General features: G+C 41.3%; 3 protein-coding genes across 15 annotated transcripts; 1 reads left to right on the forward strand and 2 right to left on the reverse strand.

The window, feature by feature from the left end:
- Positions 1–328: 328 nt before the first annotated feature.
- QNG1 (Q-nucleotide N-glycosylase 1) lies at positions 329–17,443 on the reverse strand. Its single transcript, XM_054501668.2, has 4 exons — positions 16,571–17,443; positions 15,787–16,046; positions 6,784–6,979; positions 329–1,733 (listed from the first exon to the last, which is right to left on the reverse strand). Exons 1-4 carry the CDS (start codon positions 16,905–16,907, stop codon positions 1,501–1,503), a joined length of 1,026 nt encoding a protein of 341 aa, XP_054357643.1. The 5' UTR covers positions 16,908–17,443; the 3' UTR covers positions 329–1,500.
- A 12,346-nt stretch (positions 17,444–29,789) lies between these two features.
- Positions 29,790–42,249, reverse strand: HNRNPK (heterogeneous nuclear ribonucleoprotein K). 9 transcript variants are annotated; one of them, XM_054501678.2, is made up of 17 exons: positions 42,113–42,249; positions 39,985–40,064; positions 39,814–39,898; positions 39,296–39,393; positions 38,602–38,658; positions 37,064–37,107; positions 36,119–36,191; positions 35,511–35,582; positions 34,895–35,008; positions 34,456–34,584; positions 33,490–33,797; positions 33,280–33,334; positions 32,881–32,964; positions 32,507–32,522; positions 32,347–32,429; positions 31,776–31,945; positions 29,790–30,993 (listed from the first exon to the last, which is right to left on the reverse strand). In XM_054501678.2, the coding sequence occupies exons 3-17, from the start codon at positions 39,869–39,871 to the stop codon at positions 30,963–30,965; spliced, it is 1,392 nt and encodes a 463-aa protein (XP_054357653.1). In that variant the 5' UTR covers positions 39,872–39,898; positions 39,985–40,064; positions 42,113–42,249; the 3' UTR covers positions 29,790–30,962. The 9 variants fall into 9 exon arrangements, with proteins under 9 accessions (XP_054357653.1, XP_054357650.1, XP_054357652.1 ...); XM_054501675.2 differs by having other exon boundaries at positions 29,790–31,053; XM_054501677.2 differs by lacking the exon at positions 42,113–42,249 and adding an exon at positions 41,763–41,898.
- RMI1 (RecQ mediated genome instability 1) lies at positions 41,233–65,723 on the forward strand. 5 transcript variants are annotated; one of them, XM_054501669.2, is made up of 4 exons: positions 42,337–42,501; positions 49,919–49,994; positions 61,365–61,453; positions 62,607–65,723. In XM_054501669.2, the coding sequence occupies exon 4, from the start codon at positions 62,643–62,645 to the stop codon at positions 64,515–64,517; it is 1,875 nt and encodes a 624-aa protein (XP_054357644.1). In that variant the 5' UTR covers positions 42,337–42,501; positions 49,919–49,994; positions 61,365–61,453; positions 62,607–62,642; the 3' UTR covers positions 64,518–65,723. The 5 variants fall into 5 exon arrangements, with proteins under 5 accessions (XP_054357645.1, XP_054357647.1, XP_054357644.1 ...); XM_054501671.2 differs by having other exon boundaries at positions 42,488–42,614; XM_054501670.2 differs by lacking the exons at positions 42,337–42,501; positions 49,919–49,994 and adding an exon at positions 41,233–41,428.
- Positions 65,724–144,179: the final 78,456 nt, after the last annotated feature.

Below are 144,179 nucleotides of genomic sequence, written 5' to 3' on the forward strand. Positions count from 1 at the left end.
GTGCAAGTTGTGTACTGCACAACTCCAGGAGGCCTCACTCACAGTCAGTCATTTGTAAGGTTATTATGACAAATTTCCAGCAGATGGCAGTAAAGTGCTTGGGAAAAGGTCATCTTTTTCTGACTTTTCTGAAGTCACAGCAAGCAGACAAGGTAGATACCTAACAAAATCAAGATTCTGTTAGAAGGAATGTGGCGGGGGTGGTTGGGAAATGAGTACTTGACAGGTAATGAGAGTTCTGCAGCAGAAAGTAAATAATCTAACTTACAGTAAACCTTTTAAAATTATATATGGTAAATTCTATTTTAATGAAATAATCCATTCCAGGTTTAAGAAAAATTTTGAATATTTTTATTCAATTCCAATATAGTTACTCTGAAAAAACAAATTAGACAGATATCCTTAATTGAAAATCACGATGTACAAAACCCACTATCATTACCAATAAAAAGTTTAAAATAAAGTGTCAAGATTGATTTTTACAAGAACAGCATTCATATATCAAAAACCTCTCTTTTTTACACCAGATGATTAAGGTATACTGAAAATTACACACCTCAAGAAAATATATCAATAGATGAAATATTATCACTGAAGATTAGTCACATAAGGCATGATTAGTTTTAGGAAATTTAAATAAAATATTAAAGTTCCTTCACTATTTCTGTCAATTACATGTCGACAGGAAAAAAAAGAAAACATAAGTCAAAACTAAACAGGCAGACAAATGATAAAGTTGGGAATACATAGTGATGTCAGGAATTTTTTTTTTTGAGACATGGTCTCCATCTGTTGCCCAGGGTAGAATGCAGTGGTATGACTGTGGCTCACTGCAGCCTCAAACCCCTGGGCTCAAGCAATCCACCCTCCTCAGCCTCAGCCTACCGCATATTTGGGATTACAGAGCGTGCCACCACACTAGGCTAATTTTTAAATTTTTGTAGAGATGGGGGTCTCCCTATGTTGCCTAGGCTGGTCTTAAACTCCTCGCCTCAAGCAATCCTCCTGCCTTGGCCTCCCAAAGTGCTAAGATTATACATATGAGCCACCACATCTGGCCTAGGAAGTTTTTTTTTTTTTGAAACAAAGTTAGCTCTTGTTGCTGAGGCTGGAGTGCAATGGCCTAATCTCACCTCACTGCAACCTCCACCTCCTGAGGTCAAGTGATTCCCTTGCCTCAGCCTCCCAAGTAACTGGGATTACAGGCACGTGCCACCATGCCCAACTAATTTTGTATTTTTAGTAGAGATGGGGTTTCACCATGTTGGCCAAGCGGTCTCAAACTCTTGACCTCAGGTGATCCACCCGCCTCAGCCTCCCACAGTGCTGGGATCACAGGCATAAGCCACTGTGCCCGGCCTAGGAAGTATTTTTCAAAGTGAGAATGGGTAATCAATTTCCTATAACCTCGATCATGTTCTCTAAATATCAAGGCAAAACTGTACAGATGATATGATATAAAATGCAGGGGGTTTTCTTTGGATCAGTTTACTCTTGAGGTCAATAATATATGCAACGTATGCGATGAAACGGAATTCCTTTCATATCTTCCCTATGGTCACGGGCATAGTCCCATAAGTAATAATCCAGAAGAATGGAATTGATCTCTCCATTAGGTTTTTCACCCTTTTGTTCAATAAGCTCCAGAAGACAATCCCGGATCAGCTCAACACACCAAAGCGAGCACCCTCTGATTTCCACCTCTTGCCTGTCTCCATATGAGAGCATTTCTCCTGCAAGGGGGAAAAGCAGTAAGAAAAATTAATAGTCAATGATACAAAATCTACTCAGAACTTCCCTGTAGAACAAAACAGAGTATTTAAATGGTACTCATTTTAAAACTGTAAATCTCAGACTTTATTTTTGGTAATTTAAATCATTTCAAAACTTACGCACTGATTTTAAATTACAAGTTAAATTCCACAAAGACAGGGGCCATATCTGGCTTGTCTCAATATTCCCAAGAGCTAGCATAGCACCTTGCACATACTAGCTCCCCAATAAATATTTGAAAAATGAGTAAGTGGTGACCATAAATTTAAAACTATGACTGCTAGTTATTAAAAAGAGGGAATTTAAAATTGGGTTTGATACCAGAAATAAAATTATTGTAGGCTGGGTGCAGTACCTCACATCTGTAATGCTAGCAATTTGGGAGGCTGAGGTGGGAAGATTACTTGAGCTCAGGAGTTCAAGACCAGCCTGGGCAACATGACAAAACCCTGTCTCTACAAAAAATACAAAAGTTAGCCAGGCATGGTGGTATGTGCCTGTAGTCCCAGCTACTCGGGAGTAGAAGTCCCAGCATGGTGGTATTGCCTGTAGTCCCAGCTACTCGGGAGGTTGAGGTGGGAGGGTCGCTTGAGTCCAGAAGACAGAAGTTGCAGTGAGCCGAGATCACGCCACTGCACTCCAGTCTAGGCAACAGAGCCAACCGTATCTCCAAAATAAATAAATATTTATTTTGGGAATATCTGATCCTGCAAGGTAAGCACTGGCTGTGTCTTGCCACTGAGACTAGAGTAGGACTCATGGACCCATGTCTATATGCAGCAGTCAGATGCAAACTGTAGTGAGCTAGGTAGTGTACATAGTCCTATGCAAAGGTACTGTGTGTTTCCATATTTTTCTTATGAGAGAAGTCAGGAAGTTTGATTTTTATGTGGAATCTCCTAATTTTCAAGTGTTGGAAACTAATTAAAAATTGCTAGGCCATTTTCCAGGCCAAACATAACGCAACTGCAAGCTGTATTTGGCCTCTGGCCACCAAACTGCACCCATGCACAAAGTCTCACAGTACCCAGGATATCTTGTGACCTTAAGTAGTGTTACTTATGCCCCCTCCATCCAACTCTCCCATGGGCTTAGGCACTGGTCAGTGGAACAGGTGGGGAAACAGTGATTAACCAGGTTCCTCCATTTCCTTACTTTGCCCCAGGTGCTAGCATAGAAGCCCATACCTTCCTCTTCAGTTTTGCTGTTAATCACTTCCTCCAAATTTGACTATCAACTTGCTAAAACTGCCAAATCAACCAACAGAGTGGCCATGGAGGCAGACGCTCCCATCCGAGTAGAGCTATCAGGTAAGGCACTGCTCCACTTGGAGGCTGGACTGTAACCTTGAGGCAGAGGTACCTAGTTAAGCAGCACTCAGGTTCCTGACCCAGGATCATAAATGTCTGTTGTTTCAACCACTAAATTTTAGCGTTTTTAGCGTAAATTGTTACACAGCAATAGATAATAGTAGTGGGTTGAACTGTGGCTCATAAAAAGATACATTCAAGTCATAACACCTGGTACCTGTGAATCTGACTTTGTTTGGAAATACGGCCTTTGCAGATGTAATCAGGTGAAGATGAGGTCATACTGGATTAGGATCAACCTTAAATCCAACGAAGGAAAGGTGAGACCCCTTCTCTACAAAAAATGGAAAAAGTAGCCAGGCATGGTTGGTATGCACCTCTAGTAGCCCTAGCTATTCAGGAGGCTGGGGCTGAGAAGGGAGGATCGCTTGAGCCCAGGAGTTTGAAGCTGCAGTGAGTTATGATCATGCCACTGCACTCCAGCCTCGGTGACGGAGTAAGACCCTGTTTCTAAACCAAAAAGAAAGCAAGCAAGAAAAGAAGACGATACAGGTCGGGTGCGGTGGCTCATGCCTGTAATCCCAGCACTTTGGGAGGCCAAGGCGGGTGGATCACCTGAGGTTAGGAATTCGAGAGCAGCCTGGCCAACATGGTAAAACCTTGTCTCTACTAAAAATACAAAAATTAGCCAGGCGTGGTGGTGGGCACCTGTAATCCCAGCTATTCAGGAGGCTGAGGCAGGAGAATCACTTGAACCCGGGAGAAGGAGGTTGCAGTGAGCTGAGATGGCGCCATTGCACTGGGCGACAAGAACAAAACTCCGTCTCAAAAAAAAAAAGAAGAAAAGAGGATACAAAGAGACAGGAGACACAAGGATAAGAAGGCCATGATTGGTGTGATGCAGCTACAAACCAAGGAATGCCAAGGACTGCTGGAGCCACAAGGTACTGGAAAGAGGCAAGGAAGTATTATTCCCAAGAGCCTTTAGAGGAAGGATGGTCCTGCCAACATCTTGATTTCAGACTTCCAGCCTCCAGAACTGTGACACAATACATTTCTGTTCCTTGAAGCCATCTAGTTTGTGGTAATTTGTTATGTCAGCCCTAGGAAACTAATGTAATAACTAATGCAGCAACTTACAGTATGGGATAGAACATGGACTTCAGACAGAAAAAGACATTTAAGTGGACAGACATAGATTAGAGTCAGGGAACGTAATATGGCCCAGGTATTTGGTCTAAAAACTGGCCCTGGAATCACAGTGAAAAGCTAAATTTAGTTAAATTGCATTGTTAGTCTTTATAATTGGCCAAGTACTATGTCTTTCGTGAAGAGATGGGTTAAAGACAGTGGACAGAAATCTAAGTGGCACTTCCAAGGGCTGTCCCTGAGATACCCAGATGAGAGGAGAAGGGAAGGAATATAAGTGTAGCAAATCCTAAAGTTTGGAAGTACCATTGGAATCTAGTTAAGGAAGGTCCTACCTCATCTGGTCAAACTAAGCTGGTCCTAGATTTCACTTAAGGTAGTTTTTAAAAATGAGTACACTGTATTTATGTCTGTTACATTAAATTTATGGTTTGTTTATTTTTGGTCTAGTTTTGCAGTAACATACCTTTTGGAAAACAAAATCCAAATTTTACTTAAATGCACTAAGTGGCAAAAGAATTTGTCCATCCTGCATCAAACTAGCTACGGATAGGAGAGTACCCTTTCAGAAGCAAGGCATAAATGGAGGCAGTAATGACTGCCAATGGATATTGGAAAAGAGCCTCTGGAGTTGAAATGGATGGGAGAAGAAAATTCTGACATCTCTGTACAACTATGCTGGATGACCCCTTCTCACTAGGGTTTTTCTCATAGTAGCAGAGACAATTAAGTGCCATAAAAACTGAGGAGATGGACAAATCACTATAAGTGAGGACAGCATTTGAGTGAGCCTCTGTGATGTATAGAATTTGAATTGAAAAAAAGAAGCTGGGCACGGTGGCTCACGCCTGTAATCCCAGCACTTTGGGAGGCTGAGGAGGGTGGACGTGAGTTCAAGACCAACATGACCAACGTGGTGAAACCCCATCTCTACTCAACATACAAAAATTAGCCAGGCATCGTGGCATGCGCCTGTAATCCCAACTACTCAGGAGGCTGAGGCAGGAAAATGGCTTGAACCTGGGAGGCGGAGGTTCTGGTGAGCCGAGATCATGCCACCACAGTCCAGCTTGGGCAACAGAGCGTCTCAAAAAAAAAAAAAAAAAAGAAAGAAAATTTGGACGATGGAAACCATGTAAGAGAATACTCAGAGACAGGAATGAACAGTGTGCACAAAACAAAAAAAAAGCAGCTTAATATGGCTGAATGAAAAATAAGCCCTGATTGCTAAATGTTGTCCCTTTTAAAGGTATCCAACAATTAGTGACCCTTGACATGGGCATGATGACAAAAAATAGCATGTTCTTTTTCAAATGAGGAAATGGAAGACAAAACAGATTGCCCATGGCAGCATAAAAACCCAGTAGAGCCAACCATAGGAATAATGGTACCTTTATATTCTGTGTTATTCTGATCTGGGGGATTCAAATCTATTTCACAAGAGGAAATCATTCAATCATAGAATCTACTTCTTTTAAAAAATACGTAAGGCCGGGCAGTGGCTCACACCTGTAATCCCAGCACTTTGGGAGGCCGAGGTGGGTGGATCACAAGGTCAGGAGATCGAGACCATGCTGGCTAACACGGTGAAACCCCATTTCTGCTAAAAATACAAAAAATTTGCCAGGTGTGGTGGCGGGCGCCTATACTCCCAGCTACTTGGGAGGCTGAGGCAGGAGAATGGCCTGAACCTGGGAGACGGAGCTTGCAGTGAGCCAATATCGCGCCACTGCACTCTAGCCTGGGCAACAGAGTGAGACTCTGTCTCAAAAAAAAAAAAAACAAAAAAAAACATAAAGAGGCCAGGTGCAGTGGCTCACGCCTGTAATCCCAGCACTTTGGAAGGCTGAAGTGAGAAGACTGCTTAAGCCCAGGAATTCAAGACCAGCCTGGGCAACATATTTTTTAAATAAAATAAAGTAAAGAAAAAAGTAGCAGAAAATTTTGCACCTAAAAGAGAAATTAACATGAAAATCATATAATTATTTTCCTCATACAAGGAAATATAAGCTAATTTTCACACAAACTTTTCAACCCAATTTACCTAAGCTTATATATCATAAGGCTCCTAGTCTTGATATCAATAATCATATCCAATAATGGCGAATAAGCCTAGGGAAGTGAGTGACTTGTGCAAGATATCCCAGTGCAGACCTTGGAGTCTCTTCACTCAAAAGCCAATTCATATTACCTATCTTTCAGCCTACCTTCATATCACCATGTAGCGTGCTCTTCAGCTTAACACTCTTCAAATACTATACCTGATGAACTGTCAGTGTTACATACTTTCATGTAACATAAATTTAGGTTTCATTAGGCTATGAAATCATAATGTTCAAATAGCACAATTTTCTACAATATCCACATTTCACAGTGTAAACAAAAAGAAAAATCATTTTCTCTACATTTTGTCTTTGCATTTTCCTTTACATATACTATGAACAATAAATAGTACTTTTTTTTTTAAAGCAAAGGAGACCCTTTTGTAAAAGAAACTAAACTGAGATCCAACAATTCATAGTATAACAAAGAACGACTTAAAGTTGCAAACCTTTGAGAAGCTTCTTCAGTAGGTCATCAGAGTATTTCAGGGCTCCAAGATGAGCAAGAACCTGAGGTAATCTATAATCAGCAAACATGGTGATACTGGAGATGTCCTTGAAGCAGCCATCTCCTTTTCCTTCCAATACACTCCATGTATCTGCTACAAGGATTTGGGCTCGTTTGTAAAAAGAAACTCTTTTCCCCTGATGAATGAAGAGAATATAAACATTATTTGAGTATCTGAAAGCTTTATATATGCTATTTTTTAAAGGTGCAGTTGAAACATTTTTTAAAAGGCAGAATAATCTTACTTCATTGGTACGAATTTATAGAATGGCCGGGCACCATGGCTCCCGCCCGTAATCCCAGCACTTTGGGAGGCTGAGGTGGGCAGATTGCTTGAGCCCAGGAGTTCAAGACCAGCCTGTGAAACATGGCATAACTCCATCTCTACAAAAACCAAAAAATTAGCCGGGCGTGGTGGCACACATCTATGGTCCCAGATACTAAGGAGGTGAGGTGGGAGAATTGCATGAGCCTGGAAGGTCAAGGCTGCAGTGAACCGTGATCACACCACTGCACTCCAGCCTGGGTGACAGAGGGAGACCCTGTCTCAAAAAAAAAAAAAAAAAAAAAAAGAATTCATAGATCTTTTACAGGAAACAAAAGGATTTAATAAACATTAAATTTTCTATCACTCCAAACTCACTTCCCATTTTTCAAGGCACATAAAATACAATTTATGTAATCTTGATACTACTTACTATCCTTTTTCAATGGCATTACTTCATATACAGATTTCTGCAATATAATCCTAGGGCTTACTATTATTATTATTTTTTGAGACAGAGTCTTGCTCTGTCGCACAGGCTGGAGTGCAGTGGCGCAATCTCGGCTCACTGCAAGCTCTGCCTCCCGGGTTCACGCCATTCTCCTGCCTCAGCCTCCTGAGTAGCTGGGACTACGGGCGCCGTCACCATGCCCGGCTAATTTTTTGTATTTTTTTAGTAGAGACAGGGTTTCACTGTGTTAGCCGGGATGGTCTCGATCTCCTGACCTTGTGATCCGCCTGCCTCAGCCTCCCAAAGTGCTGAGATTACAGGCGTAAGCCACTGTGCCCGGCCCAAGGGCTTATTATTTTAAATGTGTAGATAGCATTCCTTTTGAAAGTTTCTTAAATTAAGACACATGTCTGTTTTTCTGATTGCAATATAATTCACATTAATTGTATAATATACAGCCAAGTATAGGCCGGGCATGGTGGCTCACGCCTGTAATCCCAGCACTTTGGGAGGATGAGGCAGGAGGATCATGAGGTCAGGAGTTCGAGACCAGCCTGGCCAATATGGTAATACCCCGTCTGTACTAAAAATACAAAAATTAGCTGGGTGTGGTGGTGATTGCCTGTAGTCCCAGCTACTCAGGAGGCTGAGGTAGAAGAATCGCTTGAACTTGAGTGGCGGAGGTTGCAGTGAGCCGAGATCGCACCACTGCACTCCAGCCTGGGCGACAGAGCAAGTCTCTGTCAAAAAAAATAATTAAAAAAAAAAAATACAGCAACATATAAAGAATAATCATCCATAAGCTCAGGTCTGAAGAGAACCACACCATTCGTTTTTAACTGTTTCCTTTCAGATAATATGATTAACTTATTTTATAAAGACATTAATTGATCAACAGCTAGAAAATGATATTTACCAATTTTAGAAATGCTCAAAGTTGATATGTAAGTCTAAATATGAAAATAAAATAGCCAATTATATTTATACATAGAAAAGACAAATTTAACCAAGCATTAGTGGGTTATAATTTAATTAAAAAATTCTAGCTAAGTGTGGTGGCTTACACTTGTAATCCCATCATTTTGGGAGGCCAAAGCCAGAGGATTGTTTGAAGCCAGAAGTTCAAGACCAGCCTGGAAAACGATGTAACTCCATCTCTACAAAACACGGTGAAACCCCGTCTCTACAACCACCACACCTGGCTATTTTTCATATTTTAGTAGAGATGGGGTTTCACCATGTTGGCCAGACTGGTCTCAAACTCCTGACCTCAGGCGATCTGCCTGCCTTGGCCTCTCAAAGTGCTGGGATTACAGGAACGAGCCACCATGCCTGGCCTACAAATTTTTTTTTTTTTTTTTTAATTAGCCAGGCGTGGTGGCACGTGCCTGTAGTCTCAGCTACTCACCAGGCTGAGGCAGGGTGTTTGCTTGAGCCTGTGAGGTAGAGGCTGCAGTGAGCTGTGATCACATCACTGAACTCCAGCCTGGGCAACTGACTGAGACTCTATCTCAAAAAACAACCCCCAAAAAGCACTCTGTAAATCTACAAATGCAAATCAGCCTAGATTATGGAAAAACATAGATAATTACAATCGACTACTAGTCCTAATACCAATAGTAATAACCTTAAATAATGTTTTATAAATGTTTGTTTATCAATATTACTAGCTCCCAAAATATATCCTGACCACCTTGGAGGAGAATATTTTAACTTGTAAATGACATAAACAAATAAATACGAGATTAAAAGTTTAAGGAAAGGCTCTACACAAAAATTCCTTAAGATGACACTACAGATTCTTTTATTTACTAAGAAAACGCCAATGATACTCTGTCATAACAAGAAATAACCTAATATTGCTTAACCTTAAGATATGCCTATTGCAACAGATCCAGACCTATTTTTATTATACTAAATAAATTAAAACTTCTAAAGCTACATTTAAGAAAGTCAGAATTTGTTTTCCAGAGCAAATATACATTCTCATTTTCTGACATGGTGTAATGTCTCTAAATTAAATTAAGAGGCTGAAGGAACAAATCACAATTTAAAACATTCCTACATTATGCTATCACCCTATATTCCTAAACCTATCTAAATATGACAACTTGGCAATTGTTCCTTTATATAAACTGGATTTATATATGGCAACCAGGTTTCTAGTTCAAGTCTAGTTTATAAAACAACACAAGACATGGCTGGGCGCAGTGGCTCATGCCTGTAATCCCAGCACTTTGGGAGGCCAAGGCAGGAGGATCACCTGAGGTTGGGAGTTTGAAACCAGCCTGACCAACATGGAGAAACCTCGTCTCTACTAAAAAAAATACAAAATTAGCTGGGCATGGTGGCATATGCCTGTAATCCCAGCTACTCGGGAGGCTGAGGCAGGAGAATCACTTGAACCCAGGAGGCGGAAGTTGTGATGAGCCGAGATCACGCCATTGCACTCCAGCCTCAGCAACAAGAGTGAAACTCTGTCTCAAGGGAAAAAAAAAAACAAACAAAAAAACCAGCAAGACATAAGACTTAACTTATAAAAATGTCTATTAAACACAATTACTACACCATCAAGTTTATTATAATAGATAGAAACCATTATCTGCTACCTTTAACAAGATTCATAGAGCAAAACGGAAAAAACTAGGAATCAAACTTACATAACAACCCACATGGAAAAAAACAAAAAATAAAAATAACAAAATCAGTGCTAGCATCTAAGAAAACATCTAAATTACCATGTCACTGCTGTTTCCATGGTAGCAGACTAGTATATATAAAGAATAGATTATAATAGATATAATAATATATTAAGATAAAAAAGGACAAAAAGATTTAAGGGAGGAATCAAAAATAAATTCAAGTAATCTGTAAAACATTTTCCTATTTTTTTTTTTTTTTTTGGAGACGGAGTCTTGCTCTGTTGCCCAGGCTGGATTGCAACGGTGCAATCTCGGCTCACCGCAGCCGCTGCCTCCCGGGTTCAGGCCATTCTCCTGCCTTAGCCTCCCAAGTAGCTGGGATTACAGGCGGGTGCCACCACGCCTGGCTAATTTTTGTATTTTTAGTAGAGACAGGGTTTCACCACGTGTGCCAGGCTGGTCTCGAACTCCTGACCTTGTGATCCACCCACCTCGGCCTCCCAAAGTGCAAGGATTACAGGCATGAGCCACCACGCCCCGCCATCTATAAAACATTTTCTTGGTAAGCTCATTATGGTTTTAGAAATCAAATGATTTTCGTAATCAAATTCTGGATCTCTAAAATATTAACTGGTATCACTAAAACTACTAGTAAATCTCCAAATAACAATTGCTTACACGTTTCATGATATTGTTTTGTGATTTAAATATTTTCTAAATTGTACCTTTATAAAATAACTGTCAATAAAAAGCTCTATGACCTTGAGTTAATTTTCTTCTTTTCTTTTTCTTTTTTTTTGGAGACAGGGCTCACTGCCGCCCAGGCTGTGGCTCAATTCAGTGGCTCAATCACGGCTCACTGCTGCCTTGACCTCCTTGGGCTCAAGCAATCCTACCACCTCAGCCTCCTGAATAGCTGGGACTATAGGTGTTCACCACCAAGGCCAGTTAATTTTCTTGTTATTTTGCAGAGATGAGGTTTCCCCATGTTGCCCAGGCTGGTCTTGAACTCCTGGGCTCAAGTGATCCATCCGCCTTGGCCTCCCAAGGTTCTAGGATTACAGGCAAGAGCCATCGCGCCTGGACAGTTAAGTTTTTTGAAAAAATTATTCCATAATTTTATCATGAATAAATAGAAAGTTCAAGGATTACAAAAGTTAAGAACAACACAGGCCAAGTGCGGTGGCTCACGCCTGTAATCCCAGCACTTTGGGAGGCCGAGGTGGGCAGATCACCTGAAGTCAGGAGTTCAAGACCAGCCTGGCCAACACGGTGAAACCCTGCCTCTACAAAAATATAAAAATTGACCAGGCATGATGGCGGATGCCTGTAATCCCAGCTACTCGGGAGCTGAGGTGGGAGAATAGCTTCAACTTGGGAGGCGGAGGTTGCAGTGAACCGAGATTGTGCCATTGCATGCCAGCAAGACTCCGTCTCAAAAAACAAAACAAAAAAAACAATGGCTGGCACGGTGGCTCACGCCTGTAATCCCAACACTTTGGGAGGCCAAGGCGGGTGGATCACCTGAGGTCAGGAGTTCGAGACCAGCCTGGCCAACATGGTAAAACCCCATCTCTACTAATATACAAAAATTAGCCTGGCGTGGTGGTGCGCGCCTCTAATCCCAGCTAACTCAGGAGGCTGAGGCAGGAGAATCGCTAGAACCCGGGAGGCGGAGGTTGCAGTGAGCCGAGATCGCGCCATTGCACTCCAGCCTGGGTGACAGAGCGAGACTCTGTCTCAAAAAACAACAACAACAACAAAACTAAAAATAAAAAATAAAATGTTATCTATTGAAGTATCAAAAAGCTTATGTTTTTTTATATTTATCAGTATGTCACAGTAACAGTAATAGTCATAAGAAAGCCAATTTGTTAATTAGACCTTTTACAAAGTTACTGCATTACTCTAAATCAGAGTAACTTGAAGAGCTTAAAAAATAGCTCTTCTTTCACCTATTCATCAGGCTCTTTGAGGGTGGCGTTTTGGAAATATATCTGAATTTTAAGCCTCCTAAGTGATTCTGGGGCACAGCCAGGTTGGGAAATCACTGATCTAAATCTATCTAAATTAAAAATTGTTAACTTTATTCATTTGTTCATGTCTAAAAATGAATGATAATCTCAGTAAATAGGTATACATTAAAAAAACATGACTAGTTTGTGCAAATTGTTTATTTTTATTTATTTTATTTTTTTGGGACAAGGTCTTGCTCTTCCAGGCTGGAGTAAAGTGGAACTATCATAGCTCACTGCAGCCTCCACCTCCTGGGCTCAAGCGATCCTCCACGTCCTGGGCTCAAGCGATCCTCCTGCCTCAGCCTCCTGAGTAGCTAGAACCACAGGCATGCCACCACGCCTGGCTAGTTTTTAAACTTTTTGTAGAAATGGAGTCTCACGTGTTGTCCAGGCTGGTCTCAAACTCCTGGGCTCAAGCAATCCTCTTACCTCAGCCACCCAATGTGTTGGGATTATGGGCTTGAGCCACCATGCCTAGCCCATTTTGGGGATTTTTCTGTAAAACTGTATTTTAGAAACAAGTACTCATGAGAAATGGTTTCTGTACCAATTTTCATTTAAAAATGTATCAGATTAGGTCGGGCGCTGTGGCTCACGCCTGTAATCCCAGAACTTTGGGAGGCCAAGGTGGGTGGATCACAGGGTCAGGAGTTCAAGATCAGCCTGGCCAATATGGTGAAACCCTGTCTCTACTAAAAATACAAAAATTAGGCCGGGTGCGGTGGCTCATGCTTGTAATCCCAGCACTTTTGAGGCCGAGGCGGGCGGATCACCAGGTCAGGAGATCAAGACCATCCTGGCTAACATGGTGAAACCCCGTCTCTACTAAAAATACAAAAAAATTAGCCGGGCATGGTGGCGGGCGCCTGTAGTCTCAGCTACTAGGGAGGCTGAGGCAGGAGAATGGCTTCAACCCAGGAGGTGGAGCTTGCAGTGAGCTGAGATCGCGCCACTGCACTCCAGCCTGGGTGACGGAGCAAGACTCCGTCTCAAAAAAAAAAAAATACAAAAATTAGCTGTGCATGGTAGTGGGTGCCTGGAATCCCAGCTACTCGGAGGCAGAGAACTGCCTGAACCCGGGAGGCGGAGGTTGCAGTGAGCAGAGATGGTGTCACCGCACTCCAGCCTGGGTGACAGAGTGAGACTCTGTCTCAAAAAAAAAAAAAAAAAAAAAAAAGCATCAGATTGGCTGGCTGGGCATGGTGGCTCAAGCCTGTAATCCCAGCACTTTGGGAAGCTGAGGCAGGCAGATCACTTGAGGTCAGGAGTTCAAGACCAGCCTGGCCAACATGGTGAAGCCCTGTTTCTACTAAAAATACAAAATTAGCTGGGCATGGTGACGGATGCCTGTAATCCCAGCTACTTGGGAGACTGAGGCAGGAGAATCATTTGAACCCAGGAGATGGAGGTTGTAGTGAGCCAAGATACTGCCATTTTCTGGTACATTTTTTAAAAATTTAACTTTTCAGCAAAGCAAAACCAAAGCACTGTGCTATAAATGAAATGCAGCTCTTTATAGCAGTGTGAGAACAGACTAATACAATTGAATTCTTTTTTTTTTTTTCTTGAGATAGAGTCTTGCTCTTGTCGTCCAGGCCGGAGTGCAATGGCATGATCTCAGCTCACTGCAACCTCCAGCTCCTGGGTTCAAGTGATTCTCCTGCCTCAGCCTCCTGAGTAGCTGGGATTACAGGCACCCACCACTACACCCGGCTAATTTTTATATTTTTAGTAGAGACAGGGTTTCACCACGTTGGCCAGGCTGGTCTTGAACTCCTGACCTTGTGATCTACCCACCTCGGCCCCCCAAAGTGCTGGGATTACAGGCGTGAGCCACCACGCCCAGCCAATTTCTTTTATTTTTTTGAGATGGAGTCCAGCTCTGTCGCCCAGGCTGGAGTGCAGTGGCGTAATCTCGGCTCACTGCAACCTCCCCCTCCCAGGTTCAAAAGATTCCAAAAGAATTTTACAAAACAAAATCCAGGTGCAGCCTGTGAGGGTCCAACAAAATGATCATCATTTGTTCAAGTACACTGTGTATGAAAAAGAAAACACAAAATATATATACAGTACACTGAACTTTTCAAGAAATACTTTTTTGAGATAGAGTCTAATTCTGTCTCGCCTAGGCTGGAGTGCAGTGGTGCAATCTCGGCTCACTGCAGCCTCCACCTCTCGGGTTCAAGCGATTCTCCTGCCTCAGCCTCCTAAGTAGCTGGGACTACAGGTGCGTGCAACCATACCCAGCTAATTTTTGTATTTTTAGTAGAGATGGGGTTTCACCATGTTGCTAGGCTGGTCCTGAGCTCCTGACCACAGGTGATCCACCCACCTAGGCCTCCCAAAGTGCTGGGATTACAGGTGTGAGCCACCGAGTCCGGCGAGAAATACTTTTTATTAGGGAGAGGTTAGTATACATTCTGATCTTCATCCAATAAAGTAACGTTCTTGAAGTACTAAAAATACTTAATTTTCCATAAGGAGAACATTACATGGAGGGTTCCATGTTTTTTAGGTTTGAAACATTTTAAAAGGAAAAAAAAAAGGAAGTAAAGAATGAAATACTATTAGAAAACATAAGAAATGAGATGAAACCCCATCTCTACTAAAAATACACAAAAAATTAGCCGGGTGTGGTGGCATGCGCCTGTAGTCCCAGCTACTCAGGAGGCAGAGGCAGGAGAATCGCTTGAACCCGGGAGGTGGAGGTTGCAGTAAGCTGAGATCGTGCCACTGCACTCCAGCCTGGGAGTCAGAGCAAGACTCCGTCTCAGGGAAAGAAAAAAAAAAAGGCCGGGCACAGTGGCTCATGCCTGTAATCCCAGCACTTTGGGAGGCCGAGGCGGGTGGATCACGAGGTCAGGAATTCAAGACGAGACTGGCCAACATGGTGAAACACCGTCTCTACTAAAAATACAAAAATTAGCCTAGCGCGGTGGCGGGCGCCTGTAATCCCAGCTAGTCGGGAGACTGAGGCAGGTGAATCACTTGAACCCGGGAGACAGAGTTTGCAGTGAGCCAAGATCACGCCACTGCACTCTAGCCTGGGTGACAGAGTGAGACTCCATCTCAAAAAAAAAAAAAAAAAAGAAAGAAAAGAAATAATGCCAGGCGTGGTGGTTCACGCCTGTAATCACATTTTGGGAGGCTGAGGCGAGTGGATCACCTGAGGTCGGGAGTTTGAGACCAGCCTGGACAACACAGTGAAACCCCCGTCTCTACTAAAAATACATAAAATTAGCTGGGCGTGGTGGCGCATCCCTGTAATCCCAGCTACTCGGGAGGCTGAGGCAGGAGAATCGCTTGAACCCGGGAGGGAGAGGTTGCGGTGAGCCAAGATCACGCCATTGCACTCCAGCCTGCGCTACAAGAGCAAAACTCTGTCTCAAACAAACAAACAAAAAGAAAACATAAGAAATGACTTTGAAACACTACTTGATTTTGTTAGTTTCTTCCACATGGAATACACTTAAAAATTTAAGTTTTTAATTCTTAAAATGAGTTCTGGAAGTAAAAGGGTTAACTCAGATGATTAAGACTTCTAAAATCCCCAACAGAAGCAACTCACCTCAAACAGAGTCACATCTCTGTAAGAAGGAAAACTTTCAACCACCAGTTGCATTAACTTCTGCGCACTATTCTCACTTTCTCGGACGCAGTTGAGAAAAGAGCCTCCAAACTTCTCCAGCAGAATTTTCCCGGTTTCATTGAGAATCCGATGCCTCTCTTCTACTAAAGGCATGGAAACGTCTGTGTCAGAACGAAGTATATTCCGAACCTGATCCAGGGTCACTGTCGCGTAGTACGAGGCATTAGTTATTGGTATCCCTTTAGTGAAAAAAGAAAATTCAGAGGACCAATGTCATACTTCATATGCATTAAACCCTTGCTTTTACAGCATGGAATTAATATGAAACCAAATGAGTGTTATAGGAATGCACTAAAAGTGGAAGAATAAAAAATCTAAAGCAAAACTCTCATTTTCTACTTGTTCATCTGTACTTATTCACCCATTTCTAACTATTGCAATATTACATCAGATGTATTTTGAGTAAATTGCTTTATAACATCGGTCCTTTTGTTCTTCAGGTGTCATTCAAATGGCATTCTTTATAAAACTGACTTTTATGCTACTGTAACTTTTATGCTGCAATGATAAATATTAACATCATTTCCCACTAAAATATGCCCCTTTTCATACTTCTATTTTAAGCATAAGGACTTGCAACGAACTTCAGGTTCGCTTTCCATTATTCCATCTCCCAACCCGCTCCTTGGAACTCTCCTACACACACCCCAAGTAAATGGAAACCTCAAAGGCTGTTAGGTCCGACGGCGAGTATGGCACCAACCTTCGTCGAGGGCTCTGTTGACGGCGGCGCACAGGGACCAGTACCCACTGTATATTCTCCCTCTGTACCTCACCACACACTTGTGCTCGTCCTGCTCCGACCAAAAGGAGAAGTTGAGCGTGTCTGTCACGAACACCCAGTTGACCGCGGCCTCGTCGGCCGCCCTGGGATTCAGCTCATGAAGAGCTTTCCACCCCTCCACGCGCAGCTCTGGCCCCGCCGCCTTGGCCAGCAGCAGCTCTGCCACCCTCCGTACGCCTCCGCTGTCAATAAACACATCCCGACTGTTTTCTGCAATGAATTTAGAGGATTCCCTGGGATTTAGGAGCCCGTCCATTCTGCCCTTTGGGACCCGGCGGGCCAAACTCTTCCCGCCCTATGCGGGTCAAGGTCCACTCTGCGCCTTGCGCTACTAGGAACCGCGGGATCACAGGGCCTAAACAAGGTCCCGCCCTGCCAGGGAGTGGCACTGAGAACTTGGTGCAGCCAAGGTAAAGGTTCTCTCCCGCGGCGCTGCCCTGACTAGGAAACTGGAGAGACGCCGGGGCAGCTCGCTGGGCCGAGGCCGCAAGCACTTCCGGGAAAGCGGTCCCGTTCACGCCCTCTCGGGCGCGCTCCCAGGCTCCGCTTCCGGTTCCAAAGGTCTGGAAACTGCCAAGAGTCCGGCGTTCACCGGCCGTGAGTTGCCCACCCTGGGAGGTGCGTGGTTTTGCCATGTTGTGCCTTTTCTCACCCCGCTTCGGACAGGTGGGACTCGAAGACGGCGACTCGCCGCCGTGGCCTGGGTCGCGATGCCCCCACCCGCTCCCGCCCCTCTCCTTTCCCGCAGCCTGGGCAAGACGCCCTCGGCAACGCCCCGCATCCGGGCTCCTTGGCCTCGAGGAGTATTATGGCCGTAGACCTTGGTGCTGAGGACGGATCCACCCCCAGACTGCGACATGGGGCGGCGGTGCCTCCTTTCCCAAGCCCCAGGGAGTGTTTTTTTGTTTGTTTTGTTTTTTGTTTTTAAGTGAATTCCTGGCCCATTTGGCCGAACGAACGTTAGGATTAGTTGAAAGGTTTGGAGAAATGGATGGGGAAACAAATGTGTTAAATTGTTAAATTAACCTTGTGTGCCTGGCAGTGCACTTAAGTACTAAATCTCACCTAGGCTGGGTCATGACAAAAGCGGCTATTGTGATCCCGCTTTTGCAAGTGAAGCTGAGTGGTTCATTGATTAACCCCCATCACAGCAATGGTTTGGGCTAGGATTTAAACCTTTGATAATTGAGCCCCCTAAATCGAGGGCACTTTATGAGCCAATCACCAGTGCCAACCATTCTGGTCAGTCAAATAGTGACTATATCAGTGGCCCTACTGAGAAGACATTAAAAATGAGAAATAAGTGTCTCACAACTGCAAACTTATACAAGTACCTTATATTAGGAGAGAGGTGTAGAAGCCAATTTATTGATGATCCAAATTTGACTGGTGATGAAGTTTTAGTATAAAGGTATGCATTTTTATTTCCTTTTGGAGACTTAACTCTCCATGGATAACGTTCACACCTTTGAAAATCACCTATTAAAAATGATCATCAGTACTCATCTCTAGTTACCGACAGGAAAATCTTGGTATTTTTTGAGGATTCGGAGCTTTTAAATTTGTTTGTTTGAGACAGAATCTCACCCTGTCGCCCAGGCTGGAGTGCAGTGGCATGATCTCAGCTCACTGCAACCTCCATCTCCCCGGTTCAAGTGATTCTCCTGCCTCAGCTTCCCAAGTAGCTGGGATTATAGGTGCCAGCCACCGCACCTGACTCATTTTTGTATTTTTAGTAGAGATGGGGTTTCCCCATGTTGGCCAGGCTGGTCTCAAACTCCTGACCTCAGGTTATCCACCTTCCTTGGCCTTCCAAATGGAACTGTTTTTTTTTTTTTTTTTTGAGACGGAGTCTCGCTCTGTCGCCCAGGCTGGAATGCAGTGGCACAATCTCGGCTCACTGCAACTTCCGCCTCCTGGGTTCAAGCAATTCTCCTGCCTCAGCCTCCCGAGTAGCTGGGATTATAGGTGCCCACCACCATGCCCGGCTAAGTTTTGTATTTTTCGTAGGGACAGGGTTTCACCATGTTGGCCAGGCTGATCTCGAACTCCTGACCTCAGGTGATCCGCCTGTCTTGGCCTCCCAAAATGCTAGGATTACAGGCATGAGCCACCACACCTGGCCCCAAATGGAGCTTTTAAATTTGACAGCTGTTACCCTAGAAAAGCAGATCTTCATCACTCCAGTTTCTTCATTTTGGTAAGAAAAAGGAACTTTAAGGACTCCACTATGATACGTTTTCCAGAAAAAGTCACTAGTACATTAACACAGTTGTTAAGGAAATGTAAGTCTGTTGGCTTGGGATTTTTCCTTTCTACCATAGCACCTAAGTCTTGGGAGACAAATTGATTTAGCAAGGAAATCTAGCAATCTGCAAAAGAATCCAGAAGGGTAAATAACGTAGACCCTTTTCTCTCACTGAGGTTTATTGATGGAAAAAAGTCAAATGCCAGCCAGATGTGGTGACTCACGCCTGTAATCCCAGCTCTTTGGGAGGCCAAGGTGGGCGGATCACTTGAGTGCAGGAGTTCGAGGCCAGCCTGAGCAACATGGGGAAACCCTGTCTCTACCCAAAACACAAAAAATTAGGTGGGTGTGGTGGCATGCGCCAGTGGTCCTAGCTACTAGGGAGGCTGAGGTGGGAGGATCGTCTGAGCCCAGGAGGCAGAGAGATTCCAGTGAGGTGAGATCGTGCCACTGCCCTCCAGCCTGTGAGAAAAAGAGAGACCCCCCGTTCCCCCTCCCACCCAAAAAGTCAAATTCCTGCCTATGTTCAAGGTATTTAAGCGCTGAAAGTAGTATACACAAGAATAAAACATGCTTCCTTCACTCAATGTTGAGATAAATCAAAACTGTGTGTGTCTGGGATTTTTGTTTTTGTTTTTTTAAGTGTGTCTACAAGATGCTGAGAATACAAAAAGTGAGTTGGGCTGGCCGTGATGACTCAGGCCTGTAATCCCAGCACTTTAGCAGGCCAAGGATCACTTGAGCCCAGGAATTCAAGACCATCCTGGGCAACATGACAAAACCCTGTCTCTACAAAAAAAAAGAAAAAGAAAAAATTAGCCAGGGGGCTGGAGCCTGTAGACCCAGCTACTCCCAGAGGCTGAGGTGGGAGGATCCTTTGAGCCTGGGAGGCGGAGGTTGCAGTGAGCTGAAATGGCAACACCGCACTCCAGCCTGGGCAACCCACTGTCTCAAAAAAAAAAAAAAAAAAAGTGAGTTCTTCACCTACTGAACATGGTTTTCCTGCTTTTTCCTTCCCAATAGATACTGTGATACTGTTTAGGAATCCCTCTCTCAACCGCAGTCCCTTGTAGCTTACTTAGTTTAGCATCCTCAGACTCAAGGGTAGTCAGGACTGGTAATACCACCCTCTTGCCAGCAACTGGATTAGGTTTTTGCGTATTTCCCAGTTCACCTCAGTGAGTTGCAAGATTTGCAGAATGCTTGCAGAAAAGCTTTTCCTCACACTTCCAGGAGAACTTCCAGAAGTGATTCAGGCTCCCTCTGGACCTGATTGACCTTGAATGTAAGGCCTGGAATTGCTGCAGTCTTTTTGATGGCAACCTGAGTTTGTTTTTTTGTTTTGTTTTGTTTTGTTTTTTTGAGACGGAGTCTGGCTCTGTCGCCCAGGCTAGAGTGCAGTGGCGCGATCTCGGCTCACTGCAAGCTCCGCCTCCCGGGTTCACGCCATTCTCCTGCCTCAGCCCCCCGCCCCGGTTCTATCAACCGCCACCACGCCCGGTTAGCCAGGATGGTCTCGATCTCCTGACCTCGTGATCTGCCCGCCTCGGCCTCCCAAAGTGCTGGGATTGCAGGCATGAGCCACCGCGCCCGGCTTTGTTTTTGTTTTTTTTTTTTTTTGAGATGGAGTCTCGCTCTGTCGCCTAGGCTGGAGTGCAATGGCGCGATCTCCACTCACTGCAACCTCCGCCTCCCGGGTTCAGGCCATTCTCTCCTGCCTCAGCCTCCCGAGTAGCTGGGATTACAGGCGCCCGCCACCATGCCCGGCTAATATTTTGTACTTTTTTAGTAGAGACGGGGGTTTCACGATGTTAGCCACGATGGTCTCTATCTCCTGACCTCGTGATCCGCCCGCCTCGACCTCCCGGCAACCCGAGTTTGAAGTCAACACATGGGAAAGGGCAAGGCCAAAAAAGAGAAACAAACGGACTTTAGTAATGGGATTACATCAATTTTTCAATCTGTCCTACTTTTGGATTTTTTTTTTTTTTTTTTGAGACAGAATCTCGCTCTGTCGCCAGGCTGGAGTGCAGTGGTGGGATCTGGGCTCACTGCAACATATGCCTCCTGGGTTCAAGCGATTCTCCTGCCTCCGCCTCCCGAGTAGCTGGGACTACAGGCGCGTGCCACCACGCCCAGCTAATTTTTGTATTTTTAGTAGAGACGGGGTTTCACCATGTTGGCCAGGATGGTCTTGATCTCTTGACCTCGTGATCCGCCCGCCTTGGCCTCCCAAAGTGGTGGGATTACAGGCGTGAACCACCGCGCCCGGCCCCCAGGTTACTTTTGGGTCTTTAGTTGTGTGAGTTAATAAACTTCCTTCTAAGGCCAGGCACGGTGGCTCACGCCTGTAATCCCAGCACTTTGGGAGGCCAAGGCGGGCAGATCACGAGGTCAAGAGATCAAGACCATCCTGGCCAACATGGTGAAACCCCATCTCTACTAAAAATACATTAAAAAGTTAGACAGGTGTGGTGGCGCACACCTGTAATCCCAGCTACTCCTGAGGCTGAGGCAGGAGAATCACTTGAACCAGGAGGTAGAGGTTGCAGTGAGCCAAGATCGTGCCATTGCACTCCAGCCTGGGCAACAAGAGTGAAACTCTGTCTCAAAAAAAAAAAAAAACAAACAAACTTCCTTCTAGTTTAAAGCAGTTTTAAGTTGGGTTTTCTCTTATTTCAAATGAAAGTAATCTTACACAATCTTACACAGGGAGCAAAGACAGAAATGGTATCTGACATCTTATGATTGGGTGGGTAAGGTAAACAATCAAGTATCTGGGTAGGATTGTACTTGAAGCAACAGCCAGAAAATAATGACTAAACAAAAAAGTGATTGTTTTTCTCACAATAAGAAGTCTGGAGGTAGGTACTACAGGGCTGGTGAGAATGTCAGCAAAGATCTAGGCTCCTCACTTTCCTGCCTTACTACCCTATCGTGTGGCTTTTGTCTTTATGGTTGTAAAATGACTATGTACTTAAGAAAGTGAGAACAGCAAAGGGCCAAAGCAACATGTCAGCTGAGTATGTTTCTTTTGAAAATCTTTGGCAGAAGCTGTACCCCGTAGGCATAGGCTTTATTTATTTATTTGAAACAGGGTCTTACTCTGTCACACAGACTGGAGTGCAGTGGTGCAGTCATAGCTCACTGCAGCTTTGACCTCCCCAGCTCAAGTGATCCTCCTGAGTAGCTGGGACTACAGGCATGTACCATTGCACCCAGCTAATTTTTAATTTTTTTGTAGAGATGGGGTCTGCTGTGTTGCCCAGGTTGGCTTCGAACTCCTGGGCTCAAGCAATCTGCCTGCCTTGGCCTCACAAAGTGCTGGGATTACAGGCGTGAGCTACTATGCCTTGCAGGGGTAGGCTTTTGAAGAGATAGTGATGACCTCTAAATAACCTCTAAGCTTGCATTTTAAAGGTTAACAAAGGAGGAAGACATGATCAATGATGTGTCCATATAACTTTCCCCCCCTTGAACAGTATCCAAGTTAGATTATTTCAGTCATCAAGAGAGTCATCATTTTTGATTAGCTAAATTACATGTCAAGCTCTTGGGAATGATTATTGCTATATCTTCTATTTTCTATGATAGGCTATAGCATTAAAGAAATGGAGGGTTGGCCAGGTGTGGTGGCTCGGCCAGGTGTGGTGGCTCATGCCTATAATCCCAGCACTTTGGGAGGCCGAGGCAGGCTGATCATTTGAGCTCAGGAGTTTGAGACCAACCTCAACAACATAATGAGACCTTGTCTGTACAAAAAACAATAAAAAAAATTATTTAGGTGTGGTGGCATGTGCCTATAGTCTCAGCTTCTTAGGTGCCTGAGGCAAGAGGATCGCTTGAGCACAAGAGGTCGAGGCTGCAGTGAGCTGTGTTCGTGCCACTGCACTCCAGCCTGGGCAACAGAGGAAGTTGCAAAAGTTGCCTAGAGCAGTGGATGGACAATAGACATCGCTAGTGGGGAGGACATAGTTTCCCATATATGCTCAAAGAGTTATGCATAGAAGTGAAATGGATTTTGTGGAGGTAAGACATCTCTTATTTTTATTTCTCTTTATATACACAAAATGACAGACTGAATCCCCACGAAGCCATAGCAGAAAAGAGATATGGCTCACTACCGTGTAATTTTTCTGTTCCTTTTCTTCTTGATTTATCCATATTTAGCATTTAAGATTTAGCACTTCCTTGAAATTCTCCGTTGGCTTGCAGGGCATTTATATTATCCTGGTTTTCTTAGTGTCATTGAAAGCTCTTCCTACTCTGTCCTTACTCCTTACTGAGTTTGGAATGTTTCCTATTTATAGGATATGACTTAGGGATAGAATGGAATCTTTCTGTGAAAACCATGCCTATTAATTACTTCAATTTCTGATTTAAAATATTAAATTATAATGGAATAAATCTATTGTTTCCTATTATATATCATTAACATTATTATACAGTTTAAAACCAGTTAGAGTTTTTTGAACCATATTTTGCTTTTTTTTTTTTTTTTTTGAGAAAGAGTCTCACTCTGTCACCCAGGCTGGAGTGCAGTGGTGTGATCTCAGCTTACTGCAACCTCCACCTCCTGGGTTCAAGCAATTCTCCTGCCTCAGCCTCCTGAGTAGCTTGAGATTACACACGTGTGCCACCATGCCTGGCTAATTTTTGCATTTTTAGTAGAGATGGGGTTTCACCATGTTGGCCAGACTGGTCTCAAACTCCTGAACTCGTGATCTGCCCGCCTTGGCCTCCCAAAGTTCTGGTATTACAGGCGTGAGCCACTGTGCCCTGCCCATATTTTGCTTTTAATTAGTGAAGTTAATATTTCCTACTTAGGAGGAAGAGCTAAGTATTATTTTAAAACAGTACAAAAATAAACAGGTACAAAGGATTATTTAACTTGGATTCCCTTGAAAACAGAATCTGGGGCAGGGGTTAAGTGCTGATATTTAATCTATGAGGTGCAATCTTTGGGCGTGGACATTGAGGGGGACACTGTATTGTCCTGCCACTGCTTCATGGTGAGCTCAGAGAGACACAGCTAGTCACTCAGTAGGAGTGCTGGCACAGTCATTGGGGAAGTCTCTCAACAAACTTTCTGGACAAACTGCCTTAGGGCAGTTTTTGGGAGGAAGGAAAACAAATTCCCATTGGTTAGAGTTTGCCCCACAGGGAGTTAACTCCTCCATAATTCCAGGTTGCATCATCCAGCTCCTTTGGTGGTTACTCAGGAAGTCATATCCCTGTGAGGTGTGGCATTTTATCCAAGTCTGAAAGTGAAGGAAAAGCCAGAAACCCTAGGTATGGGCTGGGCATGGTGGCTTACACCTGTAATCCCAGCACTATAGGAGGCCGAGGCTGGCAAATCGTCTTGAGTCCGTCAGTTCAACACCAGCCTGGGCAACATGGTGAAACCCCATCTCTACAAAAAATTTTAAAAAGTTAGCTGGGCGTGGTGGCACGCACCTCTAGTCCCTGCTACTCAGGAGGCTGAGGCAGGAGGATGGCTTGAGCTTGGGAGGCAAAGGTTGCAGTGAGCAGAGATCTTGCCACTGTACTCCAGCCTGGGCAACAAAGTGAGATCCTATCTAAAAAAAAAAAAAAAAAAAAAGAGCCCAGGTATGTTAGTCATTGTCCTACCTGTTCAACCTTGAGGTAGAGCCTGGCACTTTCTAGGAAATGACTGATGAGCCCCAGACATGGCATAACTATGGTCTAATGAAACTGGTTGGCAGCAGTGGCAGCTGAGGTGGAGCAAGAGCTGTCATCCATTATTTTGTTGCTGTCCTCCCTTAAATTGGCAATGCTGCCTGTATAAGATAAACCTCTTTGGTTGAAGGGCTGCATGTAATAGCAACTGAATGGCTAAGCAAAATTAAAAAAAAAAATTTAAGGCCGGGTGCGGTGGCTCACGCCTGGAATCTCAGCACTTTGGGAGTCTGAGGTGAGCGGATCATGAGGTCAGGAGATGTGAGACCATCCTGGCTAACACAGTGAAACCCTGTCTCTACTAAAAACACAAAAAATTAGCTGGGCGTGGTGGCACGTGCCCTGTAGTCCCAGCTACTCGGGAGGCGGAGGCAGAAGAATCACTTGAACCTGGGAGACGGAGGTTGCAGTGAGCTGATATCGCGCCACTGCACTCCAGCCTGGACAACAGAGTAAGACTGTCTCCAAAAAAAAAAAAAAAAAAATTTAATTGGCAAATAAAATTATATGTACTTATGTACAACATGATGTTTTGAAGTATATTTGCATTGTGGAATGTTTAAATCTAGCTAATTAGTAAATGGATTACCTCACAGTTATTATTTTTGTGCTGAGAGGAATGTTTTGAAAGGTTATGAGAAAGCTCACACGATGGAAGAGAAGGCTGGGTAACCAGACTCATAAACAGAAAACAGGCAGCTTTAGAATATTGAGAGAAGAAACTGCCCAAAGTTCTCTTCTAATTAGTGCTATTTAAAAAACGAACTATAGGCTGGGCATGGTGGCTCATGCCTGTAATCCTAGCACTTTGGGAGGCCAAGGCAGGCGGATTAACTGAGTTTAGCAGTTCAAGACCAGTCTGTGCTGCGTGTGGTGGCTTACGCCTGTAATCCCAGCACTATGAGAGGCCGAGGTGGGCAGATCACCTGAGGGGTCAGGAGTTTGAGACCAGCCTGGCCAACATGGTGAAACCCCATCTGTACTAAAAATACAGAAATTAGCCGGGTGTGGTGGCGCCTGCCTGTAATCCCAGCTACTTGGGAGGCTGAGGCAGGAGAATTGCTTGAATCCCGGAGGTGGAGGTTGCAGTGAACCAAGATTGCACCATTGCACTCCAGCCTGGGCAACAAGAGTGAAACTCCATCTCAAAAAAAAAAAAAAAAAAAAAAAAACCAGCCTGGCCAACATGGTGAAACCATGTCTCTACTGAAAAAAAAAAAAAAAAAAAAAGCCAAGGCACGGTGGCTCACTCCTGTAATCCCAGCACTTTGGGAAGCCGAGGCGGGCAGATCACGAGGTCAGGAGATGGAGACCATCCTGGCTTACACGGTGAAACCCTGTCTCTACTAAAAATACAAAAAAATTAGCCTGGCACGGTGGCGGACACCTGTAGTCCCAGCTACTTGGGAGGCTGAGGCAGGAGAATGGCATGAACCCGGGAGGTGGAGCTTGCAGTGGGCGGAGATCACACCACTGCACTCCAGCCTGGGTGACAGAGCGAGACTCTGTCTCAAAAAAAAAAAAAAAAAAAAAAAATTAGCTGGGTGTGGCGGCTGTAGTTCCTGTAGTCCCAGCTACTCCGGAGGCCGAGGCAGGCAAATTGCTTGAACCTGGCAGGCGGAGGTTGCAGTGAGCCGAGATGCCGCTGTACTGCAGCCTGGGTGACAGAGGGAGACTGTCTCAAAAAACAAACAAAAAACCCAAAAAAACCTATAAGCATTACAGGCTTGCTTGCATCATTCTCAAGATTGAAAATCCCAGGAGAAAGAGTCTGGTTGGCCAAGCCTTAATCAAATGCCCACCCTCTGGGGTGACAAAACAACCCGTAAGGACCAGGATTTCTTTCTCCTCAAGCCTATGTGCAATGGAGAGAGAAAAACTCCACAAGGAAAACTGTGTGCAATTAGAAAGGGGAAACTGATGTGGTATTAACAAGATGTCCATTATAATTCGCCCTTTAGCTGTTCAACATTCAAGAATTTTTTTTTCATGTACTTTCAGAAATACTAGTATAATGCAGTTATTCTTCATAAAAAGTTTCTCACCCCCTCTTCTGAGGGGGGACAACCCAGTCTCATTATTTGCTGCATCACAATCAAGTCCAGGATATGTGGGTGATGTACATTTCTGCTTTAGCTTCAGCTTAACTGTGTTAATCAAGTCCTAGAAGCAGAGCCTAAGCTAGGGATTTTTGTGCAATTGATTCACTTCGAGAGTGCTCTCAGTTGAAGCAGAATGAGGAAAGGAGCACAGGGCAGGGAAAATTGGTCAAACCATGATGCAGTCTCAGCAGTGTCAACCTGATCCCGAGTTCTGGAGTCTGAACTATATACAGAATTGGTACCAATTTGAGACACAAAGTATGAATAAATGATCTGAAGGCCCATTCCAAGTGAGATCACCTCCACCTAGAATTTATGGTTTAATAGCATGTCTTAACTCTCCTGTTTCTTGGGAATTCCAGGGTCTGTAAATTTCTAGATATGCCTTGTGAGTTTTCTCATAAATTCCCATTCCCACTGATAGCAGAAAAAACTGGTCTTCCTTTTTTTTTTTTTTATTTGAGACGGAGTTTTTCTCTTGTTGCCCAGGCTGGAGTGCAGTGGCACGATCTCGGCTCAGTGCAACCTCCGCCTCCCAGATTCAAACAATTCTCCTGCCTCAGCCTCCCGAGCAGCTGGGATTACAGGCGTGCTCCACCAAAGCTAGTATAACTGGCACTCAATTCAGTGGTCTCTCCTTGACTGTCTCGCCTTGGCTTTCACTGGTACTGCAAATCTTTTGCTATTCTGCCGTCTCTATCCAGCCACTAGCTGGGCTCTTTTATCTTACAGCTGCTGCTATGCAGTAACCGTATCTTTTACCATGACCCCATCACAAGCCCCATTGGTTCTCAAATGATGTCCCTCTTACGACATCTGGGAATCAAAGGAAATTCTGTGGGGTGTTTGTGTCTGTAATCTCAAATCATCTCTGTGCCAAACATTGTGTATCTCTCGGTCTTCTGTGCTTTCTATCCCATGTGGTCATAGGAACACTTTGCAGGGTTTCAAATTAGAAGTGAGGCTAGTGCCTTGTTTTTGCGCTTTTGGCGACCTTTTCAACCCATCTGGAGTTTCTGCTCTCTCACTAATCATCTCCCACTGCTCTTGCCCCAGGCTGAAATATAGGAAGGTCTCTGGGGATGGCCTGAGCCAGGAGCCGAGATAGCACCACTGCACTCCAGCCTGGGCGACACAGCCAGACCATCTTTAAAAAAAAAAAATTCTTCTCCTTTTTTTGGTTCTCTTTAACATAAGAACTTACTGGATTGAGACAGGGTCTGTCACCCAGGCTGTAGTGCAGTAGTGCCATCAAGGTTCACTGCAGCCTCCACTTCCCGGGCTCAGGCGATCCTCCTACCTCAAGCCCAACTGGGACTACAGGTGTGTGCCACCATGCTTGGCTAATTTTTTGTAGAGATGGGATTTCACCATATTGCCCAGGCTGTCTCCAACTCTTGGGCTCAAGCCATCTGTCCACCTTGGCCCCCAAAATGTTGGGGTTACAAGTGTGAGCCACTGCACGAGGCTAATGAAATTTACTTCGAATCACAGCAATCTGAAGCAATTCATTACCTAATTCACATGAACGATAGTAATTGAGTACTAAAAAAACTTAAAAGAAAATTTTGCTGTTTGGTTTCTTGATTTTCTTTGCTATTAGATCAGGTTTAGTATTTTACATTAAGATGTCTCAGTACAATAAAACATAAAGGCAAACAAAATTTGAATTCATTAATAGTAGGAAAAGGTTTTAAATTCTTGAGATAACTAGTACAACCTGGTTTCCATCTGTTAGCATTTTGGTAATTAACTTTCAAAAAGTTAGGCTAAATTAGGCTATTAATTTTTGAAACTAAGTCAGCATTATGCACCAGTAACTTCTTACAAAATTGGCTCAATATTCCATTTAATTAAAGAGCTTATGTTCACTTCTCCTACCCTTTGTGAAAATTCTCCCAACCTGTCCCAATTCTCACCCAAATTTTAAATACCATTTACCAATCAATAGTAGTGGCAATGCAAAAGGCCCCTCTCCCTCCCAAAGCTGTATATCAAAGATATCAATGCCAGATATTCTTCAATCCATTAAGTCTTCAGTAGAATGATGTGTTTAAGGTCTGAAATTATTGTAAAACGCAAAAGTGAAAACATTTGCAGCTAATAGTCCATGTGTTACATAACTCATTTATAGGTAACAGATAAAAGCTTTGGAAGCCAGTGTTCTCTCCAGGGATGCTTTCCTCCAGTAGAATTAACAATTTGACTAAAGTGTCCTTGTCATTTTTCTTTAGGGGTAAGGGCTTATTTCACTCTGAGCAACCCCAACTCACCCACACTGGGGAAACCATACCACAGGTAGCATTCACTAGTTTTAAGTGATATTTTGACATTTATTTCATGTTCTTTGTTAATCAAAAGATCACTCTACGCCCCTCCCCAAACTAAATGTCAATCAACTCTAATTCCCTTAAAAGACATTATTCTGTTCATACTATTAATACTTACATGAATTCTAGAACTGCCCAACTGTTACTTTTATTATACACAAGCCTCTGACCTAAATTCAATAATTACATTCATGACTCCTTTCCTATATAGTTGTTCCATGTTTTGAGGCAGGAGGATTGCTTGTGCCCAGAAGATGGAGGTTGCAGTGAGCCAAGATTATGCCACTGCACTCCAGCCTGGGAAAAAGAGCAAGACACTGTCTCAAAAAACAAAACAAAAACAGTTTTCAAGCTTTCTGGACAGCTGGAGGTTAATAAGTAGTATTTCAGGAATATGAGCCGGGAACCATACTCTGCAGTTATTTTACATTATCTCCGATATTCTCAAACATCAAACTAAAGCTATTTTAGAGAAAGGAACCAAGTAACTCACTCAAAATTTCTCATAGGTAATAAGGAAAGCTCTGGCTGACTATAAGAAAAAAAAAAATTGGATGACTAGGCTCTCATTTTGCTAAATTACCACTTTAATAAATTATGAGCCCAACTACCACCCCTGCCAGCTTTCACTTATAAATGCTAGAAAAACACTTCACACAAAAAAATATATAAGATTACTGTATTTCCTTTTAAGAGGAACGTTTCAACAAATTTTACAGGTGTCAATCAACCCTTGTTCAAATTGGGCACACATCAAATCTAGCATCATGGGTGTTTTATTTATTTGGAAGTGAATTTTAACTATCAATACAAATGCCAAGATACTACACAAAACATCCACAGGAACTTTTTTCATCTTTTTTTTTGAATTGTACACAAACATTTCCTACATAATCCAACATACAACAGAGAAATGGTACATCTTTTTCTTTCAATTTGCATACAATGGAAAAACAAGTATATATATATTTTACAAAGTTTAACTAATAAGACACTAGAGCAAGTTGACAGTTTAAGTCTATAGGTGAGAAATTATCTAATAAAAATAATCAATTTTTTCAACATTAGTCACTTCCATAAACCAAGTGTTATTCTGATTAATAAAACTTGCTGCCAATCAGAATTCTGGTATATACTCATACCATTACTCAACTTGTAGTACTGCTCCCCACCTTAGTTCTTCACAACTAACATAGAAAACTGTTGAAAAGTAGGGGCAAGCATTTGCAAAAACAAACAAAAAATCCCCAGCTTATTATAAGCATGAATATGTATGATGGAATTTCTTCCCAGCAATAGACTTCCAAACCATCAAGAAATCACCAGAACTAAGTTTGCCAAGTTATTTTGCCTATGTCCAACAACAGCTGCACTTATATGTCCAACAGAGGAGCTGAAAATTAAACTTAGTGTTTAGTTTGGGGGTGGGTTGGGAAATTCAGCCACCATTTTAAAATGACTGTCTTAAAAAAAAATGACCACCAAAAATAGGTTCACTAAATTTATTTTAAAAATCATAAAACGTTTCTTACAAAAGAGCATTACATTCTGCACACTGCTCTGAACAGATGCCAGGGACATATGGACTATTGTTACTTTTCCTCCCTGTCCCACCCCCCAAATGTTACAGTGACCACAAAGCAAGGTGTTCACAATAATTACATGGGGGGAATTTTTTTAAACCACCAACAGTAACAAAAAAATAAAATCCACTCACTCTGCTGCTGTTTCAAAATTTCAATGTTAGTTTTTGCACGCCCTTCCCCCCCCCAACCCTGTTTGTAAGGAACTAAAACATTACATCTGGTGAACAGCAAAGATTTCACTACACCTCAAATGCAGAACACCTATGAAGCAGAGGAATGTTGGCTTTTTAAACAGAAGCAGATAAAAAAAAAAAGATGCAGGACTCCTTCAGTTCTTCACTAGTCTTAGAAAAACTTTCCAGAATACTGCTTCACACTATAAAAAAGAAAAAATATCTTGCATTAGAATCCTTCAACATCTGCATACTGCTTCACACTATAAAAGAAAAGAAAAAAAAGTGCGAATTAGAATTTTTGCTGGTAACATCTTAATCAACATCAAGACAATTTCAATGCTAAATTAAAATGATAAACATGTCCATTACAATTAGAAGAGTTCAAAAACCATTAGCAATTACAAATTAAAGCAATGTTAAGTGTCAAGAAAAATGATGAGCAGTAAATCAGACATTAGTAGAACAAAATTAAGAAAACGGAATTGAAAGTTGTTAATATTTGGTAGAAAAGACAAAGAATGCTAGTAAGGTGTGAAATGCTGCATTTTACAGCACCAATCATTTGTCCTGTAGAGGCATGGCCTGTGCCATATGGCAGACTGTGATTTGTTGTCGATTTAGTTATCTAAAAACAACAAAATCACTAGTCTTCCACACAGAACTAGGCCAACATCCAATGAATCTTCTATATTTTCTACAGGCTCTGTACAATTTTGTAACAAGTGGTTTTGGCAGCAGTTTTCACCAGAGAAATGAGAAGTTTGCTTGGTTAAGGCTTCTTCCAGCAAGATTAGTATTGAATTGTCTTCGTTTTTAGTAAGAAAGCAGAAGAAAATTAAGGCAAACTATTAGAATGTTTAGAAGTTAGGTCCCCAAAAGGTTGAGACACCATGGCTTCTAAAAGAAAAAAATCAATTGAGAAGAAAAGCTTTTTAAAGGTTTTAGTATGTATAAGCTAACACAAAGCTAAACTTAAACTGACCTGTTCTGCAGCAAATACTGTGCATTCTGTATCTGGTCCTGTGTTCCTGTAATGGTAATGATCCGATCTTCGGATCCTTCTAAAGGCTCATCAATTTTGATCGAAGCTCCCGACTCATGACGGATTTGTTTAATCCGCTGACCACCTTTGCCAATAATAGATCCAGCCAACTGAAAAGATTTTTTAAAAGTATGTGTTTACGATATACTTTTAACATTTACTACCTGTATTTTCAAGGAGCATGAAATGTATTAATTTTATTCATTCAGTCTCTTAACTGATTATCTAACGCTCCCTAAACCTGTCTAGGTTTGAGTTATAATGTATTATGTCACACTAATGTTTCCCTTAGTTAATTAAGGGCTCAAAACCCTCTTAACTACTTTTATTAATAGCACTGATCACTTGACAAGACTCAAACAGCAGAAAACCCAGCTCACTAAAGTCCATTAACATAACCTCAATCCTAAATGTGTATTTTTGTTAAAACCTTCTGAATTAAAAAATATACAGAAAGGAGGAATAATCATAAAAGTGACAAAATGTTCCTGGTAGTATTAAAGATACTTACATCTTTGGGAATAGTTACTTGTGTAGTAATAATAGGTCCACCAAGATCACCATATGAGCCACGACCCCCTGCATAGGAATAATCTGATTTAAATAATGAGCAGTAAGTTCATTTAAAAAGTATGAAATTAATGTTTGACTTCACAAAGGAGAGAACTTACCATATCCAGAGCCACCCTAAAAACAGAAAGAAAAAAACAGAAAATTACTTTGCTGTTGTAATTACTACTGGTACTTTTAAAAAATTCATTTAATAAAATGGAGTCTTGCTATGTTGCCCAGGCTGGTCTCAAACTCTCGGGCTCAAGTGATCCTCCTGCCTCAGACTCTTGTAGCTGGGATTATGAGTGAGCACCATGCACCCAGCTTCACTATCCAAGTATTTTAATACTCATAAAATCCCTCTTCAGGAAACCAAAGTCCTCCTGTATCCTATTTTCAGTAAGTATCCTCAGGGGAATAAAAAACTTACTGGAGAGCAGGTAAGCATTTTAAATTATCACTGATATACACACGAACAACTATGATACTCAACCTGTGGTTCATAAGCCATCTGCCATTCTGATGGGCTCCATGTATCTATTGCAGAGTCCCAAGTTTCATCAGCACTGAAACCAACCTGTTAGAGATAAAAATATTAACATCAACCCGCATTGTATTTTGTTACAGAGCTGTTTTTATATGCCTAATTTGCATGTTACATTAAAACAAAAGAGGGTACATATATGGGCAGCAATTATGTAATCGAGGGGAACAAAACTCAATAAAGTCGTAATCCTCCAGCAGCAGATAGAAGTAATTATTTAACTAGTAATCCAAACAAAATTTACTTGTAAGAAAAGCTTTTTAATCACTATAACCTTCAACAAAACGTGAACTACATTGTGACAACCCTCACATACACAACACACTGGTAATAAACCAAAGTTCTTACCATGCCATCGTAACGGTCTCCAGGTCTCCCTCTTCTGTCATAGGCCATGAGGTCTCTGCAAGCATAGTTACTTGTTGTAATCTAAACGTGTTTACATGCCACACATATCAAATCAAAGTCTACCTTGTCTACCACTAAGTGCAGCCTCTTGTAGGTTAATATTCATAGATGGAAAAACAACAACAACAACAACAACAAAAACCAACTTACCCCCCTCTAGGTGGTGGTGGTGGAGGAAGAGGAAGATTCCGAGCTCTGCTACCACCCCGGCCGCCTCGTCCAGGAGGAGGGGGAGGTGGTCCTCGACGAGGGCTCATATCATCATAATCTCTTCTAGATGGAGGCATGGGACGCCCACCCCGACCAGGAGGCATTCTGTCAAAACCACCTCTTCCCCGCATTGGAAATCCCACTGGGCGTCCACGGCGGTCATCAAACATCATTGTAAAACCACCATAATCATAGGTTTCATCGTAAAAATTGGGATCGTAAGGCTGTGCACGTCCTTTGATGGGAGACTAAAAACAGAGATGGAACAAACTTACAGACTGAAGAAAGAGTCCTGCTTCATACCAACCCTTCTAACATCATCATCATCAAACAAAATATAAGTCATTCCCCCATCAGGAGGTACTAGACGCAGAAACAGGAATTACGTCAACGCTAACAGTAGCAAAGTAAAGATTCCAAAGAAATCCAATACTTTTGGCAAGTGCTAAACAAAAGTGAGTTCTATTGCCTGTACAGGGAGAAGTAACAGCTTGCTCTTACACTTAGATCGTAAGAAACCACAAAGCCCTCCCATTTTACACATGACAAACTACAATGCACATTTCACAACAAGGGCTGAAGAGATCAGTCTTGGCAAGTCTGTAATCCATACTGAGGCACCTGAGATAGGAAGCCCTGCAGCGTAGTTACAAAGACACAAGCAACACTATAGGAAATTCATTCGAAGGATCAAAGGCTATAGAAATACCACCAACAGATTACCACTCTCCACTTTTTCAAAACCATTTTTAAACTAAAGTGATGGCTGAAGCCAGGTGATAGAAAATTGCTAGGAAAAGGGCAAATAAAGACTATTAGACTAAATGCTCTGATGCTACTTTTGCAGAAAGTTATCATCACTTTGTTTCATAAAATCAAATGTAAACAAAAAGTGTTCTGAAGTACCTCAGATATAAGATCAAGGATGATCTTTATGCACTCTACAACCCTATCGGGTTTTCCTCCAATAAGAACAACTCTGTCAGTGGAATGAGGACAGCATTCCTGGAAAAGCTTGATGGTGGTTTGAGTGTTCTGTAATAAGATCATTAAAAAAAAAAATAATTAGAAGAAAATTAGCTTTCCTAGGTTCAGTGAAAATTGCATTTGAATTCAACAATTATCCCCCCACAATATAAAAACTTCATTAATTATCACAGGGCTTTGCAATGGTATAAAAATTTTGACAAAATAAGATGTCTAGCAGTGCCAGACACTTTTTGTTACTTGCGATAAGCAATCTTTGAAGGGAACTGAGAGGGGAAGCGAGAGAAGCTCACAGAAACAAGTCTATATTAAAATTTACTTTCCAGCAAAGAATATGGCAGAATTTTTTTTTTTTTACCTCTCGAAGTTCTTTGATTTTAGCACCTTTGACCCCAATAATTCCTCCTGCTAGACTCTGATGAATCAACAGCCTCAACTCGCAGTCAAAGTCACTTCCTTTATAGTGTTGGTACTGTGGAGGGAGAGTTATAAAATTTTAGTCTCAAATCAACAATTCCCCAATACACACTTATCTGCTATAAGCATAACAATAATATACTGTTGCAGTGAGCAACCTGAATTTATATTTCAATAACTTTACCAGTTATGTGCTTATTATCCTCAATAGCCAGGCCCAAAAAGGACATTCTGCACCACCTTAAAAAACTATTTTATTTTCAGGTCCTGCAACACCATACCCACACTGCAGCCATTTAGCATGTCGCTGTTACCACAAAATTATTATTAACATTCAAATAACACCATAATAAAAATGACTGCAAAGCACTTTGCAAATGTAGTTAATTCCCACTGCAGCATGGAGCAGGGTCAACAGTGAGTTGTAAGACCATTCATGTATCATGTTTTTAAGCCTTTTTCTATAGAGATGGGAAAAGCACACTATGTTAAAAATATAATCGATCCTATGGGCCAGGCTCCATACTTCAGTGGGGTTCAATGGCACTATGACATACATTTAAGCATTCCACAGCATCAGATTCGAGCGGGAGCTGGCTGGTTGCAGTGGGTGATGGCAACTGCAGGCCCTGAAAGTAGAAAAATAAGAGTAATAGGTTAAGTGTCTAGCGTGATCAGGCTATTGTCGCATATATTGGTAAAGCTACTACAACATATTTTAAATCTATATTATTAAATAATGAGAAACTGCTTTATTCAACATTAAGACGATACAAAACATAAAATACTTTTCTCTATATACCTAGTGAATTATGTAGAGTCTTAAAATCCTAACTAAATCTAAATAATTCTCCTTTTCAACATATTCCCACAAATATTCTAATTTTAAAAATCTCTCTTCTAATAACTAAAGCCCATAAAATACATACTAAACTCATGAAAGCACATGACCACAGATAAGTTCACATTTACACCAGGAGTGGCCAGCCTTTTTTTTAAAAAAAAAAAACAAATTACGCATGTACAAAATTATGTAGCAGGTTAAGATACTGCTACAAACTGTCATATCCATTGTCTCTCCACTCCCCCATCATACCCCAATACAACATACTTTAAACATTCTCCCCTCATATTGTCAAATACATTTAAAAAAAAATAAGCCTACCTCTTCCAAGGTAGGGATGATTTTCTTCAGAATTTCTCCAATTGTTTCAATATCAGCACTGATACTCAATATGCTGTCAAACACCACAAATACCAGATAGTACAAAAAAGGCGGAAAAGAAAAATGAGTTTTGTGTTTGTCACCAAATCATACAAACTTTTACAGAGATGTAACATACGATTATTTAATATTCCCCATTTAAAGTAGCCTATTTATAGATTTCTCACATGCATTTTGTTTTATACCCAATACAGACATGATAACAATATTAGGAGACTTGCAGAGAGACAGAGAGAATGGGCTTTTGGAAGGGCTCAGATTAAGTGGGCAATAAACTGACCAGAACTGAAGCAGAGTTGAATATTTATGTTCCCCGCCACCACTAAGTTAAGGATACCCTCGCTGTTACATTGGTAAAACTGGCACACCTTCTCTTAGGCAAAGTGGGGGAATATGCAAGTGGTGAACATTGTATCTGGAGTAAGGTTATGAATACCAGTTAGAAATTAGATCACTAATGGGCTCTGCAAGAAAACAAATACAAATGCAAGACAAAACAAAGACAACACAAATGAGAAGTGAAGGAAAGTGAACCAGAGTTAGCATTTCATCAGAAAAAATTATGAACAGGCAATGTTGGGAAGCAAGGTGGGCCACAAAGACAGAGCGAGAGACTATTTTGGTAACAATTTGATTTACAATGCGGCAAATATGCAACACTTGAAGCTGTGCTCCTTCCATCGAAATAAAATTAGTGGATCGTTTGGGTGGGCAACTCACGGTAAAAGTTCAGTGACAAAAAGACTTAATGGGGAAAATAAGACAGAAACTTGAAAAACAATACACCGTCTAAAGGGGATACTATTTAATTATATAAAAGGCAGGTAATAAAATACATTTCTCTCTTTCTAATCAGGCAGTGAGGCATAAACTGTTGGGACATACCGCTCGGGGCCACTGCTGTCTGGGACTGAAACACTGGCATTGTACTGCATTGGTCATTGGCGTTCGTGGATGTTGGCATTGGGCATGGGCATTCAATCAGAAGTTGTCAAGTATGGTACCCGTTTGGCAACGAGCACATTTTTGGGCATAGCCAACCAGGGTTTTCACATGGGCGTTCAGGGGCGGATGGGCCAACGTCATGGTGGGCAACGCAGGGGTAAGTCGATCCAGTACATGGGCAACGGAGATATATGGCCAAAAAAACAAGGAGAGGGAAAAGGGGGAAAAGCAATAAATTTTAATTTAATACAAACTATACTCATACTCTCAATTAATGAAACAAGCTTAAGTTGTTCTGAAGACTAACACAATAATGGACTTCTCTAAATCTGACTGTGGCTTAACATTAAGGACCTCAAATGATGGTTCTAGCCTTTTTTATTTTTTAAGAAAAACAAACGATGTTTCAGTAGCAGGCTGGCTCATGAGGGTAGACACAAAACCTGACTCAAAGTTTACTGAAATTCTTGAGGAAATGGGGAAATTAATAACCCAGATAATTATACAGAACATCTGGATTAAGAGGAGAGAGGTTTATAAAAGACAAAACAAAAATTCCCACACCACCAAAAACCCTAACTAATAAGACTGGTTCGGTTTTCTGGAGGTTTTGAAACGCATTCCTAGATCCTAACAGGCAAGTTTGTAAAATTTTAAACAAATTTTCAAGTTCAGTTTACAGTAATCAAGAGGAACATACAAAGATCTGCGACCAAGAGAGAAATGAAATACTGTCAAATAAGTACTCGACACAAAGTTATTTGCCTCATTTTTAGCAAGAAAAACATTAAGAAATGTGTACACTATGAGAAAAAAAATTTAGAAATTTTGGTGTAGCCAAGTCCTATAAATGTGCTCACTTCTGGCACTGCCAACATTTAATGTGTCTAATCACAAGAGTCAACCCACTGTAAAATGAAGACTCAAACAAATCATAGGCATTGACGAACAGTTTCCCAATTATAAGATTAAGTGCCTACTCTATCCTTTACCCATATTTAAATCATGCAACCTCAAAATTAAATTCTTTGTGCTCCATGTGCAAGCTGTTAAAGAACAGATGGACATTTTTCTTCCCAAAGAAAACAAAAAAATTCTTCTGGATTTAACCAGCCACCTGCAATGGTTTTCAGTAATACTGTAATTGATTCACACACAGGAAATGGTGCAATCAAGGATTTTTACACTTTGTCGCTATTTCTAATTAAGATGTTATCTTGCTTGATGAAGTGAATAATTTGGTGGACTCTTATTAGAATGTGAAGAGGTTTAAAAGAAACCACCCCCCCCACCCTGCTCAATCTGGGCTTTTGTTAAAACAGGAATGGATAACTTTGAAATCAATTCTGTAATAATAAAATATTACAAATGTCTTTGTAACTAAACTATGAAATGATTTCTAGGATGTAAATCTTTAAATTTCTATAGACATATAAACTGAAGCTGCTCGTGTAGTAGTTTAAACTCTTAATACTTACGTCTGTACGGAGAGCCTTAATATTCTTGCCTCCTTTTCCAATCACTGCCCCAGCATTCTGGAGAAGATACAAAGACAAAAAATTATTTTGCCTTTCCCTAAAATTAATGGCTACCTATGCTCTTAGATTTTGCTAAAAAATCCTCCAACCTGTTTCTTATAAGAATAAAAATCTATTTGGGGATGTAAAAACGACCAGGCCAAAACCAAACCGAAAATCAAAATATAATTCTAAGTGCTGTGAGGACTAAATAGTTTGGAGTACTCAATGTCAGAAATAACACCAAGTATAAAATAAAACTAAGCACACATTTTATAGCACCCTTTGGTAAAATAAGTCAATTAATTTAATATTAGTAGGTACCTTCATATTGTGACCCGTGATAAAACAATAAACTGCCAACCAAGCAGTTTCCTAAGGAGTCCACACATAATTAAGATTTAATCTATTAACACTTTAAGAATCACACTCTCCTCCTAGTTTGACCTGTAGTGGTGGTTCACTACAGCAAAGGCTTTAATCTTAACTATTAGTGGAATAACAAAACCACCAGAGCCTTCAAGTCTGTTTACAAAGAACCAAATGTTTTGTATTCTTCAATCTGTAAAACTTTCACTTTCTAGAAAGCCAAACCAGACCTTAATTTCTACTTGAGTATGAACCACCTTCAAATTTTCAAGAATAAAATTTATACCTTGCTCTGAAGCAGAATGCGTAATTCAACCATCTCATCAGTGTTTCTAGATCTTTTAAATGCTTGTTCCTCTTCCATATCTTCTGCAGGGCGTTTACCTAAAAATTAACAGTTCAGATTTCAAAGAAAGCAGCGAAGTCTCCAAAGCAACTCCATTCTGTTTCAAGAGACTTGTTGCTTATCTTCGGCATGTTTTAAAAAGACCAAAGGCATTGCTATAAACTTGAACGTTATACTTCCATCTTGTAAAATGCACCAAACACAAAATACTGCGACAAAATACTTCAAAGGACTTGAAATCCCAAAATGCAAGGAAAAATTCTTTATATGCAAATCAGTTACTTCTACTTCATAAATAAAAGCTAAGATGTAACTACTGATAAATCGCAGAATTAAAATTACCTACATAAACAGTAATACCAAAATTTCACCACACACTCCTAAGGCAATAATTAACAGAATAAGGCAATTTATTAACAGAATAAAAAAATACTGTTAAAACTAAAATTTCTTCTCACCAAATTCACCATTGGTTTCAGTGTTAGGGAAGGTTTCTTCTGGCTGTTCAGTTTCCATATTCTTTTATTAAACGGGCACACCAATCTGTGGAAAAATAAAGAAGCTAGTACATTTGGCTTATTGGAAAGCAGGCTGCAAAAAAAAAAAAAGACATTGCTTCTAGAACGTACCAGTTATTATATATCCTTGCAGAGCAGAACTGAAGCGTTCTGGGTCGGACCAACAACTGACACCCCAGTGCTGCAGTAGCCTATAAGAACCAACACAAATCAGTTTTGCTTTTGTTTATTCTTCTTACTGAATATTTGTTTCTGATCACAGTGAACACTGATTTGAACCCAAAAAACTAGCTGTTTCTAAAACTTGATTCTTCATTTTAGGGTTTCACAATTCAAATGATTGCCTAAAAAATGCAAAATTCAAGGGAGCCTGGTTTCATTTTTTGCTAAGTTAGAACAATAACTTTTAGCCACTGGATTAAGTCCCACCACAGAAATGAATTGTTTTATACGGCACATTCCCAAAAGCCTGAAAAAATAAATGTCATCCACAAAGCATACATTTATGAAAAGTTACAATGCATCTTATTCACTGGAAAAACTAATTTTATATTAAAACTTCCAATTGCTTTTCTATTTCTTTCGATTCATGCTTGAAGCGATCTTATGTGACATTTTCAAAGTTTACAAATACAACGGCAATTGCGAACACATCCAACGACCAGAACAATCTACCGGAGGGATAAATCCAAAAATCTAATATAGGACCAGATCCAAACTACCACACTACCAGTCTATTAATCAGCGAAGCAAATGGAGCCCTTGAAAACTAACAGTCACTAGCGGATTATTTTAAATTAGGCTTAAGAGAGTACAACACGACAATTATGCCTGTAATACGAAAACTAAAGTGTCTACGTGCCAGAACGGTTGATAGGACTGCAAACAGCCTTTTTAAGCTTCCCTCTTGTCGGGACTAGGAGTTGACAAGCGGCCTCTACTAGAAGGTTGGCTAGACAGCAAAGAGCCAACAAGCGAGGCACATTTATGCCTCCCATTCTCCCATACCGTTGGTCGACTTATTGCTCTCTTAACGACAACTGAAACGACATCCTTCGAGCCCAGCACGCAATTTCTGAAGTGTGGTGGTAGAAGATTTGGATAAGAAAGTTTAAGCAAAAACAGCAGGGCTTATCTGTAAGAATAACGTTGCCGCGTGCCGTTCACCCTTCGGGTCCTGCAGTCACTAGTCCCCAGGCCCCGAAAATCCGCTAAGTATGTGCTCGACTGGCCGAGCGCCAACGAGCCCTCCCCTCCCCGCCTCCCGGTACCGGGATCAGAAACAGCCAGGTAACAGGACGGGAAAAAGCAAAAGTCGACAGCAGAAGCACCGCACTTCTCCTCACCCGGATCCGACAGGAAATGGCGGCCCGCGTAATGGCGACTACGTGCTACTAGGCGGAGCCGAGCGCCGACCCCCTCCCCCACCCACCACGCGGTCCCGAGGTCTCATCCCCCGCATCCTCCCCCCACTGCCCAAGACAAAGCCATCGAGACAGCCCTGACCGTTCCATCCCCGCCGCTCCAGCTCCGACGCCGGGACGGGAGACCCAAGGTGAGGCGGGGCTCACACAAAGAGAGCGGCGGCGCGACCTTCTCCCCGCACCGGCCTCCTTTCCTCCACGACGTTCCTAGTTCCCAGTGCCACATAGCACCAGCTCATCCTAGAGGCACATGCCTCACGAATCCCCGAAGTCTCTAGGACTACAACGCGGACTGCGGATACACGCTCAGGGAAATGGCGGAGGTGGGGGAGGGGACATTGGGCAACGTTCCCACTCGGAGAAGCGGCCAAACACCAAAGAGGCCCCCAAAACGCCTCCCTCAAGCGGCAAAACTGGGCTCCGACCCTCACCTCCACGAGCCGCTCCCCCAACCCGGCTCCTCACCGCGCGAGGCTGCCGTCCCTCCGCCGCCGCGCCGCCTCAGCCGGTCGGAGCTAGACAGAAAACGAGCGCAGGCTCCCCTCCCCCGCCTTCTCGCGTCCTCCCCGCCGTCGCGCCCTATTGGCTGCCAGGGCTTCAGCGATGGTGCGAGGGCGAAGCGATTGGCCCGAGGCCACGTCAATCAAGGCGACGGAGTAGGCGACAACCCCGCCTACCGCCAGCACCTCCCTTCGGGCTGGGAGGCCACTAAGGGCTCGAGAAAACCCGGGCTTGGGAAAAGTCAACGCAGCCTTTCAGGGAGCCCCAACCCTTACCCGAATCAGCAATACCCAAGCTCCAATAACTCCAGTTACCTATAGGCCGCGAACAAGTGGGACACAGGCAAGACGTCGAAGTCGGTGCAGCAGAGAAACAGAGGATAATGGCGTCTGCAGTGCTGTCGCCTGGAGCGCCCTCCTCCTTTCTCGTTCGCGCACTCACTAGCTGGGGGGAGGGGCGGTTAGGGGGCGAACCTCTCGCGAGATCTAACAACTGCCTAGTTCACGCGCACAGGGAGGGGGCGGGGAAGGGGCGTTTTCCAGCCCCGAAGTAGTCTTTTGGGGTTGGAGGAGGGGCGCGAGCGCGCGGCAAATCGGGCGGGAAGAGGCAAAAAAGGATGTGGGAGCGCGCCGCGGCGGTTCCTGTCCTTACAGTTGCGCGGCCCAGGGACCGATGTTGCGCGAGGGAAATGCGGGACGCCCAGGTCGGTGCTCGGCCCAGACTTATGCCCCTGTTTTCACAGCCCACACTCGTGCCCGAAGTCCCTTACCCCGCCCCGGGCTGTGGTCTGTGGGCTGCGGGACGAGCTGCGGCGCGGTAAGTGCGGGCCGTCTGCATCCGCTGGGCCGGGCCCACGCTTCGGAAACCCGCTGTTTGTAACGGTCCGGGGCGCCCGTCAGCCAAGGCCGGGCCCGGGGGCGCAGCTGGCGGTTCTCGGCCCGCCTTGCGCTGGGGCGGGAGCGGGGGAAACGCGGGGCGAGCCTGGGAGTACTGGAGAACTCGGCGAGAGGGCACAGGCGGTTTCACAGGGCTCTCCGTTCTGAGACTTAACTCTTGGGTAATGGGACCTGACATGGAAGTATTTTGTAGTGTCGTCGCTGTAGTTTATTCCGATAAAATTTTTAGGCAATAAATATTGCCCTTGTCTCCTAAAATGAATGCGTATCGCTAAATAGGTTGCAGACCTCCACGTTCCATTCAAAGCGCCTGCCTTGTGGCAGTGATGAAAACAGACAAAAACCCTCGCCCTCTAACGTGCTTCTGTTCTAGCGGGTTCAGCGCACACTTGCATTGTATTCGGTTCCTTACTTCTAAGGCTCCTGTGCCAAGCTTTCATGACTTCTTTTGTTAAGGCACATAAGGTCACTTTCAATCGGTGACAGCCCTGGGAAATCTCCAGCCCTGGTAGTACCCGCTTTCCACATCCTTACTCGTCAACCTTCCAGCCTCCGCCCACAATTCCAAACTCATTTTGAAGCATAAAGATGTTATAATCTGCACATAAAGCGAAATCCACCATTGGCCGAATGCATGCATATATTTTAGTGGTGATGAATTTGTGCTGATTCATTCCTGTTATAATGTTTCCTTCTTGGGTAATTTGCAAAACATATATGCCAGCATTCTTTTAAATGGCCATGATTGCATCCACCCAGCATCTTTTACTTGACTGATTAGAGGAAAACTCTTGTTAGGGCGCACTGAGGATTTCATGATAAACACCAGTATTTACATTCTGGGAGGATACGGTAACACATACTGTTAGAACATAATGTCCGGGATTGTGGAGTTTATAAAAGTTCTCTTTAAGTGGTAATATAATTTTTTAAGTGGTCCCCACCATGAAGAGTGTATGGTCTTGTTGGGTAGGTAAAACTTAACTCACATTTCAGTTCTAAAACACAAAGTTCAGAATTTTATTAAATATTCAAAACATGAGTTTATGTAGGGGCTGAGGATACTTGGATCATAGAGATTTAATCCGCCAGTTAGTATTTGCAACATTTAATTGAATTTGTCATTGAAAACCTGAGACATGTCACTGACACTAATATGCACAAATAGCGGTACGGTAATAATGATGCTGTGCTTTCTTTCAAGTTAGTATTTATGTTGCAGTCATCATTTTCTTGATAAAGAGTGATGAGTGGGAATCACAAGTAAGCAGCCCTATATAAAAACCTCTTCCGGCCTGGCACGGTGGCTCACGCCTGTAATCCCAGCACTTTGGGAGGCCGAGGCGGGCAGATCACAAGGTCAGGAGATCGAGACCATCCTGGCTAACATTGTGAAATCCCCGTCTCTACTAAAAAGACAAAAAAAAATTAGTCGGGCGTGGTGGCAGGAGCCTGTAGTCCCAGCTACTTGGGAGGCCGAGGCAGGAGAATGACGTCAACCCGGGAGGCTGAGCTTGCAGTGAGCCGAGATCGCGCCATAGCACTCCAGCCTGGGCGACAGAGCGAGACCCTGTCTCAAAAAAAAAAAAAAGAACCTCTTCCTCCCAATTTCATTCTCCAGACTGGACCCCGACTGTTGTAAATTATTCATCCCCTCTAGATGCCATTGTGGGATGGTTGCTATTTTTCCCCCATTTGATTTCTTCTTTTAATTTTTAGGTTTGCTCTTTAAATAACAGGAAAGTCTGTTTTTTCGCCATCCTTTTATTCTCTGTTTGAAATTAAGACTTTTCAACCCAATAATTTTATACCTGTGTTCATTCAAGAACTTATCAATACATTCATTGATTCCAGTCTTGTGTAATTGGTACAATGGTGTAGTGATCATTTTGGACTCAGTGAATTTAGACCCAATATTACTTAGATGGGGGATTTACTTTAGATGGGCTAATATAATTGAGAATGTACACTATCCAGCTGCATTATTGTTTAAAATAGTATTTATAAATACTATTTCCTGAGTTCCCCACTGTGTGCTAAACCTTGTGCTGGCAGTTTAATACTTTTTAGAGTTCTTTGAGCAAGTTGTTAGTTATCTTTGTTTTGTGGACAAACGAACTAACACTAAGAGAAGCTAAGGAACATATCCAAGGTCACGTAGCAAAATGGGGTTCCAGATTCTCTTTCTGTCTTTTCCTTACTTTAGGTTATGGAGGATCCACAAAAATCTCCTCTGATTACTTCTTCTAATTTCAGTTATATACAGTATAAATTTTTCCTCCCTAATTTTCGGAGTATCTTCTCAAAAATTCCAGGATTACCTTGAACTCATCCTCAATGAATTAAAATGTAGAATTACCTTTATTGTTTAGATGAAGATAATGGAAATGTGGAGTAGATTTAAATATTCATTAGTGCTTTTAAATCTCAGCTATTGTCGGAATGACACACGTAATGTCCAAAAGGATGACACTCCTGCCTCGCTTTTTATTAAAAAAAAATCGGAATATATGAGGCTGACTGAAAATTAATCTGTAAATCAAATATGCCTAGACCTTCGTGGTAGGTGATAAAATTTTCCCACTTTATTTTCTTTTGTTCAGTTCCTGGCAGTTCAGATCTAGAATGTAGATTAGTGTGGTCAGCCAAGTTTATCATTCACACAATGCTAATCAGCTTTCTTAAAAATGTTTTTCCTGATTATGAAATTAATGGGGATTAAGCTGTATGTAATTTTATATGTGTTCTTTTTCCCAACAAAATGTGAATGTATTTCTTTGCCATTAAATAATTCTTAAAAATGGCTTCTTTAAAGATTTCATAGCTTTTCATTTCATGGTGGTAGTGCAATGTATTTAACTTTTTTCCCATTTTGAGCATTTTGTTTTTTTGAAAATATAAAAACTCAGTGGTAAACTCTGCCACATAAATCTTTGTCTTTATTTATTTTGTTACTTATTGATGCATAAAAGATGTACATAGTTTTGGAGTATATGTGATAATTTAATATATTCACTTAATTTGTAAAGATCAAATCACAGTACCGGGGATATTATCTCCTTAAATATATGGCTTTTTTTGGTCCTTATTTATGATTGTGTCCTTAATTCTGGAAAGTAAAACAAGTGGATAATATGGTATGAACATACCTTTTTTTTTTTTTGAGACTGAGTTTCATTCTTGTTACCTAGGCTGGAGTGCAGTGGCGCAATCTCGGCTCACTGCAACCTCTGCCTCCTGGGTTCAAACGATTCTCCTGCCTCAGCCTCCCGAGTAGCTGGGATTACAGGCATGTGCCACCAAGCTCGGCTAATTTTTTTGTATTTTTAGTAGAGAAGAGGTTTCTCCATGTTGGTCAGGCTGGTCTGGAACTCCTGACCTCAGGTGATCCACCCGCCTTGGCCTACCAAAGTGCTAGGATTACCAACTTTGAACATCTTTTTTTCTTTTCTTTTGAGACAGAGTTTCGTTCTTGTTGCCCAGGCTGCAGTGCAATGGCACAATCTCGGCTCACTGCAACCTCTGCCTCCTTGGTTCAAACGATTCTTCTGTCTCGGCCTCCTTAGTAGCTGGGATTACAGGCATGCGCCACCAGGCTTGGCTAATTTTTTTGTATTTTTAGTAGAGACGGGCTTCTCCATGTTGGTCAGGCTGGTCTTGAACTCCTGACCTCAGGTGATCCACCCACCTCAGCCTCCCAAAGTGCTGGAATTACAGGCGTGAGCCACCGCACCCAGCCCAAACATATCTTAATGTATAATTTAAAAGACAGTTTTCAAATTTATTATTATTTTCTTGGACAGTAGAGTTTTTAAGGATCAGGAGCTGTTCTTTGCACATGGGAATTTGTGCTGCCCTTGCTAACCTCTGCCTCTGAGCTGCTTCTACCTGCTTGTGACTATGGTTACCCAATTTCCTAAGCAAAGAGGGGATGAAAACCTTAGGAATTATCTGAAGGACTAGATGCCATTAATATAATTTACCAAATAATTAAAGGTCTCAATTATTAATATCCAGTCTAAACTTTATAATATAGATCTTACATAATATTTTTCCATTTGATTAAACATTTTAATAAGCTTTTCTTTCTAATCTGTAGGAAAAATAACCTATTACATATCATCTTTTTATTATAATTAAGACATGCAGTTGTAGGAATTATATCCGTATCCTAGATCAATCCTAATTTCTACTTACTTTGTTGTTAAGTGATGAAATCTGTGTAACAGATGTACGTTAGCAGTTATTTTATTTCCCCTAAAGTTGTTGACTTTTTGGTAAAATATTTGAGAATAGTTGTATTGGAATGCTTGTACAGTGTTAAGTATCTCATCACATTTGCTTGTGTTTTACAGGCGTCTTGGTTATCTTTTGGGTGTTTAGTCAATGGAATTTTTTTTTCTTTGCCTAGTTATGATAACATTACTATAAATTTATAGTATGTCAGCTTCAGAAGTTGAGGGTGGTACTTAGAGTTATTAATTAGGACTGACACATTTAATGGAACAGTTTAGTTGTTGGGGTTCACTGAGCAGTGTTTTTCAGAATTCATCCCAACTCTTGGCTGAAAGGAGTTTTGCCACTTGCGGTGTTCAATAGCACATACAGCCGGGCGTGGTGGCTCAAGCCTGTAATCCCAGCACTTTGGGAGGCCGAGGTGGGTGGATCACGAGGTCAGGAGATTGAGACCATCCTGGCTAACACGGGGAAACCCCGTCTCTACTAAAAATACAAAAAAATTAGCCGGATGTGGTGGCAGGAGCCTGTAGTCCCAGCTACTCGGGAGGCTGAGGCAGGAGAATGGCGGGAACCCAGCAGGCTGAGTTTGCAGTGAGGCGAGATTGCACCACGGCACTCCAGCCTGGGCGATAGAGCAAGACTCCAAAAAAACCCAACAAAACAATAGCATATACAAGGAAGAGCAAGTTTGGAATTAAAAAAAAAATTAAAAAATAAACTGATACATAAGCCTTAGAATATCAGTTTGTTATATTCAAAAAATGTAAAAATTATTTTATGTGCTATATTAGTAGAGTTATAGCAAAAGGAAAAGTAGTACTTAACCGCAGCACTATGTCGAAGCTATCACAAAGATAAATATAGTAGGTGTAGGTGATATTTTTAAGTTTTTCTTTCATTTGATTTTGTAAATGAAACAATTTAGAATGCATTAGATGGGCTTGTTATTTACGTGAGATCTGAGAAGTCTGTTCATTATAGTAGCAGCAAACCACTCTTATAGAATGGCTGTTTATATGTGGATTTTTACATAAGTGGGGTTTTATAGATGAATTGAGGGACTGGTTTTACTTCCTCTTTCCACTTCAGTTGACAGAAAAAGGTAAAAGAATGGAGATTAGCAGAATTTATGTTCTAGTTCTGGGTCTGCTGTTGGGTATGATATTTATGCCTTAATCTTCATGCCTCAGTTTCATCATTGTCAAAAATAGATGAGAATACTCTTTCTATCAAAAAATTACTGTTTTGAGGTTTAGATAACATTGTAGATGTAGAAGTACATTTTTTAGTGATATCTTTAAAAAAATTTTAAGTCTTACAAAATAGGTTTTAATTTATTTTCAGCGAAGTCTTCATTTCTCTGTTTATACATCTGTACCTGCTGGGAAATATAGGATTAATATCTCTGAAATTCATTCTTGTTTATTTTCTGTCCAGCCTTGACCTTTTCAGTTCATAACCAATCAGTCTTTCTTCTTTTCTTACTGATTCATTTCTTTTGAAGTTTCAAAGTCAACGGAAAGTACACTGTCCTCATTTCAGTTTACTTAATCTAATGTCTGTCATCACATTTTTACAACACCTTTGAAAATTATACTAGGTCCGTTTGCCAGCACTATGTTATTTAAATTTTACTGGAGGAAATAGGCACCTTATTGAATTAGTGCAACTAAGAACCACGGCTGGCTTCCTTCCCTCCCCTCCCCTCCCCTCCCCTCCCCTTCCCTTCCCTTTCCGATGAAGTCTCACTCTGTCACCCAGGCTGGAGTGCAGTGGCACACTCTTGGCTCACTGCAACCTCTGCCTCCTGGATTCAAGCGATTTTCCGCCTCATCCTCCTGAGTAGCTGGAATTACAAGCATGTGCCACCACGCCCAGCTAATTTTTGTATTTTTAGTAGAGATGGGTTTCACCATGTTGACTCACACTCCTGACCTCAGATGATCCACCTGCCTCGGCCTCCCGAAGTGCTAGGATTACAGGCGTGAGCCACCGCGTCCGGCCTGCCTTCTTATTGTTTCTATTTTTATCACTTTTCTCCGCCTTTTGTGCCTTTTAGATTGTTTTCTTTGTTCTATATTTTCCTCAGCTAGTTTGAAAGTCAGTTGTTACATTTCTATTCTTTTGGTGTTTACCTTCAGTTTTTTAATTGGAGTATAATTTACCTTCAGTAAAATTCATATTTTTTGGTGTATAGTTCTGAGTTTTGATAAACAGATAACAGTCATGTAACCACCAACCACCACCACTATCGTCATGTTATAGAACAATTCCATCACCCCAAAAATTTTCTTTTGCCCCTTGTAGTCAACCTCTTTCCACATTTCCAGCCTTTGGCAACCACTGAACTGTTTTCTGTTTGTATAGTGTTGCATTTTTCCAGAATGTCATATAAATGGAATTATTCCTTTACTTACCATACTGAATTTGACATTCATGCATATTATTACTTGTGTCCATAATTTATTTTTATTATTAAATAGTATTCCATTGTATGGATATTATCACAGTTTGTTTATCCGTTGACCAAATGAAGGACGTGTGGGTGGGTTTTTTTTTTTTTTTTTGAGACAGAGTCTCAGTCTGTCAATTCAGGCTGGAGTGCAGTAGTGCAAACACAGCTCACTGCAGCCTCAACCTCCTGGGCTCAAGTGATCCTCCTACCTCTGCCTCCTGGGTAGCTAGGACTACAGGCATGTGCCACCACACTCAGTTTTTTAATTTTTTGTGAGAGATAGAGATATTGCCCAAGCTGGTTTTGAACTCCTGACCTCAAGTGACCCTCCCACCTCAGTTTCCCCAAGTGCTGGGATTACAGGTGTGTGCCACCACACCTGGCCACATACAGGATTTTAATGGATGTCAAAATTATTTACTCTCTTGAGTAAATACCTTGCAGTTGCATTGCTGGGTTGTATGGTAAGTGTATGTTTTTATTTCTAAGAAAATGATAAACTGTTTTCCTTTTGTTTTGTTTTGAAACAGGGTCTTGCTCTATTGCCCAGGCTGGAGAGCAGAGGCGTGATCACATCTCACTGCAGCCTTGTCCTCCTAAGCTCAGGTGATCCTCCTCCCTCAGGCTTCTGAGTAGCTGGGACTACAGGCATGCACCACAATGTCCGGCTAATTTTTGCATTTTTGGTAGAGACAGAGTTTTGCTGTGTTGCCCAGGCAGGTATTGAACTCTCAGGCTCAAGCAGTCTGCCCTCCTCGGCCTCTCAAAGTGCTGGGATTACAGGCATGAGCCACTGCACCTGGCCCAACTGTTTTCCTTTGTAGAAACCTGCCAAACTCTTTTCCACAGTGGCTGTGCCATTTTGCATTCTCACTAGCAATGAGAATTCTAGTACTTGGTATTGTCAGTTATTTTTTATTTTACATGTGTAGTGATATCACCTTTGATTTTAATTTTGCATTTCACTAATGTTTAATAATATTGAACATGTTTTCCTGTGTTTATTTGCCATCTGCATATTTTCTTTGGTGAAGAAATATTTTCCATATCGTTTTTCTTTTTGCCTTCCGTTTGTTTTTTTGTTGAGACAGGGTCTTGCTCTGTTACCCAGGCTGAATGTAGTGGTGTGACCTTGGCTCACTGCAGCCTTGACCTCCCAGGCTCAAGTGATCCTCCCATCTCAACCTCCTGAGTAGTTGAGACCACAGGCACATGCCACCATGCCCGCCTAATTTGGTTTATATTTTTGTAGAGACAAGATCTCAGTATGTTGTCCAGGCTGGTCTTTAATTCCTGGGCTCAAGTAATCCTCCTGCCTTGGTCTCCCAAAGTGCCAGGCTTATAGGTGTGAGCCACTATGCCTGGACTGAAGTATCCTTTCAAATGTCTTTCTCATTTTGTGGATTAAATACTTAAATGTAAGACCTGAAACTGTGAAACTACTAGGCAAAAACATTGTGGAAATGCTTCAGGACATTGTTCTGGGCAAATATTTTTTTGGGGTAAAAACTTAAAAGCACAGGCAATAGAATCAAAAATAGACAGATGGAATTATATTAAGCTAAAAAGCTTCTGTACAGCAAAGGAAATAACCAACAGAGTAAAGAGACAACCTATTGAATCAGAGAAAACATTTGCAAAATATCCGTCTGACGAGGGATTAATAACAAGAATATATAAGGAGCTGAAACAATAGCAAAAAGTCAAATAATCTGATTTTTAAAATGGGCAAATGATCTGAATAGACATTTCACAAAAGAAGATGTACAGGTGGCCAACAGGTACATGAAAAAATATTCGACATTGTGAATCAGGGAAATGCAAATCAAAACCCCAATGAGATATCATCTCACCCCAGTTAAAATGACTATCAAAAAGACAAAAAAAAAACCAACAAAAATAAAAACAAAAAAGATTCTTGTGAGGATAGAGAGAAAGGGGAATGGTAGGACAGTTTTATTGGGAATATAAATTAGTGTAGCCTCTGTAAAAAACAGTATGGAGGTTCCTCAAAAAAATAAAAATAGATCTGCCATATGATCCAGCAATTTCACCGCAAAGTATGAACTAAAAGAAAGGAAATCAATGTGTTGAAGAGATATCTGCATTCCAGTGTTTATTACAGTACTATTTACAGTTTCCAAGATATGGAAAAACCTGAATCCATCAGCAGATGAATGGATAAAGAAAATGTGGTATATATACACGGAATATTATTCAGCCATAAAAAAGAATGATATCCTGTCATTTGCAGCAACATGGATGTAACTGAAGAACATTATGTTCAGTGAAATAAGCCAAGCATGGACATATTGCATGTTCTCACTCATGTGGGATCTAAAAAAAGTTGATCTCGGGAAGGTAGAGAGTAGAACAATGGTTACCAGAGGCTGGGAAGGGTAGAGGGGCAAAGGATAGGAAGACGGATTGATCAATGGGTGTAAAAATACAGTTAGAGGCCGGGCGCAGTGGCTCATGCCTGTAATCCCAGCATGGGAGGCCGAGGTGGGCGGATCACGAGGTCAGGAGTTCGAGACCAGCCTGGCCAACATAGTGAAACCCTGTCTCTACTAGAAATACAAAAATTAGCCACGCGTGGTGGTACGTGACGGTAGTCCTAGCTACTTGGGAGGCTGAGCAGGAGAATCGCTTGAAGTCAGGAGGCGGAGGTTGCCGTGAGCCGAGATAGCGCCACTGCACTCCAGCCTGGGTGACAGAGCTAGAATGCTGTCTTTAAAAAAAAAAAAAAATACAATTGGAATAAGTTCTAGTGTTTGATAGCACTGCATTGTGGCTATAGTTAACAATAATTTATTATTTCTTTCAAAATAGAAGAGAAGGTTTGGAATGTTCTCAACAGAAAGAAATGATAAATGTGTGAAGTGATAGATATCCTAATTACCCTGATTTGATCATTACACACTATATGTATGTATCGGAATATCACATGTACTCCATATATATGTATGTTATTATGTATCAATAAAAAGTATTTTGCTCATTTTAATATTTGTTTTCTTTCTTTCTTTTTATTTATTTATTTTTTTTTTTGAGATGGAGTTTTGCTCTTGTTGCCCAGGCTGGAGTGCAATGGTATGATCTTGGCTCACCACAACCCCCGCCTCTTGGGTTCAAGAAATTATCTTGCCTCAGCCTCCGGAGTAGCTGGGATTACAGGCATGTCCCACCACGCCCAACTGATTTTGTATTTTTAGTAGAGACGGGGTTTCTCCATGTTGGTCAGGCTGGTCTCGAACTCCTGACCTCAGGTGAACCAGCCTCAGCCTCCCAAAGTGCTGGGAATATAGGCGTGAGCCACTGCGCCTGGATGATATTTGTTTTCTTACTGAATTTTAAAAATTCTTTGGATATTCAGGATATTTCTCTTGTCAATTAGATGTTTCTTCTAGACTGATATGCATGTGTGTGTGTCTTGTCTTTTTATATTCCTAACAGTGTCTTTCATAGAACAGACGTTTTAAATTTATTTCTTTTATGCATCATGGATCATGCTTTGATGTCATTTTTCTTTTTTTTTTTAATTAATATTTTTTAGAGACAGGTTCTCACTTTGTGTCCAGGGTAGGGTGCAGTGGCACAAACATGGCTGACTACAGCCTCAACGTCCTGGGCTCAAGGAATCCTCCCATTTTAGCCTCCCAAGTTGCTGGGACTACAAATGTATGCCACCACACCCCAGCTTGTTTTAAAAAATTTTTTTAGAAATGGGGTCTTGCTATGTTGCCCAGGTTGCTCCTGAACTTCTGTCCTCAAGTGATGCTCCCACCTTGGCCTCCCAAAGTGCTAGGATTATAGGCATGAGCCACCACGTCCAGCCTGGTGTCATTTTTCTAAAAACTTTTAGGAAACCAAGGTCACAAAGATTTTTTCTGCAAACTTTTCTTATACATATTTTGTAGTTTTAGTTTTTACACTTAGCTCTGTGATCCATTTTGAGTTAATTTTTATACATAGTTTGAGGTGTTGGTTGAAGCTCATAGTTTTTTTGCATATGGATATCCAGTTGTTTCAGTGCCATGTGTTCAAATGACTATCCTGTTTTTGTTGAATTACTTATACAACTTTGTGGCAAATCAATTGATCGTATATATGTGTGTCTATTTGTAGACTGTCTTCTCTTCCTATTTTCCAGTATGTTGATCCTTTTGTCAGCATCTCACTGTTGATTATTGTAGCTTTATATGAAGTCTTGATGTTAGATAGTGTGAATCCTCCAACTTTGTTTTTCTTTTTCAAAATTGTCTTGGCAATCCTAGTTCCTTTGCCTTTCCATATAAATTTTAGAATCAGCTTGTCATTTTTTATAAAAAGATTGCTGGGGATTTGAATGGAATTGCATTGAATCTATAGATTAATTTGGGGAGAACTAAAACCGTAACCAGATAAACTCTTCCAATCCATGAACACATCCATATCTCTCCATTTGCTTAGGTTGTTTTTAATTTCTTTAATCTGTAATTTATAGTTTTCAGCGTAGTGTTTGCCTTTTAGGTGCTATTATAAAATATACTGTTTTGTCCATTGCTTGTACAGTTGGCAACCTTATTTGAAGGTTTAAAGACACCTCATTTAATATATATCATTGAATCATTAACATTGAACTTACACAGCCAACAGTGCTGTAACTCATACCTGAATAAACTTATCTAAAATACATATTTTCTCCACAAGACAGATCATAGCTTTCTTGTGCTTAGGTACACTAGGTAGCACTTGAGCACTGTGCTAGGGAACCATTTTAAACATCAAAATTACTGGAAAAAAAAAAAAAAAGCACAAAAACATGGCGCTAAGTAGAGCACTAAAAGGATACTTGTTTATTGTATGAGACCTGAACCAAAAAGGCACAGTATCACTTTGATCTCAGCTGGGAATGTGCATCTTGGTTACTCAGATTTTTCACTGCTCTGCACTTGTTCATGAATGACCATGAGAGTGCGGTAAATACTGATTTTGGGATTACAAATAAATTTTAGTGAGTAGGCAAATAAGGAATCTGTGAATGAAGATCAACTATATAAAAGTAAAATTGACTTTCGTGCTATATATTGGCCTTACATCTTGCTAAATCAGGTGATAGAGCTTTTTTGTAGATTCTTTGGCATTTTCTTCGTCAATATTCATGTCATTGGCAAATAGGGGTACTTTTATTATTCCTTTTTTCTCTCGCCCATCTTTTTCTCTTTTTAAAATTGTAGTAAAAAGCACATCAAATAAATTTACCTGCTGGTCTGATTGCAATGATGTTTACAACTAATTGATCACAACCAATTATAGATTTCTTTATTCCTTCTCCATTTCCACTGCTTTACTTGAGTAGCCTAAAAAAAAAAAATTACCCTCTTAACAAATTTTAAATACATTTTATGGCATTGTTAATTATGTGCATATTGTTGTGCAACAGTTATCTAGAACTTTTTCACCTTGCATTACTGAAACTACCCATTTAGTGACAGCTCCCCATTTCTCCCTCCCCACAACACTTGACAACCACCATTCTACTTTCCGTTTCTATGTGCTTGATTATATTAGGTACCTCATGTAAGTGGAATCATGCAGTATTTGTCCTTTTGTGATTGGCTTATTTTACTTAGCATAATGTCCTCAAGGTTAATTTATGTTGTGGCATATGATAGGATTTACTTCTTTTATAATACTGAACATTCCACGGTATGTATATGTTATGTTTTCTGTATCCTTCTATCAGTGGACATTTTGGTTGTTTCTATATCCTTAATGTGAGCAATGCTGTAACAAACGTGAATTGTGAGATATCTCTTCAAGATCCTGTTTTCAGTTCATTTGGATATACACCTAGAAGTGAGATAATGTGGTAGTTCTAGTTTTAATTTTTTGAGGAAGCTCTATACTGTTTTCCATGGTAGCTTCACCATTTTACAATCATATTAACCGTGCACAGAAGTTTCAGTTTTCCCACATCCTCTCCAATACTTCTTATTTTCTGGTTTTTTGATATTGGCAATTCTAACAGGTATGAGGATGAGATTGTGGTTTTTATTTGTATTTCTTTTACGATTAGTGATGTTGAGCATCTTTTCATATGCTTGTTGACCATTGTATATCTTTTTATTATTATTATTATTTTTAAGATAGGGTCTTGCTTAGTTGCCCAGACTGGAGTGCAGTTGCACACTTATGGCATGCTGCAGCCTTGACCTCAAGCAGTCCTCTCACCTCAGCCTCATGAGTAGCTGGGACTACAGGCATGCGCCACCATGCCTGGCTAATTTTTGTATTTTTTTTGTAGAGATGGGGTTTCGCCATGTTGTCCAGGCTGGTCTTGAACTCTTGGGCTCAAGTGATCCACCTGCCTCCGCCTCCCAAAGTGCTGGGATTACAAGTGTGAGCCACTGTTACCAGCTCATTGTATATCTTTGGAGAAATGTCTATTCAAGCTCTTTGCCCATTTTCAAATTGGATTATTTTTTGTTGCTAATTATCAAGTTGAGAAGTTCTTTACATATTCTGGGTAATAACCCCTTATCTGATATGTGGTTTGCAAATATTTTTTCCCATTCCATAGATTGTCTTTTTACTCTGTTGATTGTGTCCTTTGGTGCATAGAAGTTTTTCAGTTTGATGTAGTCCCATTTGTCTATTTTTGCTTTTGTTACCTGTACTTTTGGTGTCATATCCAAGAAATCCTGGCCCATTTCAATGTCATGAAGCTTTTTCCCTATGTTTGCTTCTAGGAATTTTATAGTTTCAGGTGCTACCTTTAGACCTGTAATCCATTTTGAGTTAATTTTTGTATATAGTGTGAGATAAGGTCCATCTTTAATCTTTTACATGGGCATGTCCAGTTTTCTCAACACCATTTGCTGAAGAGAGTATCGTTTTTCCATTGTGGAGTCTTGGCACCATTGTCAAAGATTGACCAGATACTTCCTGGGATCAAGTGATCCTCTCACCTCAGTCTCCCAAGTAGCTGGGACCACCAGAAGGTGACAGCACACCTGGCTGATTTTTGTATGTTTTGTAGAGATGGGGTTTTGTCATGTTGCCCAAGCTGGTCTTGAACTCCTGAGCTCAAGCGTTCTGCCCATCTCGGCCTCCCAAGTGTTGTGATTACAGGCATGAACCACCACGTCTAGCTCCCACATTTTTGTTATCTTGTATTTTACATCCAGCTTTAGGTCTTCTGATACTTTTCTTTATCCTTAATGTTTTGTATTTTGCCATGTTACTTTGTATAAGTGTAGATTTAAAAAAATACTGATTAGCAGTAGAGAGTTTTTTCAACCTAGAAAATAATATCTTGGAAAAATTTCAACCATTGTTTATTTATTTATTTTGAGATGAAGTCTCACTCTGTCACCCAGGCTGGAGTGCAGTGGCGAGATCTCGGCTCACCACAACCTCCGCCTCCCAGATTCAAGCCATTCTCCTGCCTCAGCCTCCCAAATAGCTGGGATTACAGGTGCGGTCAACCATGCCCAGCTGATTTTTGTATTTTGAGTAGAGATGGGGTTTCACCATTGTTGGCCAGGGTGGTCTTGAACTCCTGACCTCGTGATACACCTGCCTTGGCCTCCCAAGATGCTGGCATTACAGGCATGAGCCACTGCCCCCGGCCTCAACCATTATTTTTTAAAAAACATTTCCTTCACCTCTTCTATTTTTTCTTTCTGAAATTGCAATTATTTCACTGTTGGAACCTATGTTCCCTACTTCTTAGTTCTTTTTTCCTCATTGTGTAATATCTTTTTTTTTTTTTTTTTATTGAGACAGAGTCTCACTCTGTTGCGCAGGCTAGAGTGCAATAGCGCGATCTCAGATCACTGCAACCTCCGCCTCCCGGGTTCAAGCAATTCTCCTATCTCAGCCTCCCAAGTAGCTGGGACTACAGGCACATGCCACCACGCCCGGCTAATTTTTGTATTTTTAGTAGAGACGGGGTTTCACCATATTGGTCAGGCTGTTCTTGAACTGCTGACCTCAGGTGATCCACCCACCTCGGCCTCCCAGAGTGCTGGGATTACAGGCGTGAGCCACCGCGCCCAGCGTGTAATATCTTAATCTTTCTTTATACTGTGTTCTAGGTAATTTCTAATGCATAAGTTATCTCCTCATTTGTTGTTAGCTGGATGTTTATCCCATCTATTGATTTTAATTTTAGAGACCATTTTCTGTTTCCAAGATTTGCAGTAGATTCTTTTTATAAATGCCTGTGATCATTTAATTATCTTCTATTCTTCTTTTAGGATGTTAGCCCCACTTAAGTATATTTAGTATGCTCAAAGAGATAAAAAAAAATTAAGATTCTTCATTTAAAAAACTGTCTTCAGGTGTAAATTCTATTTGCTCTGTCTGCTGATTGGTAGTAATTTTCCTAAAGTATATTATAATTTTGGTTTGCAGGCTCACATTGGATTGTTTTTTCCTGTGTGTGTTTTACCCTTTTTGTGTGGCTTTGGAGTTTACTCCACCTGTCCCTCTGGCTGACATAGCTTTAGGTCAGCTGTTTCATTAGGAGTTTGGATTTTTACTTTGTGAATAGCCCAGTTCTGGACCACAGTACGTGAGTTATATGTGTTATGCAGGCCCAGTGTCTATTCTCAGGGTAACTCTGTTCCCGCCACATGTAGGTGTTGGGTGGAACTTTTTTTTGGCCCAGTTCCAGCAAGGAGTCTGTTTCTGGTCTTCTGTCCCATCTATGGCATGCTGGATTTCTGGAGCTTTGTATCTTTAGCTACACTGTTTTTAGCTAAGTGCCCTTTTGCTGGGGGCTGCACGGCTTTAGTGCCCACTTAATCACTCTTAAGTTCGTCATCTGTTCCTGACCCACGAAGATCTTACTCTTGTTATTGAGTGTAGCTAAATATTTAAAGTTTTGTCTAGTTTCTTGTATATCCATCTAGAGGTACTTTATGTTTATTAAGTAATAATGTGCTTATTTTCCTTTGTTTTGTATACAAAAGTTAGCATACTAAATATCCTATTATATTAGTTCGTTCTCGTTCTGCTGTAAAGAAATACCTGAGACTGGGTAATTTGTAAAGAAAAGAGGTTTAAATTGGCTCATGGTTCTGCAGGCTGTACAGGAAGCAGGCTGGGGAGGCCTCAGGAAACTTAAAATCATGGCGAAAGTGAAGGCAAAGCAGGCGCATCTTATGTGGCCAGAGCAGGGGGAGGGCAGAGAGGGAGAAGGTGCCACACACTTTTTTTTTTAATCAGGCATTTATAAACAAGAAAGCATACATTAATTACATAAAAATAGTTTTTGAATAACAGAGTAAGCATCATATTGTCATTAGCAACAACATAGGACATGGGGCGGGATGCAGGGCTCTGGGTGGTTTTAAAGATAGAGGTGGATTACCCTCCCCCCCTTTTTTTTTTGCAGGGTTCTGGGTGGTTTTAAAGGTAGAGGTGGGTCCCCCTCCCTTTTTTTTTTTTTTTTTTTTTTGAGATAGAGTTTCGCTCTTGTTGTCCAGGCTGGAGTGCAATGGCGCAATCTCAGCTCACCACAACCTCTGCCTCCCAAGTTCAGGCAATTCTCCTGCCTCAGCCTCCTGAGTAGCTGGGATTACAGGCATGCGCCACCATGCCCGGCTAATTTTGTATTTTTAGTAGAGATGGGGTTTCTCCATGTTGGTCAGGCTGGTCTCGAACTCCTGACCTCAGGTGATCCATCCACCTTGGCCTCCCAAAGTGCTGGGATTACAGATGCGAGCTACTGTGCCCGGCCCTTTTTTTCCCCTTAATTGAAAGAAAAAAAAAAAAGAAATTATTTGTTACTCCTGACTTAAAGCAAGAACAAATGCCTCCCTGGACCCTGGTGGGCTGTGTAACAGGGCGGGTCAGAGAGGAGTGAGGAGGGCTCCACACCCACTGGGAGGAGGGTGCCACATGGAAAACTGGCATAGGGGCTTCTCCTCGTCTGTGCCACACACATTTTTAAACAACCAGATCTCAGGAGCACTTACTATCATGAGAGCAGCACTGAGGGGGAAATCCATCCCCATGATTCAGTCACCTCCTACCAGGTCTTACCTCCAACACTGGGGATTTGGGTGGGGCCACAGACCCAAACCATATCACCTATACTTTGCTTTTATTAATAAGATAGGGAGTATTTTTTTTTTTTCCCTAGAGACAGGGTCTTGCTCTGTCGCCCAGGTGGAGTACAGTGGTGCAATCATAGCTCACTGTAGCTTCGACCTCTGGGCTCAAGCAATCCTCCCACCTCAGTCTCCCTAGTAGCTGGGACTACAGGCATGCACCACCATGCTCAGCTAATTAAAAAAAAAAAATTTAAAGATGGTATCTTGCTTTGTTGCCCAGGCTGGTCTTGAACTCCTGGGCTCAAGTGGTCCTCCCACCTTGGCCTCCCAGAGTGCTGGGTTTACAGGCGTGAGCTACCATGCCCAGCCAAGATAGGAAGTATTTCCATTTGGTAAATCAGAGAGCTGGCGTGGAGATTTGGTTTCTTTGTTAAGGAGACCTGCTGATTTGACCTGCATAGTTTATCTTCATCACAAGTAAAGACTTTTCGTACTTTTGAATTTTTACATTGTTTTTTACATATAGTTTAAAAAATGTTTATACTCTCATTTTCTTTAATATAAAGGTTAATCAGTTCTATAATTATGACCTTAACTTCCCCATGTCCTTTAAATTCTAATCATCCATTAAATTAAATTAATAATGTACCCACTGTTTATAGGTTCCTGAGAACTATATCCTTCTATGTCTTCTTTTATGGGATATTTAAAAATTTTTAATGGTAGCAAGCACTTACATACATTTACTATGTGCTAGGACACAAGTACAGAACAAAAGAGGAGAAATTGTTTAGAGGCAGTGATAAGGAATCCATGTCACTGAGAAATATGAAAAGATGTTCAACTGCTAGCATTAGAATCAGCAATAAACTGAAGTTTTAGTTCCTTCCATTTCTCAGGCATGTGCTGCATTTCTTTCAGCTGTTTTTGGGGATGCAATGTAAAATAGTTTTGTTATAGCAGTAGCTTAAGGTGAGCTGTATTAGCATTTTCAGGGTTTAAACCCCTAAAATCTCAGGTAGGTATATATTATTTTCTTGAGAACCTACAAAAAAGTCTCATTTCAGTAATTTCAGAGCAGTGTGGGACTTATCCAATGTAGGAATTGGTCATTCATTCTAAAATAATGGCTGGGTGCGATTGCTCACACCTGTAATCCCAGGACTTTGGAAGGCTAAGGTGGGCAGATCACTTGAGGTCAGGAATTTGAGACCAGCCTGACCAACATGGCGAAACCCTGGCTCTACTAAAAATACAAAAATTAGCCAGGTGTGGTGGCGCACACCTGTAGTCCCAGCTACTGGGGATGCTGAGGCAGGAGAATCGATTGAACCTGGGAGGCAGAGGTTGCAGTGAGCCGAGATTGTGCCACTGCAGTCCACCCTGGGCGACAGAGCAAGACTCTGTCTCAAAAAAGTAAAATAAAATAACAATAAGTATAGTTTTTGAGTGGCTGCTTTTTGCCAGTTGCTGTAGTAGGCACTGTAAGTCTAATAATAGTATACATTTACTGAGTTCTCGCTATGTGCCAGGTGCTGCTTTTTTCATATTAATCTAATCTTCATAACAAGCCTGAGGAAAATCCTGTTATTCTTGTTTTACAAATCAGATAAGGATAAGTAGGATATTGTGAAGTTGAGTAACTTGTTAAGAGTCAGTTTATAAGTAAGAGTTTATAAGTCTAGCACCAGAGATGTACTCTTAACATCAAATACTATACCTCCTATCTTCTTTAATTTTCACAGTAAGCCTATGAGGTAAGTATATGGAAAAGGAAACAGGCTTAGAGAGAATGTGTAACTTTCTCATGGTCGCTTGTTTCTGATCCCCGTGAACCATACCATCAAACTCTTGCACTTAAGAAAATAGTCCAGTCTTTCTACAACTTCATCTTATAACTCTTACTGCTTTTTGTCTTATCTCCCAGGGCCATTTCTGAGCAGTGGAGGTTTCAAGTAATCCGCTAACAACCAGTTCCAAATTCTGTCATCAAATCCTGTGCTGCTGTTCCTTGTGGTAAGTTTTCTTGTGGACATAGTAAAACTTTAATATATTCTACTTCATAAATATCTTCATCTGTAGAAGGAACAAAGTATACTCTTGTGAACACATGATTGATTGGGCTTTATTGTTTTGCTACTGCTTTATCATACTGAGAAAATCAGAAGTTAAATATTTATATATTTGCCTGGCCAGACTTTTGAAAATATTTAGCCCAACAAATAAGATGCTTTACATCTGTCAGCTCAGAGTCTGCTGTTATTTGTTATAATTTTATCTTTAGACCACATATTCAAGTACTAAATGGACAGACACAGTGGTATGTTTTAATAGAGTTAAATTAGAACTATTGTACATACATAAAGAACATTAGTGAACATTGTTTCTTAACTAAATTTTAAATGATTAGAATGTGATTATTAGATCAATTATAATATATTATACAGTAGTCTCCCTTTCTCCATGGTTTTGCTTTCCGTGGTTTCAGTTATCTGCAGTCAACCAAGGTCTGAAAATATTTAGTGGAAAATTCCAGAAATAATTCATAAGTTTTAAATTTAGTGCTGTTCCGAGTAGTGTGATGAAATCATACCCTGGACTTGAATCATCCCTTTGTCCAGCATATCTATGCTGTTTACACTACCCACCCTTTAGTCACTTAGTAGCTGGTTGGTTATCGGATTTAAAAAAATAGTATATATTAAGTTTGATAATATTTAGAGTTTCAGACATCCACTGGGGGTATTGGAGCATATTCCCCATAGATAAGGGAGGCTACTGTAACTACCGTTTACTGAGTATCCTTTATAGGTCTGACATTATGCTTTACAAATATAATTCATGTGATCCTGTTAACAATCCTATAAGATAGATGGTAGTGTTGACATTTTATAGATGAAAAAACTGGTTACAGAAGTTGAGAATTTTATATTAGGTCACATAGCTTGTAACTTGACAGAGCCAGCTTTCAAACCTAGGTACAGCTGTCTCAAACCTTTTGATTTTCTCATTATACCATCTGATTATGTGTAGTGTTTCAATTTCGACCATGTAAGATGCTGAAGAGTGAAAAATCTAAAGGGTGTGCCTGTCTGTGCATTGTAGAGAATTACAGAAGCTGTATTCAAATATACTGAATTATCTTAATTTTTTTGTTTTTTGTTTTCAGGTAATAGATGCATATTATTTCTTTTATTTAAAAGAAATGAATGTGACTAGTATTGCATTAAGAGCTGAAACCTGGCTTTTAGCTACATGGCATGTTAAAGTACCTCCGATGTGGCTGGAAGCTTGTATTAACTGGATTCAAGAAGAAAATAATAATGTTAACTTGAGTCAGGCCCAAATGAATAAACAAGTGTTTGAGCAGTGGCTCCTTACTGATCTGAGGGATTTGGAGCATCCTCTTTTACCTGATGGCATTTTAGAAATTCCAAAAGGAGAATTAAATGGATTTTATGCTCTGCAGATTAATTCCTTGGTTGATGTAAGTCAGCCTGCATACTCCCAGATACAGAAGTTGAGAGGAAAGAATACAACAAATGATCTAGTTACAGCTGAAACACAAGTAACCCCAAAACCTTGGGAAGCAAAGCCTTCACGAATGTTGATGCTGCAGCTAACTGACGGAATTGTACAAATACAGGGAATGGAATATCAGCCTATTCCAATTCTTCATAGTGATCTTCCTCCAGGTACAAAAATTTTGATTTATGGAAATATATCTTTCCGTCTTGGTGTTCTCTTATTGAAACCAGAAAATGTGAAAATGTTAGGAGGTGAAGTAGATGCTCTTTTAGAAGAATATGCCCAAGAAAAAGTACTTGCAAGATTAATAGGGGAACCTGATCCTGTAGTTTCAGTCATACCAAACAATTCTAACGAAAACATTCCCAGAGTTACAGATGTTCTAGATCCTGCATTAGGTCCTTCTGATGAAGAACTCTTGGCAAGTCTTGATGAAAATGATGAGCTTACAGCAAATAATGACACTTCCTCAGAAAGATGTTTCACCACAGGTAGTTCCTCAAATACCATTCCCACAAGACAGTCAAGTTTTGAGCCAGAATTTGTTATTTCTCCAAGACCAAAAGAGGAACCATCAAACCTATCTATGCATGTCATGGATGGGGAATTAGATGACTTTTCATTGGAGGAGGCCTTGCTTTTAGAAGAAACTGTCCAGAAAGAACAGATGGAAACTAAAGAATTGCAACCATTGACTTTTAACAGAAATGCCGATCGAAGTATAGAGAGATTGTCACATAATCCTAATACTACGAATAATTTTTCTTTGACTTGCAAGAATGGAAACAATAATTGGAGTGAAAGAAATGTGTCTGAACAAATGACTAATGAAGACAAATCATTTGGTTGTCCATCTGTTAGAGACCAAAACAGGAGTATTTTTTCAGTTCATTGTAATGTACCCTTGGCCCATGATTTTACAAATAAAGAAAAGAACTTAGAGACAGATAATGAAATAAAACAAACCAGCAGTTCAGATGGACATTCCTTAAATAATAAAATATTAAATAGAGAGGTGGTCAACTATGTACAGAAAAGGAGTTCACAAATTTCTAATGAAAATTATCGTAATTTACAGAGTTCTTTAAGATCATCGGAGAATAGCATTAATCTTTCTATTGCCATGGATTTGTATTCTCCACCCTTTATCTATTTGTCTGTTCTAATGGCCAGCAAACCAAAGGAAGTTACAACAGTGAAAGTGAAAGCATTTATTGTAACCTTAACTGGAAATCTCTCAAGTTCTGGTGGCATTTGGAGTATAACTGCAAAGGTGTCTGATGGTACTGCATATCTAGATGTAGACTTTGTGGATGAAATACTTACTAGCTTGATAGGGTTCTCAGTACCAGAAATGAAACAGTCAAAAAAGGATCCTCTTCAATACCAAAAGTTCCTGGAAGGGTTGCAGAAATGTCAGAGAGAACTAATAGATTTGTGCTGTCTAATGACTATTTCATTTAATCCTTCCTTGTCTAAAGCAATGGTACTGGCATTACAAGATGTTAATATGGAACACCTTGAGAATCTAAAGAAGCGGTTAAATAAATAATTAAACTAAAATAGTATTAGGAACAATTAAAAACAAGGAAATATTTAGAATTTGTTCACAATTTTACTTATGAGACTTTGTATAAAAAGGAAAAATGAAATTTCATAGCTTATTTCAGTTTAATTTTAAAGTGTTTAATCATGTTTGTTATATGTGGAGCTTTTGAAAATAAGTTAATCTTTTTTTTTTTTTTTTTTTTTAAAGTCAGGGTCTTGCTCTGTTGCCCAGGCTAGAGTGCAGTGGCATGATCATAGGTTATTGCATCAACCTCTTGAGCTCAAGCGATCCTCCTGCCTTAGACTCTTGAGTTGCTGGGACTATAGGCATGTACCACCATGCCCAGCTAATTTATTATTACCATTATTATTTTGTAGGGACAGAGTTTTGCTATGTTGCCCAGATTGGTCTCAAACTCCTGGCCTCTCAATCCTGCTGTCATGGCCTCCAAAGTTTAATTCTTTTAAAAGTAACTGTTAGATGGAGGAATATGGTGACCCACTATTGTTGAGAAGTTTGTTTTCCACTTGTCATGTCACATAAGATGGTTGCTAAAATATTGTACTGGTGTTCAGTGGTGAGTCATATTGTTGAAAGTTAATAATTATAAATAGGTAATTTCCTTCTAATATGTTGGTACTGTCTATGGCCATACCACCCTGAACATGCCTGAGCTTGTCATAATATGTTGAGTACCCAAAAGATTTGTTTATATTGTTAATCTTAGGGAAAAAAAATTAAAATCCAGTAGATCAGAACATTAGGCTTTCAAATGCAAATTGATTTACTGGTTTTTATTTTGCTGATTCTAATATCTGGTGTATTTAAGGTAATCTAGTTAACTAGATGCTATTTCATAGATTATATTGAATGATTTAAAACTTTATTTTCAAGGATAGTTTGTTTTAAATGGCATATTGAAAACATCATTATTAAGATCCAGTAGGTAGGACATTTATTGGATTAAAATCAGGCATTTATCTATGTCTTTAGGTGTCATTGTTCCCTTTCTGAATTAGCTGTACATATAAGCCTTCCTTTGGTTTTAAGTACTGATTTTTTTTAAAAAAAGAGGGACTGTTTACCATTCTTCCACTGTGCTGTTATAAAGTTGTATTTGAAAGGTAATGTTTTTATTAATCTTTTGTCTTAAAATAATTTAAAGTGCTTCGAATTTTAAAACATTAAACAAATCCTTAAATAACAAAATACATTGGTGTTTTATTTTATTGAAAATAATGTAATGAAATATCAGGAAGTAAAATAAATCCATGTATGATGTATGATAATAGAAGAGAAAGATTTTAAAATATTTTCATTGTTGTATCAGGGTTCAAAGCACCAGGACACAGATATTGCTGGTATATGCCCTAGTAATAATCTTGTCTATATACTTGCATAGCTTTTTAATAAGTGATCTGAATGGGATAGCATTATCTTTCATTATCTTTTCATTAAATTTTCTCCTTCTATGCTCTTATCTCTGTGAGTGGAGCTTGAAAATTGGGATTAGAACTTCTTTTCATATTGTCATTAAAGACTGGCTATCATACTTTTTATCAATCTATGCTACTATATTGGTTTTTGGTGTATTCTGTTTCTAGTCTTCTCTGGCCTGAATTACTGCAGTGGTTTACTAATTGGTCTTTTATCTTACTTTGCCCTCAAACCATGCTCCATAATGTTAGCATAGTGATCGTTTGAAAATAAGTTTCTTCTTGTTTTCTCTTCATTAACCTTTAATACCAACCTCCTCCCACCCCATTACTTATAGGGTGAAGTCCAAACTCCTTATTGAGTATGTAAGGACTTTTGTGATCTGGCCCCTGACTTCTTTTTTAGCCTTATCTTGCCCCATTACTCTTTGCCTCTGAGTTTTAGGGGTACCAAGTTATTTGTAGTGCACTAAACATGTGGAAGAATATACCTCTTACTTTCATACTCATGCTTATAGTGCCCGATCCCCCTACCTTCCTGAATCATTTCCAATTCAGTTTAAGCTTTAGGTGCCTGTTATAGTGTTTCATGAATTCCCCTGCCCACTTGCATGCTCTCCTGTACGTTGTACAGACTAATATTGTGTGTGTTTTTACTGTGCTTGTTTCTCTGTTATTCTGCTGCTACATTTTTGGTAGGATAAGTCTTACGGGGCTGTCCTGTGTGCATTGTAAGATATTTAGCAACATCTTTGGCCTCTGCCCACTGGATGTGAGCAGCATCCTTCCAGTTGTGACAACCAAAAATCTCTCCAGACATTGCCAGATAGTCCCTGGAGCTGGAGATGCCCCCAGTTGAGAACCATTGTTCTGTTGGAATATAAACTGCTTGATGGTATGGTTGAGGGGTTTACCTTGTAGCTCCAGTAAGTATTTCATCAAATCTGATCATCTTCCGTTGCCTAATATCTTTTGTGATTTCCCGTCATCCATTCCGATAGCATGGTACTTAAAGCCCTGACACCTATGCATACACAGCATCTCAAAGAGCTTCCCTCTTTAGTCAAAGAATAGATTAGGGCCGGGCGCGGTGGCTCAAGCTTGTAATCCCAGCACTTTGGGAGGCTGAGGCAGGCGGATCACGAGGTCAGGAGATCAAGACCACCCTGGCCAACATGGTGAAACCCTGTCCTACTAAAAATATAAAAAATTAGCTCAGCATGGCGGTGCGCACCGTAGTCCCAGCTACTCGGGAGGCTGAGGCAGGAGAATTGCTTGAACCCGGGAGGCGGAGACTGCAGTGAGCCAAGATCGTGCCACTGCACTCTAGCCTGGTGACAGAGTGAGACTCCATCTCAAAAAAAAAAAAAAAGAATAGAAACATCTGGCCTATAGTAAAGAGTGACTGAGAAAACTTGGATGATTTGGTTTAGATTCTGGTTGGGTGGGGGAAAATGTGTTCTTTTCCCTGAGAATTTGTAGCCATAGGTCTGTGCTTATGTGAGGCTAACCAGACACTTAAAAGTTACCTGCACGATAATCTCCGGACTAATAATTTAACACAAAAAAGAACGATCCTAAGAGTTCCTGGGAGTAGCAAATGGGAAGAAAAAAATAAGCATAATCAGATGAGCTTTATCATTCTCTTGGGAGTGACTCTGCTTTCAGAGTACAGTAGTCCTTTGGTATCCATGAGGGACTGGTTTCGAACCTTCCACAGATACCAACATCCAGTTGCTCAAGTTTCTGATATAAAATGGCACAATATTTGCATATAACCTATGCACATACTCCCATATACTTTACATAATTTAATTTCTAGGTTACTAATAATGCTTTTTTTTTTTTGAGACAGGGTCTTGTTCTGTCACCCTGGCTAGAGTGCAGTGACACAATTACAGCTTACTTCAGCCTTGACCTCCTGGGTTCAAGTGATCCTCTTGTGTCAGCCTGCCGAGTAGCTGGGACCACAGGTGTATGCCACCACGCCCAGCTAATTAAACTCTTTTTGTAGAGATAGTGTCTCACCATGTTGGCCAGGCTGGTCTCCAACTCCTGTCCCCAAGCAATTGTCCTGCCTCTGCCTCCTAAAGTGCTTAATACAATGTAACTGCTATGTAAATAGTTGTTGTAGTGTTTAGAGAATAATGACAAGGAAAAAATGTCTGTACATGTTCAGTACAGATGCATTTTTATTTTGAATATTTCTGATCCATGGTTGGTTGAATCCATGGGTGTGAGGGTTGACCATATATGTTCTTTGCTTGTTCATTCTAAAGTCTTAATTGGTTGGCTCTTGTCCTGGGTCCAGTACTGCTTGTGACTTGGTGGGTTAGTCTACCTAATTTTGGAATTAGTAGGCACCACATGAAGCTCTCAGACATTCAGTTATTTTTATGCTTAAAAATAACAATGTAGTATGCTTGAAAAAAGACAAGATTGAAAGTTTTAGTTAACTGGGAACTGAAAAACTAAATAGATTTTTTTTTTTTTTTTTTTTTTATACAGGGTCTTACTTTTTCACCCAGGCTGGAGTGGTGCAATCATGGCTCACTGCAGCCTCGACCTCCTGGGCTCAAGTGATCCCCCTACCACAGTCTCTGGGTAGCTGTGACTACAGGTATGCGCCACCAGGCCCAGATAATTTTTTCGTGTTTTTAGTAGAAATGGGGTTTTGCAATTTCTACCTAGGCTGGTCGCAAACTCCTGAGCTTAAGCAATCCACCTGCCTTGGCCTCCAAAGTACTGGGATTGCAGGTGTGAGCCACAGTGCCTAGCCTAAGTGGAAATTCTAACAACAACAACAACAAAAAAGCAAGAGCTAAAATTAAGAATTTGATGAGGCCGGGTGCTGTGGCTCACGCCTGTAATCCCAGCACTTTGGGAGGCCAAGGCGGGTGGATCACCTGAGGTCGGGAGTTCAAGACCAGCCTGACCAACATGGAGAAATCCCATCTCTACTAAAAATACAAAATTAGCTAGGGGTGGTGGTGCATGCCTGTAATCCCAGCTACTCGGGAGGCTGAGGCAGGAGAATCACTTGAACCCGGGAGGCGAAGTTTGTGGTGAGCCGAGATCGCGCCGTTGCACTCCAGCCTGGGCAACAAGAGCAAAACTCTTGTCTCAAAAAAAAAAAAAAACTTTTTTTTTTTGATGAATGAATTTCAAACCAGATGAAACAAAGCTGAGGATAGTGAAATAAGTTTGGTCAGAAGAAAAAAATTCTGAATGATACATACAGAGACAAAAGGATGGAAAAGAACCAGAAAGCAATGTAACAGAAGGGCTAACATTAAGCAACTGGAGTTCTAGAAAGAGCAAAGTAGAGAATATTTGGAGTTAATGCTTAAGAATTTCATAAAATTCATGAAGATCATCAAGCTGTAGATTTCAAAAGCTCTGCAAACCTCAAGCAAAATAAATTTTAAAAATACACATACAAATATTACTAATATAGTTGAAAAGTAAAGAAAAAATGTAAAGCAGTGACAAAAATAAGGTATATTACCTTCTAAGGACGAAAATGTGACAACTGACTTCTCAATACAAACAGTGGGAATCAGAAGATAATGGACTGACATTTTCAAAGTGATGATATAACTGCCAAGCTAGAGTCTATAATAAGCAAAACTGTCCTTAAAAATAGGGTGCAATAGGAAAAATTAACGTTTCAGCCAGACATGGTGGCTAACACCTGTAATCCCAACACTTTGGGAGGCTGAGGCCCATGGATCACTTGAGGTCAGGAGTTTGTGACCAACCTGGCCAACACGGTGAAACCCTGTCTCTACTAAATATACAAAAATTAGTTGGATGTGGTGGTGTGCACTTGTAATCCCAGGTACTTGGGATACTCAGGAAGCTGAGGCAGGAGAAATGCTTGAACCTGGGAGGCAGAAGTTGCAGTTGGCTGAGATCGTGTCACTGCACTCAGCCTGGGCAACAGAGTGAGACTGTCTCAAAAAACAAAAAGCAAAAAAAACAAAACATTTCACACGAAAAATGAGAATTTCCCCCTAACAAATCCTGCACACACACAAAAATTGCCTTTAAGCAGAGGGAGAACATTACCAGATAGAAGCTTGGAGATGCAAGAAGGAATATGAATTAAAAGGGTAAATATGTGGATTAAATGCATAGTGATTGTTTTTCTTTCTTTCTTTTTTTTTTTTTTTTGGAGTCAGGGTTTTACTCTGTCACTCAGACTGGAGTACAGTGATGTGATCATGTCTCACTGCAGCTTTGAACTCTTGGGCTCAAACAATCTTCCCGCTTCAGCCTCCTTAGTAGCTGGGACTACAGGTGCATAACACCATACCTAGCTAAGTTAAAAAAAAAAAAAAATTATAGAGACAAGGTCTCACTATATTGTCCAGGCTGATATTGAGCTTCTGGCCTCGAGCGATCCTTCTGCCTCAGCCTCCTGAGTTGCTGGGATTGCAGGCATGAGCCACTGCACCCAGCATAAATGAATAGTGATTTTAAAACAGGCCAGGCTCAGTGGGTCACACCTGTAATCCTAGCACTTTGGGAAACCAAGGTGGGCAGATTGCTTGAGGCCAGGAGTTCCAGACCAGCCTGGCCAACATGGTGAAACCCTGTCTCTACCAAAAATACAAAAATCAACTGGGTATGGTGGTGCATGCCAGTAATCCCAGCTACTTGGGAGGCTTGAGGCTTGAGGATTGCTTGAACTCAGGAGGTGGAGGTTGCAGTGAGCCAAGATCACGCCACTGCAGCCCAGCCTGGGTGACAGAGTGAGAATCTGAATTTAAAAAAAAAGAAAAAAGCATATAACTTGGAAGAGGGATATAAATCAAGTTAAAACGTTTCAATGGCCTTATTTTCTGAGAAAAGATTAAGCTATAGTTTTATATTAAACTTTTTTTCTTTTTTAAAGTTTTAATTTTTCCTTTCCAACCCTGGCCTACAGATCTATTAAGCTTGAATATTCAAAGTTGCTTTTATAATACTCAGGATAACCACTCTAAAAGATTTTTAAGATCTTAAAAGTATTGCCACCAAGCTAATGGGACAAAAATTTGATAATACAGAACAAATTGCACTTAACCCAGAGGAAGGCAGGAAAGAGGAAATAACAAAGAAAGAGTGGCATATGGGGAAAAGCAGTTGGTGAGGTGGTAAATTTAAATGCAAATCTATTAGAAATTGCATTAAATGTAAATAGGCTAAATCCTCTAATAAAAGAGAAACAAGATAATAATACAGCCAATTTATAAGATGCATAAAATGCAAAGATAAAGATGAAAAGGAAAGGTTATAAAAAGATGTCTAAACACCAAAAGAAAGCTGCTGTGGCTATAATAATATCAAACAGTAGAATTTCAGTCAAAAGACTTAGTAAAGAGAAACAGTTGCTAATGATAAAAGGGCTAATTCACAAGGAAGGTTTAACAATGCTAGACATATAATTCAATAATAGCTTCTAAATTTATCAGAGAATTATAAGGAGAAATAGAAAATCCACAACCATAAAGGAAGATTACACAATCAAAAATGTTGGCAGAGATACAGAAAATACAATTAAACGACCTAGTCAACATTTATAGAAAACAAATGCATGGTACCGTCTTTTTTTTTTTTTTTTTTTTGAGACGGAGTCTCACTGTTGCCCAGGCTGGAGTGCAATGGCACATTCTTGGCTCACTGCAACCTCTGTGTCCCAGGTTCAAGCGATTGTCCTGCCTCAGCCTCCTGAGTAGCTGGGATTACAGGTGCCTGCCACCACATCCAGCTAATTTTTGTATTTTTGGTAGAGACGGGGTTTCACCATGTTAGTCAGGCTGGTCTCGAATTCCTGACCCCAGGTGATCCACCCACCTCGGCCTCCCAAAGTGCTGGGATTACAGGTGTGAGCCACTGCACCCGGCCCTATAGTACACATTTTTAATGTACATGTGGAACATTTATAAAAACTGACCATCTGCTATACCATAATACAAGTCTAAATAAGATTCAAAAGATTATAACGATCCAGAGTATATTCTCTGATCATAATTAAAGTAAGCTAGAAAAAATGGTTAGACATTTCATATATTTAATAGGTTGGTGCAAAAGTAATTGTGGTTTCAGACAATTTTAAATCATTATAACTAGGCTCAAACACATCTTTATTGATCAAAATAGGAACCATTACAATCAACATGTTTTTGCCAACGAGAAATAAGTTTGTTTATTCCTGTAGCATAAAAATCTGTGCTTCAGGATTCAACAAACTCTTGGAAAGCATTTTCTGCATCCTGCTGGAAGAGTGGAAGAGTTTTCCCTGCAAAAAGTTGTCGAGATGCTTGAAGAGGTGGTAGTCGGTTGGCAAGAGATCAGGTGCATATGGCAGATGAGGTAAAAGTTTGTAGCCCAATTCGTTCAATTTTTGAAGTATTGGTTGTGCAATGTATGGCTGGGCGTTGTTGTGGAGAAGAATTGGGCCCTTCCTGTTGACAAATGCTGGCTGCAGGCATTACAGTTTTCGGTGCATCTCATTGATTTGCTGAGCATACTTCTCAGATGGAAGGGTTTTGCTGGGGTTCAGAAACCTGTAGTGAATCAGAGTGGCAGCAGGACATCTAACAGTGTCCATCACCATTTTTTAGTGCAACTTTGGCTTTGGGAAGTACTTTGGAGCTTCTTCTCTGTCCAACCACTGAACTGGCCATCGCCGGTTGTTGTATAAAATCCACTTTTTGTGGTACATCACAACCCAGTGGAGAGAAATGGGTAGTTATAAGAGGATCGGCTTCCATGCTTGCTCTCAATTGCTCATTGTCAACTTCCCATGGCCGGCCAATATGCATTTTGAACTCAGATAAGAAAATCACTCAAATTTGTTTTTTGCCTAACATCATTTCCATAGTTTAAAATCAACATAAACAGCAAGTAATAAGTCATTAGCAAAAACAATAAAGCAAAAAATGCCCATTAAAATGATGTATAACATAACCACATTTATTTAAGATCTATTCCAGTATTAAATGGCAAATTCCAACAATGCAGAAACCATAATTATTTTTGCACCACATGATTAGAAACTATAAAACATACTCCAAAGGAGCTTTGGGTTAAGGGAAAAAAACAATGAAAATTAGAAAATATTTTAATTATAATAATAAAACATCAAAATTTATGGAATATTGCTGAAGCTCCTTAGAGGGAACTTCGTATCTTAATTTATTAGAAAAGAATAAAGGGCAAACATCAATAAGCTGAGCGTTTATCCCAGTAAGTTATAAAAACTGCAAATTAAGCACAAAGAAGGAAGGAAAACATAAAGAGCTGAAGTTATTTGGGACAACTGGGTAACCACATGCAGAGGAATGAAGTTGAATTTATACCTCATACTATATACAAAAATAAGCTAAAAATGGAATAAAGACCTAAATGTAAGAACTATAACAATAAAACTCTTTATGAGAAAATAGATGTAAATCTGTGACCATGGATGATGCAATGGTTTCTTAGATATAACGTGTATAGCACAAGCAATCAAAGAAAAACAGACTGGAGATCATCAAAATTTTTAAAAATTGTGGTCAAAGGGCACTATCACGAAAATGAAATGACAACTCTCTCAGAATGGAAGAATATATTTGCAAATTATGTATCTGTTAAGGGACTTGTATCCAGAATAGAAAAAATTCTACACCTCAGGAATAAAAAGACAAATAGCTCAATTAAAAAATGGGCAAAGTATTTGAATAGCTATATCTTCAAAGATACACAAATGGCTGGTAAACACATGAATAGATGCTCAGGAAATGGTCATTAGGGAAATGCAAATAAAAGCCGTAATGGGATACTACTTCATATCCACTAGGATGGCTATAATTGAAAAGACAATGACAATTAGGATGAGGACGTGGAAAAATTGGGACCTTCATATAATGCTGATGGGAATGTGAAATGGTACAGCCACTTTGGAAAATAGTGTGGCAGTTCCTCAAAAAGTTAAACAGAGTTACCATGTGATCCAGCAATTTCATTCTTACCTAAAAGAATTGAAAGGGGCCGGGCTCAGTGGCTAAAGCCTGTAATCCCAGCACTTTGGGATCACGAGGTCAGGAGATCGAGACCATCCTGGCTAACACAGTGAAACCCCGTCTCTACTAAAAATACAAAAAATTAGCCAGGCGTGGTGGCAGGTGCCTGTAGTCCCAGCTACTCAGGAGGCTGAGGCAGGAGAATAGCATGAACCTGGGAGTGGAGCTTGCAGTGAGCCGAGATCGCGCCACTGCACTCCAGCCTGGACGACAGAGCGAGACTGCGTCTCAAAAAAAAAAAAAAAAAAAAGAAAAAAAAAGAATTGAAAGGGTATGCTCACAGAATAACTTGTACGTGAATGTTTATACACATAATATCCATAACATCCATAATAGTTAATCACTGTGTTAATCACTAGTATAAGATTAACTCGAAATATCCACAACAGTTAAATTCATTGAGACAGAAAGCAGATTCGTGGTTGCCAGGGACTGGGGAGCAGAGGCATGGGGATGAATGGTGAGTGGTCCTCAGCGCTTATGCCACCAGGAACTGGTTTTATGGAAGACAATTTTTCCACCGATTGGGGGTGAAGGGCAGATGGTTTTGGGATGAAATTGTTTCACCCAGATCGTCAAGCTTTAATGAGATCATCATAAGGAGCATGCAACCTAGATCCCTTGCATGCACAGTTCACAATAGGGTTTGAGCTTCTATGAGAATTTAATGCCCCTGCCGATCTGACAGGAGGTGGAGCTCAGGTGGTAATGCTTGCTCTCCCATCTTTCACCTCCTACTGTGCTGCAGGTTTCCTAAAGGGCCATGGACCACTACCGGTCTGTGGCCTGGGGGTTGAGGACTCCTGTGCAAATAGATATGGATATGGATACAGAGTTCCTTTTTGGGATGATTTAAGTGTTCTAGAGTTAGATAGTGGTGATGGTTGCATAACTTTGTGAGTGTACAAAAAAAACCACTCAATTATATACTTTAAAGGGGTGATTTTTATGGTGTGTGATTTAATATATTTCTAAAATTTAAAAATTAAAAATAGAATCTGTGATTTAAAGACTTCCTGCAAATTCTCAGCCTTCATGACTTCCCCACTGAATTCTTCCAAAATATTAAGAATAATACTACTTTACATAAACTGTTCCACAGAATTAATATTATAATTCAGTCACTAGCTAATTGAAATGCACTACTCAGCACCAAAGGCAAATACTTTTATCTGTTATGTAAGGACAAGTTTATACCAACAATTCTGAATTAACTGATGAAGCAGAGCCAAAACAAACCATTTAGAAATTCTGTGTCTGTCTCTCCTACTATTACTTCCATCCTACTTGGTACCATCACACTGGCTGATAAAAGGCCAAATAAGGGATTATTTCTCTTCTTTCTTTAATTAAATTTATGTATTTAATATATTTTTTGGAGACGGGATTTCACTCTGTTGCCCAGGCTGGAGTGCAGTGATACAATCATAACTCATAATCATAACTAACTGCGGCCTCCAATTCCTGGGTTCAAGCAATCCTCCCACCTCAGCTTCCTGAGTAGCTGGGACTACAGGCACACACCACCACACCTGGCTAATTTATTTTTACTTTTTGTAGAGATGGGGTCTCCCTATGCCAAGCTGGTCATAAAGCGATCCTCTCACCTTGGCCTCCGAAAGTATTAGGATTACAGACATGAGCCAAAGAGAAGGCCGGGTGCAGTGGCTCAAATGGGTAATCCCAGCACTTTGAGATGCCAAGGCAGGAGAATTGCTTGAAGCCAGGAGTTGGAGAGCAGCCTGGGCAACATAGACCCCATTTCTACAAAAGTTTTAAAAAACTATGAACAAGGAAAGAGTTGTTTTGTATTGCTATCAGTTATCTACAGTTAATAGAGTTGTAAAATAACTCACATAAGTGTCCTTTTTTATTCACAAGGAGCCTCTCTTGAATACATCTGAGTTTATGCTAATGAAGTGACTTAGGGTGGGGCCCCAAAAAGGCCTCAGGATCAAGTTGGTCACCAGAAAGTCCAAGTAATTAGAAGGTGGAAACTTTCTGCCCCACCCACTCACCTCGGTATACAAACTTGAATAATTAGATTTGATGAGCTTCTAGGTGAATACATCAAAGTGCTGGGAGGGTGGCACAGCTGGAGAGGGCATGGAAGCTCTGACCCCTCCTTCACTGAATTGTTTGCTTTATAATAAACTTGTAAATTTAAGTATTGTTTTTCTGAGTTTTATGAGATGTTCTAATAAATTATTGAACCCAAGGAGTGGCTTGTGGGAACCCCTGATTTATACCCAGTTGGTCATAAGTACAGGTGGCCTGGGCTTGGATGTGGGGAGCAGTCTTGTGAGACTGAGCTCTTAACCTGTGGGGTCTGCTTTAACTACGGGGTAGTTAGTATTGAATTGAATTGAATTCAGTATTGAGTTGAATTATTGGACACTCAGTTTGTGTCCAGAGAATCAGAGAATTGGTTGTTGGTGTTGGAAAAACACTCTAGAATTGGTGCTAGAAATGGGATGTGAGTAGAGAAATGGCGTTCTTTGTTTTCTGTTTACTGTTTTTACCAAAGTAGGATTTGAAGCTTTTGTGCCATACATGGATCCAAGAATTTTTGCCAAAGTTGTGAGCTCCTTGCTGAATGTTAGACACTGTGCTAAATGCTTTACAAATAATGTTTCTTTAGAAAGTTAAAATCCTTTTATCAAAGCAATACATAAACATAATTGCAAAATTACATAGTATAGAAAGACCCATGATAAAAAGTAGCAATCCTCTTTTTCACCGTTTCCCACGTCCCACGCCCATTCTGCTCCCCAGGGAGACTGATGTTGCCTATGAAGGTCTGTTTTTAGTGTATCTATTGATTGTCCTCATTCTTTAAATAATACGAGAATTTCCATTATTTAGGCTTCTACCTGTCAAGTTAGCTCTGATAAAGCTTTAACTCACTTGATCCCTGCATCTCTTCTTTCCATCCATTACAAAACTCTTTTTGATTTTCTTTATTGGCTATTATTAAAACATGAAATGATGGGCTGGGTGCAGTGGCTCATGCCTGTAATCCCAACACTTTGGGAGGCCGTGGCGGGCGGATTACCTGAGGTCAGGAGTTTGAGAGCAGCCTGGCCAACATGGTGAAACCCCGTCTCTAATAAAAATACAAAATTAGCCGGGTGTGGTGGCACACACCTGTAATCCCAGCTACTTGGGAGGCTGAGACAGAATTGCTTGAGCCCAGGAAACAGGTTGCAGTGAGCCGAGATCGTGCCACTGCACTCTAGCCTGGCCGACAGAGCGAGACTCTGTCTCAAAAACAAACAAACAAACAAATAAACAAACAAAACCATGAAATGATGAACTTACACTTTGATTTCTCATTACAACTATGGGCCATTTCTCCTGACTACTCATATTACAAAATAGTCTAATTAGTACTCCTAACTTTCCTTTCTACTTAATGTCTCCTCATACTTCAACATTATCAGACTGATAAGTTTGCATTCTGTTAATTAATCTGATTTATGACATCTGTTTCCTCTATAAGCTTATTCTAAAGGTTACACGTCAAGCAATGATCACATTATTACAACTATTTAAATATTGGTGATTGCATAGGTTGTTATGTGTAGTATAGTGGCATTACCAGTCTTTATGTAGAGATTTCTCTGGGCGATGGGGGGCAGTTATTTGCTGTCCATTTTGGGGGTATTCCCACCTTTTTCTCATCCTTAAGTTCTTCCAACTTCTTAAGGACAATATCAAATCTCTTGCATCTCTTACTTTTCTAGATACCTCCTTAAAAAAAAAAAAAAGCCTTTTTAGATTTGCAGAAAATTTGAGATGATAGTAGAGAGTTCTTATATACTCTACTCCTAGTTTGTTCTATTATTAACATCTTGCATTAGTATGGTACATTTGTTACAACTGATGATCCAATATTGTTACATTATTAACCAAAGTCTATATTGTATGCAGGTTTCCTTGGTTTTACCCAATGTCTTTCTCTTCCAGGATCCCATCCAGGATACTATATTACCTTTAGTTGTCATGTCTCCTTACTCTCCTCTTGGTTGTGACCGTTTCTCAGACTCTCCTTGTTTTTGATGACCTTGACAGCTTTGAGGCGTATTGGTCAAGTACTTTGTAGGATGCCCCTCTACTGGAATTTGTGTGATGTTTTTCTCATTATGATACTGGCTAATTGGTTTCTGGGAGGAAGACCACACAGGTAAAGTGTCATTTTTACTATATCATATCAAGGGTACATACTATCAACGTATTTCATCACTGTTCATATTGACCTTGATCACCTGGATGAGGTAGTGTTTGTCGTTTTTCTACTATAAAGTTATTCTTCCACTCTCTCCCAAACTTTCCACACTGAACGCTTTGGAAGGAAGTAACTGTGTAATCTATACTTAAGGAGTGAAGGTTTGTGTTCCATTTATGTTCCTCCTTCCTTGAGGACAGAGTATCTACATAAATTATTTGAAATTTTTCTGAAACAGAGATTTGTTTCTTTTCCCTCATAAATTAATTTATTCAATCACTTATATGAATATAGACTCATGGATATATATTTTATAATTTGGGTTATAATTCAGTAGTACTTTTTAAATTTTGTTGTTCGAATTGTTCCAGCTTTGGCAATTGGGATCTTCTTTCCCTTGGTTCTTGTGTCCCTTTGACATACTCCCATCATTTATTTTTTATTTTATTTTTTCTTTTTGAGACAGAACCTTGCTCTGTTGCCCAGGCTGGAGTGCAGTGGCACAATCTCAGCTCACTGCAACTTCCACCCCCCCACCCCTGGGTTCAAGTGATTCTCGCGTTTCAGCCTCCTGAGTATCTGGGATTACAGGCTCCTGCCACTACGCCTGGCTAATTTTTGTATTTTTAGTAGAGAAGGGTTTTGGCATGTTAACCAGGCTGGTTTAGAACTTCTGACCTCAAGTGATCCACCCGCCTCGGCCTCCCAAAGTGCTGGGATTATAGGCGTGAGCCACCACACCCAGCCACTCCCATCATTTTTTAAAGTACTTTACTTACTGGTATTACAAGATGCTCAAGGCTTATCTTTTATATTTCCTTCTCCAGACCTAGAATCAGTAATGTCTTCTTTTATTGGAGAATGGTAGTAGAAAAAAATGTCTGGACATCTGGACACTGGGTATTAAATAACTTTTTTGGAGTCAATTTGTTTAATCTATTCTCAGTATTTTCTAGCCTGCTGCTCAACTCTCATCTTGACTATCTTCCATTTTTCTTTTAACTTGGATCCACTGTTTCTGGGATTTCCTGCCCTGCCCTGCCCTGTCCTGCCTTGCTTTCCCTTTCACTTTCCCTTTCCTGCCCTGCCCTGCCCTGCCCTGCCTTGCCTTGCCTTCCCTTTCCGTTTTGCCCGGCTAATTTTTTGTATTTTTAGTAGAGATGGGGTTTCACCGTGTTAGCCAGGATGTTCTCGATCTCCTGACCTCGTGATCCGCCTCCCAAAGTGCTGAGATTACAGGTGTGAGCCACCGCGCCTGGCTTAGATTTAAGTCTTTAATCCATTTTGATTTGATTTTTGTATATGGTGAGAAATAGGGATCTGTTTTCATTCTTCTGCTTATGAATATCCAGTTTTCCCAGCACCATTTATTGAAGAACATATCCTTTCCCCAATATATGTTTTTAGCACCTTTGTTGAAATGACTAAATATGTGAATTTATAGCTGGGTTCTCTGTTCTGTTTCTTTTGTTTGTGTGTCTGTTTGTATGCCAGTACAATGCTGATTTGGTTACTGTAGCTTTGTAGTAGTATATTTTGAAGCCAGGTAGTGTGATGCCTCCAGCTTTGTTCTTTTTGCTCAGGATTGCTTTGGCTATTTGGGGGTCTTTCATGGTTCTACATAAATTTTAGGATTGCTTTTTTTGTTTCTTTGAAGAATAGTTACTGTAATTTTGATAGGGATTGTATTGAACCTGTAAATTACTTTGGGTAGTATTATCATTTTAACAATATTAAATCTTCTAATCCATGAAAGTGGAATATGTTTCCATTTTTGTGTGTTTTTATTTATTTATTTATTTGACATGGAGTCTCACTCTGTTGCCCAGGCTGGAGTCCAGTGGCGTGATATCAGCTTGCTGCAACCTCTGCCTCCCAGGTTCAAGCAATTCTTCTGCCTCAGCTTCCCGAGTCCAGTCTATCATTCTGGGAGTTTTTCTGGTATTATTAATTTTAAAATCCTTTCATTTTCTTTTTCTTGAATTATCATTTTAGTTAAATATTGGGCTTCTGGATTGGTCTTCATGTGTATTAACTTTCATCTTTTTTTTTTGAGACTGGGTCTCGCTCTGTTGCCTAGGATAGAATGCAGAGGCACAGTCACAGCTTGCTGCATCTTCAACATCCAGGGCTCAAGTGACCCTCCCACCTCAGCCTCCCAAGTAGCTGGGACTATGGGCATGTGCCACCAAGCTTAGCTAATTTTTAAATTATTTGTAGAGATGGAGGTCTCCCTATGTTGCTCAGGCTGGTCTAACTCCTGGACTCAAGTGATCCTCCCACTTTGGCCTCCCAAAGTGCTGGTATTACAGGTGTGAGCCACTGTGCTTGGCCTTAACTTTCTTCTTGGTGTACTTTTTTGTCTTGTTTCTCTTTCTGAAAGACTTTCTTGACCTTACCTTCTAACCTCTATTTTTTTCAGCCATCAAATTGTTAATCTCCCAAAACTCTTTCTGTTATTTAATTGAATTATTATATTTAAAAATTTAATAGCAGCTGATTCTTGTTTTATAAATATAGTATCTTCTGTATATTTTTGAGGATACATAGTAATCTATTTTTTTTTTATGGAGTCTTGCACTGTCGCCAGGCTGGAGTTCAGTGGCGAAATCTTGGCTCACTGCAACCTCTGCCTCCCAGGTTCAAGTGATTCTCCTGCCTCAGCCTCCCGAGTAGTTGGGATTACAGGTACACACCACCACGCCTGGCTAATTTTTGTATTTTTTTAGTAGAGACGGGATTTCGCCATGTTGACCAGGCTGGTCTTGAACTCTTGATTACTTTAGGTGATCCGCCCACCTCGGCCTCCCAAAGTGCTGGGATTACAGGCATGAGCCACCGTGCCCAGCCTAATCTTTTTTTTTAAAAAGTTTTTTATGTTTTATGAATTTATCTTTAGTTCTCTTAATACATTCCTCTCTTTTCTTTTGTGTTTCTCATTCACATTACAGATTTTCCTTAAAAGTCTGGCAATCTTTGATAATCTATCCACTTTTAAGAATGAGGCAATAGGCTGGGTGCGGTGGCTCATGCCTGTGATCCCAGCACTTTGGGAGGCCGAGGCGGCAGATCACGAGGTCAAGAAGTGGAGGCCATCCTGGCCAACAGGGTGAAACCCTGTCTCTACTAAAAATACAAAAATTAGCTGGGCGCGGTGGCAGGTGTCTATAGTCCCAGCTACTTGGGAGGTTGAGGCAGGAGAATCTCTTGAATCCGGGAGGTAGAGGTTGCAGTGAATCGAGATCACACCACAGAGTGAGACTCCGTCTCGGGGGAAAAAAAAAGAATGAAGCAATAGAAAGATTGACTTTGAACTTTTCATACTTGAATGGGCTTCTTGGCCAACAGTGCCCCGTTTAGCTGCCCTAATTCTTCCTAGATGGTTCAATAAACTTCTTTATAGAAAACTGTGTTTACGTTTATTATTACTATTATTTTCTTTCCTTTTTTTTTTTTTTTTTTTGGAGACGGAGTCCGCTGTGTCGCCCAGGCTGGAGTGCAGTGGCGCGATCTCGGCTCACTGCAAGCTCCGCCTCCCGAGTTCCCGCCATTCTCCTGCCTCAGCCTCCAGAGTAGCTGAGACTACAGACGCCCACCACCACGCCCAGCTAATTTTTTGTATTTTTAGTAGAGACGGGGTTTCACCATGTTAGCCAGGATGGTCTGGATCTCCTGACCTCGTGATCTGGCCGCCTCGGCCTCCCAAAGTGCTGGGATTACAGGCGTCAGCCACAGCGCCTGGCCTATTACTATTATTTTCTGCCTGGAGAACAATCACCTGCTTATTGGATGTTTTGCTTACTGGTTTGTGGGAGTGGAGTGGGCGCTTTTTATATACTCTATATTATACAGGCTGTTTTAGTCCGTTTTCTATTGATATAACAGAATACCAGAGACTGGGTAATTTGTAAAGAAAATAAGTTTATTCATCTCACAATTCTGGAGGCTAGGGAGTCTAAGAGCATGGCTCTGGCATCTGGTGAGGGCCATCCCAGGGCAGAAACGTGGAAGGCAGAAGTGAGCACGCAAGACAGAGAAAGGAAATCTGGCCAAGACCCCCTCCTTCTAGTTACGAATCTACTCCTGAGATAACAAATTCACTCCCATGATAATAGTAGTAGTTCATTCATGAAGGTGGAGCCCTCATGACTTAATCATCTGTTAAAGTCTCACCTCTTAATACTGTTACATGGACAATTGAATTTCTTTCTTTCTTTTTATTTATTTTATTATATTTTATTTATTTATTTTTAGACAGTCTTGCTCTGTCACCCAGGCTGGAGCTGGAGTGTGGTGGCATGATCTTGGCTCACTACAACCTCCGCCTCCTGGGTTCAAGCAATTCTCCTGCCTCAGCCTCCTGAGAAGTTGAGATTACGGGTGTGTACCACCATGCCCAGCTAATGTTTGTATTTTTAGTAAAGACAGGGTTTCACCATGTTGATCAGGCTGGTCAACAGCCTCAGCCTCCCAAAGTGCTGGGATTACAGGCATGCGTGAGCCACTGTGCCCAGCCAGGCAATTAATTTCAACAAGAGTTTTGCGGGGACATTCAAACCATAGCACATGCTTTAAATAATAACCCTGCTTTCATTCCCAGGTCTCATTCCTCTTTTTCATCCTAACTGAATTTTCTGAATCTAAGCATTTGTAGTTTCTCCAGGTAAGATTGGTGTACTCTTCCATTGGGGAGTCTTTTCCACTTATACACACTCATACTCACACAGTCACGCAGGCTGGAGTACAGTGGTTTGATCGTAGCTCACTGCACCCTCTAACTCCTGGGCTCAAGGGGTCCTCCTGCCCCAGTCTCCTGGGTACAATGCCCGGCTAACTTTTATTAATTTTTTTTTTCTTTTTGAGACAAAGTCTTGCTCTGTTGCCCAGGCTGGAGTGCAGTGGCACGATCTCAGTTCACTGCAACCTCTGTCTCAAGGATTCAAGCAATTCTCCTGTTTTAGCCACCTGAGTAGCTGGGTTTACAGGCATGCAACACCACACCCAGCTAATTTTTTTGTATTTTTAGTAGAGATGGGCTTTTGCCATGTTGTCCAGGCTGGTCTCGAATTCTGGCCTTAAGTGATCCTCCCTCTTTAGCCTTCCAAATAGCTGGGATTATAGGCATTGCTCCTGGCTATGCACTCATTTTCTAAGTAGTGGTTCCTCTATCAGTGATCAGTCCTCCAAATTCAGTGTTTTCCAAAAGCTTGAAAAAATCACTTGTTTGCTGATGGCTTTCCTTTCTGTCTCTTCAATATTGCACTTTTATACCCTGAAAATAACTTTTACTGTCATTTTAATAAAGTTTCAGAGGGCCTAACAAAAAGCTTATAGCTCTTCCATCATCTTAAACAGGAACAAATCTCATTTAATTTTTAGAACAATCCTATATCATGTTATTTTTACGGAGTTGGGAACATTGGCCCAAGGAGACTAAATATTAATAGATATCTCTAAACCAAATAAGTTATTCAGTGATGGAGCAGGGAATAAATCCCAGGAAATCCACTCTACAGCTTCATGGTCTTGTTTTTTCTCTAAATTTATTAGTATAAAATTCTAAGGCCATATTTACAGATATCCTAGGAGGTGACAGAAATATTGCATCCTGAAAAATTTCATTTTAAGAGACCCAGGAAATACCTAGTTAAGTATATACCTGATTAACTATGTTTGAAAGATGATTCTAAAATGAATCAAATTATCTTTGCTCTGGATTATCCAACTTTGCATTCCTTATATCTAGTCATTAATTGCTACATATTATTTGACTTCTTTGGAACTCTTTCTAACTATTTTAAAATGTTTTCAATCAGAAGCAATGGAAAAGAACAATATCCAGAGAAATGGATAACAACTGGAAAGGGAAAGTGGAATGGTTTAAAGTGGCACACATAAAAGATGTTTGTTCTTACATCCTTTTCCACTGAAGTCTTATTCTTTTTTTTTTTGAGACAGAGTCTCGCTCTGTCACCCAGGCTGGAGTGCAGTGGTGCAATCTCGGCTCACTGCAAGCTCTTCCTCCTGGGTTCACGCCATTCTCCTGCCTCAGCCTGCTGAGTAGCTGGGACTACAGGCACCCGCCACCACACCTGGCAAATTTTTTGTATTTTTAGTACAGACGGGGTTTCACTGTGTTAGCCAGGATGGTCTCGATCTCCTGACCTCATGATCTGCCTGCCTCAGCCTCCCAAAGTGCTGGGATTACAAACGTGAGCCACTGCGCCCAGCCTTGAAGTCTTGTTCTTAAGGGACTTGCATAAAAGAGAATGTGTCAGACAGGCCATGCTAAGAAGACCAGTTAATACTTTCCAGCAAATATTGCTTTATATATGCGAGTGCAGGTATTTTCTGGAACTTCTATGTTTGAATATAGCAATCTATACATGTTATACTAGAAACCTGTTTTTGGATATTCAGTATATATCCTGGCAACCCATCATCAAATTTACTCTTTGACTTTCTATTCAATTGTGCCATCGAGAATAGACAAGTCATGTTTCCCCAAACTTCAGTTTTCTTATTTATCCAGTCAAAATACTGGACCAGATGACCTCCAAGAACGCATCCTTCCATAAAATTCCATGATTCTATTACTTAGATCTTCTTACTTTATTTTTAGTGGTTCATAATATGTCTTTTGAACAATACCTTAAAGTATAATTTACATGTTTAAATATACAAATTTTAAATGTATTGCTCAATGGCTTAATAAAAATAGCTTTATTGGGATATAATTAACGTGCCATGAAATTCACCTGTTTAATGTGTACAGTTCAATGGTTTTTAGTATATTTAAAGATTTTTTTTTTTTTTGAGACAAGAGTTTCCCTCTTATTGCCCACGCTGGAGTGCAATGGCGCAATTTCGGCTCACCGCAAGCTCTGCCTCCTGGGTTAAAGCAATTCTCCTGCCTCAGCCTCCCCAGTAGCTGGGATTACAGACATGCACCACCAGGCCCTGCTAATTCTGTATTTTTAGTAGAGATGGGGTTTCTCCATGTTGGTCAGGCTGGTCTCTAACTCCTGACCTCAGGTGATCCGCTTGCCTTGGCCTCCCAAAGTGCTGGGATTACAGACGTGAGCCACTGCGTGTGGCCTATATTTAAAGATTTTTATACCTATCACCACAGTCTAATTTTAGAAAATTTTTATCACACTAAAAGAAACCTGGTACCCGTTAGCAGTCGCTCCTGTCCTCCCTTTCTCTTTACCCTGCCAGTTCTTGGGAATCACTGGTCTACTTGCTCTTTCCATATATTTTATATTTGTCTATTTTGGCCCTTGTTTTTTTTTTTTTTTTTTTTTTGAGTCTAGGTCTTGCTTGGTCACCCAGGCTAGAGTGCAGTGGTGACATCATGGCTCACTACAGTATTCTGGACCTTTCATAGGAATGAAATCTTACAATGTGTCATCTTTTGTGACTGACTTCTTTCATTTGACGTAATGTTTTCAAGATTCATCCATGTTGTAGCAAGTATCAACACTTCATTCTTTTTTGTTGCCATATAGTGTTCATTTTGTGCATGTACCACATTTTATTTATCCATTCATCAGTTGATGAAAATTTAGGCTGTTTCTACTTTTGGTTATTATGAATAATGTTGCTATGAACAATTGTGTTCGTGTGGACATGTGTTTCTATTTCTCTTGGGTACATACCAGAAGAATTGCTGGGTCATATGGTTCTCTACTTTTAATATTTTGAGGCACTGCCAAACTGTTTTCCAGAGTGGTTGCACCATTTTACATTCCCATTAACATGTACAAGGATTTCCATTTCTCCACATCTTTGCTAACAATTATTACTAAGTTTTTTTGTTGTTGTTGTTGTTTTTGTTTTTTTTTTGTTGTTGTTTTGAGATGGAGTTTTGCTCTTTTTGCCCAGGCTGGAGTGCAATGGCATGATCTTGGCTCACTGCAACTTCTGCCTCCCAGGTTCAAGGGATCCTCCTGCCACAGCCTCCCAAGTAGCTAGGATTACAGGCACACACCACCATGCCCAGCTAATTTTTGTATTTTTAATAGAGACAGAGTTTCACCATGTTGGCCAGGCCATTGTCGAACTTCTGACCTCAAGTGATCTGCCCACCATGGCCTCCCAAAATGCTGGGATTACAGATGTGAGCCACTGCACCTGGCCAATTATTACTAAGCATTAAAATTAATTAATATTATCTTTTTGATTATAGCTATTCTAATAGATGTGAAGTGGTATCTCATTATTCCATGACTTTTAAGTTATCTACCTCTTTGTGACCTCCACCTAGATAAAAATATGTGATGTTTCTATTCCTCCTGAAAGTTTCTTTGGTACCTTTCTTCAGTAAACACTAGTTGCCTGCCCCTGGGTAACTACTCTTCTGACATCTACCACTGTAGATTAGTTTTGTCTATTCTTGAATTTCATATAAATGCAACCAAACAGTATGTATGATTTATATATCAAAGCACATGAATGTTCATAGCAGCATTATTCATAGTAGCCAAAAAGTGGGGGTAACTCAAGTGTCTATCAACTGATGAATGAATGAATAAACGACATATGGTATATCCATAAAATGGAATACTGACCTAACTTAAAAAGTACAACCTAAAGTAGCAAGTGCTGATGTAGAAGCTGCAGCAAATTACCCAGAAGGTCTAGCTAAGGTCATTGATAAAGGTGGCTACACTGAAGAAAATTTCAATGTAGACAAAACAGCCTTAAATTGGAAGTAGATGCTATCTAGAATTTATATAGCTAGAGAGGAGAAGTCAACACCTAGCTTTAAAGCTTCAAAAGACAGGCTGACGTTATTGTTAGGGGCCAATGCAACTGGTGACATGTGGTTGAAGCTGATGCTCATTTACCATGTTTAAAATCCTGGAGCCCTTAAGAATTACGTTGGCCAAGTGTGGGGGCTCACACCTGTAATCCCAGCATTTTGGGAGGCTGAGGTGGGTGGATTACTTGAGTCTAGGAGTTCAAGACCAGCCTGGGTACCATGGCAAAAACCAGTCTCTACAAAATATACAATTAGCCAGGTGGGGGTGTGCCTGTGGTCCAAGCTACTTGGGAGACTGAGGTGGGCGGATCACCTGAGCCTGGGGAGGCCAAGGCTGCAGTGAGCCATGATTGTGCCATTCCAGCCTGGGCAACAGTGAGACTCTATCTCAAAGAAGGAGAATTATTTTAAGTCTACTCTACGTGTGTTCTATACATGGAACAACAAAGCCCAAATGACAGCACATCTGTTGACAGCATAATTTACTAAATAATTTAAGCCCACTGTTGAGACCTATTCCTCAGAAAAAAATATTCTTTTCAAAATATCACTGTTCATTGACAGTGCACCTGGTCACCCAAAAGCTCTAATGGAGATGTATGAGGAGATTAATATTTTCATGCCTGCTAAAACAATATCCATTCTGTAGCTCATGGATTAAGGAATAATTTTTCCTTGATCTTAATTTTTCAAGTTGTTGTTGTTGTTGTTGTTGTTCTTCTTCTTCTTCTTCTTCTCCTTCTCCTTCTTCTTCTTCTCCTTCTTCTTCCTTCTTCCTTCTTCTTTCTTCTTTCTTCTCCTTCATCTTTTTTATTTGAGAGTCTCACTTTGTCACCCAGGCTGGAGTGCAGTGGGATGATCTTGGTTCACTGCAAACTCCGACTCCTGGATTCAAGCGATTCTCATGCCTCAGCCCCCTGAGTAGCTGGGATTATAAGTGTGCGCCACCACACCTAGCTAATTTTTGTATTTTTAGTAGAGACAGGGTTTCACCAAGTTGGCCGGGCTGGTCTTGAACTCCTGACCTCAAGTGATCCACACACCTAGACCTCTTAAAGTGCTGGGATTATAGGCATGAGCCACCGCACCTGGCCGTGTCTTATTATTTAAGAAATACATCTCATAAGGCTATAGCTGCCTTAGATAGTGATTCCTCTGATGGATCTGAGCAAAGTAAATTGAAAATTTTCTGGAAAGGATCCACCATTCTAGATGCCATTAAGAACATTTATGGTTCATAGGAGGAGGTGAAAATATCAACATTAACAGGAGTTTTGAAGATGATTCCAACTCCCGTGGATGACTTTGCAGGGCTCAAAACTTCACTGGAGGAAGGACCTACAGAGGTGGTGGAAATACCAAGAGAACTAGAATTAGAAGTGGAGACTGAAGATGTGATTGAATTGCTGCAATTTCATAATAAAACTTGAAAGGATGAGGAGTTGCTTTTTATGGATGAGCAAAGAAAGTGATTTTTTGAGATGGACTCTACTTCTGGTGAGGATGCTACAAATGTGGTTGAGATGATAACAAAAGATTTAGAACAGTACATAAACTTAGATGATAAAGCAGTGGCAGGGATTAAGAAGATTGACTTCAATTCTGAAAGAATTTCTACAGTAAGTAAAATGCTATCAAACAGCATTCCATGCTACAGAGAAATCTGTCATGAAAGGAAGAGTCAATCAATATGGCAGACTTCATTGTTGTCTTATTTTAGAAATTGCCTTAGCCACCAGCCTGATTAGTCAGCAGCCATCAACATCCAGGCACGGCTGGGCATGGTGGTTCATGCGTGTAGTCCCAGCACTTTTTCAGGCCAACGTAGGAGGATCACTTGAGGCCTGGAGTTTGAGACCAGCCTGGGCAACAAAGGGAGACCTTGTCTTTACAAATAAATAAATAAATAAATAAATAAAAATTTAGCTGGGCATGGTGGTGCACACCTGTGGTCTCAGCTACTCAGGAGGCTGATGTGGGAGGATCACTTGAGCCCCAGAAGTTTGAGGCTTGCGGTGAGCTATGATCATACCACAGCACTCCAGCCTGGGTGACAGAGCAAAACCCTGTCTCTAAAATTAAAAAAAAAAAAAATCAAGGCAAGACCCTCTACCAGCAAAACTATTATTACTTGCTTGCTGAAGGCTCAGATGATCAGTAGCATTTTTTAGCAATACGGTATTTAAAAATTAAGGTATGCCTTTTTTTTTTTTTTAAGACAAATGCTGTTGTATACTTAATAGACTACAGTATCATGTAAACATAATTTTTTTTGTGTTTGGGGAACAGGGTCTTGCTCTGTCACCCGGACTGGAGTACAGTGGCATGATCTCGGCTCACTGCAACCTCTGCCTCCCAGGCTCAAGTGATCCTCCCACCTCAGCCTCCCGAGTAGCTGGGACTACAGGCATGCATCACTACGCCCGGCTAATTGTTTGTATTTTTTGTGGAGATAGGGTTTCACGATGTTGCCCTGGCTGGTCTCGAGCTCCTAGGCTCAAGTGATCCACCTGCCTCAGTCTCTCAAAGTGCTGGGATTATAGGCATGAACCACTGCACCAGGCTGTAAGCATAATTTTTATAAGTACTGGGAAACAAATTTGTGTGACTTGCTTTATTGTGATGTTTGCTTTATTGCAGTGCTCTGGAACTGAACCTGCAGTATCTCCAAGATATTTCTGTAATGTGTACTCTTTTATGTCTGGTTTCTTTCACTTAGCATAATGATTTTGAGGGTTAAGCATGTTGTATATCCAGGCATATATCAATATTTCATTCCTTTTTGTTGTTAAGTAGTATTCCATTGTACAGATGTACCACATTTTATTTATCTATTCACCTGTTGATGGATATTTGAATTATTTTCAGTTTTTGGCTCTTGTTAATAAAGCTACTTTAAACATTTGTGTGGGCATAGACTTTCATTTCTCTTAGGTACATACTGAAGAGTAGAATGGTAGGATTATATCACAGATGTGCTTAATTTGATAAGGAATGCCAGTTTTCCAAAATGATAACATTGTTTTGCATTCCCATGGGCAGTATATAGAGTTTTCTTAGGACCTTTTAAACAAATGTTTATATAGGTAGTTTATTTTTGTTGTAGAAATATTAAAAAGTATATAAGAGTAAAGAAATACATCACTTAAAATCTTACCACAAGATGTAGCATTGTGGAATATATTATTCTTAACTTTTTTCTACCTATACTATTTAAAGTAAAACCTTATACTGTATGTACTTCTCTGTATTTTGCTTTTTCCATGTAATGTGGGACTAGATTTTCTGTTCCAATAAATAAATATACATTTAAACCATCATTTAAAATAGCTACATAGTGTTCTGTTACATCAATGCAGGATATACTGAAACTAGCCATTTGGTTTTTGTTGGACCTTTAGGTTGTTTGCACTTCTCATCTTTATAAATAATATTACAATGGACATTGTTGTAAAAATAAAATTGTATATTTCTTTTCTTTTTTTTTTTGAGACGGAGTCTCCCTGTCTTGCGCCAAGGCTAGAGTACAGTGGCACGATCTCAGCTCACTGCAACTTCCACCTCCTGGGTTTAAACAATTCTGCCTCAGCCTCCTGAGTATTTGGGATTACAAGTGCTTGCCGCCACGCCTGGCTAATTTTTTTTATTTTTAGTAGAGATGGGGTTTCACTATGTTGGTCAGGCTGGTCTCGAACTCCCAACTTCCCTAAGTGCTCACGATTACAGGCGTGAGCCACCGCACCTGGCCAAAATTGTATTATATTTCTATAATTCTTTCTTTCTTTCTTTTTTTTTTGAGACAAAGTCTCGCTCTGTCACCCAGACTGTAGTGCAGTGGTGTGATCTCGGCTCACTGCAAGCTCCGCCTCCTGGGTTCATGCCATTCTCCTGCCTCAGCCTCCCAAGTAGCTGGGACTGCAGGCGCCCGCCACCGTGCCCAACTAATTTTTTATATTTTTAGTAGAGACGGGGTTTCACCGTGTTAGCCAGGATGGTCTCGATCTCCTGACCTTGTGATCCGCCTGCCTCTGCCTCCCAAAGTGCTGGGACTACAGGCGTGAGCCACCGCACCCGGCCTATAATTCTTTCTTTATGATAAACTCCAAGGAGGATTGCTGGCTCCAAATATACACAAATTTTGAAGGCTTTTGATACCTCATGCCTAATTGCCTTCTTGCTCTGTTTTCTTTTTCTACTAGTTTTGTGACCTTGGGTATGTTACCTAATGTTTTTGAGCTTCAGTTTCCTCACCCATAAAATGGAGATAATAGAAGAATACATTGTTTTAAAATATTTGGCATAGTGTCTCACACATGGTAAGTACTCAGTGGCAGCTATTCTACTTTAAAAAATTATTACAGTTAATATTATTACCTGTAGTATTTAAGAGTTTAGGACTTCTAAACCTCTCAAACACTTATACAAAATATTATCATTTAAGAAATACCTTTGTCAATCTGATCATTTGTATTTCTTCTGTGAATTATTTATAAATATTCCTTGATGATCATTTTAAATATTTCTCAAATGTTGGGATGAACAATAGGATACTAAGTTTTTGGAACTGTCTCTGGTAATTAGGAGTGAGAGACAGGTGACTATCCCATAAATAAATCCAGTAAATTTGGTACTACTCTGTTTATGTATTTGTAAATTCATGCTGTTGGTATTCATTGCAGCTTTGAGATTTGGGGCAGCAGATCTATAACGCATTTAGGACCCAATATAAATCAACTCTAACTATGTATTTGATGTTATTGGTTTTCTGTGATTACCTGATTCTTTACGTCAATTTTATGGGACCTCGATGCTAATAAAATGAAAGAGTTCTCTAAGCCCAAATTTATTTAATCTTTTTTTTTTTTAGATGGAGTCTAGCTCTGTTGCCCAGGCTGGAGTGCAGCAGAGCGAGCGATCTCGGCTCACTGCAACCTCTGCCTCCCGGGTTCAAGTGATTCTCCTGCCTCAGCCTCCCGAGTAGCTGGGACTACAGGCGCGTGCCACCATGCTCGGCTAATTTTTTGTATTTTTAGTAGAGACAGGGTTTCACTGTATTAGCCAGGATGGTCTTGATCTACTGACCTCATGATCTGCCTGCTTCAGCCTCCCAAAGTGTTGGGATTACAGGCGTGAGCCACTGCACCCGGCCACTAAATATTATTAAGCTATTTATTCAAGAGGTTTTAAATTTTTTAACATTTAACTCTGAGTGGAGGTAGGGGAAGTAGAGCTAGAAAATGGAAGAGGAATGGAAAAGAAGTCTATCAAGTATTTTTGTTTTTGCTTTTAGTTGGAGTTAGCTAACTTTCAGAAGGGGGAACAAGTTCCTGACTCCTGCCTTTCTGTAATGGTGTAAAAATGTAGCTAAGGTGTATGGAGAAGGTACATCCTGATCAGATCTTCTCTCCGAAATCATCCTGAATACGCCAATACAAAAACAAAACAAAAATGAAGCAAAACAAAAACAATCCTTTCCCTTTTCCTACCACTCCAGAGATTTAAGAAATTAGTTTATTAAAATGCCTTTTAAAATCAATCTATTAAAATCCACACCTTAATGTGAATTGCAGTACTATAATTAGACATTCAACTTTCAACTTTTTAATAAGGATTTTTGCTGACTGGTGACCCAGAGCTAATATTGGAGGAAGTGGTCAGTTGGAAGAAGGCAGATCTGCTCCAGTGTCACAGGGAGTTTTGGGCTGTTAGGGTGTGGTTTTTAGGGCATTTGTTCTTAACAATTGCCTAATTTCTTTGAGCCTTAGTTTTCTCACTGGTAAAGTTGGGGTGAGTCTTGTGAGTCTCAAGTGAGATGCAGTATGCAAATGCCTTGAACACTTAAGGCATTCTGGCACCAGATTTTGAGCGTTCTCCCACATAAGTAATAAATCACCTTCTCAGAGGGTGGAAGTAAATAGAGACGGGATTTCACCATGTTGGCCAGGCTGGTCTCAAACTCCCGACCTCAGGTGATCCACCTGCCTTGGCCTCCCAAAGTGCTGAGATTACAGGTGTGAGCCACTGCGCTTGGCCTCCAAGCTCATCTTGAACATTTACTGCCCCAGACCTCGAATCGACCATTACTATCAGGGACCCTTACTTCTTTTAGTGGAAAATGATATGCAGAGCATATCATATGGGCACTAAGGACATTCATTGCTACAGGAATTGTTATTTTTACACATGTTTTCAGGGTGAAGGGCAGGAAAGTTTTAATCACTTTAATTTTGTTAAAGATAAAATATACCGTGAGAATGTACTGATAGTTTCCTTTATTTTATTTTATTTTATTTGAGAAAGAGTCTCTCTCTGTCACCCAGGAGGGAGTGGAGTGGTGCAATCACAGCTCACTGCAGCCTTGATCTCCTCTGCTGAAGTGGCACTCCCACCTCAGCCTCTCGAGTTGCTGGTACTACAGGCACACGCCATCGCACCCAGCTACATGAGATACTTTGATACAGGCATGCAATAAGCAGTAACCACATCATGGAAAATGGAGTATCCATCCCCTCAAGCATTTATTCTTTGTATTACAAACAATCCAATTATACTCTTTAAGTTATTTTTCGATGCACAATTAAATTATTGATGACTATAGTCACCCTGTTGTGCTGTCAAATAGTAAATCTTATTCATTATTTCTAACTATTTTTTTTGTACACATTAACTATTCCTGCTTATCCCCAGCCTCCCCATTACCTTTCCCAGCCTCTGGTAAGCATTCTTCTACTCTCCATCTCCATGAGTTCAACTGTTTTGAGTTTTTAGCACCCAGAAATAAGTGAAAACATGTGAAGTTTGTTTTTCTGTGTCTGACTTATTTCACTTAATGTAATAACCTTCACTTCCATCTGTGTTGTTGCAAATGACTGGATCCCATTTTTTTATGGCTGAATAGGACTCCATTATATATAATTACCACATTTTCTTTATCCATTCATCTGTTGATAGACACTTAGTTTGCATCCTAATCTTGGCTATTGTGAATAGTGGTGCAACAAACATAGGAATGCAGATATCTCTTCAATACATTGATCTTTTTTCTTTTGGGTATATAGCTAGCAATGGGATTGCTGGATAATATGGTAGCTCTGTTTTTAGTATTTTTTCAGTTTTTTAATTTTTATTTTTTGTGGGCACTAGTAGGTGTATATATTTATGGGTACATGAGTGGTTTTGATACAGGCATGCAATGTGAAATAAGCACCTCATGAAGAATGGGGTATCCATTCCCTTAAGCATTTATCCATTGAGTTGCAAATAATGCAATTACCTTCTTAAGTTATTTAAAAATTTACAGTTAGGTTATTGACTATAGTCACCCTGTTGTGCTATCAAATAGTAGGTCTTATTTACTAGTTCTAGCTATTTTTTTGTACCCATTAACCATCCCCACCTCCCCCTACCTCTCCCCACTACCCTTCCCAGACTCTGATAACCATCCTTGTACCCTCTATGTCCACGAGTTCAATTGTTTCGACTTTTAGATCCCACGAGTAAGTGAGAACATGTGATGTTTGTCTTTCTGTGCCTGGCTTATTTCACTTAACATAAAGACATGCAGTTCCATCAAAGTCATTGCAAATGACTGAATCTCATTCTTTTTTAAGGTTGAATAGTACTCCATTGTGTATAATTACCACATTTTCTTTATCCATTCACCTGTTGATGGACACTTAGGTTGGTTCCAAATCTTAGCTATTGTAAACAGTCCTGCAACTAACATAGGGGTGTGGCTATCTCTTCGATATACTGATTTCCTTTCTTTTGGGTATATACCCAGGAGTGGGATTGCTGGATCACATGGTAGCTCAATTTTTAGTTTTGTGAGGAATCTCCAAACCGTTGTCCATAGTGGCTATACTAATTTACATTCCCATCAACAGTGTACAAGGGTTCCCTTTTCTTTACATCCTCTCCAGCATTTGTTCCTGCCTGTCTTTTGGGTATAAGGCATTTTAACTGGGGTGAGATGATATCTCATTATAGTTTTGATTTGCATTTCTTTGATGATCATTGATGTTGAGCACTCTTTCATATGCCTTTTGTTTGCCATTTGTATGCATTCTTTTAAAAAATGTCTATTCAAATCTTTTGCCCATCTTCTAATCGGATTATTAGACTTTCCCTATAGAGTTTGAACTCCTTATATATTCTGGTTATTAATCCCTTGTTAGATGGGTAGTTTGCAAATATTTTCTCCCATTCTGTAGGTTGTCTCTTCATTTTGTTGTTTGTTTTCCTTGCTGAGCAGAAGCTTTTTAACCATCTCATTTGTCCATTTTGTCTTTGGTTGCCTGGGCTTATGGGGTGTTACTCAAGAAATTGTTGCCTAGATAATGTCCTGGAAGGTTTCCCCAATATTTTCTTGTAGTAGTTTCATAGTTTGATGTCTTAGATTTAAGTTTTTAATCCATATTAATATTTGGTTTTTGTATATAGTGAGAGATAGGTATCTAGTTTTATTCTTCTGCATAAGGATATCCAGTTTTTTCAGCACTATTTATTGAAGAGACTATCCTTTCTCCAATGTATGTTCTTGGCACCTTTGTCAAAAATGAGTTCACTGTAGATGTGTGGATTTGTTTATTGGTTCTCTATTCTGTTCCATTGGTCTATGTGTCTGTTTTTATGCAATAGCTTTGGCTATTCTGGGTCTTTTGTGATTCTATATAAATTTTAGGATTGTTTTTTCTATTTCTGTGAAGAATGTCATTGATACTTTGACAGGAATTGCATTGAATCTGTAGAGTGCTTTGGGTAGTATGGACATTTTAACATTACTGATTCTTTTGATTCATGAACATAGAATCTTTCGATTTTTTGTGTACTCTTCGATTTCTTTCATCAGTGTTTTATAGTTTTCCTTGTAGAGGTCTTTCACTTCTTCAGTTAATTCCTAGGTATTTAATTTTATTGTGGCGATTGTCAATGGGATTACTTTTTAATTTCTTTTTCAAATTGTTCACTGTTGGCATATAAAAGTGCTACTGATTGTTGTGTGTTACTTTTGTATCCTGCAACTTTATTGAATTTATCAGTTCTAATAGTATTTTGGTAGAGTCTTTAGGTTTTTCCAAATATAAGATCATATCATCTGTAAACAAGGATAATTTGGCTTCTTCCTTTCCAATTTGAATGACCTTAATTTCTTTCTCTTGTGTGATTGCTCTAGCTATGACTTCCAGTACTATGCTGAATAACAGTGGTGAAAGTGGACATCCTTGTCGTGTTCCAGATCACAGGAAAGGCTTTCAGTTTTCCCCTCTTCAGAATGATAATAGCTCTGGGTCTGTCATACATGGCTTTTATTATGTTGAGGTACATTCCTTCTATGTGTAGTTTTTCTTAAATAGATCTACCTCATCTCTCACCTTCCATGTGTAGTTTTGAGAGTTTTTATCATGAAAAGACGTTGAATTTTATAAATTGTTTTTCTGCATCTATTGAGATAAACATATGGTGTTGTCCTTTATTCTGTGGATGTGATGTATCATATTTATTGATTTTTGTGTTTTGAACCACTCTTGCATATCTAAGATAAATCCCACTTGGTCATTTTTTTTAATGTGCTGTTTGATTTTTGTTTGTTAGTATTTTTTGGAGAATTTTTGCATTTCTGTTAATCAGGGATATTGGCCTTTAGTTTTTTTGTTGGCGTCCTTGTTCTTGTTTGGTTTCGGTGTCAGCGTAATGCTTGCCTCATAGAATGATTTAAGGAGAACTTCTTCCTCTTTTTTTTTTTTTTTTTTGAGATGGAGTCTTGCTCTGTTGCCCAGGCTGGAGTGCAGTGGCTCAATCTCGGCTCACCACAACCTCCGCCTCCTAGGTTCAAGCGATTCTCGTGCCTCAGCCTCCCAAGTAGCTGGGACTACAGGCGTGTGCCACCAAGCCTGGCTAATTTTTGTATTTTTAGTAGAGACAGAGTTTCACTGTGTTGGCCAGTCTGGTCTCAAATTCCTGACCTCGTGATCCGCCCTCCTGGGCCTCCCAAAGTGCTGGGATTACAGGTGTGAGCCACCACGCCTGGCCGAGAACTTCTTCCTCTTAAACTCTTTGGAGTAGTTTGAAGAAAATTGGTGTTAATTCTTTTTTGAAATCTTAGTAGAATTTGGCAGTGGAGCCATCTGGTCCTGGACTTTTCTTTGTTCGGAGACTTTTTTTATTATTATACTTTAAGTTCTGGGGTATATGTGCAGAATGTGCAGGTTTGTTACACAGGTATACATGTGCCATGGTGGTTTGCTGCACCCATCAACGCATCATCTACATTAGGTATTTCTTCTAATGCTATCCCTCCCCCAGGCCCCCACCCCCTCACAGGCCCTGGTGTGTGATGCCTGCCACCCCCACCCCCCGAGTCCATGCATTCTTGTTCACCTCCCACTTATGAATGAGAACATGTGGTGTTTGGTTTTCTGTTCCTGTGTTAGTTTGCTGAGAATGATGGTTTCCAGCTTCATCCATGTCCCTGCAAAGGACATGAACTCATCCTTTTTTATGGCTGCATAGTATTCCATGGTGTATATGTGCCACATTTTCTTTATTCAGTCTAACATTGATGGGCATTTGGGTTGGTCCCAAGTCTTTGCTATGGTGAATAGTGCTGCAATAAACATACGTGTGCACATGTCTTCATAGCAGAATGACTTATAATCCTTTGGGTATATACCCAGTAATGGGATTGATGGGTCAAATGGTATTTCTAGTTCTACATCCTTGAGGAATCGCCACACTGTCTTCCACAATGGTTGAACTAATTTACACTCCCGCCAACAGTGTAAAAGTGTTCCTATTTCTTCACATCCTCTCCAGCATCTGTTGTTTCCTGACTTTTTTTTTTTTTTAACTTTATTTTTTTTCGAGATGGAGTCTCGCTCTGTCACCCAGGCTGGAGTGCAGTGGCGCAGTCTCGGCTCACTGCCAGCTCCGCCTCTGGGGTTCATGCCATTCTCCTGCCTCAGCCTCCTGAGTAACTGGGACTACAGGCACCTGCCACCATGCCTGGCTAATTTTTTGTATTTTTAGTAGAGACGGGGTTTCACCATGTTAGCCAGGATGGTTTTGATCTCCTGACCTCGTGATCCACCCGCCTCAGCCTCCCAGAGTGCTGGGATTACAGGCGTGAGCCACTGCGCCCAACCTCTGTTTACTGACTTTTTAATGATTGCCACTCTAACTGACATGAGATGGTATCTCATTGTGGTTTTGATTTGCATTTCTCTAGTGACCAGTGATGATAAGCTTTTTTTCATATGTTTGTTGGCTGCATAAACGTCTTCTTTTGAGAAGTGTCTGTTCATATCCTTTACCCACTTTTGGATAGGGTTGTGTGTTTTTTTCTTGTAAATTTGTTTAAGTTCCTTGTAGATTCTGGATATTAGCCCTTTGTCATATGGATAGATTGCAAATTTTTTTTTCTCATTCTTTAGGTTGCCTGTTCACTCTGATGATAGTTTCTTTTGCTGTGCAGAACCTCTTTAGTCCCATTTGCCAATTTTGACTTTTGTTACCATCACTTTTGGAGTTTTAGTCATAAAGTCTTTGCCCATGCCTATATCCTGAATGGTATTGCCTAGGTTTTCTTCTAGGGTTTTTATGGTTTTAGGTCTTATGTTTAAATCTTTAATCTATCTTGAATTAATTTTTGTTTAAGGTTTAAGGAAGGGGTCCAGTTTCAGGGAATCCTTTCCTCATTGCTTGTTTTTATCAGGTTTGTCAAAGATCATATGGTTGTAGCTGTGTAGTGTTACTTCTGTGGCCTCTGTTCTGATCCATTGGTCTATATGTCTGTTTTGGTACCAGTACCATGATGTTTTGGTTACTGTAAACTTATAGTATAGTTTGAAGTCAGATAGTGTGATGCCTCCAGCTTTGTTCTTTTTGCTTAGGATTGTCTTGGCTATATGGGCTCTTTTTTGGTTCCATATGAAATTTAAAGCAGTTTTTTCTAATTCTGTGAAGAAAGTTAATGGTAGCTTGATGGGAATAGCATTGAATCTATAAATTACTTTGTGCAGTATGGCCATTTTCATGATATTGATTCTTCCTATCCATGAGCATGGAATGTTTTTCCATTTGTTTCTGTCCTCTCTTACTTCCTTGAACAGTGGTTTGTAGTTCTCCTCGAAGAGGTCCTTCGCATCCATTGTAAGTTGCATTCCTAGGTATTTTATTCTCTTTGTAGCAATTGCGAATGGGAGCTTGCTCAGGATTTGGCTCTCTGTTTATCTGTTATTGGTGTATAGGAATGCTTGTGATTTTTGCACATTGATTTTGTATGCTGAGATTTTGCTGAAGTTGCTTATCAGCTTATGGAGTTTTTGGGCTGAGACATGGGGTTTTCTAAATATACAATCATTTCATTTTCAAATACAGACAATTTGACTTCCTCTCTTCCTAGTTGAATACCCTTTCTATCTCTTGCCTGATTGCCCTGGCCGGAACTTCCAATAGTATGTTGAATAGGAGTGGTGAGACAGGGCATCCTTTTCTTGTGCTGGTTTTCAAAGGGAATACTTTCAGCTTTTGTCCATTCAGTATGATATTGGCTGTGGGTTTGTCATAAATAGCTCTTATTATTTTGAGATACATTCCATCAATACCTAGTTTATTCAGTGTTTTTAGCATGAAGGAGTGTTGAATTTTATTGAAGGCCTTTTCTGCATCTATGGAGATAATCATGTTGTTTTTGTCATTGGTTCTGTTTATGTGATGGATTATGTTTATTGATTCGCATATGTTAAACCAGCCTTGCATCCTAGGGATGAAACCGACTTGATCATAGTGGATAAACTTTCCAATGTGCCGCTGGATTCAGTTTGCCATATTTTATTAAGGATTTTCTCATCGATGTTCATCATGGATATTGACCTTAAATTTTCTTTTTTTGTTCTGTCTCTGCCAGGTTTTGGTATCAGGATGATGCTGGCCTCATAAAATAAGTTAGAGAGGGGTCCCTTGTTTTCTGTTGTTTGAAATACTTTCAGAAGGAATGGTACCAGCTCCTCTTTGTACCTCTGGTAGAATTCGGCTGTGAATCCATCTGGTCCTGGGCTTCTTTTGGTTGGGAGGCTATTAATTATTGCCTCTATTTCAGAACTTGTTATTGGTTTACTCAGGGATTCGACTTCTTCCTGGTTTAGTCTTGGGAGGGTGTATGTGTCCAGAAATTTATCCATTTCTTCCAGATTTTCTAGTTTATGTGTGTAGAGGTGTTTATAGTATTCTCTGACAGTAGTGAATTTCTGTGGGATCAGTGGCGATCTCCCCTTTATCATTTTTTATTGTGTCTATTTGATACTTCTCTCTTTTCTTCTTTATTAGTCTGGCTAGCAGTCTATCTATTTTGTTAATATTTTCAAACAACTAGGTCCTGGATTCATTGATTTTTTTGAAGGGTTTTTTGTGTCTCTATCTCCTTCAGTTTTGCTCTGATCTTAGTTATTTCTTGTCTTCTGCTAGCTTTTGAATTTGTTTGCTCTTGCTTCTCTAGTTCTTTTAATCATGATGTTAGCGTGTCAATTTTAGATCTTTCCCGCTTTCTCCTGTGGGCATTTAGTCCTATAAATTTCCCCCTAAACACTGCTTTAGTTATGTCCCAGAGATTCTGGTACGTTGTGTCTTTGTTCTCATTGGTTTCAAATAACTTATTTATTTCTGCCTTAATTTCATTATTTACCCAGTAGTCATTCAGGAGCAGGTTGTTCAATTTCCATGTAGTTGTGTGGTTTTGAGTGATTTTCTTAATCCTGAGTTCTAATTTGATTGCACTGTGGTCTGAGAGACTGTTTTTTATGATATCTGTTCTTTTGCATTTGCTGAGGAGTGTTTTACTTCCAATTATGTGGTCGATTTTAGAATAAGCACTATGTGGTGCTGAGAAGAATGTATATTCTGTTGATTTGGGGTGGAGAATTCTGTAGATGTCTATTATGTCCACTTGGTCCAGAGCTGAGTTCAAGTCCTGAATATCCTTGTTAATTTTCTGTCTTGTTAATCTGTCTAATATCGACAGTGGAGAGTTAAAGTCTCCCACTATTACTGTGTGGGAGTCTAAGTCTCTTTATAGGTCTCTAAGAACTTGCTTTATGAATCTGGGTGCTCCTGTATTGGGTGCATATATATTTATGATAGTTAGCTCTACTTGTTGCATTGATCCCTTTACCATTATGTAATGCCCTTTGTCTTTTTTGATCTTTGTTGGTTTAAAGTCTGTTTTATCAGAGACTAGGATAGCAACCCCTGTTTTTTTTTTTTTTTTTTTGCTATCCATTTGGTTGGTAAATCTCCCTCCATCCTTTTATTTTGAGTCTATGTGTGTCTTTGCATGTGAGATGGGTCTCCTGAATACAGCACACTGATGGGTCTTGCCTTTTTATCCAATTTGCCAGTCTGTGTCTTTTAATTGGGGCATTTAGCTCATTTACATTTAAGTTTAATATTGTTATGTGTGAATTTAATCCTTTCATTATGATGCTAGCTGGTTATTTTGCTCATTAGTTGATGCAGTTTTTTTCATAGTGTTGATGGTCTTTACATTTTGGTTCGTTTTTGCAGTAGCTGATACTGGTTTTTCCTTCCCATATTTAGTGCTTCCTTCAGGAGCTCTTGTAAGGCAGGTCTGGTGGTGACAAAATCTCTCAGCCTTTGCTTGTCTGTAAAGGATTTTATTTCTCCTTCCCTTATGAAGTTTTATTTGGCTGGATATGAGATTCTAGGTTGAAAATTCTTTTCTTTAAGAATGTTGAATATTGGCCCCTGCTCTCTTCTGGCTTGTAGTTTTTCTGCAGAGAGATCTGCTGTTAGTTTGATGGGCTTTCCTTTGTGGATAACCCGACCTTCCTCTCTGGCTGCCCTTAACATTTTTTCTTTTTTTTTTTTTTGAGACGGAGTCTTGCTCTGTCACCCAGGCTGGAGTGCAGTGGCGTGATCTCGGCTCACTGCAACCTCTGCCTCCTGGGTTCATGCCATTCTCCTGCTTCAGCCTCCCGAGCAGCTGGGACTACAGGCGCCTGCCACCATGCCCAGCTAATTTTTTGTATTTTTAGTACAGACGGTGTTTCACTGTGTTAGCCAGGATGGTCTCAATCTCCTGGCCTTGTGATCCATCCGCCTTGGCCTCCCAAAGTCCTGGGATTACGGGCATGAGCCACCACGTCCGGCCAACATTTTTTCCTTCATTTCTGTTGCGGGAAGTCAGGGATCCTGAATGGAGGGACTGGCTGAAGCCATGGCAGAAAAACATAAATTGTGAAGATTTCATGGACATCACTTCCCCAATCAATACTCTTGTGATTTCCTACGCCTGTCTTTACTTTAATCTCTTAATCCCGTCATCTTTGTAAGCTGAGGATGTATGTCACCTCAGGACCCTGTGATGATTGCGTTAACTGCACAAATTGTTCATAAAGCATGTGTGTTTAAACAATGTGAAATCTGGGCACCTTGAAAAAAGAACAGGAGGCCGGGTGCGGTGGCTCACGCCTGTAATCCCAGCACTTTGGGAGGCCAAGGTGGGTGGATCACGAGGTCAGGAGATCGAGAGCATCCTGGCTAACATGGTGAAACCCTGTCTCTACTAAAAATACAAAAAATTAGCCGGGTGTGGTGGCAGGCGCCTGTAGTCCCAGCTACTTGGGAGGCTGAGGCAGGAGAATGGCGTGAACCTGGGAGGCGGAGCTTGCAGTGAGCCAAGATCGTGCCACTGCACTCCAGCCTGGGCGACAGAGAGAGACTCCATCTCAAAAAAAAAAAAAGAAAAAAGAACAGGAGGATAACAGCGATGTTCAGGGAACAAGGGAGATAACCATCAGGTCTGACTGCCTGAGAGCCGGGTGGAACAGAACCATATTTCTCTTCTTACAAAAGTGAATAGGAGAAATATCACTGAATTCTTTTTCTCAGCAAGGAACAGCCCTGAGAAAGAGAATGCGTTCCCAGGGGGAGGTCTCTGAAATGGCTGCTCTGGGAATGTCTGTCTTATACAGTTGCTGTTAAGGGATGATATAAGCCCCAGTCTCCTGTAGTGCTCCCAGGCCTATTAGGATGAGGAAATTCCTGCCTAGTAAATTTTAGACAGACCAGTTGTCTGCTCTCAAACCCTGTCTCCTGATAAGATGTTATCAATGACAATGTGTGCCCGAAACTTCATTAGCAATTTTAATTTCGCCCTGGTCCTGTGATCTTGCCTTGCCCCCATTTGCCTTGTGATATTTTATTGCCCTTGAAGCACGTGATCTCTGTGACCCACACCCTATTCGTACACTCCCTCCCCTTTCGAAATCCATAATAAAAACTTGCTGGTTTTGCAGCTCAGGGGGCATCACAGAACCTGCCAACATGTAATGTCTCCCCCAGACACCCAGCTTTAAAATTTCTCTGTTTTATACTCTTTCCCTTTATTTCTCAGACCAGCCAACACTTAGGAAAATAGAAAAGAACCTATGTTGAATTATCGGGGGTGGTACCCCGATACCTTTCAACCTTGGTGAATCTGATGATTATGTGTCTTGGGGTTGCTCTTCTCAAAGAGTATCTTTGTGGTGTTCTCTGTATTTCCTGAATTTGAATGTTGGCCTGTCTTGCTAGGTTGGGGAATTTCTCCTGGATAATATCCTGAAGTGTGCTTTCTAACTTGGTTCCATTCTCCCTGTCACTTTCAGGTACACCAATCAAACGTAGGTTTGGTCTTTTCTCATAGTCCCATATTTCTTGGAGGCTTTGTTCGGTCTTTTTCATTGTTTTTTCTCTAATCTTGTCTTCATGCTTTATTTCATTAAGTTGATCTTCAATCTCTGGTATCCTTTCTTCCGCATGATCGATTCAGCTATTGATACTTGGGTATGCTTCACGAAGTTCTCATGCTGTGTTTTTCAGCTCCATCAGGTCATTTATGTTCTTCTCTAAACTGGTTATTCTAGTTAGCAATTCCTCTAACCTTTTTCAAGGTTCTTAGCTTCCTTGCATTGGGTTACAATACGCTCCTTTAGCTCGGAGGAGTTTGTTATTACCCACCTTCTGAAGCCTACTTCTGTCAATTCGTCAAACTCATTCTCTCTCCAGTTTTGTTCCCTTGCTGGCGAGAAGTTGTGATCCTTTGGAGGAGAAGAGGCATTCTGGTTTTTGGAATTTTCAGGCTTTTTGCTCTGTTTTTTGCTCATTTTCGTGGGTTTCTCTACCTTTGGTCTTTGCTGTTGGTGACCTTCATGTGGAGTTTTTGCATGGTCATTCTTTTTGTTGATGTTAACGCTATTGCTTTCTGTTTGTTAGTTTTCCTTCTAACAGTCAGGCCCCTCTTCTGCAGGTCTGCTGGAGTTTGCTGGAGGTCCACTCCAGACTCTGTTTGCCTGGGTATCACCAGCAGAGGCTGCAGAACAGCAAAGATTTCTGCCTGCTCCTTCCTCTGGAAGCTTCAGCCCAGAGGGGCACCCACCAGATGCCAGCCAGAGCTCTTCTGTATGAGGAGTCTATCAACCCCTGCTGGGAGGTGTCTCTCTGTCAGAAGGCACGGGTGTCAGGGACCCACTTGAGGAGGCAGTCTGTCCCTTAGCAGAGCTTGAGTGGTGTGCTGGGAGATCCACTGCTCTCTTCAGAGTCTGCAGGCAGGAACGTTTAAGTTGGCTGAAGCTGCGTCCATGGCCACCCCTTTCCCCAGGTTCTCTGTCCCAGGGAGATGGGAGTTCGAGCTATAAGCCATTGACTGGGGCTGCTGCCTTTCTTTCAGGGATGCCCTGCCCGGACAGGAGGAATCTAGAGAGGTAGTCTGGCTACAGTGGCTTTGCCGCCCAGTTCAAACTTCCTGGCGGCTTTGTTTATACTGTGAGGGGAAAACCACCTACTCAAGCCTCAGTAATGGTGGACACCCCTCCCCCTACCATCTTCGAGCATCCCAGGTTGACTTCAGACTGCTGTGTTGGCAGTGAGAATTTCAAGCCAGTGGATCTTAGCTTTCTGGGCTCCATGGGGGTGGGATCTGCTGAGCAAGACCACTTGGCTGCCTGACTTCAGCCTCCTTTCCAGAGGAGTGAATGGTTCTGTCTCACTGGCATTCCAGGCACCACTGGGGTATGAAGAAAAAACTCCTGCAGCTAGCTCAGTGTTTGCCCAAATGGCAGCCCAGTTTTGTGCTTGAAACCCAGGGCCCTGGTGGCATAGGCACCCCAGGGAATCTCCTGGTCTGTGGGTTGTGGAGACTGTGGGAAAAGCATAGTATCTGGGCTGGATAGCACCATCCCTCACGGCACAGTCCTTCACGACTTCCCTTGGCTAGGGGAGGGAGTTCCCTGACCCCTGTGCTTCCCGGGTAAGGTGATGCCCCACCCTGCTTTGGCTCACCCTCCATGGGCTGCACCCACTGTCTAACCAGTCCCAGTGAGATGAGCCAGGTACCTCAGTTGGAAATGAAGAAATCACCTGCCTTCTGCATTGGTCTTGGTGGGAGCTGCAGACTGGAGCTGTTCTTATTCAGCCATCTTGCCCAGGAATCCTTCACTGAGCTTCTTTAGTAGCAATATTTTGAATTCTTTATTTGAGATTTCAGAAATTTTGTTTGGATTATACTCTGGTGCTGGAGAATTATTGTGTTCCTCTGGAGGTGTCATGTTTCCTTGCTTTTTCAGGTTTCCTGTGTTCTTATGTTGTTATCTGCATATCTGGTGTAATAGTCACTTATTCCAATGTTTAAAATTTGCTTTCACAGGGGAGGACTTTTTCCTGAAGATATATCTATGGTGTTGGTTGGCTAGAGCACTTTGGCTTTGATTCTGAGTCTGTGACTTCGTTTAGTCTCTATGATTTTTTCAGCTGTCAACAGCATCAGTGGATACTGTGGTTTCCTTGGTGGCTTAGGTCGTGGTGGTTAGTGGAGGCTATGGAGAAGATTTTCTGGGGACTGGGATGCCAAGTGGGCCAGTCTTTGGGCCTCAGTGGTGGTAGTGATGGGCTGAGCAGGCCTGTCCTTGGGCCCCAGGGTTGTATATGCTGGCACCATTTTTAGTGGGTCTAGGTAAGCCAATTATTGGGCCTCGAGGTGGCTTGATTGGGTGCCAAAAATGGCAGTAGTGGGTCAGGTTGGTGGGCAAGTGGTTGACTTCCTGGGCAGCAGGAACAGTGGGCAATTGCAGTAGCAGTGGTGAGACAACTCTTTGGGACCGAAGCAGTTTGCACTGGTGTTGGTAGTGAGTGTGGCAGCTTCGGCAGACTGGTCCCCATACCTGCAGGTGGCATATGCAGGTGGGTGCCAGCTGTGGTGGTAGCAGCAGGTTGAATGGACTGGACCTCAGACCCCAGGTGGAGTGCTCAGGTGCCACCAGTGGTGGACTGGGCTGGGTGATCCCAGGCCCCTGGACAGTGTGGATGGGTGATCCCCAGGCCCCTGGATGGTATACTTGATTACTGGGAGGAGGGAATCGAACTCAAACCAGACTGGGTGAACCTGCCTTCAGTCCCCCAGGTGATGACTGCAGGGTGCTGGCTGTGGTAGGCAGGAGCAGGGTGATCCCCAGGCTGTTGGAATGCTCAGTTGGGGGATGGCAGTGGTGGTGCTGTGGGGGAGGGTAGGGTTGTTTACCCTGGAAGCAGCCTATATGCTGGCAGCCTGGGTTGGGGGGTGCAGGTGTGGACTTTGCTGGTACTTTGGCCCCATAGCAGCCTGTAGCAGTGGTTGCAGGCAGTGGAATTTGTCTTCGGGGCACGTGAAAATGTGTGACTGCCCCTCTGCTGGGGGTGGGGGTGGAGTCGCTGCCTGTGGCTACTGCCTTGACCCCTGGTAGCAGGGCAGGACACAGTCTGCTGGGTCCTGGGCTCTCAAAATGGCAGGGTGCTGCAGCCGCTGAGGACTCAGGGGTTTATGGGACTCAGTGTGAGCTCTCTTTCTGGAGCCATGCCTTTGCAAGGGCTCCAGGCAGCTCCCTATGTTAGTCTCAGGACCCATTAGAGCCAAGAGGATCTCCTGTGGCTGGGATTATAAGCATCTGTGGCAGGAATGCAGACTTCTGGGGGTCTCTCATTTACTCTTTCCCCACATTAGGAGCCTCTCCAGACTCTCAGCCAATCCTGGCCGAAGAAGCTGCCTCACTTTGTCCTTCCTTGCTTCCAGTGCTTCCCATCTCTTCTCTGTTGAGTTACAGTACTCTCTCTTGGATAAGCTATTTGAAGTGTGATTATCTACTTGCTGGTTTGGTTCCTCTTCATGGAAGTGGCAAGTACTAGGTGCTTCTAGTCAGTCATCTCGAAGCCTCTCCTCTGAAAGATTATGTATTTTGTATTTTTTTTTAAATTTACATAAAATTCTCACAAAGTATTATGTTTTAAAACACTTGAAAACATTCTTTTCTGTGGTCATGCTACAAATGCAATACACAGATAATTTTACTTTATCTTTAACTTTTAGAGGTTTATTTTTAAAAATTAACTTTTATTTTATAATTATGAAATATACTGACATAATTTCAAGGCCAAATGAATAAAAAAGATATATTTAAAAAGTCTGGTTTCCAGCTCTTTCCCCTCTATCACCCCCTTCTCTCCCTCCCCATATAGGTAACCATTTTTTAAAAAGTTTACCCTCCCATTAAAAAATAAATATATATTATACAACTTAATTTCAAAATAATATGTATAGTGACATAATATGTACGTGTGTGTGTGTATATATATATATATTCACTCATAGATATACATGAATGATTTCTAGGTTCAACTATTGGTTATAGGAGCATATATACACATACAGTGCTGTTCTAAAAGTGCCAATCTGATCATGTAACTAGAACTGTTTGGCAAATATTTATTATTCTTAGGATTAAAACATTGTTCAAATGGTCCCCATAATCTGGCATCTGTCTACTTGATCACTTTTTAAACCAAGCAACTCTTTTTTACCTTCTGTACTGCAGCCACATTGGGCTTCTTCCTTGAACATATACTGTTCTTTCCTGCTTTAAAGTAATTTTTTTTACATGCGGTTCTGTCTTCCTGGAAGGATTTCTTCTCTTCCATTTCCCTTTCAATTTAGATAATTTCTACTTATTCTTCCGATTTAAACTTCAGTCAATTCCTCAGAGAAAACTTCTCTGCCTCATCAGATTAGTTTAGCTCTTCACTGTTTTCTCCTAAAACTCCATACATTTTTATATTACTTATTATAACTATAATTTAAAAATTTTAATGGAAAATTTTAAACACAGAAAAAAGTAGAGAGAATAGTATAATAAGTCCTTGCATTTTTGTCACTTTGTTTAAATAATTATCAACTCAAGGTCAACCTTATTTTAACTATACCCCTAGACATTATACAATTTAATCACCAATATTTTGGTATCATAATTATAATTTAATAATTAATTGTGAACACTGTTGTTCAATGACTATCTCTGTTGCCACATTGTAAATTCCATAGATTCAGGGATTTGAGTGTCTTCTTCACTGCTGCATTCTCAGGGTTTAGCTCGATGTTGTGAATATCATAAGTGTTGAGAGGTATGTCGAATGAATGAATGAAATGTTATAGATTACTAGAGAAAACGGGAATATGTATTTACTGTATTTAGGGTTCAGCAAGGCATTTGACACATTCTCCCACAGAATCTTTGCTAACAATATAGTCTAGAATCAAGAACAATTAAGATTCATTTCTTGTTGACTGATTGTATCGAATGGGTTAATGAGATTGTGGTTTTTAGTTCAGTAGTGTGTCAGAGAGCTTTCCCTGTGATCTGTTCTTGTTCCACAATTTTTTTTAAATCAATGATTTGAATGAGTAGAGAAAGGACTCCCCCCCACCCAATATGGAAGAGATAGGAAATATACTGGATGACAGAATCAGAATCCAAAAAATGTGTTTGACAGCCTAGGGCAACAGAAACCGCTAAGGTAAATTTCATGGTAATAACTTAAAATTCTTACATTTAGGTCCAAGAAATACAACTGTAGAAGTTTATGATGGGGGGAAACATGGCTTAGCAATAGCATGTATTAAAAATACCTAGTGTGCACAATGTGATGTAGCCACTATGAAATCTGATGGTAGTCTCAGATTTTCTTACTAGAAGGCAGCATTTAGAAGTACTTTTCTGGGGGGAGGGGGGAGGGATAGCATTAGGAGATATACCTAATGCTAAATGACGAGTTAATGGGTGTAGCACACCAACATGGCACATGTATACATATGTAACAAACCTGCACATTGTGCACATGTACCCTAAAACTTAAAGTATAATAATACTAAAATTAAATAAAAGAGAATAGAAAAGAAAAAAAATAAAAAAAATAAAAAATAAAAAAAATAGAAGCACTTTTCTCTTGTTAATTAGATGGCACTAGAAAAGCGGTGTTTTGTTATAGGCAGAAGAGGCCTGGTGCTGTATTAAGGAGGAAGTGGTTGAAGAGCTGAGGATTTTAATCTGTGGAAGCTAGGCTTGACTAGCACTAAAACCCCCCCACCAAAAACAAAAAACCAAAACCAACAACAACAACAATGGTCAATACTTAAAAATTGTGAGACATCCCAATTCTCTTGATAAATGGGAGGATCTGTCAATGGTCGCTTAAGCTGCATGGAGATGATTATCTGCTACCTCTTTTAGGTAGGGTGCCCCTTCTATAATTCAGCTGAGTTCCTACCACTTCCTGCTGTCTAACACCTTGCTGCCTTCACTCATTTAGGTATCCTTGTTGGCCTTGTAGGTATTTGCCTTTGCAATCCCTGGGCAGGCTAGCCATGTAAGACCTGTCTGGGAGGAGCTTAGACCACTGAGGTTAAATTTATAGGGATGGATTTTGGCACAAAATAGCAGTCCTATCAAGCAGGACTGCTCAAACGCAGAATGGGCTGCCTTGAGATTTTATGAAATTTCATAAAGTCACAGCCCACATCCTTTCTCTCTCTTCCCTTCTCTTCCCTTCTGCTATGGACTGAATTATGTCCCTTCAAAATTCATGTGTTGAAGCCCTAATCCCCATTGCCATTGTATGAGATATAGGGTATTTAAGCAGTAATTAAGGTTAAATGTAGTCATAAGGGTGAGGGTACAAATCCAATAGGATTGATGGCTTTATAAGAAGAGGAAGAGAGAGATACACCCTCTGCCATGTGAGGGCATAGCAAGAAGGCAGCCATCTTCAGGCCAGGAAGAGAGCCCTTACCAGCAACTGATCATGCTGGCACCCCAATCCCAACCTTCTGGCCACTAGAACTGTGAGAAAATAAATTTCTGTTGTTTAAGCCACCCAGCCTATGGCATTTTATTGTGTCAGCCCAAGCAGACTATGACCCTTCTTCTTCCCTTCCCTTCTTTTTCCTCCCTCTTTTCTCTCTCCTTCCTTCCTTTCTCTGCATCTCTTCTTCCTTTCCTCCTTTTCCGTATTTTTCCCTTAGAACAGTCATGCCTATCAGAAAATAGATTTCTTGATTGCCTTATAAATACACATTTCTTAGCATTTTGGTACACTTGTCTTCATATGGCTATTCCTTGTGTGTTTATCTGGATGGACATGGTCCTGAACTGCAACAACGCTTAAGATTCTCATCTGAGGGTGCACGTAAAATTTGTCTGTAAATAATATAGATACTCAGTTCTCCCCAGCCCCTGTCCTGGGAGATTCTGCCTTGTGAGGTTGTTGGAATGGAGCTTGGCATCTGTACATTTAAAAAGCCTCAAGGGAGACTTGGAGTCTTCTTGGAACTACTGCCCCAGGGATTATATTTGTGTCTGTAGAGTACCCAAATCACTGGTTTCTTCATTTATTTAGCAGTCACTGGGTGTGTCTATCTGGAGAACCCCAAACAAAGTGAAACAAAATGCTGTAAAGAAAGGTACCATTTTGACTCCTGTGGAACCTATAGTGTAGTTAATAAAACAACTAGATGATAGAAAGGATTCTGAGAAAATGAGACCACTCAGGAGTTCAGTTGGTTCAGGAAGGCTTCCCAAGGAGAGCAGTTCCAAATGAAGGTTAAAGAAGTGTTGTGTTTAGGTGAGTAGAGGAAAGGAGGAGAGGATGTTTGCAGCAGGGAAATAGCATGAGGAAAAGCATAGACACAAATTGAGCTGACTTATTCAGGAGGAATTAAGGAGAGTTGCCTACTTAACAAAGAAGAGGGTTGGTTGGGAAATTAGATAGTCAAGGGAAGCCTGTGGTGAAGATTGCTGGGTGCCAGGTGGGAAGTTTGCACTTGGAGTCAGAGAGATCTGGGCTTGAATTCTGCCTCTAGTGCTTGCTGCAGACAGTGGTTTTAGACAGATTATCTCTTCTGAGCCTGTTTTCTTCTGTGAAATAGAATTAATACACACTATCCCTGTGGGATGTTGGTAAGTAAAAGAGACAGCAGTGCCTGGCACAGAGTAGTGCTCAGTTAATGGACCTATGGCCACATTGACCCAGTATGCTGAAGGTAATGACTGAGGGTCCTGGAGTGGGGAGGTTGCAGGCAGGCAGTGATAGGTTGTCAAGGTGAACACAAATGCTGCAAGCAGGAAGGACAGACTTACTCACTTTGATGAGAAGATAATTCCCACTGGACTTCTGGCATTGTAAGGGTAGTATGATAATTCCAGCCTTCCCGCTTCAGTTGGGTGTTGTGCTGACATGACCTAAGACGGCTTATGGCTGCTCAGTATTACTAGAATCACTTATATTTAGCAAGTAAATTCCCTTGCTACTCTTGGATTGGATATTTTAAATCCCCCAAAGACAAGTAAGTGGTGAGTTGAAGGCAAATAAAAATAGATCCCATTTGCTGGGCATTGTGCTAGGTACTTTATGGATATTCCACATGATTATGAAAATGAAAGAAAACTAAGATATATTCAGATTAATTAAAATATATAGTTATATTTTTTCTAAAATTTGTTTAAATAATGAACAGGTTAAAAACATTTGTAAAGGAAAAAACCAGGATCTTGTAGAAAATTGATTTTTTTATTAAAGGTCTTTAGTGAATGGTAACATCTTATATGCAAATGAGGAAAATTATTAAGGTTTAAAGAATGATGATAAAACAAAAACAAGCATCTCCACCCACCCCACAGTTTGAGAGCTAGAATCGTTCCCTGCATTTTAGAATTCCCATTGTCCTTCCTCACCCCACTTCCCTCTTTCAGAAGGAGCCCCCTGAATTTTATGTTTAATATTTTCTTGCTTTGTTGTTTAATTAATTGTACCACTCTGTATATGTTTTATTTTTATTTATTTATTTTTTTTGAGATGGAGTCTCGCCTTGTCACCCAGGCTGGAGAGCAATGGTGTGATCTCAGCCCACTGCAGCCTCCGCTTCCCGGGTTCAAGCGACTCTCCTGCTTCAGCCTCCTGAGTACTTGGGATTATAGGTGCCCACCATCATGCCTGGCTAATTTTTGTATTTTTAGTAGAGATGGGGTTTCGCCATGTTGGCCAGGCTGGTTTCAAACTCCTGACCTTAAGTGATCCACTTGTCTCGGCCTCCCAAAGTGCTGAGATTACAGGCGTGAGCCAATGCGCCCAGCCCAGTCTGTATATGTTCTTAAAGAATATGTTGTTCAGTGCTGCATGTTTTTGAAATTTATATAAATGAAATTGTACAGTTTGTGTCTGTTTCCTTCTTTCCTTCCTCCTAAACATTATATTATTGAGATTCATCCATGTTGATGTATGTAGCTATACTCGATTTGTTTTGCTGCATAATATTTCATTATAGGAAAAGATCATATCTTCTGGATCCATGTATCCGTGAACATGCAGAGAGATTGTTTCCATATTTTGCTTTTACAAATGTTGTTGCTATGGACCTCCTTGTACAAGTCTTGGGGCACACGTGTAATAATTTGTTGAGGGTTTATGCTTATACATCAGGTAAGATTAGTTTAGTTTGGGCTGTACCTCCTATTACTCCCTGCTCCCAGTAGTTATGATATCTGACACACCCAAGGTTAAAGAGGCAAGGAGTAGGAAAGGTCTCAACTGTTATTCCCTGGACTTTGAAGGTATTAGGCTGAGTCTGTCTGAATTTAGTAGTGATCAGACTTCCTTGGGGCACCTTAGTGGTTTCTTCAGAGATCCATTGCTGGGGATTTCCACCTGCAGGTGCCTTGACAGGGTTGAATGACTTCCTTTGGCTGGTCACTTATGATGACCTCAATATCCCTTGGACATATGTCCATACATCTTTAGCATCTTTCTACAGAGGTCTTCACACTATTCCAGGTAGCCCTCATTAGCAAAATCCAAGACTGTTCCACTCCTGCTTGTCCTCCCACTACATTTCCCCCAACTCCCTTATCCCCCTAATGAGAAAGTCAGATAATTAATGGATTTATGGGTTATCATAAGAGTAGGACTGGTGGCTTTATAAGAGGAAGAGAGACCTGAGCTAGCAAGTTTGGTCCCCTTGCCATGGGATGCCCTGTGCCACCTTGGGACTCTACAGAGAGTCCTTGCCAGCAAGAAGGCCCTCATCAGATGCGGCCACACTACCTTGGACTTCTCATCCTCCATAACTGGAAGGAATCCAATCCTTTCTCTTTATCTCTTTCTCTCTCTTTTTCTTTCTTTTGGCAGAATCTTGCTCTGTTGCCCAGGCTGGAGTGCAGTGGCACGATCTTGGCTCACTGCAACCTCTGCCTCCCAGGTTCAAGTGATTCTCCTGCCTCATCCTCCCAAGTAGCTGGGATTACAGGTGCCTGCCACCATGTCTGGCTCATTTTTGTATTTTTAATAGACATGGGGTTTCACCATGTTGGCTAGACTGGTCTCAAACTCCTGACCTCAGGTGATCCAACTGCCTGGGCCTCCCAAAGTGTTGGGATTACAGGCATGAGCCACTGTGCCTGGCCAGGAATATATTTCTTTTCTTTTTAAATTACCCAGGTTTAGGTATTCTGTTATAAGCAACAGAAAATGAACTAAGACAGGCATCTATACATATATACTTGAAAATGCACAGAATATTTCTGGCACATTTTCTATAGCAAACTGATAACACTGATAAAACCAATAATACTGCTTCTGAGGAAGAGAATTCGATTTAAAGTGGTCAGGGATGAAGACAACCTACTTTTTACATATGTAATATACTATTTTGTATTTTTTGAATTATTCTTTTTAGCATATGCATTACTTTTGGAAAAATGCATTAGTTTTGGAAAATAATCTTTAAACAAAAGAAAAAATGAATTCAATTTGAATATTAGACCTCCTATGATTAATATTTGGCCCTTGTAGCATTGAACACTGCAACCTTAACATGGTAATTTTTTTTCCATAATGACTGAGAGAATAGTATTTACAATGTAATAAATATGTATGAAAAAAGATGATGACTGTATTTTGAGCATAGTGAGTTTGGGGTGTCAGTAGGAAACAGGCAAATGGAAATATCTAACAGGAGTTGGAAATGTGGACTGGAGCACTAGTCAAAACTGAAGATTGTTATAAAAGACTGAGTAAAATACCCAAAGGAGAGAATGTGGAGAGGAGAGATGGGCTCTGGGCATAACCAAAGGCATCAGCTACCTCTGCGGTCAGAAGAGGAAAGAGGAGTGAGAGAATGAGAGGTAGATCTGAGAGTGAACAGCTTTATACAAATCATGGGAGAAGATCACGTGAAGAAATGAGAATTGGTGGTAGTGGCTTGCTGCAGAGAATCTGAGGAGAATGAAAACTAAGAAAATCTGTAGATCTGATTTTTCAATTGTTATCAAGAGAGTATTTTCTGTACATGATGAGATGGTTAGAAGATGAAGGCTGTGAAAAAGAAACTCGGTAGTGAAGGGAAGGAGGGAGGGACCGGAATGTAGTTCAAGGGATAGCCTGGTGAGTGGAGGTGGTGTGTGTGTGTGTGTGGTGTGTGTGTGTGTGTGTGTGTATTTTAAGATGGGAAGCACATCAAACCATTTATACACTGGCAGGAAGAAGTCACAGAAGAAAGAATGAAGAAGAATTAAAATGTGGTCAGACTGGGGAGATTAAGAGCCATAAAGAGGGGTTTTCACCTTGAAATAGAGGAAGGTCACTTTTTAATCTGGGACAGCAGTGAAGGAAGCAAAGATAGGGAAGAGACAGGAAGTGATGTTAATGTAGAAGCACCACCACATTTTGAATAAAGGAACAATGAGATCATCTGCAGAGAATGAGGAGATTGGAATAGAAGGGGGCTTTACATTTATAGAAGAGTGTTGTGCATTGTATAATTAGAAAAGAAACAGAAAGGGTCTTAAGTTAGCAAAGCAGGTGTTTTGCAGCAGCATGACATAATGAAAAGAACACTAACTTTGGAGCCAGAAAGACCTGAGTTTGAGTCCTGGCTTTATTCCTTGTTAACAAGTTACCAAACTGATCTTTCTTAATTCCTCAATTTTATTACAGAATAGGACAACAATACCTACCCTGTCAAGCTGTTATGCAGATTCAGTGATAGGACATGTTAGTTAATTTTAGTTTCAACAAACATTTACTAATCTCCCATCATGTGCCAGATACTCCACTAGGAGTATCTCTTTATCCTGAGTTTAAAGTCTAGGAGGGGGGAATACACTTCCCCATTTTCTTTTGGGACAAAAAATAAACTTTTGCAGAATTATGAAGGGACTTGCTCACTACTTTCCTGCTTGTGCACTTTTAAATACTGGATCAGATTCACCAGCGGGTTTTATTCTGGTCTGTCTGGATTTAGCCACTAATGCAAGGGAACCACTTCTCTAAGGCCGTGAGCGATTCTTACCCCTTGCCCTTTGGCCAGTGGGCTTGGCAAAGCCCTTCACAGCTGCTGATTATGAAAGATGAGTGGCCTTGGACTGCTGACCACTTCAATGATGACTCAGCTTGTCTCATTCTTATCTCTGCAATGAGCTTGATGTGTATTTTTTGTCTTTTGTTGTTGTTGTTATTGTTGTTGGTAATATCTAAATATAGAGTTGTTTATCTTTCAAATAGCCTCGCAGAGAGAAAGGACCTCAGACTGAGAAACTGAGAACAATTGACCACAATCATGAACAGTAATGAAATTCATTCATTTATAATCTCCATTACTTTTAGGGAGAGTAAGTAAAGACATGCATCCTTGATTAGAGAGATTGGATTAATTGTAATGATTGGACTTAGAGTGTGAGTCTACAGAAATCTTAAATTAAATTCTAACAGAAGTGCTTTTGCAAAAGGATTATAAATTTAAGCTTTAATTTGTGTACTTTAGTTGTTTAGGTGATTGTAACATCGTTTAAGCATTTAATGACAGTGAAATTGTTCCAGTGTCATCGGTGATTTGTGATGAAGATCGGCACGTCCAGATCAGAACTGGGTTAATTGCAGCTTATCACCAAGGAAAATACAAAACATTCTAACCAATACCAGGACTGTAGTGTAGACATCTTTCCCTTTTTAAGTTCTTTTCCAATGCCACTGAGCATTTATATCCTTGTATTGGATTAATAAGGATTACACTGGCCCCATTTCTAGAACTATGTAAATACCAACCTGACAAAGTTGGTGATAGGAAGTTCATAGATGTTTCTTTTTCATATATGTGCCCTCTCAGTTCTCCCAGGTAGGCCGACCTGTTTTCCACAGGACTGATCTATTGCTTTTGTTGTCAGCCTTGTTTGAAAATTGTTGCAGTGTCCATGGGCATCAGTGGAATATTCCAGCTGACCTTTGTTAGGCCTTTGAATAAAGAAGGCAAAACAAACAAAACCCCAAGCAAGCCAACAACGACAAAAATAATTGGCAAATGCCAAAGTATCTTCAGTGATTAACAATGATTTTCTTTAGAAACCTTGTGAGTCTGGGCCAGGTGCGGTGGCTCACACCTGTAATCCCAACACTTTGGGAGGCTGAGGCGGGAGGATCACGAGGTCAGGAGATCGAGACCATCCTGGCTAACATGGTGAAACCCCGTCTCTACTAAAAAATACAAAAATATTAGCCGGGCGTGGTGGCGGGCGCCTGTAGTCCCAGCTACTCTGGAGGCTGAGGCAGGAGAATGGCCTGGACCCGGTAGGCGGAGCTTGCAATGAGTCGAGATCGCGCCACTGCACTCCAGCCTGGGCGACAGACCTTGTGAGTCTGTTAAAATAGAAGCAGACACAAGATTAATTTGCTTCAAGTGAGATAATCCATGAAAGGCATTCACTCCACACAGAGCCTGGCACAGGGTCAGTGCTCAAAAACGGCAAGCTCTTATTACCGTTATTTTTATTATTTGGAATTAGTGTTATCTGTTTCCCCCTCCCTCTCCCTTTTTGGCCCTCACTTTTTACTCTGAATACCAGTGGAATAATCGTAAACAGCATCCGTTCTCATTTCTGAGGACAGGCTGCCCTGATGTTGAAGGTGATAGAACAGTCAACAGCCCTGGAAGCCCACTTCAGATGCCGGGTAGCTTTGTTGGGTCAGCACGGCCTTGCAAACTGGCAGCTGGCTGGAAGACTGACGCTATGTTTGGCATTGGCTTACAACTGAGAATTGCTATGCGTAGCCAAAAATCTTCCCTGGCAGCCAGGAGTGGAGAGCAGCCTTGGACCCCACTTCACAGCATTCCTTTAAATGATGTTACTGTATTCACAGGCCAGAATTTAAACGTTTGCAGTAACAAGGGAGTCAGTTTTTGGATAGTCAAAGGCATTTTGTCAACAAAAGAGTATTCAGGCCATACTATATATTTATGGTTCTATTCAACTCACCTTGTAGATAAGGAGGATTTGGAACCGCTATAGGCTCTAAATAAACTCTTATTTTAATGCAAATGGCTCCTTGTTCTAAATAATATCCTTTATATTCTTTTGACTCAGACTTGGCATTTCTAACTCTTTGATGAATATTTCTACTCAGATTTCCAGCCATTAACACCTGTTCCCAACTTCCTTATTTTCTATCTGTGCTATCACCATTATTGAGAAACTGTATATATAGTGATTACAATTGAGGGCTTTGGAGGCTGACTGCTGGGTTTTAAATCCCTGCTGTGCTATTTAGTAGGTGTGTGGACTTGGATAAGTTATTTGACTTCTTGGTGCCTCCTTACCTCCTCTTTGTAATAATAACACATCCCTCATCAAGTTGTTGTAAGCATTGAATTAAATGTTTAGACCAATGCCTGGAATGTAGTCACTGCTTGTATCAGTTTGGTTGTATTAGGCTGCAAGTAACAGAACACTAGTTAATAATAGCTTAGGCAATAAATACATTTAATTATCTTTTTTTCTTTTTTTTTTTTTGAGACGGAATCGCCCTCTGTCGCCCAGGCTGGAGTGCAGTGGCGCGATCTTGGCTCACTGCAACCTCCGTCTCCCTAGTTCAAGCAATTCTTCTGTCTCAGCCTTCCCGAGTAGCTGGGACTACAGGCTCATGCCACAACATAGTAGAGATGGGGTTTCACCATATTGGTCAGGCTTGTCTGGAACTCCTGACCTTAGGTGATCCACCTGCCTTGGCCTCCCAAAGTGCTGGGATTACAGGCATGAGCCACCACACCCGGCTCATAATTATCTTACATAACCAGAATTCTGGAGGTGGGAAGTTCCAGCCTTGCTGCAGCAGTTCAGTGGTGCCACCAAAGACTGCATGTCTTTTTCTCTTTCCCTTCTGCCATCTTTCCCATGTCAGCTTTTCATCTTCATGGCTATCACAGGTCACCAGGCTGCTGCAGCTCCAGGGATCAAGGCAAAAAGAAGAGGGAAAGGCAGGGGTGGCATCAACTGTCTCTTGCATCAGGAAAGCAAAAGCTTTCCCAGTTCCCAGGAGCCTTCCAAAAGATTTCTTCCTACATCTTATTGCCAGGACTAAGTCACATATCCTCCCATGACTTTGAAGGAGGCTAAGAAAGTGACGATCTAGTTTTCCAGCTTCTGTAATGAGAGAAGAGAGTTGGGCATGGTTGTAGAGGTAGCCAGGCCACAGTGACTGCCACAGTGATTAATATATGTTAGCTGTTACTGTTATTATTATTCCAGTTTTTAAAGTTAAAGATGTTGAAATTATTTTTCATTCCCCCTCTTCTTCTCTAACACTCAGTCACCAAGTTCAGTGATTTCTCCTTCTCAATGTTTTCCATGCCTACCTGTTCTTTCCTTCATACTATTCCTAATGTTCTGGTGTTATTATGTCATGCATGGAAAAATGCAGTCAGCTTTCTTTCTGTCTCCTCTATCTTCAGTTTCTCCATGCCCTGCTCTATCTTTCACTCCACCAGATGAATCTTCATCAAATATCTCTATCATGCCATGTTATTGCCCAAATTCTTTAATCTCTTCCTATTGTCTACAGTAGTGATTCTTAAACTTTAGCATAATTAGAATCACATGGGAAGGCTGGGTGTGGTGGCTCACGCCTGTAATCCCAACACTTTGGGAGGCCGAGGTGGGTGGATTGCTTTAGCTCAGGACTTTGAGACCAGCCTGGGCAACATGGTGAACCCTGTCTCTACAAAAAATACAAAAATTAGCTGGGCATGGTGGCATGCACCTGTAGTCCTAGCTACTCAGGAGGCTGCTGAGGGGGTGGATTGCTTGAGACTGGGAGGCGGAGGTTGCAGTGAGCCAAGATCAAACTGCTGCACTCCAGGCTGGGTGGCAAAGGGAGACTCTGTCTAAAAAAAAAAAGAAAAAAAAATCACCTGGGAAGCTTGTTAAAAATCAGATGTCTACTTAAAAGCAAGTATTGAGGTTATAAAATAATATATTCTCAATATACTCACAGTATAATTGGCAACACAAACAAAATAATTATAATTCAGGGAATTTATTTTCTATGTTACTCATTTGGCACATTAAATATACTGCTTTACATAAGATCCACAATCAGTTATTTTTTCATGTATATATGTCTCATTTCCTTCAATAGATCAGATATTGCTTGAAGGCAGAGATTCTGTATAATACCACACTGCCACTGTAATTAGTCCTAAAATATCCAACACAATTTTTTTGAATAAATCAGTGGTATTCATGCAAAATATTCAGTGGGTACTTAATAAATGTTGGACTTATCTGGCAAAAACAATGGAAAACCTCAGACAAGATTGGGAGAAAAACAAAAACAAAAAACACCTCTATTAGAATAGATGTATAGCTTGAAGCAACAGAATTACTCTTGGCTGAAAAATGGCTACAATCTAATAATGTAGATCTTGCATGAATCAAATGGAAAGACACAGTGTAGATCTATCACAAATACTAAGCTTCAAGGGGTGAAAGGGCACTGTTAATCAGTAATTCTATCAGTAATAGGATTAGTTTGATTATTATGGAAGAGATCACCCATTCAATAATGTTCTTTTCCAGGCACTCCTGATACCCACTGGAGGTAATGCTGGTTTTGGGAGCACAATGTATTGTGAATAAAATATAGGAAGAAAAAAGGTAATTATTTATACCTGTTTGGTGCCAGGGTCTTCAATGATGAATAAGAGCCAGTCTCTCAAGGAACTTGGTATCTAGTAAGAAAAAGAAGCATGCAGACAAGTCTAACAGATGATTTCCAGTATAACCTGAAAACAGAGAGGATCATGAGTGTGTGGGTGAGGCAGGAGAAGAAGAGAGGATCTCTTCTGTCTGGAAGTGTGAGGACAGCTTTTCCCAAGGAGTTATCTGCTCTGTCATCTTCCTTTCAGCTTCTCTTGGAATATTGCTAGAGTTACTATTTTTATCATGTTTGGTCTCACCTTCTCACCAACTACTAAATTTCAGAGGTAAATATCCAAGGAGTTGATAACATCTTTGATTCTTTATACTAATGAAACGGGAAACAATTTCAGAAATCATCCAATCCAACCCAGCCTGACAAACAAAATGGTCATCTGTTCTCTCCCTTTCTATCTACTCCTGATTCCCCCAAAACCCCGCATTTCTCAAATATGAGAGACTAAGGATAATCAACCATCCTGGTGTGCCCCGGAAAAAGTACTAAGATGCAGGACTTTCAGTGCTAAAACCGGGACAGTCCCGGACAAACCAAGATGAGTTGGTCATCCTAGAGGGCAGTAGAAATAGAATGAAGGAGCCTGGATTAATCTATGCTAAATTCCTAACTGGGCAAATCCCTTAATGCTGATGGTTGCTTTATAGCACCAGAATATAAATGTGTCTCTGGAAGACAAGCCTAGGCAGATTCAGAGCAAACATCCCACCACAGCCTACCAGGCTTGACTCATTCACTGGCTGGGTGAAGTAAACACAAGCATGTTTTTTTCAATAAATATTTGATATAACATTGTTTTGATTATACTGGGCTCTTAGGGGCAGCATTGTGTACCCGTCCAAATTCCTATGCTGAAGTTCTAATCCCAGTACCTCAGAATGTGATTGTATTTGGAGAGAGAGTCTTTACACATAATTAAGGTAAAATAAGGTCATATAGGTGGACCCTAATGCAATATGACTGGTGTCTTTATAAGAGGAGTAGATGAGGACGAAGACACAATAGAGGAAAGGCTGTGTAAACACAAGGGAGAAGATGGCCATCTATAAGCCAAGGAGTGAGGCCTCAGAAGAAATAACCCTGCTGACACTTTGATCTTGGACTTCCAGCCTCTGGAATTGTGAGAAAATAAATTTCTGTTGTTTAAGCTACCCAGTCTGTGGTACTCTGGTATTACAGCCTCAGCAAACTCATATATGGGCATTGTTATATTGCTTATAACAATGGAAAATGGACTGGATAATTTATAAAGAAAAGAAATTTATTTCTTCCTGTTATGGAGGCTATGAAGTCCCAGGGCGAGGGGCCACATCTGGTAAGAACCTTCTTGCTGGTGGGGACTCTGAACTGAGGCAGAGCAGGGTATCACACAGCAAGAGGGATGAGCGTGTGAATGTGTGAGCTCAGGTCCCTCTTCCTCTTCTTACAAAGCAACCCATTCCACTCCCATGGTAACCCATACATTCATTGACCCTTTAACCCGTTCATACATGAATGGATTAATCCACTTATGAGGGCAGAGCCCTTATGATCCAATCATCTCTTAAAGGCCCTATCTCAATACTGCCACATTGGGGATTAAGTTTCAACATGCCTTTTGAAGGGGATAAATATTCAAACTACTGGGCCAGGTGCAGTGGCTCATGCTTGTAATCCCAGCACTTTGGGAGGCCGAGGTGGGCGGATCACAAGGTCAGGAGTTTGAGACCAGCCTGGCCAATAGGGTGAAACCCCGTCTCTGCTAAAAATAAAAAAACTAGCCGGGTAGGGTGGCACATGCCTATAGTCCCAGCTACTCAGGAGGCTGAAGGAGGAGAATAGCTTGAACCCAGGAGGTGGAGGTTGCAGTGAGCCGAGATCGCACCACTGCACTCCAGCCTGGGCGACAGTGAGACTTCATCTCCAAAACAAATATACAAACAAACAAACAAACTATATATATATATATATATATTCAAACTACAGCAATTGTCTTGAGTTGGGCTTTCCCAGATGTATATAGTGATTTATGCAGAAGTAGTTTATTTGGGAGGTGATCCCAGGAAGCCCTGATGACAGAGGTGAAGGGAGAGGGAAAGGAAGGAAGCTACTTCAGAGCCGGTCACTGCTGGGGGCAACTGGATCTGCATCCCACTGGGGGCCTCTGGAAACTGTGTAGAACACACCTCAGGTTGTCCCACCTGAGGGGCAATTTACCCTCCATCTCCCACTCGTTATGGGGGGAACAGGGATTGGCTTACAGCCTGGCAGTGCCTGCCTGCCCTGCACAGTAGTGAGCTAATTTCTGCTGCTAGAGAAAGCCCTCAGGGAGGATTGGGGGAGCTTGCAATAAGAACTGCAGGTGTGCACAGCAACAGTCTCTGTGTGTTTTATTTGCTTTTGTAATAACAAACAATAAAGATTTCAAAAGCAGGAAAGTGATTGTATTACTGGGAACAATTTTATTTAACTTTAACATTATAACAAATCCATTGCCAGGTTCACTTTGGAATTTGGCCTAGAATAAAAGTGGCTTTCTCTAGGCAGGGTGTGAGATGTGATATAAGCCGTGTTCTTTCAGTGCCCCGGTGGTATCATGCATCAGACTCCTCACAGTGCCAGCCTCACTGTCATTCTTAAATTCCTAGAGATTGGGCCTTGTTAGTGCTAAAGGCCTCTGAGGCTCCTTTAAATCAGTCATATATTGATTAAAATAAGAAGGGAGATTCTTCCTTTCCTACCTAAGCTAGCTGAGGGCATATAGCACAATCTCTTTTCCTTGTGTCAAAATTAAAACAGGACTCTCAGTGTCCTGCGCCATCTACCCAGGGTAACTTCCTACCCTTCCCATTGCTAAATGAGATAGATAGTAATTATTCAGCACCTCCCTCCATGAGGACTGAAATAGACAATGCAAGTAGAGTTCTCAGCAAAGGGCATGGCTACTAACTGCACACATTGAAGCCCATTGAGAATACTGGTAATTTGCATATTTATTTCACGTAACCAGAAATCTCTGTATTTTATTTAAAAATAAATTTTGTCTCTGGGTGTTGTTTCACTTGCGAGTACGCCGGGCTTGTGACTGTGGATCCTTTGTCCTCCTGGCTTAAGTATCTCCAAGTAGAATTATTGGGAAGTTTTTAGATAAAATAAAAATCTTAGGAAAGGTTGGGGCTGGCCTTGGAGGAATAGAGGGGAGGGAAGGAGACAGAACTGGGTCCTGGGAAAAGGGAGGCAGGCAGCCTCCATGCCAAGGGCTGGGATTAATCCTGGGCACCTCACCTCTTCCTCTCTGAGTTCTCCTTCACCCTTTGCCAGTTTTCACCAGTGACTCTGATAGACTGAGGGGGCAAATAGAAATGATTAATGACATAAAAAAGTTGTTTGTCCATCGTATGTTCTCACTCATAAGTGGGAGCTAAGCTATGAGGATGCAAAGGCATAAGAATGATACAATGGACTTTGGGGACTCAGGGGAAAGAGTGGGAAGGGAGTGAGGGATAAAAGACTACAAATTGGGTTCAGTGTATACTGCTCTGGAGATGAGTGCACCAGAATCTCACAAATCACCAGCAAAGAACTTACTCATGTAACCAAACATCACCCGTTCCCCCCAAAACTTATGGAAATAAAACATTTTAAAAAAAGGAAAAGGTTTTAAGGTTTTTAAAATATGTGTAGGGAAAGATTATCTCAGATGTATTTTTAAAAAACCAAGATATTTTATAGGGATTTAATAGATGTTTTCAAAATCAAAATAAAAGTTGTTTTTCCTCATTAGTAAGCCAGAAAGTTGGAATTAAAACTACAGTTATGTAAGTGCCTGAGTCTTAAGTAAGGGTCTTAATATTAGTCTTAAACAGAGGAGGGATAGGGTTAGAAACTTTCCAAATGAATGCTCCCTGACTGAACTCATTGTTTTAATGCAGCATATAATCCTCTGGATAAATCTCTGAATAAAATTTCAGATTAAAAGAACACCTAAATGGCCACATTATACCAACAGAAAGACAGGCATTTCAGGACTAAAAAAGAACATAATATATGGAATACTGAAAACCTGTACTGTAGCCCAGCGCCAGGCACCAGGTATATCTTCAACAGATGTTAACTATGATTATGATTATTGTCACCCAATAACCATCTTTCCCATCTAGTATCTCATGGGAATTTCAGAGAATTCACATGTATGGGAGTATAATGGAGATGGAGACTCTGTAGGGAATTGGGGTGGGGGGAAATTCATCTGTTTCACAATGCACACCCACATCAAGTGACTCTAATTCTCCTTTCAATAAGAGTTTTTGCTTTCCAAAACCCCCTTCTCTTCCAGACTGTCTCTCTCCCTTCTCCTATGTAAGCCTAATGTTTTTCTCCCCTGCTTTATAGATTTTCCCTCATACCCCCTTCAAATTCTTTTCTGTGCCATGTAATGTGAAAGCCACAAAAATTGACCTCAGGTCGTTACAGTCTACTGGAGGAGCTATAAACAACATTATTTAGAATAGAGAGGTTGACCACCGTGACATGCTAGAGGCATAAACGGCAGGGGTTCAGTGGAGAGGAGACATCATAAGACAAGTGGCATGGGCATTGGTCTTAAAGGATAAATTGGATTCTGTCCGAAAACAGTAGGAAAGAATATTATTGGTGGAAGGAACAGCTTGAGCAAAGACACAAATGTGGCACAAGCCAGGGTCTGATCTTCCCAGCTTGAATGCCAAACTAAGGGATCCAGGCTGTATTCTATAGGCCAACATTTTGAGCAGCTCATCTGAGCCATATTGGAGATATTAGTCATAGACTGGTTGTCATGAATGGATGGGAAGAGGCAGGGGCAGGGTGCAGGAGGTCAGTAAAGAGGACATCCCCATTACTCTTCAACTCTCAGATAGTCAGATATAAACGTTAATTCTTGCCTTCTCAGAAATGTTTAAGGCATCTCCATTGTCCACAAAATAAAGAATAAACCCCTTAAAATGCCATTCAAGTCCTCCGTACTAGTCAGCTTGAGCTGCCATAATAAAATAACATAGACTTGGGGCTTAAACAACAGAAATTTATTTTCTCACAGTTATGGAGGCTAGAAGTTCAAGGTTCTGGCCAGTTCAGTTTCTGGTGAGGGCAGATGGCTTGCAAATGGCCACCTTCTTACCGTGTGCTTATGCGGCCTTTACTTGGTGGTGCTCATGGAGAGAGAGAGCAAGCTCTCTGGTGTTTCTTTCTATAAAGGCTAATCCTTTTGAATCAAGACTCCAGGGTTACACCCTATGACCTCATTTAACCTTAGTTCCATAGAGGCCCCATCTCCAAATAGAGCCAGACTGTGGGTTAGAGCTTTGACATATACATTTTTGTGAAACACAAACATTCAGTCCATGACAGCTTCCTAGGAAAACAGTAACTACCATCTGTGAAGTGCCTACTATAGTCTAGGCATTGTGTAAAGTTCTTTACCTACATTGTTTCATTTAATCCCCTCAAGAACAGCATGAAGTAGGTATTTTGTTGTCTGCATTTTACAAATGAGTCTCAGGGAAGGTGAGTACTTTGTCTATAGCTGTACAGCCTTTAGGGGTGGAGGCAGAATTTGAAGGGGAATCCACCTTGAGGCAGGAGGAATCCACACTGAAGGGGAATTGGAAGCACTCCACTCCCCTGACCAACGGCTTCCGACTTCAGCTGTGGCTCTGTCCTCCCCACCCACTCTGGTCCCACTGTATAACTCAGCATTTTCTCCACGTCACATAATTCTTGAGGTCTTGTGTTTGCTCATGCTGTTTTCTCAGACTGTAATGTCTTTTTTTTCTTCTTTTTATTCATTGTTCAAGTTTCCCCTCAAGGGGCAATGCCTCTGTGAAACCTTCCTGTACATCATTTTTGTTGTTGTTGAATCATATGTATGTGAAACCTTTCTAAATATTCCATGCTGTTTCATTTGGCCTTGCATTCTGGTTACCTGTCTAAATGTCTGTATTTCCTTACCGTACCACCAGATTATACATATTTTGAGATATTTTACATGTGTGTATTTTACGCCATGCCCAGTACACAGTAGGTGCTTTAATAAACATCTACTGAGTGAAGGTCAAGGTGAGAGTTAGTGAAGATATAAACTAGAGGAGTGGCAATGGAGATGCAAAGGAGAGGATGGATTGATAAGACCTGGTGACTTTGGATGTGGGGACTGAGGGAGAGGCAAGGATGACTTGAAAGTTTTTCAAGGTAAGAACATCATTGTTATTATAGAAGCCAGGAGGTGTTGCTACTTGCGGGGAAAGACACCATTAATAAACGTGGTAGTAGTAATAATAGCAGCTTCCGCTAATTAAATACTTGAATCCCTCAGCATGCCAAGTGCTTGTCATATATTGCTCACCTATTTCTCATAATAATCTTGTCAGGTGAGCATTATTCTCAATGTATAGATGATGAAATGGAGGCTCAGAGAGATTAAGCAAACTGCTCAAGGGGGCACAACTAGCAAGCATCAGAACTGAGATGCAAACTCAAGTCTGTCTGACTCCAAAGCTTGTGTCCTGAAGCATTATCCTCCTGAAAACTGCCAAGTGAATCTATTTCCTGTTCTCCAAGGGGCAGCAGGGGAGATCTCGCCATTTGCCGACAACTCTTTGTGGTGTCTGGTGACTGATTGGTGGTCAGTGCCATGTTGGTTCTTCGTGACACAGACAATCCCCTGCACACAGATGGGAAGTTCCCAGTGATGGGAGTGAACATGAGATGTCTCAGCCAGGCCCTGGATGTCTCCTTGCCTTCCCTCCCTCTCCTCTCAGGCTGTACAAGCTGTTCAGCAGAAGTTCACAGAGCATCTAGTCTTGTTCCAAAGAGACATAGCCATGGCCAAAGAGAATCTGAGGAACGCTAGGAGAAGTCACCTCTTCTATGTATTTGGGGTAAACCGGGAAGAAAAGGTCCCAACATATCTCATCACAGTCAGCGGTAAACAAATATCTTTATCAATAGCAGCATCAACAGCTTGTATTATAAGTGGGTGTGAGGGATTCCACTGCTTGGAAGGTCAAGTGTGGGAGATATCCAGGACTCAGGTCAGTGAAGTGGGCACATATCCCTAATAACACAAGAGCCTGGTAATGGAAACAAAGATTTCAAATTTGTCAATGATAAAACTTTTCTTAGTTTTTCGTCTTGGAGAAAAAGAGTAAGCTAACAGGAAGTACAAAACAGGAACACATGTTGCAGAATTCTTCGGGCAATACTATGCTAGGTTTGTGATTGCATTTTAAAACTGATTACATGAAAGAATATTAATTAGGCCTATGAGAAGTAGCAGTATAAGTGGTTTGACAGAAATGTGAGAAGAATGTATAGCAGATTTCAGCAGATAATGGCAGAAGAGTTGGGGGATAGGTCTTTTCCAAAGACTAAATGGATTGACTTGTTTATTCCGGCAATGTAAAGGAAGGAGGAATGATTGTGACTTTCTTCCTGTGATATGAAAATTGAAATGGGTTGGGCGGGGCACGGTGGCTCACGCCTGTAATCCTAGCACTTTGGGAGGCCGAAGTGGGTGGATCACTTGGGGTCAGAAGTTTGAGACCAGCCTGGCCAATGTGGTGAAACCCCGTCTCTACCAAAACTATAAAAAATTAGCCGGGTGTGGTGGTGGGCACCTGTAATCCCAGCTACTTGGGAGGTTGAGGCAGGAGAATCGCTGGAACACGGGAGGCAGAGGTTGCAGTGAACCAAGATTGTGCCACTGCACTCCAGTCTGGGTGACAGAGTGAGACTCCATCTCAAAAAACAAAAAAAAACAAAAAAAAACGAAAAGAGTAATGGGTTTATATAGATACCTATGAGTAATAGATTTTCACCATGTCTACCTAGGTCAGCACACTAAATGCCCAGAAGGATGATGTGTGGGTGAAGAAGCAGAGCAACATAATATGGGAGGGGAACCCCTTCTTTGCAGATTTTAAAGAATAAAGTAAATGGAAGGCCTTGTTTCCTCAATTAGACAGTGAGTTTTCTTTTAGCTCTATTATTTTATAGAAGTTGTAGATGTTCTTAGTTTAACTTGCGTTAGTCCCATGTTCAGAAGTGGCTTTAACCTCTATTGCCTACTACGTGACTGAAGAATAATTTGGCATTTTTCCCTTTCAAAGTGAAGCATGAGCTTTCATAAAAATCTTCCCCCATTGTTGTTACAGCATTTTGGTATGCATTTATATTTCAGTAATTTTAATGTAGTATATTAATTTTGATTATAAATGTTTCCACACACATGCCTACTGGTGGTAATATTTTATGTTTACCTTCTTGTTTGTACATTTTATTTGGGAGTAATGCATTCTGATAACTCATTAGGATACATGGATGGAAAATTTTCATTTTAAAGTAGGATAGTTTTAAGCAACATTAACATTTAATTAGAGCTCTTCACTGCATTTTATTATGAGGTTATTCTGTAATTACTCAGCAGGTCCTGGTGTTTACTAATGCGGAAGTGGCAGCACATAATACAACTAAATTATTGCCACATCTCTGGAAAAGACAATTGGAAAATGGGGAACAGATAAAGGCATTGTTTAAAGAGCCTCAGGGGAAAACAGCCTCAGAACATAATCCTTATTTTCTTTTGAACCTTTTTTTCCATGACAATGCTGAGCAATATATAGCATGTAGACCTCCCCTACTGTAGGTTAAGTAGCTTACATAATGGCTCCAGCTGCAATTTTCACATTTTGCATGAAACCCTTTTCTTGCAAGAGTAGATGTGAAGTGGAGCCTGTTAGATATAGTTCTAAATTGCTCAGATACATTATATGTGGGGAGAGTAGAAACATTCAAATAAATGCCAGAAACTGAGGTTTCTAAGAAGCTTTATGCTTTTTAAATAATCATCCTTTTCTCCTTTTTAATTAGAATACAGATATTATATTATGACCAGAGAACATAATGGTTAGAAAGCTCCATCAAATGCACCCTGACCCTTTATAACACTGCAGGGATGTGCAGGCTGTAATTTTCATATATGAGCGCCCTGAAATTCTTCTTTCCTTTTTAAGTTTTCTTTTATGCAGATCTCATAATCCTGCTGCTAATTTGATTCCCTGTCCCTTTTCCTCATTATGCCCAGGCTGCTTCTGGACACTTAAAGTGAATTGAGGCAACTATTTTGATATTGTGGGTGAAAATTAGTTCTAACTAAGACATCCAGATAACAGGTGTATGTGTATGTGTGTGTGTGTGTGTGTGTGTGTGTGTGTGTGTGTGTGTGTATAGTTGGTCTTGGGGGGTATTGACCTGAGGAGATAACATCTCTGGAATGGGCTGCCTTGATAAATCACCTGAACTCTCCTCTTCGTATGCACTAGAGCAACGACAGCAGACATTCTTGCCTTATTCCTGATCTTGGGAGAAAAAGCATTCAGCCTTTCATCCCTAAATATAATGTTAGCTGTAGATATTTTGTAGGTACTTGTATTAGTTTGCTAAGGTTGCCATAACAAAGTACCATCAACTGAGTGGCTTAAATAACAGAACTTTGTTTCTCACATTTCTGGAGCCTAGAAGTCCAAGAACCAGGTGTAGGCAGGTTTATTTTCTTTGGAGCCTCTCTTCCTGGCTTGTGGACAGCCTCCTTCTCGCTATATCTTTATATGGTCTTTCCTCTGTGCGGGCTTATCCCTGGTGCTTCTCTGTTTGTCCAAATTTCCTCTTCTCATAGAGACGACAGTCAGATTGGATTAGGGTCCACCCTAACGGCCTCATTTTGATTTAGTTACCTCTTCAAAGCTTCTATCTCCAAACACAGTCACATTCTGAGGTACTGGGGATTAGGGCATTACATAAATTTTGGGGTAACACAATTTAGCCCACTGACAATACCTTTTATTAGGTTAAGGAAGTTCCACTCTATTTCGGTTTGCTGAGAGTTTTTAAAATCATGAATGAATATTGAATTTTGCCAAGTGATATTTTTGCATACATTGATAGGATCATGTGGTTTTCTTTAGAATGTCATAATGATGGGTTACATTGATTGATGTTTGCGCATTGAACCAGTATGTTATTCTTTTTTATATCTTGTTGGATTAAATTTGCTAATATTTTATTGAGTGTTTTTGCAAAAATATTCATAAGGCACATCATTTTATTTTCTTGTGATGTCTTTGTCTGGACTTAGTATCAGAGTAATGCTGGCCTGATAAAATAAGTTGGGAAGTGTTCCCTTCTCTTTTATTTTCTGGGAAAGTTTGTTTAGAATCTGTATTATTTCGCTGGGCGCGGTGGCTCATGCCTGTAATCCCAACACTTTGGGAGGCCAAGGTGGGCGGATCACGAGGTCAGGAGATCCAGACCATCCTGGCTAACATGGTGAAACCCCGTCTCTACTAGAAATACAAAAAAATTAGCCGGGTGTGGTGGCGGGTGCCTGTAGTCCCAGCTACTTGGGAGGCTGAGGCAGGACAGTGGCGTGAACCCGGGAGGCGGAGCTTGCAGAGAGCCAAGACTGTGCCACTGCACTCCAGCCTGGGCGACAGAGTGAGATGCCATCACAAAAAAAAAGAAAAAAAGAAAAAAGAATCTGTGTTATTTCTTAATTTTTTTTTTTTTTTTTTTTTTTTTGAGATGGAGTCTCGCTCTGTTGCCCAGGCTGGAGTGCAGTGGTGTGATCTTGGCACACTGTAATCTCTGCCTGCTGGGTTACAAGTGATCTTCCTGCCTCAGCCTCCCTAGTAGCTAGGACTACAGGTGCATGCCGCCACTCCCAGCTAATTTTTGTATTTTTAGTAGAGACAGGGTTTTACCATGTTGGCCAGGCTGATCTCAAACTCCTGACCTCAAGTCATCTGCCAGCCTTGGCCTCCCAAAAGTGCTGGGATTATAGAGGTGAGACACCATGCCTGGCCATTTCTTCTTAGTTGTTTTGGTAGAATTCATCAATTAAATACCTGGAGCCTGAAGATTTCTTTTTCAGGTGATTTTTAACTCCTAATTCAATTTTTTCCAGGTTTTCTATTTTCATCTTGAGTGAGTTGTTAGTTTGTGGTTTGCAGAAGTGCTCCATTTTATCTGTTATTGAATTTATGTGTGTAGAATCATTTGCAACATCCTCTTATTATTCTTTTAATTTCTACAGTATGTCACCCTTTTTATTCCTGATGTTGGTAGTTTGTGACTTCTCTGTTTTTTCCTTTGTCAGTGTTGCTAGAAGTTTGTATTAGTCTGTTCTCTAGTTGCTATTAAGAACTACCTGAGACTGGGTAATTTATAAAGAAAAAAGGTTTAATTGGCTCACACAGTTTTGCAGGCTATACAGGACGCATGGCTGAGGAGGCCTCAAGAAACTTTCAATCACGGTGGAAGGTGAAGAGGAAGGAGGCATGCCTTACATGGCTGGAGCAGGAGGAGGAGAGAGCGAGGGTTGGGGTGCTACACACTTTAAAACAACCAGATCTCGTGAGAACTCACTCACTAACCCAAGAACAGCAAGGAGGAAATCCACCCCCAGGATCCAATCACCTCCCACCAGGCTCCTCCTCCAACACATGGGGATTATAATTTTACGTGAGATTTAGGCAGGGACACAAATCCAGACCATATCAGGTTTATCCGTTTTATTGATCTTCTGTTTTAGTCTTCATGGAGACTTATCAATCGTATTATCTCTTAAAGGGAACTACCTCTTTGTTTCACTAATATTCTCTACTGTTTTTCTTTTTTCCGTTACATTGATTGTTGCTTTTAACTTTTTTATCCTCTTCCTGGTGCTTGCATTGGATTTATTTTGTTCCAGGTAGAAGCTTAAACAAACTAATTTGGGACATTCTTTCTTAATGTGAGCATTTAATGCTTTAAATTTCCCTCTAAGCTCTCCTTTAATTTCATTCCATAATTTTTGATATATTGTAGTTTTATTTTATTCAGTTAAAATATTTTCTAATTTCTCTTGATAACTCCTCTTTGACCCATGGATTATTTAGAAGTATATTGTTTAATTTCCAAGTGTTTTGTAGATTTTCCTGTTATCTTCCTATTATTGATTTCTAGCTTAATTCCATTACAGTCAGGGAACATACTTTGCATGATTCAACTCTTTGAAATCTATAGGATACACTCTGTCTTGGTGAATGTTTCATAAGTATCTGAAAAAAATGTACAATCTGCCTGTCGAATGAAATGTCCTATAATGAAATTAGATTTAGTTGGTTGATAGTATTGTTCATATCCTTGCTAATTTTATATCTACTAGTTCTGTTGATTAATGAGACAGGAGTATCGAAGTCTCCAATTATAATTTTGGATGTATCTATTTCTTCTTTTAATTCTCTCACTTTTTAGTTCATGAAGCTTTATGTTTTTTACTTGTTCATTTTTTTTGTGACAAGGTCTCACTTTGTCACCCAGGCTGGAGTGCAGTGGTGTGAACACAGCTCACTGCAGCCTCAACTTCCCAGGCTCAAGTGATCCTCCCGCCCTTAGCCCCCCAAGTAGCTGAGACTACAGGTGTGCACCACCACGCCTGGCTAATTTTTTGTATTTTTCATGGAGATGGGGTTTTGTCATGTTGCCCAGGGTGGCTCAAACTCCTGAGCTCAGGTGATCTGCCCACCTTGGCTTCCCAAAGTGCTAGCATTATAGATGTGAGCCACTGCACCCAGCCTGCTTTGTTGTTAGGTGCATACACATTTAGGATTGTTATGTGTTTTTGGTGAATTGACCCTTTTATCATCATATAATGTCTCTTTATCCCTGGCTCTAACATTTACTTTGTCTGTTACTAATAACACCATGCCAGCTTTCTTTTAATTCGTGTTTGAATGGTATATTCTTTCCATTATTTTACTTAACATACCTATATCATTATATTTGTGGTGCATGTCTTGTAGGCAGCATGTGATCTCATGTTTTTATTGACTTCTAAATCCATTTATATCCATTCTGATCTCTGTCTTTTAATTGATATAGTTAGAATATTTACACTTAATTTAGCATTTACATGTAATTATTGAAATATCTAAATTTGAACCTACCATTTTATTATATGTGTTCTGTTTTTCCTCTGATTTTTCTCTATTTCCCTTTCAGTTTCTTTTCTGCGGATAGTTGAACAAATTTTAGTATTCTATTTAATTTATTCATTGTGTATTTGACCATTTTTTGGTATTTTTTTTTAGTAGTTGATCTAGGGATTATAATAACATCATAATAATATATAATAACATAACTCATTACATTCTACTTAGAATCAATATTATACCTCTTCAAGTATGTTCAGTAAAGGATTAATTCAGCAGGCTTGGAATGTTCAAGGCCTGAACATTCCCAAAAAAGGACTGGCCTTTGACCAGCTTCTGGGAGGTAATCTCTAAGCCCTTTGAATATCCTGTTTGATAGAAGTATCTTTGTATACCTGGGCCTTGGGCCTTGCCAGATAGTTTATGCCAACAATGTGATTTATGACTGGGGCCTTGTCCACGTTGTATCTGTTTGACCTCTGTAGAAGCTGGAGACTGAGTAAGGTTTGTCATATGGATGTTTCATGCCTATGTGGCCAACCCCCAAAACAAATCCTGGACACCAAATCTGGGCACTGGTTGGCAGTCAGCCATATGTGTTTTCACACATCATTGTGGGGAAAATTAAGAAGACAACTGGAAGCTTCCTCTTCATTTCTCCTGAACTCTGCCCCATGCATTTTTTACCTTTGCTGATTTTATCTGTATCCTTTTGCTGTAATAAGCCATAACCATGATCATTAACAGCTTTTCTGAGTTCTGTGAATCTTTCTAGCAAATCAATGAACCTGAGTGTGGTTGTAGGGACCCCTGGCACAAAATGAAATGTAGAATCTTGCCACCATATGCATCTCTTTATTCTCCACAATCTATGTCATAGTTGTCTTATCTAATACATTTACATATGATAAAAACCTCATCAGATATTGTTATAACTTTTGCTTTTGGTTGTCACACATATTTTAAAGACCTCAAGAGGAGAAGATTTGTCTATTATACTTAACCAGATATTTAACATTTCTGTTGCTCTTTCTTCATTCTTAATGTTCCACATTTCCTTGTGGTATCATTTTCCTTCTGTCTAAAGAATTTCTTCTAGCAATTCTTTTAGAGTAGGTCTGTTGACAGTAAATTCTCATGGTTTTTCTTGCCTGAGATGTCCTTTATTTATATATTTATTTTTTTAAAAACCTGTCATTTCTGAAGGATATTTTCACTGGATATTTCACTCTGTGTTGACAGCTATTTTCTTTCAGCACTGTAAAAAATGTCATTTTACTGGGCCGGGCGCGGTGGTTCACACCTATAATCCCAGCACTTTGGGAGGCTGAGGCGGGTGGATCATGAGGTCAGGAGATTGAGACCATCCTGGCTAACACGGTGAAACCCCATCTCTACTAAAAATACAAACAAAAAAAATTAGCCAGGCGTGGTGGCGGGCGCCTGTAGTCCCAGCTACTCAGGAGGCTAAGGCAGGAGAATGGCATGAACCCAGGAGGCAGAGCTTGCAGTGAGCTGAGATTGCACCACTGCACTCCAGCCTGGGTAACAGAGCGAGACTCCCTCTCAAAAAAAAAAAAATGTCATTTTACTTCTGGCCTCCATGGTTTCCAGCCAGAAATCTGGAATTATTTGAATCATTATTCACCTATAAGTAATGCACTGTTGTCCTTGTCTTTAGGTTTTTTTTTTTTTTTTTTTTTTTTTTTTTGACGGCTGGAGTGCAGTGGTGCAATCTTGGCTCAATGCAACCTCTGCCTCCCGGGTTCAACTGATTCTCCTGCTTCAGCCTCCCAAGAAGCTGGGACTACAGGCTCATGCCACCATGCCCGGCTAATTTTTGTATTTTTAGTAGAGATAGAGTTTTGCCATTTTGGCCAGGCTGGTCTCGAACTCCCGACCTCGTGATCCACCTGCCTCAGCCTCCCAAAGTGCTGGGATTATAGGTGTGAGCCACCCCACCTGGCCTAGTTTTTTGTTTTCAGCAATTTGATTATGATGTATTTGGGCATGTATTTCTTTTGGGACTGGGGCTTACTGGTTCTCACATCTGTCAGTTTTATGTTTTATGTCTTTCACCAAAGGTAGTAAATTTTTAGCTGTTATTTCTTTAAATATTTTTTTAGCCCCACACCCTTTTTCCTTTCCTGATGAGATTCCTATAACACAAATGTTAGGCTTTTTGATATAGCACCTTAGGTCCCAGAGGCTCCACTCAATTATATTTTTAATTTTTTTCTTTCTATTGTTGAACAATTTCTATTGATCTATCTTCAGGTTCACTGATGCATTCATCTGTCATCTTTATTTGCTATTAAGCTCTTTCAGTGAGTTTTAAAATTTTGGCTATTGTATTTATTAGCCCCCAAATTTCTATTTGGTTCTTCTTTCTATTTTCTATTTTTTTTTTTGCTGAGATTTTCTATCTTTCTGTTTGCTTTAAGAGTGTTTGCCATACTTCTTGGAGCACTTTTGCATTAGCTGCATTATAATCTCTCTCAGATACTTGAAATATGTGTGTAATCTTGATGTTTGTGTCTATTAATCATGTTTTCTTACTTAAGTTGAGATTTTTCTGATTCTTTATATGCTTATTACTTTTGGATTATATCCTGGAAATTTTGAATAATATGATAATATGTTATGAGACTCTAGGTCTTGTTTAAATCCTATGGATAATGTTGGTCTTCTTGCTTTAGTAGGCAATTCACTCATTTGGATACAGGCTGTAAGTTCTGACCTTTCTTCTGTGGGTTATGGTTTCAATGTCAGTTCTGCTTTCAAAGGTTTTGAAGTGCTATTTGAATCTGTCTCATGTGTGCACCATCCATTGGTCAGTCTGGGACCTGAGCAGTGGTCTATCCTATAGCTTAGTTCTCAAGTCTATTATATCCCACATGTGTAGTTTGAGAGTGAGTCCATGAGCTCATAAACAACGTCATGTGGTCACTTTCCTGAGCTCCTTCCTTTCTATGATCTTTGTGGTCCTTTCCAGTTCACTGGCCCTATTTTTGTCTTTTTAGGCAGAAAGCTGGAACTTTTGTGAACATAGTTTGCCGCAGAAGTCTCATAATTGCACCCACATCTGGGGCCAAGCAGCAGGAGGAAAGAGAAGAAAAAAATCAACTCCTGTTTGAGTTGATCCATCCTCTTGGGACCACAGTTTCTCTGAGGAGAGAAGAAAGTTTTAAGTGCCTGTGGACCCTGCTGCTGCTGCTGTTGCTGCCATTAACACCACTACTGCCACCAATGGAGGATTTCCTGGTGGCTGGGACATGATAGCGTGGAGATTGTAAAAGAAAAAAAAAAAAAAAAAGGGGGGGTGGAGACAAATGGCAGACTACAAGCCTACATCCTTCCTACTATCCACAGGAACCCAAATTTTAACAACTATCTGCACACAGAAAAGCACCATCATAAGAACCAAAAATCAGGTGAGCAATCATAGTACCTGTCTTTAACTTCATATCATTGAAAGAGACATTGAGGAGGGCAGGAGAGAAAATCTTGAAATGCTTATGCCACGCCTCTCCCATCCCCCAGCAGCAGCCTTGTAGTGTGGAGAGTCTGTGCCATTGGAGGAGGGAGAGCAGTGACTGGGGGACTTTACATTGAACTCAGTACTGTCTTGTCATAGCACTCATCCCATTGGTTGGACCTCAAGTTTCTTGGCAAGCTTTGCCACTGGGGCCCAAAGTGCTCTGGGGTCATAGGTAAACTTGAAAGACAGTCTAGGACACAAGAACTGCAAATCCTAGGCAACTCCTAGTGCTGGGCTGGGCTCAGAGCCACAGGACTAAAGTGGCACGTGACCTAGGAAGACACCAGTCAGGGCAGCTAAAGGAGCGCTTGCACTGTCCCTCCCCTAACACCAGGCAGTGCAGCTTGTAGCAATGACATTGTCTCCTTCCTTCTGCTTAAGGGGTGGAGAGTGAAGAATAAAGAGGACTTTGTCTTGCATCTTGGATAGCAGTTCAGCCATAGTAGGAGAGGGCACTGGGCAGAGCTATGAGGGCCCCATTCCAGGCTGTAGCTCCTGGATTACATTTCTAGACACACCCTGGGCCAAAAGGGAGCCTGTTGCCTTGAAGGAAGGACCCAGTCCTAGCAGGATTTATTACCTCCTGACCAAAGAGCAACTGGGCCCTGAATAACCAGCAGTGTTACCCAGGTAGTACGCGGTGGGCCTTGGGCTCTAGATGTGCTGACTTCAGGTGTGACCCAGCACATTCCTAGCTGTAGTGGCTATGATGAAAGACTCCTTCGGTTTGAGAAAAGCAGAGGGAAAAGTGAAGGGACTTTGTCTTACACCTTAGGTACCAGCCACAGTGAGGTAGAGCACCAAGTGGGTTATTGGGGTCCCCGAGTCCAGGCCTAGGCTCTTGGACAGCATTTCTGGACCTGCCCTGGAGCAGAGGGGAACCCACTTCCCTGAAGGGTGAGTCCCAGGCCTGGCAGCATTCACCACAAGCTGACTGCAGAATCCTTGGGTTTTAAGTGAACATCGGCGGTGGCCTGGCAGAATGAAACTTGATGGTGGTGGCTACAGGGAGAGGCTCCTCTGCTACGGAAAAGAGGAGGGAGAGTGGGAGGACTTTATATTATGGTTTAAGTGCCAGCTTGGCTGCAGTAGAATAGAACATCAGGCAAATTTCTAAGGTTTTTGATTCCAATCAAATAATCAAATCAAAATGGATTAAAGGCTTATCAAAATGGATGAAAGAGTTAAACCTGAAACTATGAAACTACTAAAAGAAAACACTGGGGAAACTCTCCAAGACATTGGTCTGGATAAAGATTTCATGAGAAATATCCCATAAGCACATGCAACCAAAATAGAAATGGACAAATGAGATCCCAGCTTCTGCACAGTGAAGGAAACAATCAACAAAATGAAGAGACAACCCACAGAATGGGAGAATATATTTGCAAATTACTTATCTGACAGGAGATTAATAACCAGAATATATAAGAAGCTCAAACAACTCTATAGGAAAAAATCTAATATCCATTTAAAAAATGGGCAAAGGATCTCAATAGACATTTCTCAAAAGAGGATATACAAATGACAAATAGATATATGAAAAGGTGCTCAACATCATTGATCATCAGAGAAATGCAAATCAAGCCACAATGAGATATCATCTTATCTCTGTTAAGATGGCTTATAGCCAAAATACAGGCAATAACAAATGCTAGAGAGGATGTGGAGAAAAGGGAACCCTCATACACTGTTGGTGGGGATGTAAATTAGTATAGTCACTGTGGAAAAGTTGGAGGTTCCTCAAAAAACTAAAAGTTGAGCTACCATATAATCCAGCAATCCCACTCCTGGGTGTATACCAGAAGTGTATACCCAAAAGAAAGGAAATCAGTATATAAAAGACATATCTGCAATTCCATGTTTGTTGCAGCACTGTTCACAATAGCCAAGATTTGAAAGCAACCTAAGTTTCCATCAACAGATGAATGGATAAAGAAAATGTGGTACATATACACAATGGAGTACTATTCAGCCATTAAAAAGAATGAGATCTCTCCCTCTCCCTCTCCCTCTCCCTCTCCCTCTCCCTCTCCCTCTCCCTCTCCCTCACCCTCACCCTCCCCTTTCTTCGGTCTCCCTCTCCTTTTTTCAGTCTCCCGCTGTTATCGAAGCTGGACTGTACTGCCATGATCTCGGCTCGCTGCAACCTCCCTGCCTCGGGCTCCTGTGACTCTCCTGCCTCGGCCTGCCGAGTGCCTGGGATTGCAGGCGCGCGCCGCCACGCCTGAATGGTTTTTGTATTTTTGGTGGAGACGGGGTTTCACCGTGTTGACCGGGCTGGTCTCCAGCTCCTGGCCTCGAGTGATCTGCCTGCCTCGGCCTCCCGAGGTGCTGGGATTGCAGACGGAGTCTCACTAACTCAATGCTCGATGGTGCTCAGGCTGGAGTGCAGTGGTGTGATCTCGGCTAGCTGCAACCTCCACCTACCAGCCTCCTGCCTTGGCCTCTTAAAGTGCTAAGATTACAGCCTCTGCCCCGCCGCCACCCCGTCTAGGAAGTGAGGAGCATCTCTGCCTGGCCGCCCATTGTCTGGGATGTGAGGAGCCCCTCTGCCCGGCCGCCCTATCTGGGAAGTGAGGAGCGCCTCTGCCCGGCCGCCCATCGTCTGGGATGTGAGGAGCGCCTCTGCCCGGCTGCCACCCCGTCTGGGAGGAAGTGAGGAGCGCCTCTGCCCGGCTGCCCCGTCTGGGAGATGAGGAGCACCTCTGCCCGGCCGCCCCATCTGGGAAGTGAGGAGCGCCTCTGCCTGGCCGCCACACCGTCTGGGAAGTGAGGAGCGCCTCTGCCCGGCTGCCACCCCATATGGGAAGTGAGGAGCGCCTCTGCCCAGCCGCCCCTTCTGGGAGGTGAGGAGCGCCTCTGCCCAGCCGCCCCGTCTGGGAGTTGAGGAGTGCCTCTGCCCGGCCGCCCCGTCTGGGAGGTGAGGTGCGCCTCTGCCTGGCCGCCACCCCGTCTGGGAGGAAGTGAGGAGCACCTCTGCCCAGCTGCCCCATCTGGGAAGTGAGGAGCGCCTCTACCCGGCTACCACCCCCTATGGGAAGTGAGGAGGGCCTCTGCCCGGCCGCCCCCTCTGGGAAGTGAGGAGCGCCTCTGCCTGGCTGCCCACTCTGGGAGGTGAGGAGCGCCTCTGCCTGGCCACTACGTCTGGGAAGGGAGGAGAGCCTCTGCCCGGCCACCCCGTCTGGGAGGTGAGGAGCGCCTCTGCCCGGCCGCCACCCCGTCTGGGAGGAAGTGAGGAGCACCTCTGCCCGGCCGCCCCGTCTGGGAAGTGAGGAGCGCCTCTGCCCGGCCGCCACCCCGTCTGGGAGGAAGTGAGGAGCGCCTCTGCCCGGCTGCCACCCCGTATGGGAAGTGAGGAGCGCCTCTGCCCGGCCGCCCCGTCTGGGAGGTGAGGAGTGCCTCTGCCTGGCCACCCCGTCTGGGAAGTGAGGAGCGCCTCTGCCCGGCCACCCCGTCTGGGAAGTGAGGAGCGCCTCTGCCTGGCCGTCACCCCGTCTGGGAGGAAGTGAGGAGCGCCTCTGCCCGGCCGCCCCGTCTGGGAGGTGAGGAGTGCCTCTGCCCGGCTGCCACCCTGTCTGGGAGGAAGTGAGGAGCACCTATGCCCGGCTGCCCCATCTGGGAGGTGAGGAGCGCCTCTGCCTGGCCGCCACCCCGTCTGGGAGGAAGTGAGGAGCGCCTCTGCCCGGCTGCCCCATCTGGGAAGTGAGGAGCGCCTCTGCCCGGCCGCCACCCCATATGGGAAGTGAGGAGCGCCTCTGCCCGGCCACCCCGTCTGGGAAGTGAGGAGCGCCTCTGCCTGGCCGTCACCCCGTCTGGGAGGAAGTGAGGAGCGCCTCTGCCCGGCCGCCCCGTCTGGGAGGTGAGGAGTGCCTCTGCCCGGCTGCCACCCTGTCTGGGAGGAAGTGAGGAGCACCTATGCCCGGCTGCCCCATCTGGGAGGTGAGGAGCGCCTCTGCCTGGCCGCCACCGCGTCTGGGAGGAAGTGAGGAGCGCCTCTGCCCGGCTGCCCCATCTGGGAAGTGAGGAGCGCCTCTGCCCGGCTGCCACCCCATATGGGAAGTGAGGAGCGCCTCTGCCCGGCCGCCCCGTCTGGGAGGTGAGGAGCGCCTCTGCCCGGCTGCCACCCGGTCTGGGAGGAAGTGAGGAGCGCCTCTGCCCGGGCGGCCCCGTCTGGGAAGTGAGGAGCGCCTCTGCCCGGGCGGCCCCGTCTGGGAAGCGAGGAGCGCCTCTGCCCGGGCGGCCCCGTCTGGGAAGCGAGGAGCGCCTCTGCCCGGCCTCCCTGTCTGGGAGATGAGGAGCGCCTCTGCCCAGCTGCCCTGTCTGGGAGGTGTACCCAACAGCTCCGAAGAGACAGCGACCATCGGGAGCGGGCCATGAGGACGATGGCGGTTTTGTTGAAAGGAAGTGGGGGGAAGTGTGGGGAAAGGAAGGAGAGATCAGATTGTTGCTGTGTCTGTGTAGAAAGAGGTGGGCATAGGAGACTCCATTTTGTTCTGACTAGGAGAAATTCTTCTGCCTTGGGATGCTGTTGATCTATGGCCTTTCCCCCAGCCCCGTGCTCTCTGAAACATGTGCTTTGTCAACTCAGGGTTAAATGGATTAAGGGCGGTGCAAGATGTGCTTTGTTAAACAGATGCTTGAAGGCAGCATGCTCTTTAAGAGTCATCACCACTCCCTAATCTCAAGTACCCAGGGGCACAAACACTGCAGAAGGCCGCAGGGTCCTCTGCCTAGGAAAACCAGAGACCTTTGTTCATGTGTTTATCTCCTGACCTTCTCTCCACTATTATCCTATGACCCTGCCATATCCCCCTCTCCGAGAAACACCCAAGAATGATCAATAAATACTTCATAAATTTAAAAAAAAATAAAAAAAAATAAAATACCTTTTGAATAATGCCCATTATGATACAAATCATGGATTCTAAATAATTATAAAAGTCCTTGTGATCAGTATTTTTTAAGATTTGGAATTTTGGCCATTTGGAATTTGTTTTGAGAATGAAAGATAACGTATAAAAACATACTCTCTGGCAATTTATAAAATACTTAAGACATGGTAGCTGTTATTTGTATTATTAAACCACGAAGCTTTGAATCTGAAAAAAAAAAAAAAAAAAAAGAATGAGATCCCATCATTTGCAACAACATGGATGCAACTGGAGGTCATTATGCTAAGTGAAATAAGCCAGGTACAGAAAGACAAACATTGCATGTTCTCACTTATCTGTGGGATCTAAAAATCAAAACAATTGAACACATGGAGATAGAGAGTAGAAGGATGGTGACCAGAGGCTGGGAAGGGTAGTGAGGGATTCGGGGTAGGTGGGGATGGCTAATGGATACAAAAAGTGCTTTGAAAGAATGAATGAATAATACCTAGTATTTTATAGCACAAGATGACTATTGTTGAAATAATTCAATTGCACATTTAAAAATAACGAAAAGAGTATAACTGGATTGTCTTTAACACAAAGGATAAATGCTTGAGGAAATGGATACCCCATTTTCCATGATGTGATTATTATGCATTGTATGCCTGTAGCAAAATATCTGATGTACCCCATAAATATATACACCTACTATGTGCCAACAAAAATAAAAATTAAAAAAGAAGGGAAGAAGAAGAGGCGGCAACAATCCCCGGACTGACCAAAGCTGGCATACCGCCTACGTCCCACCACCACCGAGCCCAAGAGGAAGGCTGAAGGGGATGCTAAAGGAGACAAAGCGAAGGTGAAGGACGAACCACAGAGAAGATCCGCGAAGTTGTCTCTGCTAAACCTGCTCCTCCAAAGCCAGAGCCAAAGCCTAAAAAGGCCCCTGCAAAAAAGGGAGAAAAGATACCCAAAGGGAAAAAGGGAAAAGCTGATGCTGGCAAGGAGGGGAATAAGCCTGCAGAAAATGGAGATGCCAAACAGAGCAGGCCCAGAAAGCTGAAGGCGCTGGAGATGCCAAGTGAAGTGTCTGCATTTTTGATTACTATGTACTTCTGGTGACTGTACAGTTTGAAATACTATTTTTTAAAATCAAGTTTTATAAAAGCGCAAAATTTTGTTTTACTTTTTTTTTCTTAAGCTATGTTGTTAGCACACAGAACACTTCATTGTTGTTTTTGGGGGATGGGGCATGTGTCACTAATAGAATGTCTCCAAAGCTGGATTGATGGGGGGAGAACACTTTTCCGTTCTGTTTTTTTTTGAGACAGAGTCTTGCTCTGTCGCCCAGGCTGGAGTGCAGTGGTGCAATCTCAGCTCACTGCAAGCTCTGCCTCCCGGGTTCACGCTATTCTCCTGCCTCAGCCTCCCGGGTAGCTGGGACTGCAGGCGCCCGCTTTGAGAGACTTCCTCTTGGCTCCCAAAGGAGGGATTCCCTGACTTTGACACACATGGCCACCTTGGCACAAAAGCCTAGTGGTATGAAAAAAAAAATTCGTTTTTATGTCCTCTTCTCCCTTTCCAACTTTCAGCATAGACTTAACTCCCTCAAACCCAGACATCCGTTGGGACCTGACCCCAAATAATTGGTTACCAGTGTGTCAGGCAATCTGGACTTTCCAGTGATGCCACTGAGATGGCACCCCTCAAAAGAGCAGGGTTTCCATTTCTAGATTGTGGATCTTCGGATAAATTCTGCTGTTTTCATTTCACTTCCTGAAAGTCAGGGTCGGCTCGTGAAAAGTTGTTAAACAACATGCTAAATGTGAAATGTCAATCCTCACTCTAAACCTCTAAAGTTTCTCTGTTCAGAGCATCAGATGAAGACTTCATTTTATTTTATTTATTTATTTTTTTTTGAGGGTCTCACTCTGTCACCTAGGCTGGAGTGCAGTGGTGCGATCTCGACCTCTGCCTCCCAGGCTCAAGTGATCCTCCTGCCTCAGCTTCCTGGGTAGCTGGGATTACAGGTGCGCGCTACTACTGCCCAGCTAATTCATTGGGTTTTATAGTGGGTTTCCAACTTTTGGTAGTCCATGGAAGAAGGGAGTTTGAAAATTGTTGTATATTGTTAATGATTGTCTGCTCATATCCTGCCTGAAATACCATGATTATTTATGAAAAGTATCTTTAATAAAGCTGGATACAGTTTGGCTTGAAAAAAAAATTTTAAAAAAGGAAAGAAAAATGGGAGATTTCTCCCACTTTGTCTGAGTATTAGGAGTCTCCTGTACCATTCTTATCCAAAATTTGAAGGCTTCTCCTGGAGTTGTCTGTGTTTATTTCCTGGTACCTACTTCTGGGTTTTGGCCTGCCTTGTGTCAAG

Source organism: Pongo pygmaeus, chromosome 13 (genome assembly GCF_028885625.2).
Source record: "Pongo pygmaeus isolate AG05252 chromosome 13, NHGRI_mPonPyg2-v2.0_pri, whole genome shotgun sequence".
Lineage (NCBI taxonomy): Eukaryota > Metazoa > Chordata > Mammalia > Primates > Hominidae > Pongo > Pongo pygmaeus.

Excerpts from the sequence above, each read along its gene's own strand:
- QNG1 (XM_054501668.2), bottom strand. The coding sequence starts at position 16,907 with ATGGACGGGCTCCTAAATCCCAGGGAATCCTCTAAATTCATTGCAGAA. Across the intron at positions 6,980-15,786 it reads GAGATGTGACTCTGTTTGAG|GGGAAAAGAGTTTCTTTTTA; the intron begins GTGAGTTGCTTC and ends TTCATTCATCAG. Across the intron at positions 1,734-6,783 it reads ACTGAAGAAGCTTCTCAAAG|GAGAAATGCTCTCATATGGA; the intron begins GTTTGCAACTTT and ends TCCCCCTTGCAG.
- HNRNPK (XM_054501675.2), bottom strand. The coding sequence starts at position 39,871 with ATGGAAACTGAACAGCCAGAAGAAACCTTCCCTAACACTGAAACCAAT. Across the intron at positions 39,394-39,813 it reads TGAAACCAATGGTGAATTTG|GTAAACGCCCTGCAGAAGAT; the intron begins GTGAGAAGAAAT and ends GTTAATTTTTAG. Across the intron at positions 36,192-37,063 it reads GACAGCAGTGGCCCCGAGCG|CATATTGAGTATCAGTGCTG; the intron begins GTATGTCCCAAC and ends GGTGTTTGACAG.
- RMI1 (XM_054501670.2), top strand. The coding sequence starts at position 62,643 with ATGAATGTGACTAGTATTGCATTAAGAGCTGAAACCTGGCTTTTAGCT.